The sequence below is a fragment of the Paramormyrops kingsleyae genome, chromosome 3, assembly GCF_048594095.1.
Source record: "Paramormyrops kingsleyae isolate MSU_618 chromosome 3, PKINGS_0.4, whole genome shotgun sequence".
NCBI classification, from domain to species: domain Eukaryota; kingdom Metazoa; phylum Chordata; class Actinopteri; order Osteoglossiformes; family Mormyridae; genus Paramormyrops; species Paramormyrops kingsleyae.
The window spans coordinates 5,868,665-5,990,560 of NC_132799.1; the positions used below are offsets into that span (position 1 = coordinate 5,868,665).

The following is a 121,896-nucleotide window of genomic DNA, read 5'->3' on the forward strand; positions in this document are numbered from 1 at the left end:
GTTTTGTTCTCCAAGGGTTACTTGGTAGGGCCGCTATCATTCATTTCAAAGCTTTCCGAGACTTTCATGAAGCAGGTTCATTCCCTTTTTGATAATCAAGTAGGGGAGCCAGGAGAGTTGAGAATTTGCCTGGGAGCGCAGAGGGCCAGGGTACGAGGTGCAGGGGGCACCATTCCATTTGCAGGAGGCTCACAAACGTGCACCATAAGGACCATTTAGAGTGACTGATCCTCTTGAATCACATGACTTGGGGTTGTGGGGATGGAGTGAAGCATCTTATGCAAGGAGTAGAACATCTAAGCTCAGGACTGAGGTGACAGGTTCCTTTGTTCCTGAATAAAGCAAATACGTTTAGATGAGAGAGGCACATGTGAGGTGGGGACTGTTGATGAAAAGCCTGGGTAGATGGTGCTGTTCTCCAAAGCTGGCTAGCTGCCCTCAGTCCCCCCATCCCCCTTCAGACGCCCCCCCCCAGACCCCACTTACACCACGTCAACTCGAGGTGATGGCTTAGACATTAAGCCTATGTACCCAGCCAATTCACACGGCCGTCTGAGGGAACTGATTCATCAGGCTCCCAAGGGAAACGCCGACCGCGCACCAGCGCTCATGCGTCCCGCCGGTCTCCTGAGCAGACTTGAGGAAAAGGTCTTTCCTGAGCATGTTGCCAATCAATGACTCATAGAAGCCCAAGCGATGTGCTCACTGGCTGGCGCCTCATCTGACCCGCCGGGAGGGACCCTCGGGGAGGTCAAAGGGCATCTCAGTGGACGTACACAACACACCGAACAGTACGAGCACACAATGCATGTCAGACTGATGCAATAAATTCTAGAACATTTTGTGATCCTAAATGGACTAAGAGAGAACAGGTAAATGGAACTTTAGAATGAAAGAGAGAATGAAGAAGGTAGAATAGGACGATCAAATACATCCATGTGGCAAAGGATAAGTGCCATGTGATAAGGGGAAGATGGCCTGTAAGCACCGTGACTTTATTGACATTCTTGGCACATCTTCTAGACCTTGTTAAACCACTAACAAATGTAAAATGTCTCGTTAGATTCGTTAAATGTTCATGCATCTCTTTGTGAACCTGGTCCTCCTCCCTGTTCACTCCCTCACCCAGGAGTGGCCTTGTTCACTCTCAGCCAGCACCCCTGAATAATGAATGTGTCCGAGTCGCCCTTTACCCGCAGTTTGGCCTTTCGAGCTGTTGTCTGCAGAATCGGGAGCCAGGCGGCTCACAAAGGTAATTCGAGGTCGAAGTTCAGGGGTCAAAGGTCACGCCACAATGGGACATGCTGACTCTGAGATGATGATGGGTTCTGTGTGATATACTGTCTCGCATAATCTTGGCATCCATGACGATGAATCCGTTCAGGAGGGGGATTTTGCTTGGAAATGCCGAAACGGGAGAAAACAATTCTTCGAGACGCACTTGATCTCAGGCTCCGATCGCAAAGAAACTCGTATAAAAGCCAAAGCGGATGCGGGAAAAAAAAGGCAGTGGGTTGGTTGGGTTTTGTGTGTGCTGTGGCCCACTTGGCTTGGCTTTCCAGTAAACTAAAGGACAGTGGGAGGGGCCCCGATCTCCAGCAGCTCGTAACGAGTCCGCAGAGTTCAGGCATGGACACCGGCTCGGGCCGAGTGCGGAACAACGCAAATGCCGCGGTCAACCACAGGGGATGCCGGCCAAGTCGGCTCAGGGGCCCCCAGAACGCCCCCGCTTCCTGTCTGCTGACTGTGCTGGCGAGCGCCTGACGAGTCCATGTGGAGGATGGAAGACCCTGGAGGCATGGGGGGGGGGGGAATGCCAGCATCGCTCCAGATGAGTGAACGCGAGACAGCGGACAAGACAAGGTGGCCATCTGATGCCTTCGGGGGGCGCTGTGAGCAACGGCCAATCCGCAGCGTGAGAGATCATGTGGGGACGGCGCTGTCACATACGTGTCTTATTTTGTTTCAATTCGTATCATTTTAACAGAAACTGGACATATTTCCACATTAGCTGTATTTGTGCCGGATAGTGGCTATTATGGGCACGTTTTTCTCTGTGCATCCCTGTTTTGTTTTTTGTTTTTGTATTACCCAGAGCGTAAGTACGCTTCCAGCTTTTCTGGTGCTCATCGATGTGGAAACGGCGTGGCGCGTGCAGATTACAGCACGCTTAATTAGCAATTCCAAAATGATTCTGCTCTCTTCCTTGAGTAATAACCGTTTGTGAGATTTGCGTGTGTTTTTGGAATATGATGACCTCTCTTGCCGTGCTCTTCCACCCACACTGGGGAGGGAGAAATGTGTGCCATGTGATGTTTGGCCTTCCAGGCTTCAGTGCAATCCATTATTATCTACCCCCCCACCCCCCCTCCAAAAAAGGCCAAACCTCTGCAGATCTGAGCAGCTCACAATCCCTCCACCCACTTCGTCTCAGACGCCACAAATCACATCTCTTACTGCTGGTCACTGCACCCTTATTACAGGCTAATCTGAAGCTTTCAGGGCTTTGCAGAATGGCACTGCTTTCACACGCTGAGTGCTGAGCTAAGATGCGTCAGAGGTGGACTGGACCTCACCAGGCCGGCCAGGCGGTGGGACGTGAGCCCTCCGTATCGGAACCACAGCTGCAGGTTGCAAGCCATGTGTGGCGATGGTATGGTTGTCCTGAAAATCATCGACAGGAAGACATGCAGAAATAATGTGTGAATGTGTGGCTTACCTCACCCTGAGCAATGATCCTGTCATTTCCTATGTATCCATCCATCCATCCATCCATCCATCCATCTAATTGCTTTTAATTCTAATTCTAATTCTATTCATTTATATAGCACCCTTCTGAACATGGTTTCTAGCGGGGTAAGTATTTAGCACCTTAAATGGACATAACAGCAATTATTGTATTATATTGTTAAAAGTTGTGTTGGGGTAAAAAAAAAAATTAAGAAAATATGGAAAAAAAAATCTGGTTATTATATGAAGAAAATAAACCTCAGGGATTCCAAACAACCCCCATCATTCTGCTGAGGTGGGGGGGGGGCTGCAGACTGCATCTGGGCCTGAGTGTCTGGCTGATTTGTACATTATTATAATTCGAATGGAAATAGGATACAGAGGAAGAATGACACAGCTCCCTGTACCAATACCGGTGGGAATCAGCGTGCAGCCGAGCCTGTGTGCTAAAAGGGAATAGTCTATAGCAATAAAGGCAGCACTGAGATCTAGGGGTGTGAGTTTAGTTGCATTTCCTATACTGGAGAACAACAGCAAATCGATTGCCGTTAAGCTCGTCAGCCTGGGAGCACTAGCTTCAGCTTCATGCTGGTGGTGAGCTTCAGCTTCATGCTGGTGGTGAGCTCTCGCATGGCTCAGCAGATGGAAATGCTTATGCTCTGCTTATAGCCGGAGTGACAGGGTCTGGGATTAGGCAGGAGTGCAAGCCTGGCGGGGGGGCGCCCTCAGGCCCAGAGCATGCTGACGAGGGTGGCCCAGTTCCCCCCCCCCAGGCGGGGGCGGAGAACAGAGCAATTAAATGGGAACTGACAACAGCGTGACTGTCACTGGTTTTGGGGCACCGAGCACGGAAAGGCAGCTGGGATCGTCATCATCTTGGTGGCCCTCGGAGACCACAAGGACCACGGACGGGGTGGGGTGGGGTGGGGTGGGGGGGACGTTCCTGCATTCCGAGCCAACGGAGAAACGAGACCCGGGTCACTGAGGCCGTTTGCCATAGGAGATGCTTCATTTTCTTTTAAACTGGGTTTTTAATTGCCTTCATATTCTTTTCATTGGTGTTTGTTTTCCAGCTTGGTTCTCCTAAATTGGAAAAACATCTGATTATCCTGGAATACTGCATTTCTCGGAATTGCTGTGATACATTCGCGAAACAAAACAAATGAGTGCAGGCGTGTTTCCGGGCTCGATGCCGGCCGCCGTACTGAGTCGTTTTCCCGCGGAGACGTGGCATCTGTTACTGGGAACAGTGTCCTTAATGGGAAGCGAGTCTCCCATCCTTCCCATCCTCAAGACGACCGGTGACTTTGCACAGCTGAGCCGTGTCACGTTTTTAATGAGGCCAGGGATAGAGTCACACGTCTCAGTCTGCACCGGGCACCGGGGCGACCAATCAGGCCGTCGTCACTCTCGACTGGGGTCCTCGAGGACAGTGTGCGATTCATCAGTGAGGAAGCTGGAAGCTTGTGCTGTGACTGGATTTTCTTTGAATCCAGTAATCATCTCTGCTTGTTATTGTTAGAGTGAGGCAGATCCAGTCACCGCATGAATACAATACATTGTCACTGTCCGATGAAAAACAGACTATTTCCGCAGAGTAAAAAAACACATTTTCTCAGAAACTACTTTACAAAACAAATGTAAAACACTGCAACAATGCAACGAGGCTCTCTTAGCACCACAAACCTATTGTTACGATGAACGGTTTAATGTTTTAAATGGAAATCAAAGTTGAGTTCTTAAAATTAGCAATACAAAGTAATCCATACAAATGAGCATCATGTTAGCCACTACACACATAAATTAGTCGATTGCATATAAAATGCTACCAGTAGGCAGAGGCGTATTCCATCTATAGTGAAAGGTCACAACCGTAAAAAAGTCGAAAGACGCGGTTTTCAGCAACAGTTTATGAGTTGATATATGTATACAGACATAATCCGGCTGAAGCTTATCTGTGCACAAGACTACATGTGTACAAGACTATATAGACACACATATATATATAAAAATCCAGTATATGATATATTTAAAAACATTTTTATATACATTACAACCTCTCTGTTAGTGGTGTTGATTTATATGCATAAATGTAATTGTAATACACAAATGAGCTCTACATAAATTTGCATATTGACATATTTGCTATTGTTATATGCATATTTGTATACATGTATAAATGAGTCCAGTGAGCGCCTCATGGGGGATGCACAGGGTTTAGGACAGAAGGCTCTTATAGTTCCACATAACAGCTCTAATCTCAGCGATGGCACTGGACCCAGCTGCTGCCCGCTTCTGTGAGCCAGGGACTCCACCTGGGCCTGGGGGCTGGGGGGGGGGGGTAACCACTGTGTCGCCATGGCGACTGCATCCAAGCGACAGCTGTTTCCAGCTAGTGTGTTGCTGGAATGGCCCCTGGTGGGGGGGCATGGAGGACAGCTCTGGTGCCGCAGCTGGGAGCGGCCAAGCCGTCTTTCTCTGCCACTGTGCTGCCCTGGGGAAGATCGATACGGGGGCGAAACGGGCTGATTGCCGGACATGTCGCTGAGTGATTAAAGCTGCAGTTGCACCCAAAAGAATTTTAAGATAAAGTAAGTATGTATTTTAACTTAAATGGCAACTATTTAAGCATTACAAATTGATTTGTAATATTAATATGCAGGCTAACAAGTAATGCTAAATTATATACAGCACTTTCTACACCACGCACTAATGAAGCTAAACCAGTTTACCTCTCTAATTCGATTGAACTCTTTCCTTATTAAGTCTGGCTTCCCAGTTGATGCCTGACGTGGTTGTGGATCTGTGGCCTTCCGCACTGCGCCATTACAGCAGTGTTTCCCAATCCGGTTCTCGGAGACCTATAGACAGTCCACGTTTTTGCTCTGTCCCAACTCCGGAGCTGGGAGGGAGAAAAACATGGACCGTCTGTGGGTCCCCGAGGACCGGATTGAGAAACACGGCATTACAATAATGGAGGGGACCTTCTGCTGCTCTGGCGCTTGGGGGCCAGCACATCCCACGAGGAGCAGCTGGGCCATTAGGAAGATCTTTGTCTTTCCACTCATTGCACTAAGCTAGAGTCGTGTCTAGTGGTGGATGTGTGGATAGTATGCACGCGTCTGATTGGACGAAAGCAGAGTGCCACCTCTGTGTCGGACAGCCGTGTCCTGAGAGACCCCAGTCACGGCCCGTCCCCAGCCAGGGCCCGTCCCCAGCGGCATTGACGGGCACCCGCCAGTAGCATGATGACATCATCCAGGAAGCCGGCCGAACGTTCCAGTGGGGATCTTGAGAGCATCGTCAAAGATCAGAGATGAGCGGCCATGGTGTTGGTCCGTCGCCGGTGTTTCTGGCTGAACAGCCAGGTAATCAGTGCCACTCTGGGCCAGACACAGGACAATGTACCCCCCCTCCCTCACCCACGGCCCTCATTTTTATCAAGCTCCTTGCACTACTGGAAGACCTCTGGAGTTCAACCCCATAGCTCAAACCCGGGACCCAGGCTCAACTGGGGTGTGACATCCCTGGCTCCAGCCCCCCTCCCGTTGGGATGGGGGTTTGCAATTTATACTTGTTTCGAGCCATCGAGCAGAAACGATGAACGGCAGGGCGTTGATATAACGTGACCTTTGAGCACGGTCAAACATCAGAAAATAATCTGCGCTGGGAATGGACATTGTGCAAACATTATTACATTGATTTTTCACCGTGGAGCCAGACAAAACAACACCCCCCCCCACACACACACCCCCCACACTACCTTTATCTCCCTCACTTATCAAAGGGGATCGATAAAGCTGTCTGGGCCAGCGAGCGCTGCATGGTGGAAAGAGCCCCTTCCCACTTCCTGCATCGTGGACTGACAGCTGAGTGAGCTGGTGGGTGGGTGGGTAGGAGCGACTGACTTCCTGTGTCGGTGCTTCGGGGGGAAGCTGGGTGCAGACAAGCGTGACCCTGGGAGAGAACAGGAGGCAGCACCTCCCAGACTAATGCTCCTCTCTACCCTGGAAGATCCCTCACATCCTCTTAGCTCCTAGCCAATCAGCAGCCCCAGCCATAACCACAACCGCAGGATCACGGAAATGCAGCCACCATCCCGCATCGTAACTCATCTGCTTTCATCTGGACACTCCGTAGCATTTTGGATGATGGAAGAACCCTAAGAGCCAGGAAACATGCATAAAGAATTGGAAAGACTCGAGCCATACATACGCAGGATGCCCTGAGCCATGTCATTTCTGATTGGATGAGAGTTTTCCCTTGGGCACGCAGTGACATGGGCTGGTCCTCCTATCACGACTGTGCCTTTGAATTAACCCAGTTTCGCATCCCAGTTGCACTGCGTGTGAGTGAGCGAGACAGACTGATGCAACCGCTGGACATCCACTGCTAGTGCGGGGCGGAATTTCGGATCCCCGTATCTCCACGGCAACCGGTCCCATGTGACGCATGCCATACCAGTGGTCGCACGTTAGCATGCAGCTCATCCGCCAAGTCGGAAGCAGTGACAAATCGGCCCACCTCAAATATCCCTCTTACCTGCTCGGAGGCCCGACTTGTGGCTCTGTGGGTGCACTTTCGGACAATGCGCCCCAACGAAGATCCCTTGATCCAGCTTTTGAGCAAATATAGCATAACAGGCAATGCAGCTGTGTGTCTGCGATGGTTACCCAGCTCTTTAACATTTGTATGCCAGCTTGCTCAGTCCCCTAAGAGAGGAAAGTTCAAGAAACTTCCAACAGGGGGCAGCCTTTTAGAAATACTTCTCACAAACTGCCTACTGTATGTAAGAGCAGCTGAATTAAAAGTGTACACTAGCACCAATCCTGAACATGATAAACGCAAAACAGAAGCTCTGTTACAGAGAAGGCCCTGAGCAAAAAAAGACTGAAATCACATTTTTTACAAAAGAGATTCTCACAAGATTTGTTCTGAAAAGCTTCTGGAGAGGCGAATACTTCAATATGCGGATGCGTCCTCGCGAGACAGTGTGTGGTATTCGGGATAATCCCCAGTCAGCTCCAGTGATATCTGAAATGTACATTAATATTCACCGCTTTTGTGCTCCTGCCTTGTCTGTCCAGAAGTAGGCGGGGCCTCAGATATTTGCTCTGAAATGGTTTTATTTGCCATTTGTAAGTACAGGTATATTGCAGTATGTTATTTTTTGTAAACTTCATTGTCCCCTCTTTTCTCAAAGATATACCCACACATGTAGAGGTGAGAGTGAAGCTTGAGTACTAAGTGAGGGGGGTCAGTCATCCATCCAGCACCCCCCGAGCATTTCTCAGTGGGTTAAGGACCTTGGTCAAGGGCCCAGCACAGATGGGGCTATTCTGCCGAGCATGGGATCCGAACTGATGACCTTCTGATCCCGGCCGCAGAGGCCAAACCTACCAAGCCACACATCTTCCTCTTTTAGGCCCCCTGAGCAAGCCCCCCCCCCCCCCCCCCAGGGGGTTACTGGATACTCCTCATTGAGGCGGAGATGACTGAGGAGCAGGAAAATACTCACGCAGAGCGTGAGGAAATGATGTGGTCTGGATGGAAATCTGGGGGGGGGGGGGGGAGGGGGGGGTAGGGCAACATGACACCACCTGATTCCCTTCCAAAGGCCTATTTACTGGGAGTGAGCCCAGATAGGCCCGATCGGCCAGAAAAATCCAGTACAACTGGACGCAGACTTCACACTGGTAACAGATGTTATGATCACCACGGGTATCCAGCGATGTTTGAAAGTGGTTCCTCCATTTTCCAGTATGTTCTGTGACACTTCTGCTAGGACGTGGAGGTGTCAGGACGTGGAGACGTGACGAGAAGTGGCCAAACCACGCAGTATGTGTGCAGCTGGGGCGCCCTCTTCTACAAAGGGCCAACACTGCTTTTGATCACAGTCGGTGTCCCCCAACACAAAGCCGTAGCCCCCAGTGCCTGACTGAACTCCCCAGCTCCACAAGGTAGCAGATTTCTTGCTGACTAATACTCAGATGATACCTGGAGTAGCAGTTCTTTGGTGAGATTTAAGATAGGGGTTTGTTTGTTGCAGGAGATTGTCAGGTGATTAGAGCAGTGGAATATAAGGGGGCTGTCAGGTGACTGGAAGATGTCAGGTGACTGGAAGCTGTCAGGTGATTGGAGGGTGTCAGGTGATTGGAAGCTGTCAGGTGATTGGAGGGTGTCAGGTGATTGGAAGCTGTCAGGTGATTGGCAGTATAATGGCAGTATAGCAAGACTACTAGTACATTAGCAGTTGCAGGCAGCAGAGAGACCTTAGACATGATTTCTGCAACTCACTGAAAATGACATAGAGCTACTGTCCCTAGTTCCCAATTCATCAGGCGAAAAATAAACTTAAAGTTTATTCGCTTACACAGTGAAGCCAGACATCTTATCACCCTACAGAAACATCCTTTACTGGATGGACAAGTAGAAGGATACCCAGGAATTTAAAATTAATACACAGCACAAACCCCAGACCTTGAAAATGAGAACAAATGAGGTGCACAAGTCTTTCGGACACTGCAGAAACATTCATTACTCTATGTGAAAGAGAGTTGGATGGCATGGAATATACAATTGCACAAATCAATTTGCTACTGAGTATGCATGTGTGCAGAATACAGTTCCAGGCACCGCAGCGAGAGCGAACCTGTTGACAGTCACCTGAGGGGAAAAAACCCACCATGATTTGGTCATGTAGGCAGTTTGGATGGGTACAAATGATGTTGCTGTTCATTCAATCTCATGGAGCAGGAAAGCTTATTTGCCCGCGAGGAAGAGGGAGTGAAGGAACAGGGTCCTCATTCATATTCCTGCAGATTTTTCACAGCCGTGTTTACAAGCCTGCCGGCCTCGGCCAGAATCGTTATCCGCTCTGGGCTCGTTGGCTCGGGTCTGCCGCTCTCCCCGGCTCTGCGCGAATGCTGTAGGTGGCACATGTCTGAGACGTTACCTCATGCGGAACGTCTCCCCTTAAGGCAAGGAAATAATTTAGCCCTTAGGCTGAAGCATGTGGGGGGGGGGGGATAGGGAGGGGGTGGCAGGGGGGTAGGGCAGCCAGCACAACGATGATCACATCTCTGGGCCTGCAGCCTGGAAAGGAAAAGGTTAGGTTCTTGTCGAACACCTCCCCCCCCCCCGCAGCATTGAGGTGAATTCACCAGACTCTGGGGCCTGGTTAAACCTGCCTGCCAAGGGAAGAACGTTGGTCACAGAGGCATCCATCATTGCCAAGTGGAACAGAAGCTTCTCACTCACAAGGTTACATCAGATTGGGTCCAAAACAAATGCCCCTGGGCCAAGGGGTTCCCAGTGAGGGGCTTTTATGTCCTATTTGACCAGTTAAGCCTTTATGACAAACATAACTCATAATAAGAAATGTTTAAAGATTCGTAAGGATGAACAGATGCTTTAAACACCGCTTGTGTCGTCCGCTACGCCCCTCCACCCCTCTGCACTGTGGTGATTTCCCCCTTATACATTACTGGTTGGACCCAGTTTTGTTAGGAAGGGCATGCACTACGCTGAGAGTTTTTAAAGTTAATTAAAGTGTATAAATATTAATGATGAATTAACTGGAGCAGGGGAGGACTCAATTAACGCAAGTTCCGAATGCGGCTCGATCGATTTCAGCTGCTCCTCAGGTGATGGGGTGGAAAAATTAGTCGTGTGCCGCCTTATTTTTTATCAAGGAAGGGGGTGAGTGTCTACCAAGCATGGAGTGCGGAGCGTGCGTGTCTGAGAAGAGGGATGAGAGCGCGGTGCAGTGTGCGTCCTTCGCGGACTGTGCCGAATTCGGCTGTGAATGATACTCCTTGGCAAATCTGCAGCCTGTCTAATTATATTGAGGGCAATGGCTGGAAGATGTAAGTCATGACCGTGTTTTGCCGTTTGCGAGCCAATCAGAGGAGCTGTGGGCCCCTGTGCCTTCTCTGTCACATTCCTTCATCACACACTCTGTCTCCTGCACGTTCTCCTCTCTCCGGGCCGGTAGGGTCTTCCAGGAAGAGAAGCCGTCTCAAACGGAGGGAACACAGACACAGGGATTTGGGACACACATCCCAGCTGGGACCTCATCCGGCCTGCTGCTCGTCCAGCAAAACAAAACAACTATAAAAACAACGCCGGCAACATATTGCTTTGAAAGTGTTCCCAATTTGAGCGCTTTGTCCCAGGGGCGGGGGGGCGGATTCGTGACAGCTGTAAAAAGCGAAGGAAAAGGCAGCCTGTTGAGTCCTGAAATGAAAACATAAAGCAAAACACCCCTTTAGAAACGTCTGCAGCCACTGAGATTTATACTGCAAGGCGGATCTGCGGTGAACCATTTCCTTTGGGGGGGGGGGGGATGTTTATATGCTGTCATTTCTCAGGGGCTCACCAGCTTTGCCCCACACATTGACTGCACTACATGCCCAGTTAACACAGACAAATGGGGAGGCGGGGACATTTACTTCTGATTGGGTAAGTGTGAATGTTTGATGGGGTATAATGGACAGGCTGTTGCAGGTGTGTGTGTGTGTGTGTGTGTGTGCACATAGAGAGGGTCATGTGAAGATCTCACTTTGACACGTCGTGTCAAATCGCACGTCCCCTGCAAGTGAGAGCAAACCCCAACACCAACCGGTGCCAACCCCCAACCCAGACCCTCCATCCACCTGCTGACTATCATGATGGGAGTGCAATTTCAATAAATCGCATTTCCTTCCTTCCTGCCAGGCCAGAAAGGACAGGAAAGGGTCTAATACAGCAGGTAAGGTCCAGGGTCATTAATGTCACAGGAGATACGTGCATCTCCATCTGCTGTCCCGGTGAATGGTCTAGTGTGAGCTCTCTGCCACCCCCTAGAGGTCTTGCAAAGGACGTGCTCCCTGTCTCAGAGAGTCTTTTTGAAGACCTCTTTCCATAGACTTCACCCTGAGCTGCCGATTTAAGGGACTGCATGCTGTTCCATCGCAAGAGTTCAAATCCCAAAGCAACCTTCCAGTATTGCTATTTTTTAGATCCTTGTAAATACATTCCATCCTTTGCAACAGTGAGTAAATGTCATGCAGTGTTACTGGTGAACAGGCCCCTCTCCGCAGTTGGGCAAACAGCTTTACTGTAGTCACTTCCTGAGACCTGAGAAGTAGCTCAACAGCTCCGACTGGCGACCATTGTTATGAGCAACAACCTAAAATCTCTTCATGAATCACAAAAGTCAAAACTTCTTTAAACTTTTTGATCATTTACTAGGTTGCGTTCAACTTAAAGTGGATTTTAATGATTAATAATATTTTACATGGGAATAAAAACAGCCTCACCGCCGAAATAAAATCTACAAATATCCTAAACTTGAGTGAATAGACTAAGGGAACAGAAATGGGATTAGAGAGCTGGGCTTCTATCGTTCTTGTTGGTCTGCAGCGACATCTGCTGTTGACTGGAGGAACACATGGCTGCGGCGTGAAACTTAGCAAATCCCCCGCTTGACAGCCGTGTTATCACAGACACGTGCACAAGTCGGGATCCCAGGTCATCTAAAGTTAGGGAATCATGAGAAGAACCCTTTTGTACTCACACTTGGCACACTCCTTTTAATCACTAACGCTACCCAACTCAAAAGCTCATTAGCATTGGCTTGTCCCCTTTCTGTATGCAATGAACTAGGTAGCCTAACTCGGCTCAGAACGCTCTCTTTTACTGATCGATTAGTTGTTCAAGCTAAATGGTCGTTTAGACCACTTGTTTCTAGGGTTTGCTGGTCGAGTACCCATCCTATATACAGTCAAATCAGCATGTGGTGCTAGCATGCGCGTGCTTTCATGGAAAAGGCAACAACACTTAAAAAGTTACAAATTTATTCCTCTGTATTTTTACATTTTTAAAATGTGATAGCTTACACCGTAAAATTCGTCGTTGTATAACATGCAAATACGCCATCTCTTGGACCTGCCAAACGTACAGGCATGCTTTAAAAGGAAGGCACCATTCATCGGCGGTAGTCCGGTCATCGTGTAACCGCCCCCCGTGGGCAAGGTGCCCCGGGACAGCCAAACATCTCCTGAGAAGCATACGTCATGTAGAGGAACCCATCCTCATCCTTGTGGTCCTTGTAGATCTCCACCATGGTGAGGGACATGCTAGACATCCCGCCATTGTTAATCAGCAGATAAAACGCTTGTCTTGGTACAAGATGCAGCCGGTTTCTGCAAAACGGAGCAAATCAGTCACGCGAGAGCATAAAACTTTGTTTTTTCGCCAACTCAGGTGTGGTCCTTAGGTCATTCGTGTCCGCAAGCCCCAAGATGCACTAATGATTTTACTGATGCGTGTTTTTTCTCTCTTTTTTTTTTTAAATCGTATAAATAAATTTGAGAAGAAAAAAAATCCAGTCAGGGCTAACAAACAGGTTTTTAAATTGGCGTCACCTGTGCTAAGGATGGAGCAGAGTTCCATGCACCAAGTCCCTACCTTATGACGGTAATGAACTGGCTTAATGTCAGTTCTTCTGGGACCAGAAATTTCGTCTTGTCTAGTGACGGTAGGTGCTTTTCTTTTTGATATCTTTCAAGGATTACCTGTAACATGGGACATGTTAGCGATTAAGAATAAACAGGCGGAGTCTGAGCGTCCGGGGAGGTTTCGCCTTACTGGGATCTTGGTGGGAAATTTCGCCCGGATTCCGGCCACCTCGTGCTTCCGTGCGGCTATTTGCAATTGAGCAGAAAAAAAAAATCACATAAAACGCATTTGCTTGAAACTGGTAATGTGTCAGTGTGGATATGAAAATTTCTATCGGACGGGAGTGTTTTACTCCGAAATCCTTACCGAAGCTTTTCCGCTGCTTGAAAGGCTTCGACCGCTCGGCGCTTCTCGCTGAAGGCATGCTGAATGGCGGCTCACCTATTGACCTTCCGCTCCTCACCTCCAGATGTCTTGGCAGAGGCGGCAAGTCCCCCAAAGCAGCGTGTCAGGCCTAAATACCCCCTTCACGGTGACGTATCGTTAAACCTTTGGCTGCAGGAGGCAATGTGGGTCGCGTCGATCGACCCACAAAGATGCGTATTCAGTTTACGTATATATTAATTATACAGACACATTTTAATAATAGTTTTGTATGATTGTAGGCCAGTCTTGGATGGATTAGACCTTGTGTTATCCTAGTTAATAAGGTGCAAATAAACTCGGTGTTCATAGTTTGACAGGGCTATTCAAATCACAGTCCTCTACAGTAGGTCTGAGTACTGAGTACCCTCCTTTACCTGTGATCCAAGGTGTGAAGCCTCAGTGGCCAATCAGAATCAGTGTTTATTAAACTAACAACCTGGGAGAACTGAAAACAAGACCTGGATTTGGAATCGAGGTCCAGATTTAAAGAGCCCTGGTTTAAGAGGTGCGTTTCAGAATATTTGAGTTCTTGGCTGTGAGTTTCAGCGTGATCGTGAAGCTGAGATGTCCCAAGAGATTTTGCAGCTTCGTGAAAGGGAGCTGATCTCTCTTTTACTGGTAACCCTATTAAGAGAAAATGTTTTGAAGAATAATGAAGCAATCATGAAGCAGCAATCTTTCAGTTATCCATTGAAGCAAATTCTGCTTCACCGATCTTAAGGCTATATACAGTACTGTTATAACCACTGAATTCAGTTTAAAAACACCCATCCACCCATTACTGGTACAGGGTCATAAGCCTGGAGCCAATCCAAGGAAGCAGATGGCACAAGGCGGGCACACACTGGCAGTCTATGGGCAGTTTAGATACACATATTAACCTAACTGCGGGAATATAATCTTAGGTATAATTCCACACTCCAGCTGTAATTACTCACTCACACATCCAGGGAATTTGAAATATGTCCATCTTTATAGAAAACATACCTAAAAATCCGAGATGCATTTTTTTTTCTTCGTAATTTTTAACACATGAAGATAATTTCTACAAGTAACAAAATGTTGCTGTCAGTACAGTTCTATACAGTACCGGTGATGTTTAAGCTGAATTAAATCACAGTACAAACAGTTGGTTGATAGAGCCACTTGTGTAAAATAACACATCAGTGCTAATTACAGGTATCTGAAGGCATGTTGAATGTCCAAAGCAACATCCACATGGGACAGTTTGTTACAAGGATACATTATAGGAGCCAAACAGACATAAGACCAAGTGTTACAGTCCAAATTTTGCTACCTCCCAGCACACCTGATCCAAACAATCACAGGCCCAGTACAAATGCTGCATTTAGGATTGGAACTAACAGCTGTCTTTACCCAAAGACAGGGCCCAACAACATGACATGTAAAGTCAAATTTCTAAAAAGGTCCCTTTGTACCTATACAGCTATGGAAAAAAATTAAGAGACCACTCTATATATTTTGTAATCTGCATTTTTAAACCCTGGTTCTGCTGGCAGAGGACTACACAGCAGGTCGCTTCTAAGCTTAAAGTTTCTAAGACAGCAGTACACAAGAACAAGGTGAAGCAGGAGACACTGGGAAGGACCAGAAACCAGCCAGGTAAAGCGCAGAAGTGACTTTCTAATGCCAGAGATGACTGTCAACTTATCCGACAGTTTCCCATGAATCGGGGAATGGCACCAAGCAACCTTCAAAAAATTAAGTGGTGTGAAGTGCACTGCTAGGACAAGTTTGTCTCAGGTTCCTAGAAGCAGGATTGAAGACCCATAAATTGAGGAAGAAGCCCTTTATCAACGAGAAGCAGGGAAGAGCCAGGCTGGAGTTTACAAAAAATGTATATTTTACACAGACACATACCCATAAATTATGAAATGAGTGAAACTAAAAATTTTGCTGTGGTCTCTTAATACTTTCCAGAGCTGCATATTCAAGTGTGAACAGTAGAGTTTCTCAGAATAACTTTCCAAAACCAAAAACATAAACATCATTTGGTCTTCAGTAGTAGTGGAAACTCCAGCGATGCCCAAATCAGGCTGTTCTGTTTTTGTCTTTCTGTAGGCGTTGGGTCTGTTGTGGGCTGTTAAGGAGCATCGTGATGGTGGAGGCGGGAGGTCTCTTCTCAGGGCTCTCAGACAGCATGAGTTTGATGACTGAACCCTGCAATAAACAAAAGTGTACAGCACCAGTCAAAGGTTTGGACACACCAAGCCGCCTACAGAGGAGAGTGATAGTGTCACATCACATGACCTGGCCACTTGACTGAAACACAGTAGAGATGGTTTTGGAGCAGTTTGACCAGACAGTGAAGGAAAAGCGGCCAATGACTGCTCAGCATATGTGGGACCTCCTTCAGGATAGGTGGAAAAGCATCCCAAGGGCCACCTCATGAAACTGGCTTAAAGGATCAGCCAGTCCCTGGAGCAGCAATTGGGGTCAAGGGCCCAATGGTGAGATCACTCTGCTGACCCAGGGATCTGAACCGGCAACCTTCTGAGTCACAACCCACAGAGCTGCCCCCCCCCCAACTATATACAGCATATGTTTTTTATTTAATGCTTTTTTGGTCAGTGCATGATTCCATATTTGTTATTTAATAGTTTTTACGTCTTTGGAATTATTCTAAGTACAAATAAACCTTTCTATGGGTAGATGTGTCCAAACTTTTTACCTGGTACTGTATATATCTGAACTCTGCAAGGCACAGTGAATCGGGGGAGGGGACTCAAATCATTTAGAATTTATGTGTGGTGTATTGAAAATTAAGACTACTCAAAGAGAACTGAAAAACTAAAATCACCATTAATTAAACCTTTAACTGGACACTGGTTTTGCATTTTCAGGAAAGTGAATCAGGAAGCTAGTTTATGAAAGTCGTCATCACACACCTCGGACATGAACTCCTCAGTGAACCCATCCGGGAATATTCCTTTCCGCAGGTTGTCCCAGATCTATGGTATTGACGGTGATGTGGCATTTAGAAAACAAATCTTATACTTTTATTTTACAGAAAACCAATAATTTTAATATACTTGCCAAAGAACTATACACTTGCCTCTGCTCTTTCTGCTACTGTCTTCATCTTCCAAACAAGCTCAAAGAAAATCAGTCCCAGGGGATAGATATCTGTTTTTTCATCATACTTAGATTGTTTTTCCTGTCAACATGGATTTAAAAATGAGACCTGCAGCACCTTTGGAAGTTCATCAGAATAACAGGACACTGCATGGGAACTACACGCTCTGATCATGACATTTTTAGGTCGCCATCACATGGGAGTACACTGGTGACCCCAACAGGGAGCTGAAGGAATAGGATGATGTTGCATTTATTACCTGTTCAGGGCTCATGTAAGTTTTGGTGCCTCTTCCCCTTGTTCTCTCAATAGGTTTTCCAGATTGATCACATGTCATTGTTGCAAGGCCAAAATCTCCTATCTTCACAATGTTATCTTGACCAAAGAGTATGTTGTCTGGCTGGAATTGGGAAAGCACAAAAAGATACAAACATCCAACAGTTTGCTCAAACTTTTAACATGAAGTACAATAAGGAAGTAGTCAGATCAGTTTGTCTGAAAGTAACATGGTTACAGGCCATGTTTTCCTTCGTAGGCCGACATGAAGACCTTGGATGTAAAATCCTGAGATGCCTAAAAGGCCTGGTAATGATACAATTTGATAACTGCGATTGGGAGACTGACTACATCCAGTGGAAGGAGATGATGTGGACGCGTATATCTTGGCATGTACCTTCAGATCCCTGTGAATAAGATTTTTGGAGTGAATGTACTCCACCGTCTGGACTATTTTCTGAAACACCTTCGTAGCTTCTTCTTTGGTCCGTTCAGCTCCTCCTTTTCTAAACCAGTCATTCAGCGAGCCCCCTGTGCAGAGCTCCATCTTTATGTAGAGGGACATATTGTCTTGTTGTCCAGATGTGTCATTGCTGCCAGAGGGAGGGTCACTGTAAGTGTGGAAGGTATCTGAGGTCATGCCTTTATGGGTGTCACCATCAAATCACTAATGGGGATATGAATGAAGATATAACTATATCTTACCTAGAGGTGATGCAGATGTCTGCCAGCCCCGATTCCACTTCCTCACGTTCCTTCTCTTTATCAGCTTTACTATCAATGGAGAATGAATCTATTTCCCTCTCAAATATCACGCTTTCAGAACCTTCCTGGCTTTCACTGCAGGATGGATATGGAACTAAACACAGTTCTGGGTCTCTGTGGATTGGAATGAAAATTAATAATCTAGAACGGAAAGTCTAGTTTGTAGGGCTACATCTTAAAGCGGAATTGAACACTGAAGTAAAATAGTTTTACCTTGAACCCTTGTTGTTTGATTTGTCGTGCCGGTAATGGGGGCCAATCCATGATGTGTAGTAACGCACAATGTTTGGATGATCCAGACTGGCCAGTGCCGCCACTTCACGTTTTTCATGGTCTCTGAGAGAAAAGGAATTCCTTCAGACATCTGGGTAACTAAAGCAGGCAGAACTGGCACAACTAATGACATAGTGACACGACTTAATTTGACCCAAAGAGAGTTAAAAGTCTTTGCCGACCGTGAATTAGTCACATTTTCAGATTATCATTGGTTGTTCAACAGAATTTTAAAATATTTTAAAAATAACTACTTACCCTTTGTACTTGGTTATCTTTACCGCGTACCATTTACCATCTACTCTGTGCTTAACTTTGTAGACCGAACCAAAACCTCCCCGACCAAGCTTCTCTATGTCTGAGAACTCCTCTAAAGACCTGAAAATAAAGATTTACATGATTTGTTTCCTAGCGATGCATTAAAACAAGACGTGCATTAACAGAGTCCTCAAATTGTACACACACCATATAATTATACATAATTAGAAAACAATGTGATGTAATTTGACCCAGATTCTCTGCATCTTCCTTTGGTTTTGATGACATAAATGCCTTTCACCAAGCAGTAGGCACCCCGTGTCCATCAAAAGCATTAAAGGTCTGATGTGCATTAGCCTAGGTATTTAAGATTGGATCTAAGTTCATCTCAGCGGGTCACAGGCATGTTTGCCAAACTCTTAACTTTATAAACTCTCATCATACCTCAAGTTGTGTCCAGGAGTATCACCTCCATCTTTACACCTCCACTGCTTCCCATTTTGTTCCAGTTCACCCCTGCCTTTCATTGCATACAGGAGACAGTTAATGTTTCCCTTTGGTTGCTTCAGCATCTTCATGATGTTCTGGATGTGCAGCCACCTGTCGCCCCCTTGTGACCTGAGTATCTCTTTAATCTTTAGCTCTAACTGTTTTGGCACAGAGTCATGGTCCTCAGAAATGGACATGGACGTAGACTTGGACATGGACATGGACATGGACATAGACGTAGACTTGGACATGGACATGGAGCTCTCTGATCCTTTCAGGCAGGTCTGCTGTCTCGGGGGGACAGGGGAGCCAGATTGAAGTAAGTTTGCCCCATCTGGATCTGCTGTCAGGGACCAGAGTGGTGGTTTCCCGTCTGTCTTGTGCAGCTGCCCTCTCTGCAGCAGGTCATAGAGAGTCGGGTTTATGTCTTTGGCTGTTTTCAGACCCAGACCTTTGGCGATTGCCAGTGCAGGCTCCTTGGCTCCTTCTCCTTTGCTATTTAAAAAGACACATACTTGCTTTCCCAATTTTTCTCCGCTGGCAGTATTTTCGCCCATCTATATATTTGTGTGTTTACTATACTATTTTCTTATTGTGCTTCTTGGAAAAGGGTGCATTAAACAATTCAGTGTTTCATGTACACCAAGTAGCTGCCTGTAAAACAAAATGTGGCAGAGAATAGAAGATTAAGAACCTTTGAAAAATTAAATGCAATCAGACCATAATACACAGCATCGCTTACATTTCACTGTGCTCATAGATTTTATAGGAAAGGGCGTTGGTGTAAATTACGGGGAGGATGAGGGGTTGTCCTCCCCCCCCCACCCCCCCAATAAATCAAAACCAGCTAATACAACCCCTCCAATAATCATGTTTCCCCCGTAATGGGTGGAGACCTCAACCCCCACAATGTTCCAGCCAAAGTTACGCTCTCGGGAAAGGGCACCTATACATCAAAGGGAAGTCGGCACATTTATTTGTTAGGTGCTCAGCCAAAGTTTTCTGATCAAAATCATAATTAACCGAGCTTCTCCCACCTCATGGGAAAGCTTCGCTTACTTCAGTTAAATCGAGTAATATGAACTGTAATCTTAACTGTAGATCCCCACGGTTCCCAATATAGATTCCGGGTCTCTGCGACCAAACCCGAATAAAGGCTTACATTAGAAAGTGCAGAGAAAGGCCTTATAGTTTAGCGTGAGCGACGCATCATTCACTGCGCCAAAGTAGATCTACAATAGTAGCAATTTGTATAATATTTACCCCTAAAGAGTCAATGTCTTAAACGGCATTTGACAGACATCTTTACTTTCGCGAAATACAATTTATTACTGATTCTAAAACCAACATTCCAAATCTTACACTCGCTAATATTTTTGAGGGCGAACTTCTGCAGTATAAGCAGATAATGTAGTGAATGATTCGACTGAAAGACTGTTGGCTAATATTCTAATAATGGGTACCAATATAAAGGTTGGATCACAATATTATGACATAATCTACCACTAAAGTAACATAGGCATGCATTCGATTCGTAATAATCAGAGGTCTTAAAACCTTTAATACGATCCGCGACAATAACACGAAGCATGTACTTACTGTTGTGGTTTTCCAGTATCTTTCTGCTTCCAGAATGATCTGTGATTCTATGACTAAACGTATCGAAAGCGCGACACTCCTTCCGACTTTGATGACACTTAGTTTCGTTTCTAAGAAAATGTGAGTCCTGTCTCCTCTTTCGTACAGTATACGTTTCCTTGTCTATTTTCCGCCTCCCAGACACTAATAGAAACGTCACTGTCATACCAGCGATGGGCGCAAGATTGTCGGATGTACAATGTATTCAATGTGGAGCTATTTTTCATTTTATAATATCCACAAAATAGCATACTGTATATACAGCATTGTCGAATCATTCACTGCCTTATCTGCTTATTCTGCAGAAGTTCGCCCTCAAAAATATTAGCGAGTGTAAGATTTGGAATGTTGGCAAAAAGCAGTAAAACTTCACAGACCTGCGAAAAAATGCTGCATAATAACTATTATATGCATTATATATATTATATAATAACTGTATTTTGGAAGAGCGCTTACTTGCAGCGATTGCAGGAGGCTGCCAGCAGGTGTTGTCTTGGGACATGATGTGAAGAAAGGAAGGTGGCTTGCAGACTTCTATGAAAAGATCCAGTTGATTCTGAATGTCAGTAATTATTTAGGATCAATTAAGCAACAATTCTAATGATTACGGTACTGTATCTGACCAGCTGGCCTCATACATAGATGTGTCAAATGATGTATGTTTTACTATACTTATATTTTGATATTCACAGCACACAAGCTGAGAGGCAAATCACGATTTTCATTTTTACCAATCGTACACAGTAAAAGAAAATATTATTAAGCTAAGAGAAGTAGAGTTTTTAAGTTTACCATTCATGTAGTACTGGAGACTCACTCAGACCATAGAATCATACAGATTAGCATTAAAATCACAATTTAGTAATTTAAGCATCCAAAATGAGTAAAAGGGGGCAGGACGACTGCTCATTTGTACCACTCCCTGTATTCTTTCTCTTAATGCTACACCATGGGGTTCCCACAACAGGCCGTGAAGAAACCTCTGTCCAGGACGGGTTACTTGTCACTCAGGTGGACCACAGTCATCAATGATGAGATATTTACCTATTTCATTAAACGATTTAAAAAATAATACTTGAATATTATAAGGGAACAGTATAGTAACTCTACGGGCAAGAAACATTCAGCATACAACACAATGTTCTAAGCAGCAGGCATTCTTTAACCACAGGACTTGTTCACCATGTCATATTAGCCAAACAGTCTTTAGTCCTGACAAACTGCAACTACATTTTTCCAAGAGACGTTTCCAAGAAATGGTCATATATAACATGCCTTCAGAAATTCATCACACAATCTGTAGGTGCTGCCATGATGGGGATGATGTTGAGAGGGTTGTAACAGTGTCCACTTTATATGCTGTTGGTGGAGGTTGAGATGTAAGATGGGGCGGGGAGGGGTCGGGGTGTAGCGTTCCTTATAATGTCAGTTTTTCCAACCCTTGCATCTCCTTACACGCCCGACTGTCCTTGAACAGCGTGTGGAAGTAACCGCTCTTTTCTTCAAACATCCGCATCCAAATCACGTACGGTATTCTCACTCCAGAACAGCAGCATTTCGGCCGCTGACATACACTCACCATTTTCTCCCACAGCTCCCCGGTCACGTCCCACTTCATAAAGGTGGTCCGTTCTTTACCATCGTTGGCATTTTTATACTGCATGTCCACACTAGAGATGTTCGACTGATAGTCGGGTTCGGTGCTCTGTTTCATCATCGGGGTGATGATAGACTTCAAGTTTTCCCATTCCACTACCGATACACTCTGCGCCGTCTCCAGTGACCTGAAAGATGTGCAGTTCCTCCTCATCATAGTCAAAGAGGAAGATCACTTTATCCCCGTTGGGCATCTCCCAGGTAGCCCTCAGGTCTTCCGACGGTGGCATCATAGGTACCCGTCTACGTGTCGTACGAATCTTCTTGGGAGCCCCCGTCGATCGTACACCATCCTCCTCCTCCTGAATCTTAGGCCGTGAGGCCGAATCTTTCCTTTCGGTCGTGCCAGACATGTCTGTATCTATAATCTCTGTATTACCTCTTACTGTTAGGCCTACTGCGTGAAGCTTGCTATATTCTCATCGGCCTGCTGGGGGCGTGGCACTCCCGACATGCATCTTTTTGGGGGGTAGGCAAAGACAAACTTTTAACTTTTCTTAGGATTCTTTAATGAGAAATACAGCGTGTCAAGTTTTAGGTTACCAAGGATTATCTTATTTCTTAATTATATCGAATGCCTATTGGATGTACGTCGCGGTGTTTTTCTTTTATCTCCTGTTTGTAGTTATGCGCAGACACTGACGTTACGCTCGACCCGGGATGGTCTACGGTGGGGTGTAAATAACAGCTATATGGGGAAAACTACTTGTTCCCAACTTTACACTCCCCAACTTCAAAAAACCTTTTCATGCATGGTCCAACTTCAAACAAAACCTTTTTATATACTGAAAGAAAAAATGTCAATTTGATGTGTGGCTGACGTTTATTTTCTATATGTAATTGCGCACGGACAGAGACCGTTACCGTTGACCAGGATGACCTGCGGGGATGTAAATAACAGCTGTATGTGAAAACTACCTTTAACAAAAAAAGCTTCTGCAGATAACATTAAAGAAAAAGGGGGGTCACCCTAACTCCCTGGACTGCTGCAGGGGTCAGACACTACGCTGTTCCCCCCTCCCCCCCCTCCCTGCCACTTTCACAGACACAGATACACGGCCAAACTGCTGCAGGGGGGTGCAAAGCGTTTATTGGAGAATAGCGTCAGACACTCCTCTCATTGTACGCTCCTACTCTCTCAGTTTCTTTCAGACTCGTACAACACCGGGATAAACTCTAACATTGTTCTCAGAATGTCCAAGTCCTTTGCAGACACAGCCAGCCTCAGAGGGCAGTAGTATTCCTTATCCACAACATTTCCAGGCTCTGGACCAACGGGGATATCATTCACCTTCCGACAGTACCGCACCAGCTGCAGCCGCAGCGTACGGTCACACTCGATCAGGTAACCAGCCCGCTCAGAACCGCCAGCCATCACCCTCATAGCACGGGCTCCAACACCATCGGACAAATCCCACTCGTATTCATAAGCACCCACACGTCAAGCCATTTTCTGCTTCATTTCAGTCTCCGCACTAGTCAAAATAAATAAATGATTAAAAACCACCCGCAACAAATTTCACACCCCTTGTAACATCAACAACACTGGTTATTACTCCTAGCCCCGCACCCTAGTGACCTCTGTGACCCCTAAACATTTGATCTTCGTGACCTTTGACCCGGCCTGTCATTTTAACGAAAACGGCATGTATCTATCTCTTGTATCAATTTCAATTTATTTTATTCAACTTATTTATCAGCTGTATCCTCGCCAAACAAGACCAATCCCATGACTCATTGCAGCCAAAGTTCTTTCTTGGGAGGAAAGATAACAAGACCGGTCTTGCCAAGGCCACAAGTACGATCTTTGTGATTTTGGTGTTGAGAAACACCCTTTAGATACCCATGGCTCTCTGCAAGACTGAAGCAGTTGAAAGTTGGATGTTTAGCTTACGGTAGATGTTCAAATATCTACAAGAGAAGACAATGTGAATGGTTTTTACCAAAAATTATTACATAAGACAACCATGAAATATAGTCTGACCCTTGAAAAAATAACGCAATGACAAACTTTTCATTGGTTCATTCATCTCTGAAGTGTCAATACCATATCCATCCCAGCATAGTTTGCCTTAAGTGCTAAACCATCATTTTAACAGCAAAAATAACACAGAAAAAAATAACGGTTTTACAGTATTAAAATTGGGGAAGCAGAAGAGAAGGAATGAAAGTATATTTAAAAACCCTATGATCTCTACTGGTTTACATTTAGCTGGCCAGCTGCCCTTAGCAATACACACTTTATACATTAATTTACATTTAGGTCAAAATGCTTGTACTAACAATTACATTTTAAAAACCATTTTAAAAAACTACATAATTCACTTATGTGCCTTGGTCAACATGCATCTCTAATATCAGGACATTAAATGTCTATGTATGAAATAAAGAACCATAATTCTGTAACCCACGTTGCAATTACTTTGACACTTAACATTACAATAAATGATACATAGATCTGGCAAACCTAAATCTGTATTTTCATTTTTTAGGTTCTTTTCTTATAAAGTGCTCTTAGCCAACTTATTAAAGAATTAAAACATTTAAGAGGTTTGCATTTGTATGCTAATACCACTAGGTGGTGCATCGTAAAACAGGGCAAGCTTGGTGTTGTAGACTAATAGCATGATTCTATCCTCATAATTTTGTTATTTATCTGTAATCCAGAACTTTTGTCAATTAGCTATTATTGTTTGATACTTGAATGTCCCTGTAACCCACCCATATTTATTCACTTGAATGTTATTCTGGAATGACTGCGATTTAGATAAAAACAGAATGGAAAACAGGTGCAATAAATCCCTTTCTCTTAGAAAGTTCTATTCTCTCGATCTTCTTTGTTTTTTCCCTGGAGGATGCTGCTGAGTTTTTTCAGCCCGCTTGCAATCTTCGAAGCCTCTGGTCTCTCCGATGGCTTTTGATCCAACATCTTTTTGATCAGTTTATTCTAAAACATAACCAAAGGATGCGTCTGTGTTAAAGAATACCCCCAGTGACACAAGCTGTATGTGTTTTTGCAAATTTTTTGCTACCTCAGGGTCCAAACTGTCCGAGATATCATTTACCTCTGCACTGTATTCACGGGAAAATTCCTTTGGGAAATCTTTTCCATTTCGAATCCCCGGCCACAACTGTGAATCACAAAAAGCATCAAAAAATAATTATGGATCAGCTGCAATCTCATGAAGCATTTTTTTTCTCGGTTTTTCTCTAGAAAATTATAGGTCAATGCCCTAAGCCTTCCATGGTGGCTGACTTGACTCGTTCACAAAAGATAACTAAAATTCCTGAATTGCAATTTATACATTTTGATTAAACATTTTCTTTGGTGGCTTCCTTTTTGATTGGAAATTAATCAGCATGTATCTAAGTTTACTTACATCATGCTTTTCCATTCGTGTTTTCATGGGCCAAACAAGTTCAAAGTAGATCAGTCCCAAGGCAAATATGTCAACTTTCCTGTCATAATCATTACTTTCCATCTGTCAAAACATTTTTCACGGTTAGAAATCTGCTCTGGAACACAAATGTTTACATTTTACTTAAAACTACATGAAAAACTACATGATACACCTACAGCTATATTAAGGTCCTAAATCCACTTGTTTCACAATAAACAGTATATTTTCACCTGCACAGAACAGCATGATTAATGGAATAATTGCAATATATTGCAAAACAGTCTAATGAATATAAACCAGGTTACCTGTTCAGGGCTCATGTAAGATCTTGTCCCTTTTTTTTCTGTCCTTTCCAGCTGAGCCCCATCACTGGCATTTCCACCAAATGTCACAAGACCGAAGTCTCCAATCTTTACCTTTCCATCAAGATCAAATATATTTGCAGGCTATAAAAAAAGGTCAGCAACCAGGTTGAGTAAACTGCTGTTACACACAGAAGGTAACAGAAGGTGCTTTATTGGTCTTTGTGAATGATGTTTAACAAAAGCTCACTTTTAATAAGATAATGTCCAAGAGTGAGATGGGGGGCATCTCTGTAGGTAGAGTCAGAGACTCAAGACTATTCTGCTGATTAATTCCAGACATTGACTCCTGTTACCCCTTTACTATTCCCAGATAGTAGTATTACTACTATCACTATTCCCAGATTGTAGTATTACTGCTATCACTATTCCCAAATTGTAGTATTACTGCTATTATTATTCCCTAATTGCAGTATTACTGCAGTATCACTAGAGATTTATGAAAAAGATTCAAAGCCTTTACTAGGGTAGTTTGATTATAATGGAAATGAATGAGAACACACTATTTTTATTTGGGGAGGGGGGACTGAGGAACAGCCCATGTGATGTTCCTGTTCAAAAATAACATACTCTAAAACCAGGTTTACAACAGCAACATATTCTGTTTATATTCTGAAGTGAAGGGGCTGAAGAGCCATGGGATGACAAACGGAACCACATGGTCGGGGATCAGAGATGGGAGAGAGGAATGGGGACTATTTGGGGAAGGGGGTGGTGATGGGTTTATTAAAATCAGCTGGGTGGGGAGGGAAGCCATGTTAGGGTCTTAAATAATCTCTGGAGAAAGTTCTCCAATCATTATCAGCTGCATCTCACAGACAACAGCTTCCTTTGACTTCCGAAATGACTTTGACTCGTGTACCTTCAGGTCTCTGTGGATGAATCCCTCTTTGTGAATGTACTCCACTCCATTAACCACCTGCTGGACTATGTCGAGGGCTTTCGCTCTCCTGGAAGGATTCTGATTTTCATTATTTTCATCAATCCATGTTCTTAGGTCACATTTACAGAGCTCCATCTGGATGTAGAGGTACTTTTCAGTGTTGCTGCCAGAACTATAAAAAGAAGAATCACGGAAATACTGGGTGAATCCTTTTAAAATGAAATTACACAAAAATAATTACAATATATCACTAGCGATTTCTCTAAGCATATCCATCCATCTATCCATTTTCTGTAACTGCCTGTCCCATTCAGGGACACCGTTTGGCCACAGCCTAACAATTTTTCCCTTGTCAAAGTCACTCAAATCCTTACGCTTGCCCATTTCTCCTGCATCCATCTCACTGCCTATGAAAACTGGCTGTTCACTTGCCATTGAATATATCCCAGATCTTAATTAGCGCTGTTGTTTTGAGATAATCCCCATTATTGATCTGGGGTGGTCATAATGTTTTGGTTCTTCAGTGTATATAATCGAAATTCATGCAAACTCCAGTTTCTTGAGTAATTGCAGCCAGAAACTTAATAGCTGGAGGGCTATTTATACTGTAAATCTGCATATTACTTCACATTAATTACTTAACATTTTCAAACACGTGACTGAATAAATTAAGCAAGCAGGTAAGAACAAGCCCAACAACAAGGACTGTAAATATCATTCAATTTGATCTAAAGACCTTCAAATATCGTGAAAATTGATGTAGCACCAAACTGGTTCACTGAGACGCACTGATGGTTTAAATACAGCTGGTAGTGTTAGTTTGAAGAAAACGATGTCATTACTTTGAGGTGCTCTCCGAAGATTCACATTGGTACCTGGTGTCCTCTTCCCAAGACGAGTAGTACTGAACTATGTTAGAATGGCGCAATCTTATCAAGGCAGTAACTTCACGGCGAGATTTTCTAAGAATTCAAAAACCAGAAGAGAACACAAAAATAAATTAATACACACGTCACCTAATAACCATGAACAGATGAATTTTTATTTTTGTCAAACTGAAACTGATGACTAAACCCTTAAATCTTCTTATTAAAATTAATCTATTATAATTGTCTTCTTTGCAGATGAGGGCATAAATAAAGAAAAACTTTCTTACTTCCCGCTCTCAACTATCTTCACAGCAAAATACTGGTCTTCAAGTTTCCGCTTGGCCTTAAAAACACGGCCAAAACCACCTTTTCCAATATGTGTGATCGTATCATAATCTTGCAAAAACCTTAAGCAAAAAAAAAAACCAGGGGATTAAAAGGAAATCGTATACAGGTGCTTTACAGCAACAGGTTTATTTTAATAATATGAACATAGTGCTGTCTTTTGTGTAGAACTCCTCAATTGGGAATTTGCCTTCAGATTGGACACTGAATGTTCCGGACCCCACAGACCTTGATGGCTGGGCGGGGGGCTTCTGTACTGGTGCTCCCAAACTGGTTTCCTTTAAGAATTAGGATATATACATAATGTATAATTAAAATGCACTCTACGTAAGATAACATTCCAAAGTCACTGGCTTCACAGGTGAGATATGATTTAAGAAATTGCCTTTACGTTCTAAATGAGGGGCAGTCTTGTTGTTGTAGCCCCTGATAGGACGATTCTGTCCTCATGACTTTGTCATTAACGATTACCATTATATTAAGTGACCAATTCTCCTCAATTGTGTGTAAGTCTCCAAAATAAATGTGAAAAGGCGCTGTATTGTAAATGAGGAATACCTGCTTATTGTCAGATGGTACTTGGGAAAAATTTACAGCCAATCTAAAAAAAAAAGGGAAAGTATCTATTAAGTCTCTGACTTTAATTTACATTCAGTAAAGGACAGAATTGTTTTATATGATTTTATATGAACAGCAAATCTTTTAGAAGTGTACATTCTGTTGCTTGGAAACGAAGGGATGAAATAAAATTATTTACCTTATTTTAGGCTTGTTAGATACAGGGGTTTCCTGCATGTAAAAAAGGGGAAAATGGTTTAACACACACACCCATCTCTGTTACTTCTGACTTTTGTCACATTTACTTAAATAAAGCTTCACAAATGCATATACAAATTCACAACCATCTCAATATTAGTCCAAAAATGTATACACACACCACGTTTTATTTTAAGCGGTGGCCTCAGTTTTGACTCCCTTAACCCTCTGGGACCGGCGGTCCTGCCGGCAGGACCTGACAGAAATTTCGCCAAACCGTTTAACTCACCATTTTTGGGCTTTGGACACCAGAGGAATCCTCAAACGCAATGCCACCTGAGCTTGTGGGATCTTGGGGAACACTGCAGGTGAATTTATAGTTAATAAACTGCTGTCACTTGAATTCCTTGAAGCAACATTCAGAAACACAGAATTCTGTGAATAGAAGTACTTTCAAAAAACATTTCTCTTAGCAAGAACTTAAAGTACTATGCATGGAAATTTTAAACTCATTTGTTCTGTTCGCCACAGAAATCAACAACAGAATCAGAATCTGCTTCAGATCACTCATCTCCAAAAGACGGGCATCAGTAACAGGTCGGATCATCGACATCCTCACCGTAGAACAGGGGAACCAAACATGCTGGAATCTGAGTCTTCAAGTCTCAACGGGTTTCTCCTTAACTGTGACGGAGTGAAACCATAGCTACATGTTAAAAATTAGTACAGTATATATAATTATACACTTCTCAGTTTGAAGTATGTGTGCCTGAACATAACCAGAATGTAACGGATATCCGTATCAACGGCACTGACCTCTTGGTCACCTGTTGACTTACGACTCCAGTGAGCCCTACTTTGAGGTGTGGTCACCACCAGATTTCTGTGGTGGCAGCTGGCATGGTAGATGGAAGTGAAGAAAGCGTCCTTTCTTTCTTTGTTTCTCTCTCTCTTTCAATAAGGGCTGCCTTCCACGCTTCTTAAGCACCTTGGGGCAACTAAAATTTCTATATTATACTGTATTTTGTATTGCATTGTCTCTTCTTTTACTACACTATTGTTTTCCCTTATTTACACTGCTCTTAGTTGTATTGTTCTCCCAAGCATCTGTGCCCTACACTGCAACTGTAGCAGCACTGTAACTGTAGGGTGTTTGATTGGCACTGGCAAATCGGCTCTCAATCGCTGTGTGAATTGTTCAAAGACACGACCTGACGCAGGCGCTGATGCATCGCAGACACCTGCCAGATATCTGGCATGCTGAACGTCTAGACTTTGTCAGTGACTCTAGTCAACGAGAGCGCAAGACTTGAGGTGAGGTGAAACCTGAGGCAGGAGTTTAAAAAGGTGTTAAGAAGGTTGTAAAGGTTCAGTTTGTTTAGAAACTGTTCTTAGTGTATGTGTGCTTTCGTATGTATATATACACAGACACACACATATTTTATATATATATATATATATATATATATATATATATATATATATATATAGAGAGAGAGAGAGAGAGAGAGTTATGCAGTGTGGAGACAGCTTTACCTGAAGGGAATCCCAAGCCTGCTTTGCTGCGTTCCGCTTTGCCTCCTTAACGCTGTTCCCCTTCCCTTCAGGGTATTCCATATTGTCGATGACAGCCTTATAAAAAAATCTGTAATATAAACAGTGTTATTTTCCTCAATAATATTGAACAGTCTCATAAATACAGTGTGAACTGCTCGGCCATTTTGCTGCAGTTTGTTTTCCCTCTACCGTACTCTTCACCGCTTGATACATACTGAGGACTGTGTGGTGGTCCTCTCTTGGCCACTTGTATGTAATCAGGGACGGTTTTTTTGTTTTTTTGGCAGTATTCGTTTAAGAATCCGATGTAGTTTGCCTCCATGGTTGGCTCGGTGGTGCTCAAACTCAACTCGTCCGTTTCGTTGCAGATTTGTCTCACGCTAGGCTCGTCTCCTTCCTTTAAATGAGAAGAATATGAGGAGGATTGACACTGACAGCCCGCAATCCGCTACAGTTTTTCACCAAACCCACACTCAATGTACTACTGAAAAAAGGAGGAAAAAAATATCACATATGCCCAAATGGCTGCATGATGTTGTATTTTACACCAGAAACTGGTATAGAGCAACAGGAAACCTATGGTATCAATGTGGATTTTGGCCATATTCTACCTGATCCGTGGTCGTTTCTCGGTTCAACGCTTCATATACCAGCCTGGCCGCCTCCTCTTTGGCTTCCCTCTTAGTTTTTCCGTAGGCTTCGGGGAACTCTTTGTTATCAACAACAAACCTGCAACACCTACAGAGGGAGTGAGCAGATGTGAAAAACACATGGAGTTTCCATGGCAGCAGATGACAATGATTATCAGGAAAAAAAAATGGATAATGACTGAATAGTTACTGTGTGGCGTTGACTGGAGCAATTCTAGTAGATTCTTTTGGGTCTACTTTGACCTTTTGCTTCTGACCATATTCATTCAGCCAACATGTGTAGTTTGCCCACTTGAAGGATCCATTGCTAACAGGTGGGGGGTTCTCAGTTCGGCTGCTCATCTGCAGGGCAGCACAGTACACTGTCAGCAGACACATTACCCATATACCCAATCACTGCACTTCTTCATAACTGGTCCACAGATGCAGTGTTGGTTTCCTGAAGCAGAATGGAACAGCAACAGTATCCTGCCCAGTCTGACAGGGAGCTAATCAGCAACTCACGTCTAAATCATGCTAAGCACAACAGAAGCACAGTATCTAATGATCATGCTTACAGAATCATTGGGCTGGATGCTTTCCCCAGATAGTTTCTCTAACGCATTTTTTGCAGCATTCTGCTTTGCCTCCTCCTCAGTGTGGCCCAGTCCCTCAGGATACCTTTCACTGTTCACCACAGCTGTTATAGCGAACCTGGATGATAATAATAATAATAAATAATAATAAAAACAACAGCAACACCGCTAACAAAACTCTCCGCTATTTACACTGACATCTTTGTATTTAACATTCTGAAAAGGGCAAAGTTTATGCTTATAATAATAATGTTTCGACTTACATTCCACTGGTTTGAGGCGCATTGATTTCCTCGTAGGACACCTCGAAATTATTTTTCTGAGCTAATAGGTAAAGTTGCCCGACGTATCCATCCATATTCTAAGCAACCTGTTAAAAAGGTATTTTTGTAAACTTCCTAATTGAAATAAATAGTTCAAAAAACAGCAAAACCAAAATGTTACATAATGGAAAACACGGTGCAAACATACGTTTTATTGCTCTCTTAAGTTTATTATGAACAGCATCGAAAACGATTTAATGCGTTCATTTTGAAGCTGAACTACTTAAGCTGTTAAGAGTAATAAGACTTTATGTAAGGAGTATTCCTGTTAGACAATCATGACTTCAAGCTTAAGTTAACCCAGCTAACTGAGAAATTCTGCTTCGTGGAACACCTCCCAGTTTAAGTGCAGTGCTCCGATTTCTGAATGTTTACCGATATGACATTTTATGCTTTTCGTGCAATTAAGCAACAACTTTATCAAGCATGTAAACCACGCGCACCAGAAGAATTATAAGTGCATATGATCACATATTTTTACGTACCAAGATACAGCCGCTGCGTTCCGTGCTCAGTTGCTCAGCAAGTTTCGGTTTCGTTATCTAGGAAAGTGCTTTTTACTGTGGCAAACGTCATAGCCCCTCTGACGTGTACAGGAAGTATATCGGAGAGAAATTGAAATAGTGTATACTGAACAATTCAGCGTTTTTGAATTTTTGAAAGGAGTAGGATAACTATTATGTTATTTAAAAATGAAGAGGTATAATGTTCCATGGGCTGACACAGGCTGGGTATATGCAGTCCTGATGAATTGCTTGTTCAGCCTTTCTGAACGTGACATTGGATGCGCTGACATATATTGTCCACCTGTCTGTCTACTTTTGAAAAACTCAAATATAACCTTTGTTATAAGCCGGCTGACCCCGAGATTCACTTTTTGTCTCCTGATACATGCTGATATTTGTCTGATCGAATCACTGCGTGGAAGATTCTAGCACGAGCCACCGGTGTTATGACGAGTTGAGCTACCTATCGAGACGTACTATTGAGCCTTTTTGCGCATGTGCAGTTCCACCGTTTGGGAGTTAGGTTTTAGGGGTTAGGATAAGGGTTTTATGGGGGTTAGGGTTAGGGCTATCGATTAGCACTACGATAGCCTAACTCAACAAAGTACTTCAATTCGACATAACACCGGCAGTATTACCTGCACGGTCTGTATCTTGGGCGTAAATCTTCCTGCTGTGGAAATTAAGACATTTGGCATGCCTATTACTGAATAACACATGTAGGACAATTACATATCAGTGGAGAATTTCAAGCAGTGAAATGCATACATTTACATACTGAAAATGACAATTCATTTTTTAAATTATTATTGTGAGTTGGGGGGGGGGGTCTTGTACATTGAGTGCATGGACATGTGTCCAGAAATGAGGAGGGGGGTCCCTCAAAAAAAAAATGTTTCACTGGGAACCATTATAAGAAGTGTATGCCACTGACATTGTCATACTCCTTAATCTCAATTCATTGTCGGTTGTGTCAATCGCAGACGGACTGATGGTCAAAATGACAGGACGTCAATAAGGGTAAAGAAGAACGTGAAACACTTTGGCGAATTCAGGGGGACACGGTGAGTGACGTGATTACTTTTGGTCGTAGGTTCCTAGTATAGTCCAAAATTTTCCTTTCTGAATCTCTGGGGTAAAACTATATTATTTTAATATCAGTAAAGGGACAGCATTCACAAGGCATGTCCTTTCATCTAGAAAATACAAAAATAAAAAGTAAATACATATTTCTAAACCACACATAATTCATTACAACAGTTGCCATAAGCACACTTGTTATATTTAACAGCAAAAAATAATAATAATGAAATTAGAAATTTGCTTTCATGGTTGCTTGGTACAGCAAACAATTCCAAGCATCATGTTAAACATGCTAGATATTTTTCCTTGTTTGAAATTGTTAATGTCCACAATCTTCACAAAGAGGATTGCATTTTGTAAGGTGAGTGAAATCTGTTCTCTCTCCTCCGCTCAGTCGTGGTCGGCAGCTGTGTCACCGGGACAGTTTGCGTTTAAATCATCTTCATCTGCAGGTTTAAAAGGAAAGTTTACCTGCACATCAGGTTACAAGGCATGCAGCAAGCTGATGACCAGGAACAGTTGGCTTTAAACACTTACCACTGTATGCAGTGCCGCACCATATGCAATACAAGTGCACACCCCTCAAATACGACGTAAGGATCTGCAGCTTGTCCAGCGGCTAGACAGAGAATGGTGATATGTTACCATCATAGGCGACTCTAGGCTTTTCTCCCAGGGGGTGGAAGGTGAGACAGGCCAACCAGTCATTCATTACAGGCTATGCCAAACTGAGCTACACATGTACATTTGTTTTTTTGTAAAAATGAATACATTTACAATAAATAATTACACAATGATATTGAACTGTTCAAATAACATTTTCATCTGATCACTAGGGGGTCAGATCAATTGCACCCCTTGCACCCCTGGTTAAATCACCTATGGTTACCATTTAACAAGAGGAATTCAAATGTGTAATTCATCATACATTTTTTGATGCCATAAATATTGTACGGTATTAATATGGCTTCACAAAAACATTAACAGGGAGTGATCCATCATGAAAATGTGTACTGCAGAACAAACCTGGTTCTGAGGGAGGGCTGGTCCACCCTACAGCTGGGCAAATGCCAACCAATCAGAGAGTATTATTATTATTATTATGATTATTATGAAGAATCAAGGGGGAAAAGTAAATGGAGTTTTTGAACTTTTACACCCAAGGCCCCAAGCCCCCCTGGAGAATCCTGTGGTCCATCTCAGCATCTGCAGAGATGTGTGAAAATCCCCAGTTCACTCAAACCCATATGGTGCCCTTTCAACAAATACTGGCAAAGAAGATTATGAACTAACAGTCAGTTGCTGGCCTTCATCTTCATCTTCCACTTCCTGTTCCTCTTCTTCATCTTCTTCATCTTCTTCTTCCTTGTTTGTAGTGTCAGGCCAGTACCAGCTCTCCCGGGGAACCGTAATGTCCTGACACACAAAAACAAAGTTACATAGCAATCATAGATTCCATTTATGGCTAGACAGGTTAAACTGTTGCTCAATTGTATTAGCATATTGAAGCATGATAATTAAATATACCGGCATGTGCTACTAAGTCAGTGGACTGAGATTTGACAATGGACCCCTGGGTTTGTGGGACATCTGTGCTGACCTTCTGGTTGTCCAGCTGCTCACAGACACGCTGGCTCTTCCGCAGGTCCCCCTCTGTCTGCCGCTGCTCCCTCTCTGACCTCATCCTGAATCTGAGGTGCATAGAGGGCACACAAACAGAGTAAGTCCCCGACATCTAAGCAGGAATGTTCTCAGTGCCACAACAAGTCGGAACTGACCCGACAAACTGATGGGCGAGACCAAGCCCTGCCCTGGCTCTGTTGAGACTATGTGGCCACTCACCTGAAGTCTTCCAGGGACTGTTTCTCTACCTGTTGCTTAATTCGCACTTTCTGCCGGTTTTGCTCCAGCTTCTCTTCTGCCTTCCTCTTCTGGACAGCCTCCATTCCAATCCCCCCCCTGTCTGATACATTTATAGTAATGCGTCACCTCAAGTACCTGCTTTGCATTTGGATGTCCAAGCTTAGCAGCTAGCCAGTCACAGTACAAAGTTACAGAGCTTTAACAATATACACTCTAAATGTGACACTGGCTGCAAACATTAAATTCATGTGCTAATGAGGAGGTAGAAAGCACACCTGTTTTGATGTTCAGTGGAATAGGTTCAACTCTTCCAGCCCCTGTAAAAAATGTCAAAGTTATTTTAATTAAAAAAAGGTTAATCACACTGATACCTATGTACATGTAATTACGTAACCACACACTTTTTCTATTTACTATTAAGTCCCACAATCCTGACCAAAATAAGAGGTTAAAAGAGTAATTGATTTTGCTTGAGAACACACTAGTAGTGTCCCTGATCTGGCTAACATGGCTAGTTTCCTTGAATACACTTAAAGAGATGGTGGCTAACCTTCCTTCCCCAGGCCTTGCCCTGCTTTGTATCCCATTTTCTGTAGAAGCGCAAAGCCTTTGTTCTCATTGCTAATGGAGCTCTGCAGCTTGGCTTCCCGACTCTCTTGCTCCTGCTCCTTGTACGTCTTCTGGCGGTTCTTCAGATTCTTCTCCTTGTGTAGCTCTTCTTTTTTCATAGCTTCCTTTACACGTTTCAATATGGGCATGCCCGGCTTCACGTCTTGACTAAAGGAAGGGATGAAGTAGATGGACGAACATAGTTATCTCTGTCAAAAACAGCAAAATACAGCCTAACCAAAAGAAGAAAATTTGGTCTTTTAATTAATTATATCACCCACTGTCCTTAAAACTCTAAGTAATATTTCAGAAACTCTCACCAATACATAACAACTGCGACCATCCGAATACCAATGTCATAACCAATGTTTATTTATTTAAGATGTCACTTATAATCAACGTCATCTACACATAATTCCGAATCCTTACATCGTATTAAGAAATGCATCCGACATGTAATCATCATCATCTGCCATATTTTGGAGGGAGTCAAAATACTATAAAATGCGTAAAAGTAATATCCTGCTTCTTTGCGCGACTGCACAATCAACTTGCCGTATTCCGTACGCCTTTTAATTCCGGGTTACTAATAGAGCAAAGAACAATACGTTCCGGAGAAATAAAACATTTTGGAATATTACGTGCAGAAAGACAATGTATTATTTTACTTACACTAAACATAAATTAGTATTTTTGTTACATGTGACATTATTAATATTACGACCTCCTTTAAAAATACTCTAAAGCTACATTTTGTAGTATCACAGTCGATGTTTCCAGTCGGAATAATTTTCTTGTCCCGAGCTAGCTACCGTGAACGTATCATTATTATTGGCGAAAAACAGGTAGGGGGAAATGTACCTTTGATATTTTATTAGTACGATTCTTATTGAACTGTCACGAAATGCTGTCATGGAGATGAAATGATTTTTTAAAATCCCTAAAGAACCCGAACGTCATTTAAATAGAAGCAGCGACATAGAAACATGTTAGACCGATTCGTGTCCTCTAGCTACAATGAATCATAGTTAGTAGTTTGCCTAGAAGCTTAACATTCACTTGTATGTCTGGAAGTTGAATTGTCTCGTTTCAGTTGGGTCATTTTCGGGCTGTTCCTCTTATTCGGGTTTGGTTTCAGGAGCTGGGGGTGGCTGGCTGGTCGTGACTAGCTTAGCCGGCCGGTCAGATTGGTCTGCCCCTGTTTCATCTAAGTATTTTCCGGCTGGTGTTACGATTTTATGCCACACTGAGGTGATTCAGACAATTTATTAGATACGTAAAATTAACGTACTGGGACGTGTTTCTGTCTGACAAACAGGTGTTATGCCGAAAAAGGCATCCCTGCCGTAGAATGCATGCCTGTCTCTAAATGACCGATTGGTCGCTGATCTGAAACGAGTTGAGCTACTTTGTCGAGTAAGGCTACCGTAGTGCTAATCAATAGCCCCCAAAAACCCGTAAAACTCTAACCCTAACTCCCCAAAAACCTCTAAAACCCTAACCCCCAAAACCCCCCTAAAACCCTAACCCTAACCCTCAAAACACCCCAAAAACCCTAACCCTTACCCCTAAAAAACCCCTGACCCCCCAAAAACCCTTAAAAGCTCAACTCGTCGGAACACCGGCATGCATTCTAAGGCAGGGATGCCTTTTTCGGCATAACACCAGTATTACTGGTGCCTTTGTGTGAAATCTGCCCGAGGCTCACATAGTGCACTACCTGGGTGAAATAAAAACATATAGAATTGTCCGAGAAAGATGGCAATATTGTGTAATTTTACGGTGAATTATTTTAATAACTTCGCGATAATATATCGTTTCAAATGTAATAAACTTCTAAGGCGCTCGCTTCTCACTTCGACCTGTCTGTTAACAATGATTACAGCCTGCCTGCGGTAATATGTATTATTGAGTATGAACAATTTCCGAATTAGTCTTGAATTTAAGTCTGATTTTATGATGTTGGTATTGAATTTCATACATTTATTCTGATTTCACCCACCCATTACCATAACTGTTGGTTTTTGTGTTCTTATTTATTGATTAGGATTTTCATATGTTATTGGGGGTAATTTATAGGTTTCTATAAAAAGTTGCTGTGAAATTGTATTTCATATTCGATTTAAAAACCATTTAGTTCTATTCAGACTATTCCTACAATTTAATGATTAATGAATTTGATTTGTAAAATAAACATAATTTTATATCATGAAATAGGTCTTTTGATTTTACAGTTTTACAGTTTTTACAGTAATTTGAAGTGTCACAGTAGCCAGTGGGACAAGAAGCACTATTGAAATTTGAGGAGAGGCACTACCATAGGTTAATTTGGTGCTGTTTGTGTATAGGAAGGAACTTTCATGATAGTGTCCAAAGTAGCTTCTGTTTGTACATTATAGCCCAAAGTGTTCTTATTGGGAGTTGTTTTTTATCCTTGACATCTCATTGGGTGTCCTGTCTGCTTGTTACAGTTGTGGCCATCTCATTGGGTTTCTAAGCAAGAAAGCCCATAATGGAGCTGGCTCACAGTCTGCTGCTCAATGAAGATGCCTTGGCACAGATCACCGAGGCCAAGAAGCCTGTGTTCATCTTCGAATGGCTCCGTTTCCTGGACAAAGTACTTGTGGCCGCAAACAAGGTACGCTTGCCATACACTAAGAGGCCTGGAGAGGTGATTTTCTGAAGCCCCGGGTTCCTGTCTCCCAGGGCTGTGCATGCACGTAACCTCTGTTTTTTGTGCGTGTGCGCACATGTGTCTGTGTATACGTACATGAATGTATACCCACATGCAGGTGGATGTGAAGGAGAAGCAGAAGAAGCTTGTGGAGCAGCTGACGGGTCTAATCAGTAGCGCCCCTGGTCCCCCAACCCGCAAACTGCTGGCCAAGAATCTGGCCACCCTGTATAGCATCGGCGATACTTTCACCGTCTTTCAGACCCTCGACAAATGCAATGACATCATCAAGAGCAAGGATGACACACCCGCCTACCTTCCCACCAAACTGTGAGTGGGCCGGGTCATGCAGGGGGGGTTGGGGTGGTAGGCGGTCTAGTGCAGTGTTGCTTGGTTATAGTAACAACCACATTCAGCCTAATCATTAGGGCTGGGTTTAAAAAATCGATTTTCTCGTTGAAATCTGTCTTCATTTCACCATATCGATTCATAAAATCCCAAGATCGATTTTTAATATATGCCTTGTACAGTCTATGGCCTTTTCCTGTGGATGGGTTAAGCTTTAATTTCATTATTGTTGCGTGGCCAGCCTTCTGCAATGAGATCTGGTGGAGAAAAACAGATAAACACAGAATGTACCGTCGGGCCTAAAGGCAGATGTCTGGATGTATGTAGGATTTCAGAAGCGTGATGACAGTGACAAGCTGGGCAAATGCAAAGTTGTACGTAAGATATGGTAAAATGGAGGTGAAATACTGCGGAAATACCACAAATATCTGGAACCGTTTAACGAGACATCATCTATAGGAGCAAACGTCCAGTCTGAAACTTATTAGTCATGTTAAATAAAGAGTTAATTAATGCAGCTGCTTTGGGGTCAAATCTTAATGCAGAGAGTAATATTTTTTAATAATGCACCAGACTAGAAGGTTCCTTGTACAATTTACAGCATTAGTACTCAGAGAATCTCTTAGCTGTCTGACCAAAATTGGTGTTGTAACTGAAGTATCCCTAATAGAATCAATATTGAATCAAATCTAATTGGAAATCAAATCGATTCGGGACTTTGTGAATCGTAGTTGAATTGAATTGGGAAATCGGTGGCGATACCCAGCACTACTAGTGATACCCTGGATGCACTAATACATGTCAGTTCAAGGTTCTTGCTAGCATGGCCTTTGATGCAGCTCTGTTGTTAGCCATACAAGCCACACTGCTCCATACTGGGCTGACAGGACCTTACAGGTTACTGTTTACCTGTCATCCTCATGGCAGTGAGTCCACATTGTTTCTTGGCACCGTTAGCTAGCAGCAATTGGCCCTCACCCATGTCTCCATCTCCGCAGTGCTGCCGTGGCTTGTGTGGGCGCCTTCTATGAGAAGATGGGCCGGATACTGGGCAGCTCCTTCCCCGACACCATCAACAACCTCCTGAAGGCTCTGAAGAGCGCTGAGGTACGAGCGCGGTTCGTGTTACGCTTGAGGCCGTCATGCGTGACAGGAGGAGGCGGTGGCTCCCGTCATGGATGCTGATTGACGGCTCTTTTGCTCCTCCCCCTTTCCTTTCGACTTTGCGGTGTCAGTCACAGGGGCGTGGGGAGATCCTGCTCAGCCTTCAGAAGGTGCTGAATGGATTGGGTGGGGCCGCTGCCTCTTGCCACCGGGACATCTATAAGAACGCCCGCTCCTTGCTGAATGACAGGTCCATGGCTGTCCGCTGTGCGGCTGCCAAGGTGAGTCTGTTAAAATCCATGCCTCTTTTTAGGTGCCACAAACGCTCATAGTCTCCTACTTTAAATTGGATTGTTCATCCACAGTAAACCAGTAACCCTGGCATAACTGGCTGATTAAGTCTTTCTCCTCCCCCATGTCAGTGCCTGCTGGAGCTGCAGAATGAGGCCGTGTTCATGTGGACCACAGAGCTGGAGAACGTGGCCACGCTGTGCTTCAAGGCCCTGGAGGGCTCCAACTATGGGGTTCGAGTGGCTGTGTCGAAGTTGCTCGGCACTGTGATGGCCACCGCCCTGATGCCCAAGCAGGCCGCAAGTGAGTTGGAGTCTCTGCTCTGCCAATCATTCACTCTTCAGAGTAGAGGCAGTCTGCCATTGGTTGGTTGCAGTGAGTGACTGGTTGCCACTCCAGTAGTATCAGTGTATGGTGTGACTTCCTGAGGCGGGGCGCAAGCTCGAGCCATTCAGAAACCAAGGGGCAGCAGAGGCGTGGCTGATATCTGTTTGCTCCGATGCAGTCATGCGGCAGAACGTGAAGAGGGCCACCCTGGAGGAGGTGCTGGAGCTCATGAGCACCGGGTTTCTCCGGGGAGGCTCCAGCTTCCTGAAGAGCGGCGGGGAGATGCTGAAGGGCGGCGGCTCTGTCAGCAGGGAGGTGCGGGTGGGGGTCACGCAGGTTCGTGGAGCCGCCGACGATCCTAATGATGTAACCGTATATAAATAGTGTTTCAGTTTGTGGAATTTAACATAGATACTGGGTTACTTCGCTTACAAGGTTATAATTAATCTTAAAACAAGCCTTGATTCTGTGGGTTCTGTATATGCCAAGGAGGTTTGCTATTAGCTTGGTGCTAGATTTAAGTCATTTTTTTCATGTGTTTTTGCCTCAGACAAAGTTATTGAATTCAGAGGATGCAATTGCAATGAAATGACCATTAATTAGTCATTAATTAGACCATTAATTAGACTGTGAGCAGCAGATGCTGATGTGGTCAGCATTTGCGATCAGAAGTGTTGACTTTGAGCAAGGGGAGGGAAGTCTGTTATATATTTCCCATGTTTCCTTTTATGAACTTAATAAATACACAGTGTGCTGAACAAATTGTTTTTGTGTGCATAAATCTTTTTTGTACCTGCCTATCCTTGACCCCCCCCAGGCCTACGTTGTGTTTGTGACCACGCTGGGCGGCCAGTGGCTGGAGCGTAACTTCGCAGCCTTCCTGTCGCACGTCTTGGAGCTGGCGTCCCACCCGCGCGCCACGCAGACGCATGTGGATGCGGTGTACTCGCGCCGCTGCGTCTCCTTCGTGCTGCGCGCCTCGCTGGGCGGCCTGCTGGGCGAAAAGGCACAGATCGCTGCGGGCCGTGAGATCTGCCAGGCCATCGCCAAGCAGACGAGGGCAGTGGGTAAGGAGGTGCTCGATGGGGGGGAGCTGTCCGTGTTCAGAGTGTTGCAGAGTAAGTACTAGCTTTTGCCATTGTTGTTTTGTTTTTTTGTTTGCTTTGTTTTGCTTGATTTGTTTCGTTTGCATACTTTTGTTTGCTTGCTTCTACTTTGTTTGATCACAAATTTGTCTTGCTTATTTAAATGTTTTAAAAAAATTTCCACATTGCTGTGCTACTGGCTGATTTTGGATTGTTCATCTTCAGTGGTGCTGATGGACTGGTTCATGTGGCTGATAATTCAGTCACATCTAAGCAAATTAAATGCAAAGTACATGGACAAGGCACCTATTTTGTGGTACTGAATCCAGACTGGTACCACTGAATAAGGGTGTGTGTGTGTGTGTGTGTTCTGATCAATTTCTCAAAATTAGCCTCATGATGGATGATGATCATGATGATAAGGCCGCATAACTTTGGACACAACATTCTGCTGCTGTTTTTGTACTGCAGACAAATGCTTTTGGCATGTTTATTACCCACAGATCCAATATAAAATATAAAGTTTTTTTGTTTTAAGTTTAATGCTACTGAATAGTAAATATTAATACTAAATATACTAACCTTAACATCAACATTAGGTCTAGTAAAGCAAGTATTCACTATTTTTCTTTTCATTAACTGTTTAGCACCAAATTCATTTATTTATCATTTTTGACTAAGGCATGTACCTGTTTTTCTGTTTTTATAATCAAGCATGCCTTATTAGTTTTTTTTTTTCCAAATCTGACTTTCTAAAAAATTTTTCCCCACATCCAGTTATCAGGCAAACTTTTTGTTCATCTTCAATGCTCTTACCCAGTGATTTGCTTTGAACTGCGGTGCAGTGAATTCTGGCAACTCATCGGGCTTCCGGGGGGGGGGGGGGGGGGGTGGCGGAAGAGTACAGTCACTTCCTGTTAGCTGCTCATTTATGTACATGGGCCTCGCTGCTCACCCGTGTGTAGAACGAGGTGTCAGTGGCAACTGCCATATCTTAATCCGGTCATAGTGAGCGTAGATGGGGGTACGTTTACCCGGTCATGGTATGGCCGTCATCAGGAAGTCATCCTCCTCCCCCTATGCCGCTGAGATAGTTTAAGAACCGTTTTCCAAGCCCTCTGCGCAAGCCAGTGTGCAGATTCAGCAAACTGGAATGCGTGTCAGGCCACTGCCTGCGCTGTACCCCTCTTCCTCACTGGTCTCAGTACCGTGGGGCTTTTTTTTTTTACTGGTTTAACTACATGTGAAAAACGATGTTTAAAAACTCCTGCAGTCATAATTGGGATTATAGAGTAGAGAAATGTGACGCTGTGTTGAAAGGCTCCAGAAAATCTGCAGCCTGCGATGTTCTCCTGTATCCAGGGTCGTATCTAGGGGTGGAGCCACAGGGGCACTGGCCCCAGCTGAAAGCTGATTGGGCCTTAGTGTCCCTTCCCCTCTCAGTCACTGACTAAAAACATCATTATCTAATGATAAGTTTGGCCCCTCTAATGTGCCTCACCTTAAAAACGAATCCTATAATTCGCCCTATTTTTATATAGCGCCTTTCACAACACAGCTGCCCCAAGGCACTTGACGAGAGTGTGTGGCAATCCATTGTTAGTTCATCTGTTACTGAATGGTTCATGATACAGGGAGAAAGGGAAGAGGGAAAGAATCCCAGAAGACAACGGAGGAGAAGAACCAAAAGCTCTCTAGTAAGGAGAAAAACCCCCTCTGGCTCTCCAAGGTGGGCTGGTTGCTCTCTGGAAATGCTAGCAGTATAGAAACCAAAGAGGATGATCATGCTTCCATAGAAGCAAGGTGCAAACTGTGGTCGGGATCAAAGTCCATCAGTGAGCCAGTTCTCCACTGAGTTTTAAGGTGTGGGTGAGCAAGACTAAAGTAATAGATCTTCGGCTGAGATGTAAAAACTGAGATTCAGTGTCCTGTACATGAACTGGCAGGCTGTCCCATAATCTACCTAAAGGCTTCAGCACCAAGTTATTTTTTTCATATGTGAGATAACAAGGAAACCTATGTTCTGTGATCTGAGCGTAAAATGCAGCTTTAAACATCTATCAGTTGTGTTACACTGGCAGGTGCTTTACCTTTGAGTGCCTTGTATGCAAGTAAAAGAACTTAATCCAGTAGCTTATAGGTAGGCAGTGATATCAGTGCATGTATCTGCAGTGTGTGGTGGGTGCTGCTTGAGTGGAGATAAACCAGTTTAAATCTGGCGTAAAATAATCACCGTCAGCTCGGGTGGAAGTCTGACATAGCTGAACCTAGACTGGTTAGTGACAGCAGGCTGGGTTAATGGATGACGGACACTCAAGGCTGCCCTGTTCCTTCTCTCCCGTGTCGCCCCCTACAGAGGCTGTAGTGAACGACAGCAGCGGGGAGAGCCGGACGGGCTCTGCAGACGTGTCGGCCAGCCAGCACGTGATGGTGTGCGCCCTGAAGGAGCTGGGCAGCCTGGTGCAGAGCCTGAGCGCCACCGCCTCCCCGCTCATCCAGGAGCCGTCCATCGGTAGGCTCACGGACACGCCCACCTGGGGGGGGGTGGGGCCAGTTTTAACCCCGCCCACTCTGAAAACGAAGGGGGGTGTATTCATTCTTTTGCTGTATTTATCGGTGAATCTATGCTCAAGATCCAACCATTTCTTTATTGTTGGCCAAAGACCCTTATTAACCTTTGACCTTCTAGAGAGGATGCATTTGTGATGGGCTGATATTCAGGGGTTCATTAGCTATTATTGAGGCACCCAGTGAGATTTTGCAGTTGCTCCCTCCCGTGACGTCGTCCCCTCGGGTCATTTCACCCGGGCAGGCCTCCTGGAGACAGTGACGTCAGTGCTGCTCCACCCCAGCATGGCGGCCCGCCTGGCCGCGGCCTGGTGCCTGCGCTGCGTTGCCGTGGCACTGCCGTACCAGCTGACGCCGCTGCTGGAGCGCTGTGCCGAGCGCATCAACAGCCTGAAGACGTCGCCGGAGGCCGTGAGCGGCTACAGCTTCGCCATGGCCGCCCTGCTGGGGGGCGTGCACCAGTGTCCCCTGGGCATCCCCCATGCCAAGGGCAAGGTGGGCAGCGCACTGCCGGGCTCTGACAGCTGGCCCTGTCAGCATTGCTGATAACAATCACTGGTGACCATCAGCATCACTGGCACCTGTTACTGACAACTGTAATTAACAAGTCTTCAATGACCATTACTTAACCCTGTCTCTGACTCAGCCAGTACTAATTACCAACTCAGCCAGTACTAATTACCAACTCAGCCAGTACTAATTCCTAATTTCCTCTTAAAAGTCTCTTCTTCCTTGAGCCGAGCTGTTGGCTGATTCAGATTCCCCCCCCAGATGGTGGTGAGCATCGCGGAGGACCTGCTGCGCACGGCGGCCCAGAACAGCCGACTCTCGCTGCAGCGCACGCAAGCCGGCTGGCTGCTCCTGGGGGCCCTCATGACGCTCGGTGAGCCTCCTGTTCAAGGGTACAAGAGCAATTCCCTTCCTGGGATTTGCAGCCCTGTACCTTCTTCCTCTACTTCCTGAAGTTACATGTAGTCCTACCCATTTAGATAGCTGGATATTCTGGATGTTTCAACATAATAGGTGATGAATCCACCTCCATGTTTGCCATTTCTGTCATCTAAAAGTACTTGCAGAGCAGCTACTCAGATTTTCTTGGAGCTCAGGAGTACAGCGTCTCTCACTGAGATCTGTGTCTCTCTATCTGTGTCTCCCTGCCTGTGTCTCCCTGCCTGTGTCTCTCTATCTGTGTCTCCCTGCCTGTGTCTCTCTATCTGTGTCTCCCTGCCTGTGTCTCTCTATCTGTGTCTCCCTGCCTGTATCTCCCTGCCTGTGTCTCTCTATCTGTGTCTCCCTGCCTGTGTCTCTCCATCTGTGTCTCCCTGCCTGTGTCTCTCCATCTGTGTCTCCCTGCCTGTGTCTCCCTGCCTGTGTCTCTCTATCTGTGTCTCCCTGCCTATGTCTCCCTGCCTGTGTCTCTCTATCTGTGTCTCCCTGCCTGTGTCTCCCTGCCTGTGTCTCTCTGCCTGTGTCTCTCTGCCTGTGTCTCCCTGCCTGTGTCTCTCTGCCTGTGTCTCTCTATCTGTGTCTCCCTGCCTGTGCCTCAGGCCCCTCCGTGGTCCGGTACCACCTGCCCAAGATGCTGCTCCTCTGGAGGAACGTCTTCCCACGCTCGCAGAAGGAGCTCGAGGCGGAGAAGGCCCGGGGCGACCCCTTCACTTGGCAGGTGACCCTGGAGGGTCGTGCGGGAGCACTCTGCGGTGAGCTGTCGGTCCGACTCCTGACCAGTCTGCAGTACGGTGTTCAGATCCGATTTCGGTCCCGTAGAGCCGCAGGGAATCTGTACTTTGGCTCTGAATTGTCAATTGATCTTTAAATTAGACATGAAATAAATGTAATTCAGTTATTTTCTGAAATATGAAACACCGTGGGCAGCTACAATTAATTTTTGATGCTGTCACAAAAATTTTGAACTAAATTGGCTGGGAGCACAACGATGACCTTTGACCTCTCCCTCCCTAACCAACCAGCTATGCGCAGTTTTGTGGCTCACTGCCCCGAGCTCCTGACAGAGGACGTGATTCGCAGGCTGATGATGCCCATCGAGTGTGCTATGACCATGATGTCACAGTGAGTATGTGCGCTCTGGGGGGGGGGGGGGGTCATGTGACTTGATGGAGCCAATAGGAAAAACCTTAAGCATTTAGTCCATGAAGCGGTTCTGTAATCCCTTTCCTGGTGGGGTGTCCTTACCCCTGGCTCTCTTCTGGTTTCCAGTGTCCCGTCGGTAATCAAGGTGCATGGAGCTCATTTGAAGGCCAGTGCCGCCATGGTGAGGCTGAGGCTCTATGACATCTTGGCCCTTCTGCCCCCCAAGACTTATGAAGGTAGGAGACATTTTACCCCCGGGGCATGCTGGGAAGGCCTCTTCCGGGTCACATGACAGTGGATGTTTATCCTCCCTCCCCCCAACATGTAGGCAACTTCAACGCCCTGCTGAGGGAGCTGGTGGCTGAGTTCACCCTGACGGACAACTCGGCCAACACCACCACCTCCCTGCTGCGCTCCCTCTGTCACTATGACGACAGTGTGCTGATGGGCTCCTGGCTGCAGGAGACTGACCATAAGTCCATCGAGGACCAGGTGACTTGGGGAGGGGTGTGGCCATGGCAAATGGGCGGGGTTAGACGGTAGAGGCGTGCATTTTGGGTCTGTTACTGAGGATTATAATGGCTGACTTGCTCTTTTATGCTTATGTCCCCTTCAGCTGCAGCCCAACAGCGCGTCGGGGAGTGGGGCCCTGGAGCATGACCCCTCCTCCATCTACCTGCGCGTCCCTGTGGGGGAGGCCATCCCAGGCCCGCTGCCGTTGGGCGTGTCTGTCATCGACGCCTCCGTAGCACTCTTCGGGGTGGTCTTCCCCCATGTCTCCTTCAAGCACAGGTGAGCACCATGGCTTTGACTCGGCAGGGTCACAGATATCTGCCAGGCCTGTGAGCGTGTGGCAGATCTGTGAGGGACCTGGAACCGGAAGTTTATAGGTCACTCTCCGATCATCGCGGTGCCCCTGATGGCCTTTCGGGCTCCTTGTGCCCCCTGTGTGCGTGAGACAGGCTCCAGATGCTGGACCACTTTGCCGAATGCATCAAGCAGGCTAAGGGAGTGCGGCAGCAGGCCGTCCAGCTGAACATCTTCACCGCGGTGCTGAGCGCGCTCAAGGTGAGTCCCCGCCCCCTGGCTTCGCTGCTCTCCCCTCATGTACCTGGGTGCCTATAGAAGCTGGGACCGCCCTTAACTGTCATTCCCTGCATGCCTCCATTCTCCCAGGGCCTGGCGGAGAACAAGAGCAGCCTGGGCCCAGAGGAGGTGCGGCGCTCGGCCCTGGCACTGGTGATGGGCGCACTGGACAACCCCAACCCCATCCTGCGCTGTGCGGCGGGGGAGGCGCTGGGCCGCATGGCCCAGGTGGTGGGCGAGGCCACCTTCATCGCCAGGATGGCTCAGCACAGCTTCGACAAGTAACGCCCCACGTCTGACTCCGCCCTCCCCAGCTCTCTATAAATAGCCCATTAATTAGCTAATCACCCCCATCCCCCCCCCCCCCATCCTCAAGGCTGAAATCGGCGCGGGACGTGGTGTCCAGAACCGGCCACTCCCTGGCCCTGGGCTGCCTGCATCGCTACGTGGGCGGCATCGGATCGGGTCAGCACCTGAAGACCAGCGTCAGCATCCTGCTGGCCCTGGCCCAGGACGGCACGTCGCACGAGGTCCAGGTGAGGGGGCCGGGTCCGGTTTCGGCAGCGTCTGACCAGCGATGGTCATTTAATAAAGTGAAAGTAAAACTGTAGCCCGGTAAGGTATATAGACGGAAGCCTGCAGTCCCCGTGAACCCCCCCCCCCCATCATGTGACCCGACCCGCGCGCCGCTGTCCCCGCAGACGTGGGCCCTGCACTCGCTGGCCCTCATCGTGGACTCCAGCGGGCCCATGTACCGCGGCTACGTGGAGCCCACCCTGTCGCTGGTGCTGACGCTGCTGCTCACCGTGCCCCCCTCGCACACGGAGGTGCACCAGTGCCTGGGCCGCTGCCTGGGGGCGCTCATCACCACCGTGGGGCCCGAGCTGCAGGGTGAGCCCCCTCCCACACGGCATCCAGCACCAGGGATCGCCGACCGATCCCGCGTCCGTGGCAGGATGCTGACTGAGACAGAAAAAGCTATCTAGGCTACATTTCTAAGTGCTGTGTCTGTGGTAAAAACTGCATTTTTCTCAAAGTATCCATCAGAATTCGGCATCGTGTTGAAACATGGTAATTTACCATTTACCATAGTAATGCTGTAATGACTCCACCACACGTCCCTGCACTCCGTCACCATGTCAGTATTAGTTGCTTTGACTTGTTTCCGATGGTGCCATCACCTGTGGTTAGTCGGTGGTTGTGGTCGGTAACCGTATGGAAAAACCTGTCCTCAGGTCTAAACACTACAGCTTTGTTAACCAAGAAGATCAGGCCGACCTGCCCTCCCCCTGCTCAACAGGAATGAACGTAAATCTGATATGACGATTTCTGTGGTTTATGTAAAAAAAGGGGAACGCATCCCTGACACATTAAGTCAAAATGTAACGATTACTGTAGGTGCTAATTATCAAGCCCACATGATTAAACATAGATATAAATGTGCGGTAATGGTTCTGCAATTGCTAAAATAAGTATAGAAAATATTATGAGGCCTCAGACAAGTTGCACCACTGATAGTTTGTGATGTTGCTTTTTTTGCAAATAGATTGCCATACCACAAGGGGGCAGTATAAGACTAATAGTCACAAAGGGTTACAATGATTCCCCATATGTCAGACTTAGTGCTTTTACCTAAGTGTGAAAGGGTTGCAGTAAAGAGAGAGTCAGCAGCACCTGTCGTTTTCGTGCAGGTCTATGTTAATGGGTCGACTTAAGGGCTGCTGTGTGTTACGTTGTTGCCCGTACTGAGAGACTAAGACCGCGCTGACAGAATGACGCGTCCCATATGTCCGTCGACAGGCAACAGCGCGACCATCTCTACCATCCGCTCTTCCTGCCTGGTGGGCTGCGCCATCATGCAGGACCACTCGGACTCGCTGGTGCAGGCCGCCGCCATCTCCTGCCTGCAGCAGCTGCACATGTTCGCCCCTCGCCACGTCAACCTGTCCAGCCTGGTGCCCTGCCTCTGCGTAAGACCTAGAGCCCCAGCCTAACCCTAACCCTAAACCTAACCCTAAACCTAACCCTAAGCCTAACCCTAAGCCTAACCCTGCGCTCTGTCCTGCCTGTGCCCGTTCCTTCTCCTTGTAATACTGTCCCACTGAAATATTACATGCTTACTTCTATCTATACCCCAACCCCTTTCCAGCCATACTAATCCCTATCTGGCTCCACCCCTAACAAAGCATAACCACACCCATTCTATTTGGCCACACCCCCCAATATTTTTGCTCCTCCCCTAATCAGTGCACATGGGCTCGTGACTGGAACCTGTAGTGAAACGTAGGTTCCGTTTGCCCCCCCCACCCCCCCAGGTGCACCTGTGCAGCTCCCACTTGCTCTTGCGGCGTGCGGCAGTGGCGTGCCTCCGGCAGCTCGCCCAGCGAGAGGCGGCCGAGGTGTGCGAGTACGCCACCAGCCTAGCCAGGAAGGCGGGTGACGCCAAGGACAGCGCCACCATCAGTACGTCGCCGTCGTACATTGAAAAGCAGTCGTTAAAAGGTGCGGATTCTCCTTCCACATTTACCTGTGCGTGGGGTTGATCTTTATAGCCGTCGCTGTAAGAGGGTGAATGGATTTGTCACGGACTTGAAGGACGTGCGGTATTTGGACACCCAGGCTTCATGCCTCACTCTCTCTCAGACCTGAACATCACCGAGACGGGCCTGGAGGGCGTGCTGTTCGGCATGCTGGACCGCGAGACGGACAGGAAGCTCTGCTCCGACATCCACGACACCCTCGGCCACATGCTATCCTCGCTGGCTGTGGAGAAGCTGTCCCACTGGCTCAAGCTGTGCAAGGACGTGTTGGCTGCCACTACAGGTAGCGGACTTGCTCTTAAGGGGCTCCAGTGTGTCTCCACTTGTGATTTACCAGGGAGAATAAAGTTTGATTCAGTCTCTCTTAAACTTCAGCTCTTTCTGTGGTGTATTGCAAAGACTGATAAGCTTCCTCCTTGTCCTGGTGACATCATGTGCCTGATATAATTCTGATATCTGTTTATGTATATATATTTTTTTTTTAATGGCAGAGGTGGGCGGGGCTGTGGCACCAGAGCTGGGCAAGGAAGAGGAAGACTCGGAGAAGAAAGACGAGATGGATGATGACACCATGTTCACCACCCTGGGCGAGGACGACAAGAACAAGCCCTCCGTCGCCCCCCGGTGGGTGACTCGGGTGTTTGCGGCCGACTGCCTGTGCCGCATCATACTGCTCTGTGAGAATGTGGACAGGGCGCACTTCGACCTCGCCACCGCTCGCTCCGCCAAGGCCAAGAACCCCAAAGGTACTTGTCCAGTGTGTACTCTGGCCCATCGGGTCTCTGGTGTGGTTCTGTTATGGTCTCTCACCTTTGTTTGGGCCTGTGTGGGCCTTCCTGTGCTAAACTTACAGGCTCCAAAATTCGCAATGTCGTGCCGAAGTCACTTTAAAATGATTCATAAATTACAGAAAAGCCCTTTTTTTTCCCTCCCCTCTTGAGACAGAGTTCCTCATTATCATCCCAGTCTATACAGGCTGACTCTGAGTCATTAGGCACAGGGTGGGGGGGGGGTGTGGTTTAGGCAACCACAGGCCTTAAGGAAGTAAGTGTGAATGAGCAGAGAAGTGACTTAGTTTGCCTGTTATCTGCAGAGAAGGAAGGACTGAGGTTCTCAAACCCGCAGCAGCTAGACAGCCAGTCACTGCTGATTAGCTTCAAAGTACTCGGGGGAAAGTTTGTTACACCATAAGTCACTTAATTTCTGCCACTAACACTCGCACTCTGTGTTTTCATATAATCAGCCACTAATGCACTTATTTTTGGGTTTATAGTAAGTCATTTCTTGGGTGACATTCTCCGTCCGTGCCAGGTGACCTGCTGGTCCTGCATCTATCGGACCTGATCCGCATGGCCTTCATGGCCGCCACGGACCACAGCCACCAGCTGCGCATGGCTGGGCTGCAGGCGCTGGAGGACATCATCAAGAAGTTCGCCTCCGTGCCCGAGCCCGAGTTCCCCGGCCACGTCATCCTAGAGCAGTACCAGGCCAACGTGAGTCTGTCCAGCCCCTCGCAGCCTCTGATTGGTCGAGGCTGATGGGAGCAGGGGGCGGGGCTCTATCTTGGGAATTAGTCTGTAATTGTCAGTAAATTGTAATTTTTCATATTATTATGGAAATGTCTCAGTCAGCAGTGAGTACATGAGACACTGGGAATATCACAGGGAAAATTAGAGTTGCTCCTGGGATTATGGGATGCCGCCGGCTGCCATCAAGGGTGACCAGGAGAAAATCCCATAAGAGTCCTGGCCCAATGTGATGTCACTCACAGCACCATTTACCCCCCCCCCTCCCCCCCCCCCCCTGCAGGTTGGGGCAGCCCTGCGTCCTGCCTTCTCACCCGACACCCCCTCTGACATCACAGCCAAGGCCTGCCAGGTAACTTGAGGCACAAGAGACGCTGACTATCGTACGCCTAAGTCTGAGGCTCCACCGCTGTTGCTAAGGAGACTGGCGTCCCGTGGTGTTGCTAGGTGTGCAGCACCTGGATCGGCAGCGGCGTGGTCAGCGACCTCAACGACCTGCGGCGGGTCCACAACCTCCTGGTGTCCTCCCTGGACAAAGTGCAGGCCGGGAAGAGCTCGTCCACCCAGCTGTACAGCGAGAGCGCCACCACCATGGAGAAACTGGCCGTCCTCAAGGCTTGGGCTGAGGTCCGGCCATCTACCTGCCTTCCTGTCACGTGATCCTCCCTCCGCTCAGCTGCGCGCTCGTTACTGATGCCCGCTTTCCGATCCGGCGCCCTCAGGTCTACGTGGTCGCCATGGAGATCAAGAAGAAAGCGGAGAACCAGCCGGCGGAGCCGGCGCGAGCGGGTGCGGACGAGGAGGAGGAGGAGGACCTTGGGGGGGCGTCGGACGTGCTGCCGCCGGACAGCCTGATCACGCTGGTGCAGCCGGAGCTGCCCGCGCTCAGCCGTCTCTGGCTGGCGGCACTGCGCGACTACGCCCTGCTCACGCTGCCCGCTGAGTTTGCCAGCCAGCTGCCCCCTGACGGTACGCATCCCTGCCAGGCTGTGATCCCGTTCCAAGCGGGTCCCAGGTTGGCCCCGCCCCCTCACCCCAGCCCTCCGTGTCTCCCCGCCCCTACACCCACAGGAGGGGCCTTCTACACCCCCGAGACGATCGACTCCGCCCGGCTCCACTACCGCAGCTCCTGGGCGCCCATCCTGCACGCCGCGGCACTCTGGCTCAGCCACGCGGGATTCGGGGCCGGAGACGTAGCTGACGAGCCCCCCCGGGCCCCCGGCACCGCCCCTAAGGACCCGGATGAGCTGGCGAGGGACAGGATGCACCTGCTTCTAGGTACAGCACCCTCCTCCTGCTGGGATTCCGACCCCAAGCCTGGAAGTGTGAGGCGACAGTGATGCTCACCATGAAATAAGCATAATATTCAAAAAATACATTTTCTCATTTAAAGGTGAATCGCCTCCTGAGGTCCAGCGATTCATTTGTAGAGGACATTATGCTTTTGCTCTTACAGTATGTGCCACTGTATTAAGACTCACTGTTCCTTAAAAAGGACAGTTAGGGCATTAAGATGACATCACATGTGTGGGGGTGTGACCTTGCTAACTTCCTCCCCTTGTCAAATCAAAATGTTAATCAATATTTAAAAAAAATTCTTCGTCGGATCTCAAGAGGATTGATTTAGTTTATGAAATGTGGGTAAATTTGAGGTTCTTGAGAGGAGGAGAGAATTTCTGCGTTATATTTCTGTCTGGGTGTCTTTTTCTGGGGAGTCATTGAACATTGGGATGGATGGGGCAGCGTAAAAACCCAGAGAGGGACTGAGTCCAGTGTAATGCCCCCCCCCCAGGCGTCAGCATCGAGTTTCTCTGCTTCCCCCGCCCGGAGGAGCCCCTGGAACACGTCATGTCCTGCCTGCAGGCACTGTGCACGCTGCTGGACTCACCCTGCGCACGAATGCACATCGGCCAGGACCAGGTACGCCTGCCAGAATGACGGCTGAATCACGCCGGAATCCCTCTGGCTCTGGGATGTGCTGGGGGGCGGGGGGGGGCTCCAGAACTGCAGGGCCCATCTGCTGGTTTTCCGTTCCACTTTGTCTGCTGTGTCATAAATGATTAATTGCTAGTCACAACTGCTGAGCTGAACTGTAAGCAGACATTTCTAAGGGAGACGGGTGATTGGGTGAGGTGTGAGTGGGGGCGGGGCCATGTTTGCAGAGAGCCAGCCTACTCCCTTTTCCTCTGGTTGCAGCTTTTGGCGGTGGAGCTTCTGAACGTGCTGCACCGGCTGCTGCTGACCCGCGACCCGCCCGCGCTGCAGCTGCAAGTGGCAGCCGTGGTGCAGGACACCGTCCGCGCTGCCCAGGACCACCTGCAGAGGGCGCTCAAAGGTGAGTGGCTGTTTGGCGCAGGATGCAGGATGCCCTCATTGGGATAGGTCAGACTCAGTGGAGGCTTTAATTATTTTAAACTTTCAGTATTAATCTGCCCTCCTCCCCCCGGCCCAACACTCTCCTCATTCCCTACCAGGTGAAGAGGAATCTGATGAGAAGGACCAGCCCTCTGCCCTAGGGGAGGGGGGAGACACGGGGGAACTCCTTCCTGGGAAGTCCCTGGTGTTTGCAGCCATGGAGCTCTTGGTGTTCATCCTGGTGCGGCATCTGCCGCAGCTCAACGCCCGTGTGGCCGACTCACCCAGCCACCCGGCCCACAGGACCCAGCGGCTGCCCGACGAGAGTGCCCGTCTTGTGGCTGCCACCATCGCCATACTGGCTGAGCTGCCCTCCCTCTGCTCGCCAGCAGGTGGGGCTGATGTGCAACACACACACACACACACGCACTTGCCATTCATTTCTATGGGCATTACCCCAATCCCAACTATGACAATCTTAACCCCTACCCAGCCCTAACCTTAACCGTAAGTACCCAAACAAAATACAAAACGTCTGCCATTTTTAGTTTTTGGTTACATTCACAGATTTTTATAAAACTGAAGTTATCCTTGTGTAGACCAAAAAATTGTCCCCACAAGGTAAAAAGTTTCCGGTTTTTTATCACATTGTGGGGAAATCTGGTCCCCACAATGTGATAATAACAAAAGCACACATTTCTCACACACAGATCCGTTTATCTTGTAGGGACTTTCCACGGACTCTGACTTGCCGTGTATGATTCCTACGTCCTTCCAAGCAGAACTATAAAAGGCTTGGACCCAAAACTGTTGGCGCTCGTGTTGTTTATTTAAATTGGTGATTTTTATAGAAGAATTTTCCACCAAAATGGAATGGATACACCCACAAATACACGATAGCGATCGTGAGCTCACAGGAGGCAGAAGGGACATCTCAGCCTGCTGTCTTTGCCTCGCCAGGGAGCATGACCGTCCTACCCACAATCCTCTTCTTGATCACGGGGGTCCTGAGGGAGACGGCGGTGAAGACGGCAGACAACGTGATGCCGCTGCCCGTGTCGGCCGCCCTGCAGGGCATCAAGACTATCATAACGTCTCCGCTTTCACGAGTGGAGAAGATTCACAAGCAGTGGAGCACCCTGGTGCGCAGTAGCCTGGCTTCCGTGCTGGAGTACTCACAACCAGGTACCGACGCGCACACACGCTGCACAGACACCAGCTCCACGTCTCAAACAAATACGTACTGATGAATTCTCTGAGTTATCAATTGAAAACACTTCTTTTTAAAGTGGGTGTGTTAATGACATTGTCGGACTTCCTCTCAGACGAGTCCAGACCCAACATGGACGAGGTCAGCATGCTGACGGCCGTCACGCTCTTCCTGCTGTCGGCTGGCACAGAGGTGGTGGGGGTCACGTCCTTGCAGAAGGGGTGTATGGACCGCTTCCGGAACGCCCTCAACTCCAGCGACCCCTGGGTAATGGACTGCAACATTGCTGAGCTGTATTCCTTCATACCTTCTGTCCTGCACCATGTCATTCCTGCACCGCCCTCCCGTGTGGGAGGGGATCAGAAGCCTTCATGACTTGTTCCTCAGCCCAGCCAGCAACATGTTTTGGTTGTGAGACTCTGCAATGTTTATATGAATATAGGGACAACTTAGGAATCATATTTGCCTGATTTATTGTTATTGCAGTTTTAAATGTTGTCATAATTGCTGTAAATCACCCTTAGGGACACTTTCCTGTGAGTATTTTCTAGCTGTATATTATAGAATACTTGTTTTTTTTTTCTTGCCAGAGTCTCTTGAGCATGCAAAAAGTATTTGACTTAACTTGCCATGTTTAGTGGGTGAGTGAGAGAGACGGCAAACCAAAGCGGACATTTCTGTTACCTGTTATAAGATAATTGGCTAAGACAAAGGCAGTTTGTGTAAAGGGCACTGGTCCAGTGTGGTGTATCTGGCACAGCGATCCGGCAGCCTCATACAGCGCACTGCATAGGAACTGAGACACCATCGATTTCTGATTATTTCCTGAAAGATGGGGAGGCATCTTCCACGTCATCTCTAGCTCATAGGATACAAAATCACAAAAAAACCAAGTACTCGGACAGATCGAGAAAAGGCCATTCATCCCAGAGAAGCTTTTCTTCATGTGGATGCATTGGCACTCAAGTGGGGAAAAATGGATGGGATGCTGACGGACGTCACCCTCTGAAAGGAAGTGTCCAGCAACGGAAGGAGCTGAATCCAGCATCTCCTGCGTGGCTCAGCCTGTGGGTGGTCCTGGGCCCAGTAGGATCAGTACTCAGTCCTCAGAATAGCTAGATGTGCAGTTCCTCCACACTGGCTCACTGCAGACGATGCAGATCATTAGGTTTGGGCTCCTTCAGCTTCAAATTGCAAAAATATTTATTCTTAAGTCTCAAAACAGGCATATAATGTAAAAATGTAGAAATGGTTGGATTGGTGGATATCAATGATGTCCCATGTCAATGCTAAAGATTGGAATCGGGACGATCCAGGCATTTTTAAATTGATAAGTATCGGTTACCAAAGCCCGATCTATTTCATTTCTCACTTGCAGCCAATTTACATCAATTGTGGCGATTGTAAGGTTCCGTCACACTGCAGTAATCCTGAGGCGCATGGCTTGGAACTACAAACTGTGTCAGCCGCGCGGAAATTCTTTAAATCGGAAACTCAAAGTAGCCCAACAGCTACCTGCAATGTTTGCAAAGCCATCCTTTCGAGAGAAGGTAGCAACGGAGTATCGTTTAATGCAAGAAATCTAAACATCACATGGAAGAATAACATTAAATTGCAGGGCTTTCTCAGACATGGGATGCAACCACGCCTACTGTATGTGTGTATATATATTTACATATTTATTAAAAAAAAAAGAGATCGGGACTCGGAATGGATGGAATCAGGGTACCAGAAAAGTGGACTGGGACATCCGTGACACACACACACACACAGGTCTTTAGTGTTCATTGCAGAGCTTCTACTGAATGTGATGTATTATCTGTTATTCTCCACGTGCTTAGTATATATTTTAATTTTTGGAAATTTGGGCACTTTCTGTGGTGATTTTAAGGTGTCTTCGTTCACCCTGACATCAGCACAGATCTCCCAATCGTCATTCTTTGCATCCCCCTTACCTTCTCTCCCCCCCCCGACCCCCCAGGTCCAGGCCAGGTGCTACCAGCTGCTGCTCTCCGTGTTCCAGCACTCCAGCAGAGCCCTGGCCACCCCCTACATCCACGCGCTGGCGCCGCCCGTAGTGGAGAAGCTGAAGGCGGTGGAGCGGAGCCGGCCCACCAGTGCCGGCGAGCTGCAGGCCGTGCAGGAGGGCATCAAGGTGCTGGAGAACCTGGTGGCCATGGGCGAAGAGCAGAACCGTAAGATGCCGGCCGAGAGACCCAAACATCCAATATGGTAGCTAAGTTAGACAGCAGAACGCTGACTCACAATCTGGGATATACTTTTGTGGTTCTGTTGTATATTCTTGGGCGTGACAGTGTTTACCAAGTTGAAATCGTGATGTGCAGCTTGGTTCTGTCTCCACAAAAAGCAGCAAACAGCTCAAGGAAGGTTCATAACTTAGTTAGTAGCAGAGCTGTGACTCTGTGGTCCTGCTCCACACAGAGATAGGATACCCCTTACCCAGTTCATTGATGTTCTTGATATCACACTTTCCAGATTGGGGAAGAATCACGGTGTGTTTGTGTCTCCATAAGGATGCTCCAGTCATGCTTCTTGTGCCCAGCTGACACGTTATTGTGGACGGTTGTGCTACTTGATCTTTGTCTGAGATTTCCCAGCATGCATTTGTCTTTCCCAGCATGCATTTGTCTTTCCCAGCATGCATTTTCCTAAAATCAAGGGTTTTCCAGTTGCAGTTTTTTTTCTGAAGCTGGCCTCAGAAAATAAATAGAAAAGCCTGAATTTGGAAACAGACCTGTTAGAACTTTCTTAACATGATTAGATAAGAAAATTACAGTAGATATACTTATTGGGATTATGTGCTTTGATTGATGCATATTATTTGACCTCTATTAAAATATTCATGTACTGTTGTACATTACTGTGTAATTATGGTACATTGTTAAGTATTAATGCAGTCTATCTGAAATCTGTAAGCTTCCCGAGTATTAAATTTTCTTCTGTTTCCTGACAATGGATCTACATGAAGGTTTGGTGATAAGGGGAAGGTCCTTAATAACATCAAGCTATAATTACTGAGTCTATAAATTTGCTTCAGTGAAATAAGTTTCTCCAGGCAGAGGAGTTGGGAGTAGGCATGCTACTGTCTGTCGTGCATAAGGAGTTTTTTCTGTGGAATGGGCTTATGCATCACCAGTGAATGGTCACATTAGGCACCAGCGTGAAGCTCTGTTTTTTGTTGTTCTTGTTCCACTGATTTACACTGATCTAGTGTTCTATGGTACCATGGTGTGTCAGAGTGTTGACTTTTAACGAGCTGTTGTGTGTGTTTGATGAGCTGGACCATCGATGTCTGACTTCACCTGTGTATCGCTCTCTCTCCCCCCGCCCCCCCATGAAAGGTGTCCAGCTTCTGGCTCTGCTCGTGCCCACGCTGATCTCCTACCTACTGGACGAGAATGCCTTCTCCTCGGCCAGTCCCGCCTCCAAGGGTCTGCACGAGTTCGCTTTGCGGGACCTGATGCGCATCGGCCCCCTGTACCCGACCGCCTTCAAGACGGTGATCGGAGCCGCCCCGGAGCTGAAGATCCGCCTGGAGACGGCCGTCCGGGCCAATCAGGCGAGCAGCAAGGCCAAGGCCACGGCCCGGCAGGCCCAACCCACCGTCCAGGCAGCGCCTACCATCAAACTGAAGACCAGCTTCTTCTAGGCTCTCTGTCTCTCTCTCTCTGTCTCTCTCCCCACCCCCTCTGTTTCTCCAGTCATTTTTTTAGAAGCACTGTATGCCATATATTGAAAATAACATCATGTTCCCACCGTTTGTTTTCAGTTTGCTTTTTTGTCTGTGAATCAACCTTTTTTTTTTTAAATAGCTATAGTTATTTATAGGTGCAAATGTAGTAGTCAATGAGCATGTAAATATGAAATCCAGGGGTCTCTGTGTTGAGATTCTTGGAGATTAGTCTGGAAATTGACTTACTAGACTGCATTTTAAGGTGTAACCTGTTTCAATTCCTGGTGTACAAGGCGGTGAATCTGTAAAGGAAATGATCAAAGTTGACGTTGCAGAAATGATTGTTGTTATTGCGACCTGGATGGTCTTTCTAATGTCTTTCCCCCATTCATTTTCTCATTCCTTTAGCCTCCACGACATGCACTTTACTTCAATACAGCCTTCGAGCAAAACTGAGACTTCCCTACCCCCCCCCCCATGACATAAATATGAATCCAGGTGCCCAATGGCCCATTTGCTTAATATGATCAGATAGTGCTGTGTTTGCAAATGAAAGCATTATGTTCTATTTCGTGCGTGTGCGTGTATATTTTGTAAGTCTGGATAAGTGTGAATAACGACACACGGGATGCCAATCATGAGCTGTTGTGCCCACTTTCAAAAAAGGAGAATCTTGGGTAATCTAGGCATTGTTATTGCCCCATCTACTCTTCCCCTTCCTTCTGTCATTTTGGTGTTTCTTTTGGTTGTTTCTTGTCAAAGTTTGGACCTTGCATCTTTTTTGTAAACCATATTCATTGTCTGTCAATACATTAATACATTTAAACCTTTTGTAGATCTGTGTAAATAAATGAACCTGACACAAGTTAAACCATCTTCACACAATTTACAATCTGAGCACTGCAAGGCATGAAGACATGTTTGTAAACTCACAGAAACATCGGTCACCAGGGAAGTGTATCACAAAACCAAATTGCTTACTAAGCTGGATTAACAGTAGTTCAGTATGAATGGACGGTATCTTAGTTCACTTGCATCTAGCAGAGTTCCTTAAATCCAACAAGTTATCTAGCTGACCAACATATCTCACTTTGTGATACAGGTCCCTGGTCTCTCGTCACTGTCAACCAAAGCTGGTGTTTTGTTTTATTTCCTGTGGTGATGTTTCTGTGGCCGTTATATTCAGTGGTACTGGACTGCTTGTGAGTTTGACGACAAAAAAACAAAATGTTGCATATAGCACTTACAAGTAAGCCACAGAAGGTCCTGGGTTTGGGTTTGTTCTAAGTCGATTTGCTTCGTCTACAAGTCTGTAAGAATTTTATCATGAGTCTGAATAAAAGCAGCAGGTTAATGGAAAAAAAAATCAAATGTGTTGTGTGTCACTATGACATGAGAGTAATAAGCTAGGAATAGTGAATTCAGGCCTTGTGGGCCCATTTTAATAGGGGTAATATGCAGAGATGGCAGCTACCAAATCCATAGGGCAACATCTGGAATAAAATGAGTTTCGCTGAGCTAACGGAGTCTCTATTTCTGAATTTCTTGTCTGGAGTAAAAACTGGTGCTTTTTCCAGTGAAAGAATGTTTGCTCGACTGTAGTACAAGTTCATAACAAACCTGATGAGAAATCATAACGAGGCTTCACTCTGCTGAACAACACCCTGAGACAGATCTCCCATTCCTTCGTTATGTTCCATTATATTTTCACGTTCCTACAAATGATACTAGTGGTCAATGAGACTTAATGCCAGTAAAATCTGTAGTGAATCTGCTGCTCTGTCATAAACAAAGCATGCTGGCATAACACTGGAATTTTACTAAATGAGATCATCACTTGCCTGGTGGTTGGAATAGCTGGCTGCATGACTGTGACTGAGACAGCAATAAAAGGCAGTGACTTTACAACATTATTCAGCAACAGGACAGCGCTTTTCCCGTACCCAGAAAGTCCTGCCGACGAGCACACAGGACTTTCAGTTCGTCCTGATGGAGATGCCAGGAACAGATATTTCCCACAGTCTGCACTATTTCAGAGCTCGATCCCTTCTCTGATCAGACAAAGTTCATAAACAGCCTTTTCCAGGGGAAAGAAACTGCTCTGTCACACCAAGATCATTCCTGTGCTATGAAAGCCCCCATCAATTGATTCATTCACAAATGAATAATAAAAATAAAAGTATAAAACGAAATGATATTAAAGGAAAAAATACATTACCACTTATCCATAAAAAGAAACGTCCAAAATACAGCCCCTTTAACAAGTGCGCATTTCCTATGCCTTCGGCTGTCAGTGAGGAATATAGGCCTATATACACTAATAATTTGTAACAGCCGCTCTAAGGTGTATCTAGTTTACATCAGGATCCCCTCTGCGCTCCCGCATGAACATAAAACAACCGCTGACTGGTAGAATCTGCGAAGCTAAGCTGTCCTTCAACACTGATTGAATAATTATACTCTGATGGCCGGCTTTAGACAACTGTCTTCTTTTTATAGGCACAGGATATAAATAAGATACTGATACTCAAGACTGCAGAAAAAAAGTCTTTCTTACCACTGGAGAATAATAATGAACAGTTTCTCTAACTGTACTCCCTGTTGCTTTTTTATGGTAAGCTAACTTGAGTCTTTAATATGGTACTTTAAGAACGTCGTATATTTCAAATATGATTAAATATCACATCTGGCACTACCAGCATGCAACATATTTCACGAAAACAACAAATCCCGTCATGCTTTTCTGCAGGCCGTGGGCGTTAACCGGAGGTCTGCGTCATTGATTGACAGCTAGCTGTCAGAAAGGAGATCGCTTGCGATGAGAGCGCTGGTATTTTTGTTTTTTTCATGGTGTAACGGCGGAGATCGCAGTCAGCTCACAGGCGGCGGAGAGGATCCCCCGACAGAGAAGTTCTGCCGGCTGTCCTAGATCCGACCCCCTTATACCTGGTCATGGATGAACAGGCGGGGCCGGGCGTCTTTTTCAACAATAATAATAACCCGGTTTTGCCGGGTGGTGGAAAGGGATCTCTGGCCGAAGGCGACGGTGGCGAGGCCGTCAGGGCTCAGTACAGTATCCCCGGGATCTTGCACTTCCTGCAACACGAATGGGCCCGTTTCGAGGTGGAGAGGGCGCAGTGGGAGGTGGAGCGGGCCGAGTTACAGGTACATAACTATCTATTTTTATGTCTTTGTGGGGGTTCCCTTTCCTTTTTCTCCTTTTTTATTGAGCGGGAAACATACTCTGTGCTGTCGGAGAGGGAGTGTGCGCTGCTCAGCGTCTGTACTGCGAGTCATGGCTCCGCAGCGTTAGCATGATGCTAACGTTACCCGGCCGGGCAGGCAGACCGGTCTCAGCCCGGATGGGGCTCCGGATGGCCGTAACTCGTGCTCTTACTCGTGTAAACAGGTATTCGTGTTTTGTCACACGCAGCCTCAGGCTTCCGTTCGATTATTTCCTGAAATGTTGATGTTACTGAAATTGTGAGAGTTCATTACAGCGCTTTCCCGACGGCGATGAACGGGACGGCGCGCTATCCGCGAACGCGGCGGCCGAAGCCCCACTGCCGTGTTTTTGCTACTTTAACTGGTTACTTCTGTTCCGGTTTCCCCACCGAATCGTAGACCGTGCAGTCAGAGAATGACCGGCCGAAGTTAAAATGTCTGTCAAAGTGTTTACAGGGTAGTTGCATTGCTGGTCCCAGATCAAAAACTAGACCAATTTAACGCGCTGAATTTTGTAGCAGATCTGCGTTTTATTTTCTCACGGAAGGAGTTTTGGTCTGATCAGACCGGCGCTTTTGTTGAATACTTCTCAGGTTTCTGCCAGCTCCTGCAGATGTGTTCTATTGTGTTGCTTTCAAAACCAGAAATTGATATTATTAAATGACGAGAGATTCGGCAGTGTAAAAAATGAACATTTTCAAAGTTTTGTTTTAGTATTAAAACGTAAAGAGAACAAACGCACGTTGTTTTTGCATTCTTGCTGGCATATGGCTTTATGTCTACATGTATGTATACACCTAAATGTCACTTAGTCCTTTTGAATTTTACGGTATGAAGATAGAGACATTTGGATTTATAGAAATAAACGGATTGCAACATTTAATGCCTCATCTGGCTCTGAGCTGCTGGTTTAAAGGTGTCATTTCGCTTCTCTTACCCTGTAGCTTGAATGATTGGCGAAGTGTTAATGGTGGTTGATGTGATCGGAATGGAACGTCAGTGAAAAGGAGAGATATTTTTAGTGTGGCGGTGTTTTACCCCGACGCACTTTGATTTGAAGGATTTTTATAAAATATTTCGTGTTTTTTTTTTTACAACTAGAGTTTTATCAACTTAAGTGATGTATGGCATAAAACCGGAACGGATTTGATACCAAGTTAACGTTTAATAAAATACGTGCTCCCCGTGCGTTTGTTGTGGTTGAACCGCACGCTGCCATTTGTCGGCCGTAATCCCAGACGCATTTTAACGCCTTATGGGCTAAATGTTGATTGTGAGCTTGTGTTTTGGCGATGGCGCCGCAAACGAAATCATTAAAATCATAATAGAAATCATCATCATCATCAGGAGCATGGTTTATAGATACGGTTGAGTGTGATATCAGCACCGTCGGCCAGACCCCGCATTTTAACGCCTCTGGGAACTGGATATGTGTAAATCACTTAACACATGTGGCAGTAATCTTGAGGCCTCTGTCGTTACACATTGCGAGGAACAAGTCTTTTTTTTTTGTTGTGTGTCTGCTTCCCATTTAGTTGCCTTTATTGCTTTGGACCGTTCATGCAAAATGCGGTGGTGCCTTTTGCTATGTAATCCTTTCCCCAGCTTCTTAAATCGGTGCCATTGATGCACTTGTGCGATGTAGGGGAACCCTTGCTTTGCTGTGCCTGTGGATCCCCCCCAGCGGCCCAATGGTGGGCTTTCAACCGTAGTTCTGCTGCATTCCTGATGGTTAACAGTTAACTATTTCTGGCACGGGCGAAAGAATGGACACATACTTTTCCTCTTCTCATCTTGTTTTAAAGGCCTACCTAGTCAGATTGTGGTTTTCGTGGTACTGTAAGTATTTACATACAAAGTGACATAAAGTCCCCCTCTGTTCTTATCTCTCTTGTTGGGAGGTAAGTTATCCAAGAGGGAGGAAATACCCCCCTCCCCCAAACCAAACTCACTAATGTCTAGGGACTGTCATGAAGCATGTGGGATTACCTGCAGTTAGCTCTTATTTATGTATTAGCTCTGGTTCTACTTACTAAGCTTGCCTGTGAATGGGTCACAGGGTTTGTGTACACATGTAACAAAGGGATTGTGTTCACGACGTTGTACATGTCCTAATGGTCCTTTAATAACACAGCTAGGGTAGGTGTAAACACCGTTTGTCATGTGTCCATCATCTCCCAGGCGTTACATGGTAGCAAGCAGTAACGTTTGATTTTACAGTTTAGAGGCACGCAGAGTCGAATGATTAACTGTTGAAGTGGAGATGTTGATTAAATGTGAAGAATTGAGGGATTTGAAAGCACGTTGGGGACAATCAAGAATGGCCACAGTAATTTAGTGGAGCGATAACTGCAGTTAAGTGATTTATGATTTAGCAGTGAACACACACTAGAAATATCATGACCCCAGGATGGTGTTTAGGTAATCATAGGACCCTTGCCCTTTAACAGTCCAGCTTCTAAGTTTTCTCCCAAGAATATTCCTCTTAAGAAGGCCACCTACACTGTGTCCTACAACCCAAAGCAGCCATTTGCCCCAAATGCCTCAGCTTTAGTGGTGTCCCTTGCACGAGCTGTTTTGCCTGGAGTGACAGCTGCTGCAGAGTAGACGTTGAGGCAGTAAGGGCTGGGCAACAGGGACAACGTTATCGCTGCAGCCTAGTTGCGTAACCTGGTCAGCAAATACCAATGTACACGTGATAAATGAGGAATTTTGTTAAAGTATCCCCTGGCCTGACCCATCGCCCCAAAGCTTGGTCTACTAGTGACTTGTTGACGTTGCTAGTTATCCTGAGTCAACATGGTAGGATAAAGATGAGCGGTGCGCAAAGGAATGTTCAACAGCCTCTCCAGCAGCCATTCCACCTGCAATTCGGGCTAGGTACTCCACCTGAAGCTAAGTAGGTTTGGGCCTGGCCAGTACTTGGATGGGAGACCAACTAGGAACTGCTGGAAAAGGTGTAGGGTGGCAGCAGTTTATCCAGGTGGTCCCTGGGTAACTGTTACTCCAAGCCAGAGAGCAGGTGGGGTGGCAGTCAGAGGTAGTGGCAAGGAGAGTGGGCAGTGCTCAGAAAAGTCATTACTGTCTGAGTGCCATCATGTCCTCTCAGACACAAACCAAAGAGACACTTAAATGGTCTCGCATGCGTGGAAACGCCCCTATGCTTGTATTTCAGGCTGTTAAGTTATTTCAGAGGAAATGACTGAGTTTGCTTCCTCCAGAGCTGGTTGCCTCTACTTTCCCCTGCTCAATGTAATTTCTTGAATTCCTGTTGTCAGTTAAGCATGAACGAATGAGTGAGTCTGTGTTCTGTGAGAGAGTGCTTGCGTGTTTAGGTCTGTGCTCTCCAGGTTCTCATTTGCCTGACTTCACGAGACTAGTCAAATATTGTTTGTGTTTTTGTCTTTTTGTTTTGTAATGCTATGCTTCAGTCTCCAGTATCAGCCCGAAACGGTCATGCATTCATACAGTTTATTTATAGTGTAAGGTTTTCTTCATTGGCTTATCTGGATGATGGATCTGCATCTTCCTGGTCATTAGGTCTCCTGTGCCATAAAGACAAATTCTGCTTATAGTGAATTCTTAGTTTTGGATTAGATATGTTTGCACGAAGCGAAACGGCCACCTGACATCATTGTACCATTTAAAGACTAGACCTTGTTGTACAATGTTTGGAGCTGGAGGCTTTGCACAAGGCTGGATATGGGCTTCCAGGCACTGTCCTCTCAGGCTGCCGGCAAACCTTATCAGCAGGACTAAGTGATCCAGGAGTAGCCCTCATCCAGCTTGTCACTGAACCGCACCCTGTGGAGGTGGCCTGTGACAGGAGGACATTGGTGCCTGTGGCAAGATGCTGACAGATCTATGATAGGTGGCTTGTTGCGGTTGCTTTTTCCTTCCTCCATTTCCCCCAGCTTATTTTGCCCAAGCACCATTGCTGGTCACACTGTCTTAGATCCCCTGCTGCGAGCAACTTGGCCATTTCTCCTCTGTAGTCCAGAGCATAGAAACACTGGTGTTCCAGCTGCACTTAACATCAAGCTGAGATGGGCAAACTCTTGGAAGAGCAGCTGTGTGAGGTATTCTAGTACTTTATTGTTGCATTGTCAGTATTCGCACCCCTTCAGTAGTGGGTGCTTGGCTTCTCAAGGGAGCTTTGTCCTGTGATTGGTTGTTTCCATCTGCTGTGAACCAATAGGAATTTGGCTACAGTCCCACAGTCATTCAGAGACCTTTGTCTATTACAGGTCTCTTAACTACAGTTTGTTCACCACCAGCCAAATAATAATGATAGGCTTATAAACGTTGTGGGTGACGCACTGATAGTTAGTTGCAGGCCGTATAGTTATTCTCTCATTGCTGACCCCTGGACCCACCTCTTCCCTCTCCTTGGTCCTGTAACTTCTTCCTGCAATTGTGCCTCTGGCATCAGCGAAGGAAATCTCGACATTCCCAAGCGGCCTCTCCTTACACGGGACAAAAAAGAAGTTGGCACTCGCGCCATTGGGATCTCCAGACTCTGCATTTGGTGGGAGGTGGGGCTGGAGAGGGTGTGCAAATCCAGCCTCACTTCTGGCTTCTCTCCATGCGCTAATGGAGAAACGTCAAAGTCATTGCCATAAGATGTCTCAGTTAATTGTATTTTCCCCTGTCATATTTAGTATTAATGTCTTTAACCGTTTTAGGAGTTTACCTGGTTTGCAATGTGAGTTCATCAGTTTGTGCTTAAATGGCCAAATGTTGGGTTGATGTGTTGTCATTGAAAATGCCTCCCCCTACACTGTCAGAAAAAAGGGTTAGAACCCTGGTACAGTTTTGTTCCCCAAGGTACAAACATTAATATACCCCCAGTGGTACAGACATGTTTATCAGAGTTTGTGGCTGTACCTTAAATTAGACTAAAAGGTCATTTACCTATAACTAGGGTACAATTGGCAGAGGCTTGAGAGTACAGCCCCAGTGACAAGTAATTGTACCCTCAAAAGTACAAATTGGCGCTTTTTTCTGACATTGTAGAGCTTGCCCTTGGGGTTTCTTCATGGATCCTCTCCTGAGCGGAGGGGTGATCAGCTGAAGTCAACAGCACCAAAACTAGCTAGTTTTGTTAACAGGGACTCCTGGGTGTCACCTGTGTTGTGATATCACTCTCAGCCGCCTGGGTTTGTTGTTGTTTCCTGAAACCACCAACTGTATTAGCAGTCCTGCAAAACGTAAGCTGGGCATTGTGGGATAGCGGAATCCCGAAGAGCAGACAAGCGGATGAGCTATTGTTGAGCTATGTTTAGTTTTGTTCTTCACTGGGGTGAGTCTGGGGAGCGATGTTCTTCCTTTGTTAACCGCTCATTGCCGTAACTCAGTCCCACAGACGGCCTCCCTCAGCATTCTACCGTCAGTGACATCATATAGCTTCCTGCCCTGGTACAACCCTCTTTGGACTTGAAGTTTGCAGTGAATTGCTCACATGACACTCGCGTTGAGTTTCGCCTGCAGAGCCACGAGCCCCTCAGCTGGCTTTGTTTCCACTTGATGCCAGATTAGCGATTACCAGTTCCAGTAGGGGTGGTAGACATGGGGATCGTTCATGTTGACCTGTGTGTGGCTTTGACTTGGGGTCTTTTGGTCTATCTCCTTACGCGTGAGTAAGATGCAACAACAAGGCGATAGATGGCACCCAGAGGGTGGGCAGTGAATGGCATGCCCGCTGCTTCCTCGCTGTATCTGGACTCTGTATTGGGGAGGGGGGGGGGGGGTGCAGGAAGTCATTTTATCCCCCTATCTCTCTCTCTCTCTCTTTCTCTCCCTTTCCTCTGCATAAAGACACGCCTGTGCCCTGTGTTAAGTTGTGAGGCTCTCCCTGCTGAGCCTCTGCTGTGCCAGTAGGACAGTCATGGCCAGACTCTTCCCCTCTGCGCCCTTTTCATTGGACGAGTCGCCCAGGTCCACTTCCAGCATTGCAGTTGCGTACAACTCCTGTGAACCATAAGCAGCTGAAGCTTCCTTTTCACGAGATGCTTTTACCTATTACTCCTGCTCCCGAATAGCACTGGCCGGTTAATTAATGATCTCGTTTTCTGGAAGGCAGTTCACCATCTGTAGGAAGTGGGCACTTTGTCCTGGGCAGTAGCATGAGATGAACGGTGTGGAGGAAAGGTTCCACCTGCCGAGGGTTTGCCGAGAGAGCAATGCTAGATTCCATGTTAATGTGCGAGAGAATTAGGGCTTTGGCTGCTTTATTCTGTGCCTGTGACTTTCTTTGCAGTATTACTGTTTGTAGTTGTTTATTATTCATGTTTACTGTCTATTAATGTCCATCTTTTTTTTTTGGTGTGTAGATGTGTTTAATTTTAACTTTATTGATTCCAGGGGGAAATTATTGTGCATACAGCTGTAAGTTATATAAAGTGCAAACGAACAAACACCGATCAGCCATAATATTAAAACCACTGAAAGTGAAGTGAATAACATTGTTTATCGCATAACAATGGTCAAGGGAGCTATTATATATTAGGCAAGTGAGCGGACACTTCAGTTGATGTGTTGGAAACAGGAAAAATAGGCTGGTGTAAGGATCTGAGCAACTTTGACAAGGACCAAATTGTGATGGCTACCATATTGTGATGGCTAGGGTCAGAGCATCTCCATGATGACAGGTCTGGTTGGGTGTTCCCGGTATCCTGTGATCAGTACCTTCCAAAAGTTGTCCAAAGAAGGCCAGTGTGATGTTGGTATTAATATCACACACTGTCCAGCCCTATAATATACTGCACCCATTTTTCAAATTGAGTACAATATATCCCACCTCATCATTCAGTGACTGTACTAGTTTGTAGGCCAGTGGAATATCAACACCCTGAAGTACCAAAAGTATGATACCTGGTGGGAAAGTCCCCCTACATTGAGGCAACCAAATGTCCCCACAATATGATAACAATCTACGATAACACCGCATTTGTAATAGACTTGTACATGCTGAAGATTATAACCATGGTTGTTATTGTTTGGCTTAGAGTTTTGCGTATGTATGGCAGGCTGTACTCTAACCAGAATGAGTCACCTTGACATGCCACCTGATGTCCCTTTGGCCATCGCTGTGCAAATTTGTGGAAGCTGGCCGTAGAGTTTATTCTTTTTGTTCTATTTCCCAACTCAGACATAAATACAATAATGGCTCTTACCCTAAGCGGATTATCCCCGACCATTGTTTGATTTTCAAAGCAGAGGCTGTTTACCCAGTGTTAATATGTTTAAGCACTGTGGAGTGCAGTCATGACTGCACCTCAATCTCCTCTCTGCTAATCTTTGGGCCCTAAGGTGTGGGGAATATACTTTCCTGAGGTTTAAGCTACCAGTTGCCCCCTGTACTCTTTGGTAACACCACCAGGTTGAAACTTCACCCCGTCGCAGATATTCTTGAATTGCATTCTCAGTTGGGGAAATATGCGGACACACCCGTGCACATGCATGCTAGCACGCAAATCCCCAGGTGCGCTCATTAACGCACGCCTAACTTGCCCTTCCCCTGGCTTTGTCCCATATCGTATCTGCAGCTAACGGCTAATATGTTTAGCCGATAGGCAATTTGAATTTTCGACATCTGCATTTCCCATAACAGTCATATACAAACTAATATACAACATATAACATATACATATACAAACTAACATAACATATACAAACATACTAACATAACATATACAAACTAAATTTCCCGGAGGAACCTTCCCAAGGGATTAATAAAGTATAATCTAATCTAATCTAATCTAATCTAATCTAATCTATACACGGCACATGCACATTATATGTCTGTTACGGCGCTTTATCAACCTACGTATCATTCTGCTTTATTCTGTCAATAGACTTTCATAATAGAGTGGGGCTGGACAACCACACATTCCAATGCCCCCTGTCTGTCCTACGTGGCCAATAAAGTGTTTGAATCTTGAGGATCCTCCTCCTGCTTGTGCGATCGCCGCTCTTTGTGGCCCATGTTTTTGGGTGCTGGTGTTATCGCTGTTGATGAGCTGCTGGGTCCAATGGAAGAGTAAGATCACTGAAGGGGCCAGTGGCCAGTGGCCAGCATCACTGTGACTGGCCAGAGCGACGTGGGCAGTAATTTGTTATATATATAATTTATATATAATATATATATATATATAATATAAAATTATATAATTTGACACTGATGATCATGTTCTCCGCTGTGTTGCTTGCGCCAAAGCCCAGGTAGTTACTTGCTGCGTTACTGTTTAATTAGTGAGGCAAACTGGCCCTTTTGTTGAATGCTGATTAGTGAAGGTCAGCTGGATTGAGGCCTGGAAATAATCCAGGGGAGGTTGCTAGCCTCAGCTGCCGCACAGTCCTCTCTGAAATAATTAAGCTAGATTTATCATAGCCCTTTTTTCACACCCCCCCATCCTGCTGTGCCTCTTCACATAGACTTAGTTTGATTTTATATTCAGGGTGTGAGCTACACAGCAGCATGCAGTGACTTGTAGCATGACCTTTAAGTGAAAATTCTTCTGAGATCTAAGTAAATACGTCCATCCAATTCCTAAAAGGATGCTTTTATCACGCCCTGTTGGGGTAGTTCTGTCTGGGAGAAGTTGGAGGGTGGCCTATATCAGCCCAGAGGTGTGGCAGAGATTTCTCGCAGCTTTGAGTACCGAGACGGGATGGTTTCGGGATGGCGGAACGGAGGAGGAGGGGGCTGAGGCTGGGACTTCCGGATGGGGGGGCTCCTCACAGATCAAGAGATTCCAGATTCCAGTGAGCTCTTTGTGCCAGCCGGCGTTTTCTTTGCATTTAATTCTGTCCCCTCACTCAGCTGCCCTGGGGAGGCGGGTCAGTCCCTGCCTTCATTACCAGCATGCCAAAAATGCGATGGTGGCAGCAGGAGCGGAGGCGATTCTCGACCAAGTGGGTTACCTAGTTTTACCCGCATGTAGGCCACTCTTGCCTGCACTGATCCAAGGGGTGGTGAATTGCAAACACTGGAACATTGTTTTGAGCTTAAATGGGCTTGGAAGCCGAGCTGTGTACTTAGTCTGATATTTGAAATGTTTTGAAATTCGTCTGCTAATACTAGCTTGCTGCCCATGTGATTTTTCTGTATTGTCATTGACTAGTAGTGGGTGAAATGCATTGCACCAGGTGACAGACCGTTGTCTAAATTCCACCACTATGATGGTGATAAATTCAGACGAATATATAGGATTTGGAATTCACATTGTCCCTATCCTGAGGAGTGGGATTCAGTTTTCTGGGATCTGAGACTTTTCTGTTTGGTTTGTTCCTTCTTTCTCTCTTAATAGTGCCTTTCTCTCTCTCCTGCTCAATTACTCCAGCTGTAAATCAGCATCCAGAATGGTGTTCTCAACAGGCCAGATTGTTTGCCCTGTTATTGTAATTCCTCCCTCATTCGCATCTCCACTGAGCCGCCCTGGTAACATGCGTGAAGGGCAGCTGGATTAATTGCACAGAAGTAATCAAGTTATGAATCTAGAATCTTCTTGGGAAAGTGGCACATTGGAAAATGAGCTTGGGGGCAGTGGGTTTGAGTTTTGAATTTTTAGTTCCCCTGTTTCTTTCTCCCTCAGTAGTTTATTTTTACCAGTTGGCTCAGATAACACTTCTGACATGATATCCCATAGTGCACTTGACTATATTTAGTGGCAGCTGTGTTTGGGGCCTATTAATAATCACCTTATCAATGCTTTTGCTCTTTAACTCCTCCCAAAAATGGGGTTAAGTGTCCCTTTATTCCATCCAGGCATGATTAGTGTAATTGGCTCGGTGATTTAATGTGTTTATTTGGAGGATGTGCACAGTGTTTATTTTTGTCTTCCTCGAGCGGTGATATATTCTTGAAGGCAGTGAGGAATGAGCTTGAATTGCTCAATGTGAATATATGGCCTCCCACTGGTCACTTACCAAGCACTTCAGAACCCCCATACCCAGAGCTTATATGTTGCTTTCCAAATATTGTACTGAGCAAGATCTAGGGCAAATGAGGCCCTGCCAAGCAGCTTTTCCTCCTAGAAATAATGAACCTGCGCATAGACAGTAAGGTATTGACATTCTAAAGCTACAGTAAGTCAAATGAGGGGGGAAAAAATCCTTGTACTGCGGCAACTTCTGTTCAAAATTAGTTTGATTTAAAAAAATGAATGGCAGCTAGAATTATCAGCATTGGTTCAATTAAAAGTAGCCTAATTAGGCAGTTTTTAGGGCTTTCCCAAGCTGAATAGCATTGGGATTTTTATCCATAGATGATGTGGCACAAGCCAGCTGCAGAGATGTTGAATGATTAGGGGCTGTAAAGTCTAATTTTGACAGAAGGTCTGACTGCGCAAATCGGCTATTCAACATGCCTTGCAGCAGCATTTATCTTTGGCGATGGTGACAAACTGCCTTGCTATTTTACCCGTTTATAAGTGTAGAAATTAAGCAGACTTTGGTTGTTCTAAGGTATATAAACACAATGACACCCCCCAATATTGGCAACAGAGAATGCTTAATGGAAATCAGTTTGTCTGAAAAGCATGTATTGTTAACCAATTTTGCCTTGTGCCAAATAATCCCCCAGCCAGTCTCCTGGAGGGTGTCCAGGTACACAATCTGCGTTTGTGGCCCTCTAGCTAATACCAATGCAGCTATATACCAGGTCTCTCTGTCGGTTTCAAAAACATTCGGAGTGGTGAGCCTGCCCGCACAGGCCTGTTTGGCCGGGCCTGGTTGTGTGACAAGGCCAGAGGTGCAGGAACACTGAAAGAAGGAAAGTTGAGATGGTTGACATCAAAGTTAGAGCAGCCAGATAGTGAGCAGGCCTCCACGGTCTGTTAGCCCTGGAGAACATTAGCAGGCTGTGGAATGCGGTTCATTCAGGACCCAAGAACAAAACCTCTTGGCTACTGTACGTCTGCTGCTGCCAGCTGGTCAAGTTTTTCATCTTTTCCTCCCCTCCCCCCTTTCTCTCAACTTGTCCTTCAGTTGCCTGCACATATCAGCTCCTTGTCAGCCCATATATAGCTTTTCAGCTGACAAGTTGGTTTTGTTCTACTGAAAACATACCCAAAGCTTTATTATACCCTCTTAAATAAAATCACTGCAGTAATTCATGCTGGTTGTAATGTCCTTGTTACTGGTCTTAACTGGAGAAGCGTTCCCCTAGTAGGCTTAACCTGTTCCAGCATGCTGACAGACTGAGGGATCTTGCCAGTAGAGCTGTGAATGCAGTTTACAAACTGATGGAAATGCAATACAATTTGATATTAGCAGTTAGCTGAAAGTAAGCATCTCATCACTTATTGAGGAGCATGCTGGAGCTGGATAGGGCTGCAACATCACTGACTTTCTTAAATGTGTGAAATATGTTCTTCATTGATTACTTCCAGGTTATGGGTTTACGTCGGAATCCAGCGGGCACAAAAGCAGGCTCTGGTTTCTTCTGCTGGTTAGATGCCGATCCAGAGGAAAATGAGTTTCATTGAGCAGTTTCACCCCTCCCTGAGCCTCATGCGCGATCAGAGCTGTGTTGTCCGTGTAGCGTTTGCATGGTGTTGTTCATTGTCTGTTCCCCTTGGGGACGGGTTGGGGGCTTGACCAAGGCTGCCAATGTGTCAGCACCGTTCCTAAGATGAGAACAAACTAGTCTTCAAGTGCGTCTGGGGATAATGACCAGCCCTCCTTAAGGAACGCCTGCGCCAACACTGCTGTGGATTTGGACTTTCCTTTGTGGGAAAAGCAAATGTGTGCACTTCGAGTGATGACATACGCTATGGCTGCCATAGCAAGAGTCAACAATCATGCTGGCTTGTGGTCTTTATTCCTAGAGTTCCTGGCTACACGAATAACCCAGTAAGCGAGATGATTCTCCAGGATCATGCTGCAACTGTGTGATATATTTCAGCAATGTGTTTATGAATTTGGCATTACAACGGATCTCATAATCAGGAATGAGACAGCATAGGGATTTTCTGTGAAATTTTGGTGCGGGGTTTTCCTCTAAGGCCTGTATGTGTGCTCAGTGATTAGTAAGTGATGTATTGTGCTGTTGGGCAGTCATTCAGTTCTTCAGGTTAGGAGCACTCAGGGTAGTAAATCAGGGGCCATGCAATTCAATCACCGGTGGAGAAATGTTGTTCAGTTTAATTGGCAATTAGGCTGGATCTTGGAGATTATCTTTCTGGTATTGCTCTGTTAGTCAGCTCTCACTGGGCCACTGGTGAGTAGGGACTACGGTAGTCTAATCTTTCTCAAACACTCCACTTGAATGGCTGCTGCGTTTATTGTGATTCTCGGCGTATGTGTGATGTGTGTAGGTTGCCTTTGATTGACCGTCTGTGAACAGTCTTAGTGGGACATTCTGTTCACAAGGCCTGAAGCAGGCTGGTGGGAAATTGCCGTCAACAGTATGATATGAGAGATCTTTGTATATTGAGGGGCTGACAATAATGCTTACATCAGGGATGAAATATCGTCTGTCTGAGTCCCTACATGTACTTATTTACTCAATAACATTTTACAAACATTTTGCAAATTGGGTGTAAATTAAATCTAAAGTGCAGACAGTGCAGTGTAGGTACAGTTGTGATTCAGAACAGTTTTTTTAATTAAAAGTGTCCAGCAAGTTTCAATGAGGTGATCGGTGAATACACAGCTATCTGGGAACTTCTGCGGAAGTAACAGTATTGACTGGCAGATCATACAAGCCCACACCTTATCTAGGGAGTCCGATATGTTCTGATGGACTCCCTGATCAGCGAGAAGCCAAGGCATTCAACTCGTAGGCAGTCTTAGTCTCGCACATTATCTTTTGAGTTGAATGTTCTTGGGTCCTTTTAATGTTTGAAAGGTGTTATACAGCTATTGTTCTGATACCACTTACATTTGTACCTGGGAATTCATAGCATAAGTGAACTTTAGTCTAGTTGGCCCCTGACTGCTATATGGTTGTAATGTATTCGATGCCTCATTTGTATGTTTTTTTCCAAAAGCTACTGCTAAATAAATGTAAATATTCTACATCCTGCTTGCTATTAATAATGAATCAGACCCTGTGTGGATGTGGCACAGACTGCAAAGTGTGGTCTGTGTTGGGGAAAGGGAGAGGGGGGTAGTAGGCAGGAATTTTCGAAGGTAGTTTGTTTAAAGGCTGTTTGAGGGTTTGGCACAGTTACTATGCCCTGTAGGAATGCATGGAATGCGCGCTGCTGGTTATCAGGCAATGTGTGTGTTCTTGTTCGTAGGTGGGGAGGGATACAGCAGCAGGTCACACGTATCCCAGGGACACTTCTGAGTCTTCATCAGAGGTCCAATGAGTGCGACACACTTCTATAGTATTTTGGGTTCCCCAGTCGTCTGCTGTGTGTGTATTTTTAGAGTCGTCGTCAATGACTGCAGAGCACTGAAGTGGTTGTTACAGTCAGAGTATTGCGTTCAGCATTTCCTATGCCGTCTGAGGCTCTCGTTGTGTAATGCCAGTGTTGCTTTTAGCTGTACTGGGGGGCAAAGGGTGAAAATGCCAATTTAAGGAGAAGTACTGAAGTGTGTAATGGGACAAGTTCTCCAATGTGTATAATTTTTTACTTCTTCAAGGCATGTAGTGAAAACTGGATGGTTCTTGATATATTTATCTGATCTTCGTGTTTGCACAGCTATTTGTGGATTTTTTTTCTCCCCCTCTTCATCATCTTCATCTCTACTATTACAATTAGATTTTTATTTTGAAGATGTTATGGTCTGTTAGTATGTCACTGTCGTTTTCCAAGAAAACGCTGAATGTGAAAATCAAGGGTTGTTTACGAAGTGTCTGGCTGTGACGTAGAAGAAAGGCGGGTTGGGGAAGAAGGCAGGAGATGTTCTCAGGGGGAGATCTGTGCATCTAAACAGGTGCCCTGTGGCTGTTTTTGTTCCATCTCTGAGGGAAGGTCATGCTCTGGCACTCTCTCAGGGAGTTTGTCAGCTACATCTCACCCTGTCATTAACTGGGTTGGGCATTAATCCTCTGGGCATGCAGTCGGGTGGCAGTGACTGCGGACGTGGTAACCATTGGCTTTGGTAGCTTGCTGCCATGTTTACAAGGAGAATGAGGAAAGGCTGTTAGGATTTTGTTCTGTTTTCCTGTAACCAGGTACGGGAAGGCCCGCTCCTGCACATGACCTCACACAGCTGTGAGCAGCTAAATGAGCTCTTTAGGATTCAGATTGGCACTGAAGCTGGATGCAATGGATGCTTTATGATGCTGAGTCACTGTACGTGGGAGTCAGAGCACGACTCTGCCCGTCTCGCTGAAGCAAGCTGTTTGTTCTTGCTACATAGTCATATTACTTGCCAATCCAGTTTGTCATTCATCCTGCCTCCCCTGCTCTGAATAAGCCTATAGAAGCATGTCCCAGATAATTTGTTTTTCAAAGGATTCCTGGTTTATGTAATGCAGTGCTAACCCCTGGCCAAACACCATGTATTGCCTCTGTAGGAGAGGTCTGACACCTGAGCCAGGTGAGGTTCAAGGGCTCACATTTGGGACAGGAATTATTTGGGCTTGATGTGTAATGTCTTTGTAGATTGCTGTGATATCCTTGGGTATACAAAAGCTGTTCTAACGCTGAGGCGATATTTGTGTCCACAGGCACAGATTGCCTTCCTGCAAGGGGAACGGAAGGGCCAGGAGAACCTGAAGAAGGACCTGGTGAGGAGGATCAAGATGCTGGAGTACGCCTTGAAGCAGGAGAGGTCTGCATCCCAGCTTTTTTTTTGTCTTTCCCACAGAAGCACATGATGCAAGAACATGTCTGGCCACTGCGCTTCTGGGAAATGTAATTCTGAAATTCACAATACATACATTTACTTCCACTGCTCTTCCCCGCCCAGTTTTCTCAGTCACTGTATGTGCAGTGTTTCATTTTCTTCTTGTATGTTTTTAATAGCCCAGCTTAATGAGTCACAGTGTCAGCTTTAATATTCAGTAGTGCACTTTGATCAGATCGTGACCTTGAATATATAGTGATCTTTTTTTGTAAAATGTAATTTTATTTCCATTGCACAACCACACCACTGCAATCACTGAGGTGCTCTTGAGGTAAAATGCTAATGTCATAGTTTTATTATTATTATTTTATCATTATTATTGCTTGACGTTCAATAGATTTTGTCAGGTACCCTTAGGATAGTGCTCCATTGATTGGAATGGTCGCTTTAGCTTCCTGAACTGCTAAAACCACTTGCTGACCCATCATTTAAGCTGAAAGCCTTGAATCTCCTCTGATGTTCTCTCAGCAGTCTAACTATCAAGGATGATTCAGAGGCCCTTCCCTCTACCAGCAGTAGCTTGCCGTTAGCAGTTAGAGCTTCAACCGGCCGTTAAAAGCAGATTTCTGTCCACTGCCTCTGGCACGGGGGCCCAGGGATTATGATATTCCTGCTCCACCCCCCCCCCCCCCCCAAAAAAAGAGAAATGACATTGTCACAAGGGAACTGGCCTGCCTCGTTTGCCCACTTCTCGTTGTGCCATGCTGAGGGGACGTAAGATGATACTGGCCTCTGCATGGAATCCAAGGTTCTAGCTGCAGAATTATTTACACCCATCCAGGTCCTGAATGGTGCTGTAGGCGTTTTTGTTTTGTTTTATTGTCTTTGCAACTTTTCCCCTCAAAGATGATGTGGGGTAATAGTCTATCCTCATAGCCAACTGTATTGGAATTCTTAGATAGGGATAATACTGACAGTATCAAGACTCACTCTAATTGTCTTTACTGGAATGCTGTCTCTGACCATTGAGTGGCACATTTTGCAATCCTGTGTCGCCTAGGCTTTAGTTAAAGATGTGATTTAAAGCTCTGTATTTTAGGAGGTCTGACAGCTCAGAATCTGCAGTTTTCTCTCTTTTTATGGGAATCAGTTCCTGTAATTACCGACATCTCATCCAGGGTGTACACCAGCCTTGTGCCCGTGCTGTCTAAAACAGGCTCCAGGCTACCACGACCACCCCCTGACACATTATTGAAGGATTCGCTATGATTTTCCTGTGAACATGGAATTCTGGGAGGTGTAGTTCATGCTGTATGCAACTACTGCATTGTTAGCACACATCTTGTTGATGTGCTTCCAGCCAGGAGTTTGTTAGTGGGGAAAAGGTAGTGCAGCAAACATGAGAAGAGAGAGTTTAGAAAAAAAAAAACTTTTTTGGTATGTGGCAGGATGCTTGGTGTTGTGATGGAGGGGAAAAAAATATAAAATGCTGTAAACTAGGGGGGTGGCATCATAATTAGATATACTTGCATACGTGTGTGTGTGTGTGTGTGTGTGTTTGTGAAATAAATGCCTTGCCCCAGTTTCCTTCACACTGCATTCTTACCAGATTGCCTTTGAGTTCTAAATTGGCAGGAGGAAGAAAAGCACCTTTCATGGTACTTTTGCGTTGGCATGACAGGCAATCTGCATTAATACAGAGAGAGGAGCGTCATCACAGCCTCTAGCACATCCGTTGGTATCTGTGGCTGCCTAGCAACCTGTCCCATATTTTTGATGTTTTTTTAATCCTTAAGGGAGTACAGTGCATCACTGGAAAGTGGAGCACGCATAAGTATAGCCGACTAGTGCCTGAGGTGTGTGTGTGTGTGTGTGTGTGTGTGTGTGTGTGTGTGGTCGTGCTGGGCTGCCAGTGTCTTCGTAACATGCCACTTGATATCATCAGTCTAAGCTTTAATTCCTCTTAAGCGTACTTCAGCGTTACTGGAAACTCAACTGCTTATACTGCTACTGATAATTAGTGTTCAACAGCATAGATTATTCTTATCGGTATGTGCATTGATATGGGTTTGCTCTTGGTGTGTCTTGCATCAAACACTAGACATGTCTGTTTGAAATGTCTGGCTGGAAGATCTGTTTTTAACAATCAGACTTTTTCTAGTCTTTGGGGGACAATTGGAACATGCAGCTCTGATCCTGAGGTTTGATTTGCAGTCACGTGGCTTTGGTGGTTCTTGTTCCCGCTAATTTTTTTTTCCTCATTTCCTGTCATTTCCAGGGCAAAGTACCACAAGCTGAAATATGGAACAGAGTTGAATCAAGGAGACTTGAAGCCCCCAAGTTACAACTCTGGTAGGTGCTTATAGTGCTTCTTTAATTTGGCTCTTTTGGAGCATCCTAACAGGCCAACATGTGTTGGCAGAGTGACCATGCTGATGTGCCCAGAGCGTGCTAAAGAATGAGCGTGCTACAAAGGTGAATATGCTAATGAGCTGTAGCGTGCTAGCTAGCAAGGTTCATATGCTAATGAGCTGTAGCGTGCTAGCTAGCAAGGTGAATATGCTAATGAGCTGTAGCGTGCTAGCTAGCGAGGAGAATATGCTAATGAGCTGTTGCATGCTAGCTAGCGAGGTGAATATGCTAATGAGCTGGAGCGTGCTAGCTAGCGAGGTGAATATGCTAATGAGCTGGAGCGTGCTAGCTAGCGAGGTGATATGCTAATGAGCTGGAGCATGCTAGCTAGCGAGGTGAATATGCTAATGAGCTGGAGTGTGCTAGCTAGCGAGCTGAACATGCTAATGGGCTGGAGTGTGCTAGCTAGCAACGGTGAATATGCTAATGAGCTGGAGTGTGCTAGCTAGCGAGCTGAACATGCTAATGAGCTGGAGCGTGCTAGCTAGCGAGCTGAACATGCTAATGAGCTGGAGCGTGCTAGCTAGCGAGGTGAATATGCTAATGAGCTGGAGCGTGCTAGCTAGCGAGGTGAATATGCTAATGAGCTGGAGTGTGCTAGCTAGCGAGGTGAACATGCTAGCAAAGTGAGTCAGTGTGCAATCGAGCCAGCACGTGCTAGTAGTTTGGATTGAGCCAACGCTGCTCCTCAGTATTCCTGGTATAATGGATCCTTATTGTATTGTTGTCCTGAGCTCATCCTAGCAACTTCAACTAGCCGCCTTCTAGACTGCCTACATGGCACTGTCTGTCCTTTTCATCCCTCTGAGGATTCCGCTAAGCCCCAATAAAAAAAAGATATTGCTTTGTTTTAGGTTCAGTCTCTGACTCATTCAGGGGCAGAGTCAGACAGTGGTGAACGTGCCACCACCAGCCCCTCCCCCCTTTTCTTGTCCCAGAGGATGTTGGGATGTGTTTGTTTAACATTCTTGAATGCAACTGTTATGGAGCAGCAGCACCAGCAGGGGGCGCCAGGAAAACGAACAATCCAGACCGGATGACAATGAATCCGCCTTTGTGTCTCAGTGTGTGACATCTGTCCCTTTTGGCCCCCCAGTGTCCAGTACATCCCCTACTGACCAGAGAATGCTAACCCACTCAAAGCCTTCGCCTCTTCTTCTGAAGAGCTTGTTCCAATTGCAAGTGCTGTGTGGGATCGCTAGCGATGATGCACTCTGCTGCTTCGTGCAGGGAAACACACACATGCCATAAAACTACTGGCAGTCCCATGGTCTCTTATTTAATTGTCATTGTTCTTAAAATACAGGCAGACCTGATATTGGGTCTCCCTCCCTTTCATTGGTGATATTTGTCCAAGTAGAATTTTCATTTAATTCAGTATGTTTGACTTGTTTGGATTGTGACATTTTTGTGAGTCTAAAATACAACCCTTGTTATTATGGGCAACTTTAATAATTGGCAATTGGGTGTTTTTTGAGATCTGTTCTTGCAGTAATATTAGTCCAACGATCAGTTAATGGATTATAAATCTGAATTAATACTCCACTTTCTGTTAGAGGTGCACAGACAAGCTCAGTCTAGTGTTAAGAATCATTGTTCTTCAAAATGAATTGGACAGAGTATTGTTGGGGTAAAACTAGCATATATATCTGTTGCCCTGGAATATGTTGTAGCCTGAATTGTATGATTTTTTGTTTTCATTCAACATAAAAGGTCACTGTTCTGTATTAAATGTGACTGAAAGTATTGATTGAATGTTATGAGCCCGGGTTGGCATTGTAATTTTCTGTTTGGATGCCACCTTTCGACGTGCTGGCTCATAGTGTCTCTCTGACTTAGCAGATGACGGGAGTGAGAATGAGAACGAGGTCCAGGGCACACGCAACAACCAGTTCTCCTGGAAACAGGGCCGCCAGCTCCTCCGACAGTGAGTCCCGCCTCTCTCTCTCTCTCTCTCTCTCTGTGTCTCTCTATCACTAAGGATGTTGGACCAGTCTTCTATATTTTTTTTATTGCGTAGTTGTTTGTGTTTTGTTTTGTAGTACTTTTTTTCTGCCAGCACAAATACAAATTCAAATACAATTTCAATTCTATGTGCCTCTGATGCCTGAATGTTTTTATGTGGCACTTCTGGTCCTTAAATAGTCTTATTAGGTTCTTGCTTTGTTACTTATTGTGTCGCTCCTGCTCCAATCCTGCTTACACCCGTACTTGGGCTTTCAAGGGAAGCTCAGCCTAGCTGCACTTATGCCTCATTGACTCCTTGACAACATGTATGTTTGTAATTTGCTAATTGCCCCTCGTGTATGTTGCTTTGGATGCAAACATCTGCTAAATATGTAAATATATATGTGCAAAGCTGTATACAAGTACCATGTTCAGGTGTAAAATGTGGAGTTTATCCCTGAACTAGAAGTTCCTTGTGCTGTCTGAGCAGGTTGTCCAGATACCCAAGCCATTCAGCTCTGGTTCTGAGGGATGTTGGGTGAAATTATACAGAAAAACAGACTCATGCCTATAAAAATTACTGCTGTTTATATGTGGCGGAAAACCCACAAGCCACGTGTGGGTCAGCACATTGTCAAGGGTACAGGTCAGTAGCCAGTTGTACCTGGCATACAGGGATGTGGGGAAAGTGCGCCCCCTGCAGGGCAGTGGTTGAAGTATAACTGGAAAAAACAGGCTACGAAGATTTGTGTATATATTTTCTCTATTTGAGAACTGAAATGCATTTCAATACATAGGGAAGAGGGAAAGTATGTAGTAGGTGTTTTTCCTGCTCCGGTCGGTTGGCCGATTGGTGTGTAAGTCAAGCCAGAAAAAGGGCTGGTATCATGATGACTGCCGGGCTTTAATTTGATTTGTGCCTCTGGGAGGAATGATGTTGACCCAGGGATTGTCTAAACTATGTGCCGATTATGCAGAGTGTGACGAGACCGGCTGGAAATGCATCATGGCTGCTGTGCTTCTTATAATGAGTGGGGAACTTGTCCCGAGTCGCAGATCAACAATAGTGGACTATTTGGACTGGGTTACCCTTCATTAAGGTGACCACTGCCAGCTGTGGTCTAGGAACTGCGGTTGAGATTTGCTCAGCTGGGTGAGGTCTTGGGTGCAAGACACTTTGCCATGGTCTGGGGAGCTCTTGGATCTGGTCTTTGCGCATGGTTAACAATGACTGTAAACGTAACTTTCTCTTGTCTTTTTTTGAGGAACCAATCGACAAACTCTGAGACCCATAAATTAGTCTGTGTGAAATAATACAGCCCCAGGAAAGGTTAGGATAGTTGCCCTGACACTGTGCTGATGCGCTTCAGTGAGGCATGTTGGAAATTGTCCCCGTCTCCAGCTGGCCCCGGAATGGATCTCCAGTCATGGACACCTTCACGGTGCCTCTTGTCCTGCAGATGTGGGACCAGCGTGTGCCTGGGAGGATTAACCATTTATGATCACGGGGAACATCCCCAAAACTGCTCCGTAACACCTCCTGGTTCCGGACAAGTGGCTCCATCAGTCAGGCTTGGTGGAGCAAACACTGAAGGTCCTGACAGTACCAACACCTCCCTACCCAGCCACACACAAACACGCTTAATAAACACACAACCTACATGTACGTGCCACATCACCTCTGCCAATTTTAGCACATCACTGTTTAAAAGTCCCTGTCACACCGGTTTGGTTTATTCGCTCAGTACTAAAAGTACTTAAAGGACCTTTTTCCCTCCTAGTCTTGATCCTTTTCCGTGCTAATTTGGTGAGGTCCGCGTTGGGCTTCTTGGGTTGTTCCCACGGTTTATCTTTTTAGTTGCTTTCATGTCTCCATCCAGCAATACGCTACATCATTGCTGACGTTCTGAGCAAAGGCTTCCCACGGCTACCTTGGCTGGTTCTCTCTCGGCACTCAAAGATGCTTCTAGTTCTCCCACTAGCTGCTTCAGGAGTTTTATCATGAGAAACTGTGCTAGCATGAGTGAACGGAGCTCCGTTGTGGGACCAGACTAGCTAGACACTGAAGGGTTCCACTGCGATCGTGTCTCCCACGCCTCATCTGAGACTTGGCTTGTTAACAGCAACGGGGCTGTTATTATAACCTTTCCCAGACCTGATTTACTTCTTGGCGTAATTTTGAGAATGTCAGAGTTCATATGTTTTGCATATTAAACTCGGAATCCAAAATCTGTAGAGACATGTTGTGTTTTTTTTTTGCATCTGGCTAGAAAGCTGATGCAGAGCATTTATGTTAACAGCTGGTGTTTAATTGTCCCCTTTTGCCTATGAGCGATATTATTTCTGTTCTGGGTAGCATGAAATAATTTTGCACTGCATTATAACCGAACTGCCCATCTTTGAGATGCATCATACATGCAGATGGGCTGCCTCCCAATAGCTGACCTTGTTGTCCTATTCAGATATCTGCAGGAGGTGGGATTCACAGATGCTATCCTTGACGTCAAGTCTCAGCGAGTCAAAGCCCTCCTGGGTCTGACCAGTGACAATGCAGAGAAACCCAGTTGCAAGAACCTTGAGCGGATGGTCAACGGCACCAAAACGTCCCACAAGGGTGGTGGCATCTTGGGGTAAGGAATGCTCTTTAATAGAAGTTCTGGAGGAAGACGAAGCAAGACTGTAGATCAACTGAATGCAGAGGAATCTTAGGTCCCATCCTTAAATTGGTCTTTGGCTCATGATTTGCTGTATACCTCCACACTTATTCAGTTTTCTCACTACAATTTTTTTGTATGCTGCCAGGAAATCTGATCTGGCAGACTCCACGTCCTCCGTGCTGGATGCTTTCAAGTTCATTGAGAATGCAGCGGCCGAATACAGCGACGACGACGACGAGGACAGCGAGGGGAAGGACAAAACAATCATTGACTCTGCAACGGTGAGCCACTGTTTGTGAAGTCATTTTGTGCAGACGACCTTTTCTGCTTTGAACAGTCTGTCAACTCCTCAAAAGTGACTCCTTACACAGGCTCTCTTGGGTAAGGAACTTTGTAGGGTGTGGAGAAGCCAATGGGATCCTCTTCAAGAATCCAGCTGAGCATTACTTAGTGTAACTGTGATGTTTCTCATGCAGATTGTAAGGAAGAAGCCATCTTCCTCCTTGGCACCACCACCTTGTCCCACTGATGATCCAGATGCAGAGGAAGCCTTGAAGGGCTTTGACTTTCTGGGCAGTCCCGAGGAGATGGACACGTCACCAGACTCCCGGAGTGCTGGGGATGGCACTGACTGGGGTGAGACTGGGGACGGCGTAGGGCTCTCTCAGTGTCTAGGACTCAATGCCAACAGATTTCTATGAACGCCTTGTCTTTCTTAGAGCTTAGTTCAGTGATTAAGGCCAAAGACAGCCAGATACACCAGTTATTTCTGTTCCTTTCTGTTTTCTTTTTGTCATCTGTTTACAGTACATATCATGGCTTTTTTTTGTATCTGTAACCCAGATCAATTATAAAGGAGAGGAAAAACACGCCTGTGTCACATCCGCCCTTGCATGTCAGTGTTTGCTCTGCTAAAACACACCCGTGCCTCTGGCTAGTCCTGGGCAGCTTTTGTCTGTTAGGTAATTCTCTCCTGTTGTGACTCAGGTTATGCAATGTTATTGACTGAAAAGTCACATAATCTGGAGTAAAACAGCCTTGGTTACTAGTGTAGGGCCAACCCCCTCCTAGCAACTAAATGTTTACTGTAAGGCTTTAATTTTAAGGCCACTCAACTGTGCCAATAGCATATTGCTTTGCCTGATTGTAAACAATGCCATATAAATAGTGAATCAGCTGTATCGACACGGTTTCAGTTACTGTGTTTCTTTGACCAAGCCCCCCCCCCCACCACCCCCCCACCACCCAACACAGTTTAAGAATGAAGTGATGACACTTGAGATTTCCCAAAGCTTTTTACCTTTAAACAGCAAACAGGTGTGGTGAAGCTGAAGCGTTCACCTGAAATGGCTGTTACCCAAACCATATTCCGTAACCAGCAGTTCCTGAACTCGTACCACAGTCAGATGCTGACAAAGGTCACTCGTAAACGGATTAATTTATGGAGTATTACTGTTTTTTTTTTTTGTACTTTTTTGATGTCATTTTGACAGAGCTTGATGCTTCAAACTTTGCATTAAAACCGATAAACAAGCACAAAGTGCAGAAGAGCTGCTGATTTCTTCTGCATGAGGAGAAGTTATGACCAGGCAGAATGTATCACGTTCGCTTTTGGGGATTCCAGGTGTCAGTTCGTGTCCCTCCATTTGCTCAGATCAGCTCTGCTTAGCAGTGACCTGTGTGGTCGACCTTGGCAGCAAGGACCTGGCCATCTGCATTATCTTAAAGGCCTGCATGTCTTAAACGTGGCTTATCACTGTGAGATGCTAAGCACCTGTTCACTCTGTCCTTCAAACCTGCACAAAACACCCAATTTAAAAAGGAAAATGTAACTGGTTAATCTTTCACTCACTTCATCATGATACACACACTGCAGAAGGTATAATGACTTCTTTGACATACTAAGCCTATGAATGGATGCTTTCAGCTGTCATTCCCCGAATATGTGGTAGTGTCTTAATTGTCTCCCCCCCCCCCCAGCAGTGGTTTTCATTGGTGTCCTTCCCCAGGTTTGTAAAGCTGTGGGTTATCTGTTCTTCATTTGTTCTATGTTGACCAGCAAATCCACGTAAGACTCAGCCATTGTAGCCTTGCGTCCAAAGCCAGTTTGGCTCCTTGTGTTCTGGTGTCGTCCCTTCCTCGCACAGTGAAGGTGCAGCATGCCATCTGGCCCACTGATGAAATCCATTGGTCCTTTTTTTTTCGGTCCTAGCGAAAGAGGTTACCTCTATGTGAGCCAAGCTGGGATTAGTCTCTTCTATCAATTCGCAATCTCTTTGGGGAGGGATGTTCTGTACGCTCATCTCGGCAGTGCTGAACGGGACTGAACAGCCTGTCGATCTGTGTCCCCCCCCCCTGTTTAGAGAAGGAAGATCTGTGTCCCATGACAGAAGCCTGGGATGTGGACCAGGGCTTGATAACCAAACTCAAGGAACAGTACAGGAAGGAGCGCAAGGGGAAAAAGGGGGTGAAGAGTAAGTCCAGTAGGGGCCGTGAGAAGCATTTCCTGAGGAAAAAGGCAATCAGAGAGACGCACTGTCTCCCTCCCCCCCGTCCCTCGCCTTCTCTGTTCCTCTCCGACTCCTATACTCCCCTTTCTGTATCTGTCTCCACATCCCTCACTGCATACTGGTGACTTTAATTTCCTTCAGCCCTGCCATCTGATCACATGGTTTCCAGCTGATTCCTGGTCCTCCATCCTATATGATCCTGCATTTTCCCTTCTGTTTCTTCAGCTGACTGGGCTTCTCTATACCTTCCTTGTTCAGTTTCATACTTGCTTGGGCAAGTTTGCTTTGTTTTCTTTGGTTTGCCTCTGTCATTCCAGGCATCCTTTTGCTCGCACACATGCTCGGACACGCACGCTTCCTGTTATCTTCTGCTTTACACTTTCCCCCTTCCTTTTTCCCACCCTTTACTTTTATTTAGGTTTTTCCAACAGTTTGCATCAATTGCTACCCAGTTGACACTGTTTTCTGATTGATTGTGTGTGTGTGTGTGTGTGTGTGTGTGTGTGTGTGTGTGTGTGTGTGTGTGTGTATGTGCGCGTCCACAGTCCTATGCCACATAGAGCAGCGTTTCCTAATCTGGTCCTCAGGGGCCCACAGACAGGACACCTTTTTGCTACCGGGAGCTGGAAGGGAGCAAAAACATGGACCGACTGAGTCCCTGAGGACCGGATTGGGAAACACTGTTATAGAGCACTGTCACCTCTCTCTTCCCACCCTCAGCCTCAGACTGCTCCTGTCACCTTGTCACTGCCTCCTGAGTCTTACGGTGCCTGTTCTGTACCTTCACCCTCTGCTTTTCTGCGATTTTCTTCTTTTTGCCATATTTGATCATTTTGCCATAGTCACATGCTGAATTAGGAGCAAGACTTGGTCCATGTCCTAAGAGTTTCTGTACCCCCCTCCCCCAAATGCTCCCAGGGCCAAACCGGTCCAAGTTACAGGACATGCTGGCGAACCTGAGGGACGCAGAAGACCTACCACCCATGCAGCCTTCGGTGGCGCCGCCGGCGCGGACCCCCGCAGCCAGGCTCGGAGAGCATGAGCCCAGCCATGGCGATGAAGGTTGTGTGCACCACTTTCGGCTTCCCGACCAAGAGAGCGTGGCTGTCGTGAGGAACTGACTGTCTTCCCTTTGCCTTACAGTGGAGGGCATGACGTTCCCCCCAACAGCAGGGAAGTCCTTCATTATGACCGCTGAGGAGGCGATGGAGACTGAGTTGGGGCTGGGGGAGCTGGCGGGCCTGACTGTGGCCAATGAGGCCGACGCCCTAGCCTATGATGTGAGTGTGAAATGGGACTAGGTGGGGGTGACCCCGAAATCACTGTAATGCTGCCTGTCCGGCTTGAATCAGGATCCAAATGCACTCGGACCAAGTGTGTTAAACATGTAGGACCCTAAGAGGCAGGGTTCCCCAAGTCCAGTCCTGGAGGGCGAGTCTGTGACACAGTTTGTGGATTTCCCTGCTCAAACACATCTTATTCAGCTCATCAGCCAATTGCCAGGTTTAGTAGGTGTGTTTGAGCAGGGAAATCTACAAACTGTGTCATAGACTGGCCCTCCAGGACTGGAATTGGGGAACCCTGTCACAAGGCTTAATACTCTGGTAGGTATTCTGTTCACTAAGCACTTGGCTATCCAGATGTGTCAGTATGGGAAAATAACAGCCTTAAGAAGATTAACACATCATGCAGAACCAATAAAGGCAAGCTGACTTGAATCTGGGTCGGCTCATCCGCACTCGCTCCTTCGTCATGTGGGCGAGCTGTAAATTGATTCGCACACTTCATTTGGCAGGATTGAGCGTCAACACAGGGACACTGAGTGCTGACGGTAGCGGCATATACTGCCGCTGACGTTTCCGCCTACAGTTTTCTCTGGACACACGTGTCCAAAATTTCGTAGCCCCCTCAAAGAAATCTTTGACATACTGAGGCGTCCTTAAGTTTCTGTCTGACCCCTTGTCTCTGCACAATCTGCGTCCACTCCCAGGTTTCCAACAACCAGGACGCGTTGAGGAAGACCTGGAACCCCAAATTCACGCTTCGGAGCCACTTCGACGCCATTCGTGCCCTGGCCTTCCACCCCCTGGAGCCCGTGCTGGTGACCGCGTCTGAGGACCACACTCTCAAGATGTGGAACCTCCAGAAGACTGCCCCGGCCAAGAAGTACGAGGCCTCATGCACGTTTTCTCAAATTTCCTCCGTTGCCTGTTATCTCTGACCAACTTGACTGCAATGAGTCTGTGAAGACAGCGTTTTAGTGTGACCTCTAGGTGGCGGCCTGCCTTCTTCGGAGTAGCATCCCTGTCAGACTCACTGCTTATTTTGCCCCCCTCCCCTCTGCAGGAGTGCCTCCCTGGACGTGGAACCGATCTACACTTTCAGGGGACACCGGTGAGTATGGCGTCCTGCAGACTGCTAACCTATAATGTTGATGATCCAGTAGTGGATAACGTTAGCCTTCAGTACAGGCTGGGTTTGGCTGTTTGGCATTTCTAAGTGTAGGATGTTTGGTAGTGCGGGGAGAGGCGTCTTTCTGGGCGTAACGCTGGCCTGGACCCATCTTTCAGGGGTGCTGTGCTGAGTGTCGTCATGAGCGCCTCAGGAGAGCAGTGCTTCAGTGGGGGGGTGGATGGAACCATCCAGAGCTGGAACACGCCCAGCCCCAACATTGACCCCTACGACTCTTACGGTATGTGCAGCCCCCTGTGCATTCACTGAATGTCAGCAGATACCCTTGTTTGTAGTGCTTCAGAAGGCTTGTATACGATAGACTATACATCAGATCGCCTGGAAACGGATTAGAACCATTTAAATGATTCCTCCTTGATAATGGCGTGTTGGGCTTTCTGCTCCTGTCTTACAGAGCCCTCTGCACTGCGGGGGGTGCTGTGTGGTCACACGGACGCAGTCTGGGGCCTCGTGTACAGCTCGGCTCACCACTGCCTCCTGTCTTGCTCCGCTGACGGCACAGTCCGACTGTGGAACGCCGCAGACACCTCCCCAGCCCTTGCGGTCTTTAACGAGAGCGGAGGTAAGATCCAGCAGACACACTTGGTGTTGAACGGACGGGCTTCTGGCATACGCTGGCATCCTCTGAGGTGCTCCACATGGGTCTTGGCATGTTGAAAGTGTGTTTTTTTTTTTCTCTCTACTTGTCTATGCCAAGAGTTTCAGGAATGTCAGGTTAAGCTCAACCCGGTAAGGAATCCATTCTCAGGTTCTGTAGGTAGTATGGCTTTTAATAGGAAAAACCTGGTTGATGGTCAAGACAAATATATTACGGAACATCCCAGGGTAGGATTATTTTGGTGATGGATGTCCCTCCATTCTGTGCTCCAGAACTAGGCATCCCCTCCTCGGTGGATCTTGTGTGCAGCGAGCCAGCCCACATGGTCACCTCCTTCAGCAATGGCCGGATGGGCCTCTTCAACATGGAGACCCGTCAGCTGGTCCTCAGCCTAGAGTCCACTATGGAGCCAGGTACAGCGCCACCTGTTGGTGGGAGGGTAGTTGGAAAAGCCTTTGACTAACATAGAGCAAGTACACTGGAGAAGCAGTGCGTTGATAGCAGAGCTCCTGTGCTGCAGTCACTGCTTATTGCCACGATGAGTCATGGTGCTGTCGTCAATTCCCCCCCCCCGCCCCATTATGTTCCAGCCAACTTTGATCGCTGCTGCAAGATGAGCCAGCTAAAACGTCTTTGCTTGGGTTGTGTTTGCGACAGTATCTGCAATGAATGCCTTTGTTTCCCTCTTATCTGCCCCCCCCCCCTTTGGCTTTGTATCTCTGTCCCTCAGGCTCTCCCTGCCGCATTAACAAAGTGCTGAGTCACCCCACCCTCCCTGTCACCGTCGCGGCTCAGGAGGACCGCCACATCAAATTCTTCGACAACAACACAGGTACCATTCTCCCTCCTCCAGCTGATGTTTCCTTCTGAATGTCGAAGAACCGCATCGTGCGGAACTCAGAGTCTCAGGACGCTTGCTTAGTTCTGTAAAAATGTTGCAAATTTATTGGTTTCATAACAAAAGTCCGTTAACAAGCAATGTTTATCATACCTGCACATATCATCCGCAGACATTTTCTTTTTATTAAGTGTCATAATGTTTTTAACTGACTCACTCAGTTCTGTTCTTGCCATTTTGCTATTAATTGCAAATGTAGTTACTGGTTCCCAAAGAGATAGTAAACACAAGTGTTTGGTGTTTTGTGTTATTGCAGAGGTGTTACTAATTAAAAAGCACCCAATAAGACTGCTTGTTAGTGATTTAAAAAAAAATGTATATATATTTTTTTTAACTCAGAACAGCTCCTTTAGATCTATAATTTGGGTTTGTTTATTGCAAGTAGAAATGAATGTTTTACTTAAAACTACTGGTTGTGTCTTAACGTGATATATATTGTAAGCATGAATAAAGTAATGATTTTTGTTATAAAACCAATAAATTTGCAATATTTTTCTGAATCAAGCAAGCATCCCATGACATTCTGTGAGCACTGTATATGGTAATTTTTTATTTATTTATTTTTTTTAAATGTCTGTTTCATAGCTTCCATGGCATTCAGTGGCCTTAATTCATCAGTGTACTTACATTTTCAGGGAAGCTCATCCATTCTATGGTGGCTCACTTGGATGCGGTCACAAGCTTAGCCGTGGACCCTAATGGACTGTACCTTATGTCTGGTAGTAAGTATTGTACCCGTGTCTGTGCGTAAGTGTTAACTTACCTGGATTACTAGATAGGAAGCAAGCATAGGTAGTGAAACTTTTGCACTTCTCCCTCTGTACAGCAGAGGGCAACACAGGCCAAAGTCTGCAACACCTCAACTGGAAATGAGAAAACATGTTTTATGTAAATTAAAGTGACATTTTAGCTTTAATCTCCCATAACCCATTCTATCTTCCTCATCCAAGGTCATGATTGTTCCATCCGCCTATGGAACCTTGAAAGCAAGACCTGCATCCAGGAGTTCACTGCCCACCGGAAGAAATTCGACGAGTCCATCCACGACGTGGCGTTTCACCCGACCAAGTGTTACATCGCCAGCGCTGGTTCCGACGCCCTGGCCAAGGTGTTTGTATGACACGGAGGTGCGCACTCTCTCCCTGGGGCCCGAACACCATCACGGCCAGGGGCCAATGGCAAGGGAGGTGAGGTGGGGCTTAGGTATCGGAGCCACGCCCACCCCTCACGCCCACCAATCAGCTCTGTTCCCTCTCAGCTTCTCTGTCTGGCCAAACCTGAAGCAGTCCTGGCCCTGCGTCTGGATTGAAGTGGCAGGCCGTGGTGAATTAGAAAATGGGTGTGAGGGGATGATTTTGCATCGAGTGGCACAGACTTTTATTTTTTATTTTTTTTGCCTCCCCTCACTAGCCCACTGCCCCCCCCCCCCCCATCCCCCATCCCCCATCCATCCAGGCAGGCCTGGGTACTACCTGGCAGGGATGGTTCCGCGCATTTGGGTGGATCCCTACTGAGCTCTGTCAGTAACATGCAGGATAAGGCACTGCTCAGTCTCTTCAAAAGCTGGGGGGGGGTTTCACTGCCATGCCGGGAAACATCCTTCGGTACTCAGTTACTGTGTGTGCGGACGCCGCACTCACCCGCCCCCCCACTGGTCACCAGTGCGCCGCTCCAAGGGCAAGCCCCTCCCCCGTCAATAAAATTTTGGGTTATGTTGTAACGTGGTCAAAAGTGTAAAGGCGTGCCATGACTGCCATTAAATCCTGTATATGCCCCCCCCCTTGCCTGCCCCAGCATTTGTTTTTAAACATGTTATGAAAATGTGCCTTTGCTTCAAAAGGGTCTTAAAGACTATGTTATTTTTACCAAATGTTTTTTCTTTGGAAGGTTGGGGATGTCCGTTTTAACAAAAAAAAAAAGTTGGATGTAAAGTTACATGCTCATAATAAACAGAATATATATCCAGTCTTAATCCTCATGCTGAAATTTGACTTCATTTGAGCAGTTGTTTTGATTAAATGTGTAACTGCCAGGGGCGAATTTGCCTGGAATAGTCATTGGCTGTCACACCTTTGTCAGCGTGCCCATTGGCTGTCACACCTTTGTCAGTGTGCTCATTGGCTGCTTCGCTTTCATCCAATTGCCTCATTGTCATCTGGACAGGCTGGTTGTTTTCCAGCACAACAGTCAGGAACTTCTTTGCTGAGTTACGCCTCGTCGGTTCCGAGCAGCTTAATATAGCTTTCCTCAATTACTGTGATTCAGCTTGTGTGTACGAAGGTCCTTCTGGAGCGGTTCATTTGGAATATTGGTATACTTATGCCTCTGCAAAAGGTCTTATGGGGTTTGCTTTTATGACTTCCTAAGGTATGAATATTGACCTTGACGTCATATAGGTAATCCGCTTCCTCTTACATCAGATGGAATTCATTGTAGAAAGTAAATCTCTCCACTTTCATCACCTCAGACTTCATAGTGCCCCACCAAATCAATATGACTCAGCAGGGACCGGGCGCCGCATTGAAACACAGGTTCCCTTCTTTAGGATGGCCATGACCACCACAGCTCATCACTCTCCTAACCTTCTCGCGCTCTTCTGGGGGCAGCTACTGTTTGCTGGGATTTATTAGTCGGCCGTTACCAGCATTTTGCCCATCCACTCCACAGGGGTCTGGCTCAGTCGACGTTTTAAAAACGTCGCTTTATGGTTAAGGATGGTGTACTTATCGTCTTGTTGGCTCTGTAGAGTATGATTTATTTTTGTTAAATTCTGCCTGAGGTGTGGCCCCGCTGACCTGCACAGATTTATACCCAAAATATTTCCAGAGATATTGAAGTATTTGAGCTAAATGCAGTTGTACATTATGTATATTATGTATATGAACGGGGTGTGAGTGTGTCCTTCCTGTGGTGGTGATGGGGTGTGTTATGGTGTCATGCAATGGGCCCTAGGAGATGGTGACAGTCTATAGGAGATGGTGACACGAGTCCCCATTGCAGCAGCCCATGTATGTGGGAGGTCAATCACGACCTTATAGCAGGAACTATCTATCGTCTCGACTTCCCGAGTGGTGATGGGTGATATCTGTTTGCAAAGTTGGCACCTTGGTAATAATAATGCAAACAAAGTGTTTTAATATGTTTTATTAAAAATTCCAGTACAATACTGTTAATGTTTTGGATATTTAAAAATCACAAGCAAGATTTAATATGCATATGTACAAATAGGGGAAGAAAAGTTGTATAAATATTTTTGCTATGAAATAACCTGCGTCGTGACCAGATAACAGGCAGCAGTTTAAAAAAAACAAAACAAATCCGGTCATTTATCAACCTGTTAACTGTAAAGCACAATTGGAGTTACTGGACCATGTGAGAAAATAATACAATGGTATTGTAATGTGTTTTTCCCCTTTTCTGAAACTGACCACCATTGCAAATTGGGCCTAAATGATTTAAGATTCATGATGGTTCGAGTTGGAGGCAGAAGTGCTATTAAGTTGTACACAGTAGGTCTCTCTGAGAAGCAGAACTTTAACAGAATGACAAAAGGCACAAAGCATTGAGTGCACAACTCCACTCCATTTCAAACTAGGATCCTACTTCCTCGCTTTTTAAGAAATAAGCCTCATCTCACTATTGAAGATCAACAATATTTGATCACAAGGCAATTTAATCATTGCTATGTTTCAGAGTGAATCTGTTAAAGGCATCATACCCACTGACAAAATGTTAAAGATATCCATAATGTTGTAAGCCCACCTGGAATATTCCTGTAAGACGCTAGATGTTGAGACAGGAGGCCCCACATGTAAAGAGAAGGAAATCCAGGGCTATAGAAGACCGTCAATCCAAGGCACCACTTACCCAGTCCAGTGAACCTCCTTCCACCCCCCACTGCCTGCTCAGTTCCGTGGCTGGGAGTTGAACTCCTGACAGATGTTGTGAATGATCTTGGGCACAAACTTGTAGAGGTTGTCGAACTCGTCCACAAAGAAGGAGTGCTCCTTGTCCGGGTCGGTGGCGATGTCCTCTAGCTCATCCTGAGCGGCCCAGGCGATGCCGATGGAGTACGCGATCACACCTGAGTGTAGCGGAGAGGGACCCAGGCGGCTGGTTAATGTCCGTTACCTCCTACACATCCCTCAGCTGGTTGGCTGGCAGAACCAGGCACAGGTATGTACAGTGTAAACGTGGTGCTCAATAAAATCTTTAATTACTTAATGTTATCTAAAGAATTTGCACAGCTGTATGGTTACTGAGGCAAAATAGTCATGTCTGGATATCCTTCCTGCCTTATGTCCCCCCCCCCGCCACCCCACCCTTCCCTTCCCATAACTGCTATGCTCTGTTGCCCTAAAAGGATACAGTGTACAACACAGGAATGATGACCTATTAAACTTGTGTGAATAGGAAGTGTTTTCCAGTCCAGTCCTCGGGGACCGGCACTGTCCAAAAAATGAGGACTGACTTAGGGGTCCCTGAGGGCCAGACTGGGAATTAGAAAATCAGCCCCCCACCCCCAGGGGAATCTTCCACGCACCAGCACGCCGGACGGCCAGAGAGGGCGCTCTGACGTCGTCGTACGAGCGCCCGTCGGTGATGACGATCATGATCTTGCGCTTGTTGGGCTTGGACTTGCTGAAGAGCTGCTCGGAGGCGTAGGTGATGGCGGCTCCCGTGCTGGTGCCGCCGCTCCAGTAGTTGATGCGCTTGATGGCGGCCAGCAGCTCGGCCTTGGTGTTGTGCTGGCCGAAGGCGAACTCCAGCCGCTGCTCGTAGGTGTACTGCACGGCGCCCACGCGCGTGTCCGTGTCCGAGATCTCGAACTCGCGCGTCACGTTGGCCACGAACTGCAGCACGGTGCGGAAGTTGCCCGTGCCGACGCTGCTGGAGCCGTCGATGACGAAGGCGATGTCGTTGGCGTTCAGGCACGTCTTGCTGCACACCAGTCGGTCCGTGTCGCACACGCGCTTCACCAGGGGCTGCACGGCCTTGCGGAGCCCGAACCAGCTTGGCACGGGCAGCGAGAAGAAGCCGTTGGTCCTGCAAACCGCCTATAGGTGAAGGAATGGAGATGCGGACCAACCAGAGTTTTATTTTCCCTTAAGAACCTGCACACGCATCAGAACCAGCCCAGCTTAAAATGGTAAACGGTGTAACTACAGCAACCTGTATGGATTTAGGCAGGAGGATCAAAGATCACTTTTGGTTTATGCTGAGCTGTGTTTTGCTCTAAGGGCTCCGTATGTGGCCCCTCCCTTCTAAGTCCATGATTCTGTAGCCAATCAGGTGCCCCGTCCTGGTTTCCTAAATGACGTCGGTGCCTTTGGCGTTCGTGGGTCTGTGGTATGTTTGAGCTGCATTGCGCATTCGCATATGCATGGCTGAGCTATGAGGCCGTCTCTGCTTGCATCACCTTATCCACGAAGTTGGCTTCCACCACGCTCTGCTTCTCGCTCTCGTCAGCCCCCTCGACCGTGACAAAGAAGATATTGATGCCGGACTCCCGGGCCAGGCGGGACGCCTCCTCCACCCTGTCTGTAGGCCAGCCGTCCACTAGGACCACGGCCACGTTTGGCGCGCTGCCTCGGTTGCCGTTGGCGTCAGAGAAGAAGTGCTTGTTGACATAGGCGAGGGCCTTTCCTGTGGGGGTCAAACGGGGGGAGCGTTGAGCTGCATCAGGCAGCAACGCCAACATACAGGTAGGGCATGCAGCTATGAAGGGATGATGATGATGGTGGTGGTGAATGTTAAGATTATTAGTTCTGATAAAGACAGGGTAGTGTCTTTTAAGGTGCATGTGTGTTGTACCCGGTTCAGCATGTCCCCAGCATATTCTGAGCTCTTGCCTCACTACTGCCCTCTGCTGTATACAGGTGTATGGTCATTAATGCATAAGTTTCACTTGTGCAACAATAGTACTAATTACTGAATATATATATATATATATATATGTTTTTCCCACAGTGCCAATATGTCGGTCTTCAAAGGGTGCTAGAAGTATAATTTGCACAAAAATGTATGGGTGTCTGGTGGGGGGGGGATTTCAGAGGCTTGTTGACAGTGCCATGAAACAAACAAGCTTGTTTGTATGCGGTCGGCAAGGAAACATCTGGCATGGGAGGGAATGTCAACATGGGTACTCCTTCGGGGGGGGGGGGGCGGCTGCAGCTCCACGTGAAGGCGGACCCCCCCCCCCCCAGGGGAGGTCTGTAATTTATCAACTCAATCCCAGATACATAGCTGCCATAACTCACTAAAAACCAAATTATTTATTTATTTATTTTTGTGAAGTGGTTTGTGTCAAACTCTCCTAAATGAAGCTGGGAAACTCTCTCGCTAACTCACTACTGAACATGTGGGAAATTTACCTCAGACCTGAACTTTTCACAGAAAGTAAATTTACAGTTGACAAAATTCTTAAATTACCAATTTCAGCTGTAAACACCGAAGACAGATATTTCTGTAAAAATCAAATCACTCCCTTACCCGCCACAATGAACTGAATTTATTCTTCATAATAAAACCACTATACTGTATAACAATTTGAACTGTGATTATTTGCTGGCAAACACGGTAAAAACATGGACACAGACATGACTGCTCACCAATGGAGGATTATTCAGGACAGCAAATTCAATGCATCCAAATTCAGGCAGCAGAACTCACTCACCCACATTGGACAGCCCCCCCTTCTGGACGATCCTGTCTATTGCCGGTTTCAGGTCCTTTGAGCTAGTGTGCACCTTCAAACTGAACTCTGTCACGGGCTCATCTCTGTCCCACCGAAATAAAAGCAACACAAAACAAAACATCTATGATCTCTCTCCAAAGCCACCATATGCAAGTGAGAGCCCCCCCCCCCCCCCACCCCAAAAGCATTAACAAATCCATAGTAATTTAACTCCCCTTGGGGGTGGGAGAAGCACTCTGGTGAACAGGATTTGTTGGCCTTCTCTGTATGCTACTGGCCCCACTCTCTCCTCTATTCCATCACTCTGTATCAGAATGGATTTAATGCACCATTTATTCTTAGACAAACATTTCATGGCATATAATCCATAGAGCACTTGACCGGACTGCGATTTCGCTCATTTTCACTGCTGATCTGAAAGTGCATCAAACTATATATTGTATTGTGTCGCTCTGACACACTTCTGAACACGCGTCAGAGGGCGGGGTGACGTCCATGACTGCCACAGGGGTGGGCGTCTCCCACAGGTCTTACCCATACTGGACCATGCCCATCATGGGCCCAGAGGTGCCCACGTTGATGGCTTGCGATACCATGGACAGGAAGTCCTTCTGGATCCTGAAGCGGCGCTTGCCGATGCTCCAGCTGCCATCCACCAAGAAGGCGATGTCCACCTTGCAGTCTGAGGGGGGGCACGTTTGTGTCAGAAAGCTTTGGAAAAAGGTGACAGACTGATAAAATCATATTAAAATAGAAACTGACATACAAATGTCTAAACTGGTTTTGGTGTCCGTATAGTCAAGCAGTCGTTTCCTTTATAAGCAGGACAATTATAATAACTGAAAAATACAGGATTGTTGAATGAGAGTAAGTGAGCAAAAGGTCATGAAAGAGCGTCAGAGCTGAACTATGAAGAATCTTTTGGAAAACGCAGCACTGAGACCTACTTGGGTCTCCTTGTGAGACAGGATCTGGAGCCTTGGGCAGGGAGTCCTGTTCACGGACGCTGAAGTCTGCGAGAAACACATTAAACCCACTGAGTGTCTCACCAGACAGCCATTCCCAGTGCCAGCATGTCAGCTTCCGTCAGTCGACGCCAATTCTTATTAAGAAGAAAGGTGCCTCGTTTATGACCTGAACTTGTCAAGTAAACTTAATTCAGCAGAAGCTGATCTGGACTCGGAAGTGATTATTCTGACTGCTGCTAGCAGAGATGCACAGGAAAATGTGCAGCCTGTAGCAAGGTGGGCTGGGGACTCCTGGTCCTCAGTGTGGCACAAGACCTTGTCTTCTCCACCGACCATGTTCTCCCACTTGACAAATAAGTAAATTGTACCAGCTATTAACATGAATCAGCTTCTCCAGATCAAAAAGGTGAGTAGCTGCTGTCTTCGCTGTGTTCCGCAGACACGCCGACCACCTGCGGCTTAGCGTATTCTTACCTGTGCAGCCGGAGCAAGCCGCACTCACCTGCATCGAAGGGGGTAACGTCTGGCTTCCAGGCATCGATGGGCTCGACTGTGTTGGAGATTCTTAATCAGTGATGTGTTAACAAAAGCTCAGGGTCGTTAACAAAAGCGAACCGGGAGCCGGGTCTCAGAGTGTTTTATGGCACAAGACGAAAGTTATTATTTAGATATACCAAAGTTTGCCAGATTGCTATGTCGGCTAGCGTGAGGATGCTGCAAAGGCAGCTTGGAACTAAAGGCCGACACATAAACTGATGTCTTTAGCATTAGCCTGCCACAGCTAACATCTACGGCGGGAAGGTGATGGCTGAGCCACATGATAGTCTGCAAACAGGAGGAAAAAACTGGAAATAAACAGACTAATGAATGGAGTGTTGAAGGGTGGGTTGGTTTTTCGGGGGGGGGGGGGGCCTACCTCCGGTGACCGTATCCTCTGGGTGAAGCTTTCGGGTACGGTCTGGCTCCCCTGACCTAGAGGCTGGAAGGGGGGTGGGGGGTGAGCATGCGGCTTTCTGACTGAACGCTCCCCCCTGTGACCAGACGGCACTCGATTCTGCAGCGCTCATTTGGCTGCTCCGGAACGATCCAAAACAAGCTCACTTTAATTTGAGCGCTTCTGGAACCTTACAAACAAAAAATATATATGCACCATGCACCCTGTAATCCCCAGGAAAATATATAAATATAAATAAAAAGCAGGCCGCACAGATGCCACACTACTGTCTTGTCACTGCTTCATTTGTGGTGCCTCCCGGCCCCGCCCCTCCCATGATTTACAGTCTGTAGTTCATTGGTATCTAAAATGACCTTGATGCTAAAAATGACACTCCACAAATCGACCCACAGAATACTTTTGGTTTTTTTTTTTTTTTTTTTTAGAGTAAACCTCGATCAAACTAAAGGTTCCACTGCCATCCTTATTTAGGCAAGCAAACGCTTCACTAGCGGTTTAAGAACTGAAAAGTTTTTAAAAGAGACAGAACTGCCAACCTTCTGAGCAGATACATAATGGGGGAAGGAATGACACCCTGTATTCAACTCACCTATGCCTTATTATCTTAATACATTGACATTAATAACTTACTTACTCCCCAAACAAAGTCTGTATTCCTTCCTCTCAGCAGCTTCTCAGTACTGAGGTCATTAGCTCAACAACAGCTGTGATCTATGGGGTCTAACTATAGTAATGCTTAAAAAAAAATGTAGAAATATCTGGCTTCTGCTGATTTTTTTTTTGTTAAAAATGTAAACTGACCCAGCCTGACCACATTGTTCTCTGCAGCCAGTACGCAGAGATGTTCCTGAGCAGCAGTTATCCTGTGCTGGAAAGCTTGCAGTTACTCAAAGCCGTTTTTGGTTCCACAAAGTGCTTCAGACATTCCTGTTATGGTTGTCTTGGGCCGTAAATTCTTATTTCATTTTAGAACTGGGGAACTGTTCAGCCGCAAATGTCAGAACTGGTAAATTCTCCTCCTGTAAACCCGAGCAGACCTTACACTGGTAAGTAAAAGACTTTTTTAAAGAAGAGAAACCTTTAAAGGTCCCCTAAAACATGTCAAACTGAAGGCCCGCGGGCCACATCTGCAGCACAGTTCCTTATGGCTTACAAAATAATTTTGAAATCCTGTTAAAAATGGCCCAGAATTGGGGTGCAACAGTACACAGTTCAGTGTTATTTCAGTACAACAGGGAAAACAAAACTGAATTCTTTAAATAAATAGTATTTTTTTTTAATAATTATTAGTAAAACTGCAACGCCATGTATGTCACCCCCTTGTCTGCCTAGGTCGCCCCCCCGCCCACCTACCCCATCTGTCTGCCCGCCGATTCCACCTGCTTGTTTGCCTGTCACCCCCCAGCCCACATGTCAGAACCCTCCCCACCGAGCCCATCTGCCTGCCCACCTATGTCACCCCCCTGCCCACCTAGTCCTACCTGCCTGCCTATTTCATCCCCGTTCGCCTAGGTTGCCCCCCAGCCCCCTTACTCCATGTTCCTGCCCAGCTATGTCACCCCCACCAGCCCTACTACATCTAGCTACTGTGAACACTGCGATCTACCCTGAATAGGACAAGTGGTTCGAGAACATGGATGGATGGATGGATCTTTGGAGAGGTTTCTGTATATCATTGTTCAATTTAATATAAAAAGACATTTAAACATAAAAAGATTTTGAGGAATAAAGTTCCCTTCAAAGTTTCATCCATCCATTTTCTGTAATTACTTGTTCTATACAGTGTTGTGGGGGGTCTGGAGCCTATGGGCGGAAGGCAGGGAACAACCCAGGATGGGGCTCCAACCCATCACAGGGCACATGCACACGCCAGTCACGCACACGCCAGTCACGCACACGCCAGTCACGCACACGCCAGTCACGCACACGCCAGTCACGCACACGCCAGTCACGCACACACCTACAGGCAATTTGATAACTCCAATTCACCTTAGGATGTTTTTAGACTGGGGGGGGAAACCAAAGTGACTATGAAGTTCAAATTTATAAATGTTATTTACATATACTAAAGAACTCAACAGTATGACCCAAACTTTGCACTTATTTGGTTAACTACATAAATCCCTGTGTCGGCCCACAAATACATTGGTGGTTTTGAATATGGCTCTTTCAGTGCCTCAGTTTGACACTACTGGCCCGTAATGAAAGAAATGCTTACTTACGATACTGTCCATAGCCAAAGCGCCAGTCAAGATCAGAGGCGTCTGGTCTGTGGTTCCGTACTGATGGGGAAACAGCAGGTGGCTTGGTGAGCATCAGCAGAGATTCCTGGTGCATTCTGGGAGGAAGCCCATCTACTTGACCGTGATTCGCTAAGCCCAAGCCAGTCAAAGCACTTCATGCATGACACATTCCATCTCACCTTTATGTCCTTGCAGCTTGTTTCATGACCAACATGCTGACAGAATCAAGAAGGCAACGCAAATAACGCGAAAATCAGCAGGTCACAGGGGGCGCCTTGCGACTGCCCCCCCGCTCCTCCCCTCACCTGCAGTCATGCGCGTGTCCGGCTGGTTCCAGGTGTTCCCCCTGTCCAGAGTCGAGTGACTAACATCTGAACATGGAGGCAAACGATTGGGCGGGAGAGTTAATGACCCCTTTTTACTACAGCCAGCCGTGACTCCGCATAAGAGCTTATTACTCAGCAGTTCTTTGCAGTTTATTTGCATTTAATATAGTAATATTCTCTCTTTGCTTGTTACTTTGTGTTCTTGAACAAAAAGCTTGGCAATTAAAGCCACATGGGGGGGGGGGGGGTTAATTCGGGCTGTTATTGTTAACAGTGAAGTACAATTTATAATCTATACTAGTGGCCAAAATAGTGAGCATTTCTGGCTTTAAAAATTACTACACAAATATTGGCGGTAATGTTTATAAATAATCAAAGAATGTTACAAATATCATACACTGGACGATTAAATAAGTAACTGGAGCAGCAGTTTAATAAAGTTCTGTAATCTAAGAATTGGAAGTCTTTCCACAAGTTTGGCTACTAGTGTATTAAATTATTTTATTATTAGAAGTAATTATGCATATGTTATTAAAGTAAGTGCATATTTATTTGTGCATCGAATCACTCCTGCATTAGAGCAGACTTTGAAGTGGCTCCCGAACTCTCTCTGTCTCATTGTCACATGGACTTTTCTCCTCTGGGCTTTTCCATTGCATGTGATACCTGTTGGTCGTCTTGGGGCAGCAAATCGATCTGGGTGCTGGTGCGAGGAGGGTGGCCATTCCCTCCTGGAAAAAGCTGCGTGGAAGAAGTATAGAACAGCTTTTTGCAGAAAGATACAGAGACAAGCAAGCGACCATCAATGACCCCTCAGCGGCTGGATGCTAAACCTTCAGAAAGCAATGCTGCTCTTTCAGAACTACAGTCCAGGTGGGGCCTCCTCCATTAACCAATCAGGGCTCAGATGGGGCTTCCTCTGTTAACCAATCAGGGCTCAGATGGGGTGATTCCAACACATGGCTTTGGAGAATCTAGTGTTTCATTGGTTAATGGAGTGAAAACCTACAGCCAGATGATGACCAGCCGTCTGGGAGTTGATGTCTAGGCTGTTTGTAAGGTCAAAAGTAGCCAGGCAGGGCTTTCGAGGTTCAGTCATAGAAGACATAGAAGCTGCATCCATGTTTTCTGAATGATGACATCATCATTTTGTTTTTAAATTTGATATAAAGCAAAACTGAAGCTGGGCCAGCATTCAAGAGAAGGTTCTGTGTCAATGGGAAATGGATTTTTGGTCTTTGTCTTATGAGCATAGCAGACACCCACTGAACCCTGTATAACTCTCACAGCTATTAAGGTCCTTTGAATAGGCCAATCAAAACACCATCAAGCTGTGTTTGTACAGGGTGTTCCCAAACCAGGACGTTAGATTCTCTCAGTGCCAGCTTGTGTTCGCCGTGTTGGCCATCAAAGGTGGGAACCATACTGAATTTCCCCCCAGCTAATCTGTTGATGACACACGGAGGCTGGGGGAGGAGATCAACCACCCAGATGATCACAGCAGGGGGGGGGGCTAGTTAAGAATTCACACTCATGACAGAAACAGCCAGAGCTGGTTTTAATGTCCAGACATGAGCTCTGTGTGCTACAGTAATGGCGTCCATCTGTACGAGACTGTGAATATTCTCAGCTATCTCGCATGACAGGCTCTGGTAGGCAAATAAAATGTTAAAATTATAGCACAGATGAAAGCGCGACTGTCCATAGGGGTTTCTGGCTCCAGCACAAAGGACGACCGTCACCTGGCTGTTCTTGTACTTGTGGGTGTGTCCTCACATTGAGGGCAGCATGTCTATTTATGCGGAAGATGGAAAACACATTTCCCATTTGACCCCCAGTTTGTCTGGGCCTTGATCTCCTCAGGGGCTCCAACCATGCAGGCAGCCGCCATTGTTACATGCAGAAAGGGAGGGGGGGGGGGGGTCACCTGTCACTCATTTTTGGCAGTGAGCTGGAGACAGTCAGGATATCCGTTAATGTTCGGGCTCAGTCCTTTCACAAAACGGGATTAGCACGTCCGCTTATGAAAACAGCGCTGCTTTCCGACACACTGAGAGCTCTGCTCTGTAGGGCGTCAGAGGGACTATTTAATGGCCAGATTGAATGGATCATGAGCCCGCGGGCACATGTGATCTGCAGGCACTCACTGGGGTTGGACTGTACCACTTGCTGGGTCCTCTCGGGGGGGGGCAGCAGCACTCGGCCTGCGGGGCAGAGGGGTAGACTTAGCTCTTCAGGAACATGTCAAACACCCACGGGATACTCCAGACACCTACTTCTTAGTTATGAAATTATTTAAAAATATGTAATTAAAATGGAGACCGACCTTAAGTGAAATAAACCTGTACACCATAATCAACATAACTCTCGGCAATCTATACACCCATCAATCAAACAGTTACCATTAAATTGCAGCAGTATCATGTGCCTTCTTATCCCCACTCCTCCCCACTGATTTGGGATCAGCACAATCAATTGAACGTGGACGGGATGGGAGTGTCACGTGAAACGGAGGCTGACCTGGGCGCGGGACAGGGCCTGCTGGCCGCCTGACAGCAGCTCCCGACTCCTGTGTGTGTGGACCTGTGTGGTGTAAAGAAAAAGCTCAGGTCTGGTGAGTGTGAGACCCATGTGACCTCAACTAACCCCCCCCCCCAGACAGATCATGATTCATACAGAGAGGCCTACCTTTTCATTAGCCAAAAATATGTTTTGAATTGGTGAGTGACACGGGAGGGGGCCAATCAGCTTTCAGTTGGGTCCACCAATGCCCCTGTGACCCCACCCCTATATACACCCCTGCATCTCCCATCAAAATAAGGTCGGGAGACTTCACCTGCTCATTTACTGCTCTTGTTACACCCGCATGTCCTAATGCAGCCCGGAGAAAGACTCACCACAGTGAGGGAGCACGTGGGCCGCGTCGATCAGGTGTGTAAACACTGTGCAAGCAGCTGTGCACATACAAAGCAAAGAGCACCATGCGGGGAACGGGGGAGGAACAGCAGTAAAAGGATTGGCGCAAAAAACACCCCAATCCCTCTACAGCCGCCCACTTCCTGTGCGTGGCGCCGCCAAGTGGCCAAAGACAGACAACACGCATCAGGATCGAGTTACCTTGTACGATACGAGGTGCAAATCTGCTCGTATGGGTGGAGCTTCCCCTGAAGGCTTTGGGGAACAATTTTACCACCGTTAGTTGATGTTTCCTAGGCAGCAGGATGCACGTCTACTTCTGCCCATCCCACTGCTGTAGGAAATTCCTTACCTTGAGATGACCCATCTCTGAGACCACTCTGTGCCTGTCCTATAGCCAACGTTGAGAACAAGAAGAAAGTTTGTATGGTTTAGGGATTACGGTAAAACAGGGTTTCCCAACCCGGTCCTCAGGGACCCACAATTTTGCTCCCTCCCAGACGGTCCACATTTTTGCTCCCTCCCATCTCCAAAGCGCCTGCGTGTTCCTAAGGACCGGTTTGGGAAACACTGCTGTAAACCATGGTCAGTTCTCCATGCTCCTCCTCACACCTGAAGGGGTTAGTGTGGTTAGGCTTCCCACCAAGCATGACAAGGAGAGGCAGTTTAACTAAGTCAACCTTCACCTAATACTGAGACTGACAAAGAACTCTACTTAATACCCAAGTGGCAGATAAAGATACAGTTTCATGCATATTTTCTTTTGAGTAGCAATTTCCATTACTGTTAGCAAACAGGTTAAATGAAAGGAAAACCTACATCTTTGAAAACAGAAACTCAATGCTGTGCTTTTGTTAATTTACCTTTCGTGGGACTCGTTCACAAAGAGTCCATTTTTGAAGGCATCTATCAGGCATTCAGAAGGGACTTCACACACAGAGATGCTATATTATGTGTAGTCAGGTATTTGAAAGGACAGACGAACACCCCACTGTTGCACCCCAAACTCTGCATGCTCCTGAACCCCCTTACCCAGGACACAGCTACACTTACTGGCACTGGCTGCAGCTGCCACAGAGGCAAAATACGGGTGACTGCTGCCTGGATCGGACGACACAGAATTATAATTCAGGTGGGTGGGTTCTGGTGACTTGTGTGGGTGTGGCTTGTTTGTAGGCCCCTCCCACCAAAACCCTTTGACTGACACCTTGCCTCAGGCTTGCGTTCACTGACATACTGTATCCAGTCCCCAAATAAATCCAAACAAAGGCTTTGAATTAGAGAGTAGGAAGAGCTGAAATTCCTCCCTGTGACACTGTGTCTGCGTGGCACTTCCACCACTGAAATGACTCATATCACTGTGAATTCCCGAGAAGCAGCAGCACAGCAATCCAAAGCAGATGGATCCACTGGTTTAGCTGGACATAGCCCTCTGACTATGACAACCGTATGTCGTGGTTAGGCAATGATCGTTACCCTAGCAGCAACAGATCCGCTTCTCATCCAAGTGCTAATGCGTCCAGGATCTACAGTATGTAGGACTCACCAGCATCCCGGACCTTGTGGGGCACAGCACGGGGCTTGGCTGTGGTGGTGGTGGTGGTGGTGGTGGTGGTGGTGGTGGTGGGTGGAGGTGTGCTTGAGGTGGTGGTCACCTCGGGTGGAGTCGTGGTGGGCTCCGCTATCGTTGTCACTGGCAACACGGTGGTCGTTAGAGAGGTCTTGGCTTCCTTCTGATGTGCGGGAGGAGCTGAAAAACAGTTCTTAGAATGGCTCGACCCTTCTTTAGCCGCTGCTGAGCCAGAACTGGCCCACTTCACGGTTCTTAGCAAAGCAACGGTTCCTGCTACACTAACCAGGGTAGCACCTCACCACAGACATGAGCGAGAGGTACCAACTCTGGCCATCTCTGCCCTCGGACGTGAGCGACACACCGCTCTGAAGGAATTTATGCATTTAGAATTTGGATCGCTAAAAGTTAACATATCAAATTAAATCCAGCAGCCATGCTATAACAGGAAAGATGTAATTCACGACTGGCGCGGAGATGACCATAACATAAATACAGTCTAATCTGAAAAGCAGCAGCTGGTTGACAAATTAAGGTCATACATTAATCATGGGCTTTAAAGAAACGTGGTTCCTTTCCCGTGAAAACATGATGTAGCGTGCATCTTGCCTTCCAGATGTTACAAACGCATTCAACGGTACGCGCCGTATGATTAATGAACCGAGTGGGGCAAGGAGGGGGGTTGGCCAAGCTGTTAAGTTTCCAGCTCACCTATTTTCACCGACGGGGAATGTAAGGGGGTGTAGTCCAGGGTGGATGGGTAGACAACTCCTTTCTTTGGTTTACCCACTGTTCAGAAAGAAAATAGACGTGTGATCTCTAGCAAGTTTTTGAAAACTGGTAGCTGTACGACTATAAGCCCAAGAAGTTCTTCAGAATAAGCGGATGAAAGATGGATGGGTGATCACAGCAATGCAATGTGCTTGGGGTACAACTGTCTGCTACAGCATAGATGATAAAGTTGCAGGGGACTGACCTGACACTATGAAGGACTCCCTCCGCCTGGGCAAAGTCAGGGACGACACCCCGTTAGCGAAGCTGCCCTTGTAGACTGTCTGACCTGCCATCTTTTTCACAATCACTCTCCCTCCTGAGTTGGTGATGATGCCCCTGCAAAACCAACAACAGCATGTCAACGCAAAGTCTACTATCGCTGCTGCGACTTCCTTGATATTGACGTTTTGGTGAACAAAAGTCTACTTATCAGTCCTTCTTGAATCCAACAATACAAACATCTCCTTAATCTGCTCATAATCTGCAATCTACTGAGATCCAGCTCGCTGCTGCCAGGAAGCTCCGACTCCCTGACACTCAAAGCTCACTCCTCCAGGCCCCGGCTCACCCGTGAATGGCCGCATTGCAGATGCTGGAGATGGAGGCGTAGATCCCTGTTCCATACACCGGCTGCTTTGTCTCCCTGCAGCTGGCTGGGCACTTCGCAATGAATTCTGCGATATTCACTTCTGCAGCTCTCAAGTCACACTCTATGGCAGGAACCACTGCAGCAGGGGAGAAGTGGCACAGAGAGGTGAGCATCGCGCCTCAAGAAAACCTGGACCTGGGACACGGCGTTTACTCGCCTTGTTTCGGCTTCTTGGTTTTGTGGACGTCCGGGTCGGCCTCTACGCCACAGGCGAGCAGTAATGCTGGAGAGATGGTGGGAAATGGGACAGGCTTGCGTTACATCCCCTCCCCATGATGCTTTGAGGCTGACTGCTTTTGGGGTTTATAGAATTTGATGTTGGGGAGGGGAGGGGCACTCTCTGTCAATCCATCCCATGAGTTCGAGTCACATGACCAAACAGGTTCTCTTCCACCTGACCATTACTTTCCAGTTTTTTCCCCCCATTTGTAATCCTCAATAAGCATGGACCTCAGCTATAGTTCCAACACTCCAAAACATTACATGCCCCCCCCCCCCACCTAAAATCCCATTGGTTCTTTCTCTGAGCATAGGCAGCCTTCCCACAATTACTCAGCCTGTTTACATGGACACTTTTTTTCAATCCGATTGAATTTAATCAGATTAAAGGAACCCAACCGAACTGTTTACATGAGCGTCAAACAGAGATCCGCGTTTGTTCCACGTTTACATGTTCCAGCCATTTAATCTGACCGTACATTATTTTGACAAGCGCTGTGGTAGGCCTACTGTACGCTACTTTTCTTGTACAGAAAAGGAGAAAATGCTCCGTCTGAACCTCTGAGGCTTCCATTCTCCTTGTTTATCCCGACTCCGTCGCGCGATTAAAAAGTCTCTCGTTTGTTCACCTCAGCATCGGCTACCTGAACAGTCCCGCCTCCGTTGCGGCTCATTTTAAACATGGATTTGACATTAATGTCTATTCTGTGTCTCTTGGTAAATGTGCTGTCGATAAGTCGTTATTAGCGGTTTATGGTACTCTGGCACTATTTAAGGGAGCGAGTTGATAGCCCCCCTTCCTCCGCCTAAGAGCAGGAGCCAGTGGATGAGAATCCGTAGCAAACACTCGTGGGAAACGGTAGTTCTCACTGAGTTTACTGACCAGGAGTGGATGGCAAACCTACGTACGAGTCGGAGGTCTTTCATGAAATTACATATGTACGGTAATGTCACCTTACCTGGCCCCAGTTTCGGATTTTATGCCCATCGAAATTTAAACGGATTCAGTCGACTCTGATTACTTGAACCGTTTACATGAGATGTTTTTAAATCGGTTTCCGTAATTAATCGGGTTAAAAGTGAAAAAATTGTGTCCATGTGAATGGGGCTACTGTAAATACTGTGCAGCATGTGCCCAGATGAACATATTGGGCCCATGACATCACACCTCACCACTTCACGGTTCTCGGCACATGACAGACCCCCCCTCCGCTGTCTGACTGATGCATAATGAGTGTTTATTCCCCCTGATCCCCATCACTTTCTCCATACCCCACTTTCCTTTCTGGAAGTTCAACAGTAGTTTTGTTATTCATGATAACAGAGCAACCAGCACCCTACATTTTGGCTGAACGATCTCTGACTTTCCCCTTCACTGTTCCCCAGTAATAAATCCAGATCTCCACATGGAAATGCTTTGATCTTTAAATCCAAGGAACAAAAATGGCAAGATGGCAGCCCAGTATACAGTGCTGCAGCTCTGACCATACGGAACATGAGTCCTGTGTTTCTGTGACTCTCATTAGAGACCCTACCGATGGAGATGGTAACTAGCGACGTTGTGTACATGATGGTGGTCTGCATGATGGTGGTCTGCATGATGGTGGTCTGGCTGGTTCCGCTGCACTGCTGGAGGAGGTCCGGCTCTCGTCTTGTCAGTCACACCTGCAGAAAAAGAGGTGACGCATGTCAACGCACGCCCAGCCAACCTGCAGGACGCCAGAAGCAGGGGGGGGAAATCCCAGTCATCAAGGATCATGTGGGCTCCTGCCACTCGGGGATTACAGTGTTTAACATCTAAATGATGGCCATTATTATTAAAGGTCAAATTACCTAATGTCATCTGTAAATGGGCCACAAGTGACTAGTGACACCTGCTGTATTATTAGGCATTTGAGATCTGGGACGGTCCCTGTCCACGCCGAAATGTGATCACCGCATTATTACATCTGCGCAACAATTATATTGGTCAACAGAGAAGCCCATTTTGCCTCATGACAAAGTTACTCAGAAAAATGGATTTAAGTAGGTGCAAAATATACTAAACAAAACAAAAAGTTTCATAACTTGGGTCTTTGGCATGCTCTTCAGTCTAACTTTTGTGACTACTGTGTATGCACGTGGGCACACATATACACACACACTTTTGTATTCATTCATGTACATTCTTTGTGGGGACCCGTTAATTCATTTCTATGGACATAACCCTAATCCCAACAATGGCAACCCTAACCCCTACGCAGCCCTAACCTTAACCATAAGTAACCAAACTAAATACAAGAATTTTGGCATTTTTACAAAATCGAAGTTTCCCCTTGTGGGGACCGAAAAGCTGGTCCCCACAAAGTCAAAACAACAGGTTTTTAATCACTTAATGTCCTCACAATGTGATAAAAACCTGTTATTTTAATGTGCCCCCCCCCCCCCCCACACAAACATACACAGTGCACATCTTATACAGGTGTTGCTACCTCATAGCCACACTGGTAACGCAAGAATTCGATTAGAAAATATACAATTACCAAGACATGCCACAGACAACTACTGTCCAGTAAAAACCCCGATAAACCACATAGACTAAAAGGTTCTTCTGCTGCTGTGTGACCTTTAGGCTAGAGCACTTAGCCACCTTGGTAATTCTATAATCCTGCTGTTCACAAGTCTCAATATTCACCCCACTTCCTATTCAATTTTTACTGTTCAAGTAACAAGAGGATCAACAAAGCCTGAGGAACAACCCGGGATTCTGTAACAAGATACCCAGCTTTCTGTTATTCATTTCAAGGCGCCATAATGTGATGACACCCAGATTGGCCGCATCTCAGCTGACTATGCATGAGCTCCAGACGGCCAGGTGTAAACGCCTAAATGTCAATGATATTCAGTTTCCCAGGTGTTGTGTTTTGACAGCCAATACCCTCCACATATCCTCTGGAGGCTCCTGCAGCCATAGAAAAGACTCTGCGCAAGCTAGGACACATACAGCTTTAGATTAGACCTGCATCTTGATTGTCTAACGGGGCTCAATTCCAAATAAAGGCGCTACCTGCCAAACGTCTGTCAGAGCTTCATCAGAATGCCGGATAATCCTCCTTTAAGCATTCATATCTGCCCTTTCCTTGCTTCCTTTTGAATGGGGATGAGTTGTTTGGAGACATTTAGGAATTTGCTCCTTATTGTAGGGAGGAAAATAGCACCAGGGCAAACTGAATTAAGGTTATTTGTCAATAAATCATAGGTGCCTTTTAAGGTCCACAATGGACAGACAGGCCAACAAGAAGATTTCCTGCCACAGTCTCGGGAAAGATTGACCACAACGCACAAAGAGTAAAGAACCCTTAATAAAAACAGAAAAGGAGCTTCTGTGCAGAAAAATGTAATGAAAATGTCCACATAAACGTCATTATTTAATGATGCTGAGGAACTGCTCTATCAAAGTTGGTGCAACCTGCACATTCATGTTCATATTCATTCAACTTCAACTTGGTTATAACTGAATGTGACAGGCACTGGTTAGCTGAGACAGGACGTCAGACCGATGACTATCGCTCATTTATCTGTATATTTTTCAGAGGTTTATTTTTAATCCCCAACTGCTCAATAAAACCCAACAAAACATGCAAGCTGGGTTCACTGATATTTCTGAAAAATGTTACATGATTAACTAGTCAGGGTCTTAAACCTTGGGTCAGATGTTTTTTTTCCTCTAAAATATACATCAAACTCACAATGACATAAAACATTTTAAAAATAAAACACAATGACTATATTCATTTTAGATGAATTTGGTGCCCATCCAGGCAAAGTTGCAGCAAAGCCCTTAAATAATACATAAAAAATCACAGATGCTCTCCATGCATCATGCATCTCATAAGTTCAACCCCCCCTCGAGTCAGGAACCACCACATGCATTATCTGTTATGGTCATGTTAGGTTCTATAGTATTTATCACACAGTGCTTCTCAACCAACCGCAGCTGTAAGCCTGCAGTGTCAGCGTAAACTCTTTCCACGGGGCAGACCATCAAGTTCACATTTGTTTGGTTTTGTCTACAGATAATCCTTCCAAAAACAATTAAATTAAGAAAACAGCACAATTTCCCCCTGCAGGGTTTGTACGAACATGGCATTGAGGTTTGGAATAAGTGCTTGCTTTCCAGATCACCCATTTCAAGCAGCAAAGCAAAACAAACCGTGCATTTAGTAACGCAGAGTTTCAGACGGTACAAGAGTTTTGATAAAATGACTGAGAAGCGATGGATACGTAGGTGCCGGCTGATTGCTGGAGCCATGGCAGAAAGGCCACTGTATTCACAGAGGGTAATACGTACCATAGTTTGGGGAGACGAGGGCGCAGACCTATTGGGTAAAGTAAACATTCTCTCCTGGATACCTCCCGCTGTATCAAACACCTGTATACCAAGTCTGTAACTGAGCGCTAAAATTAAAGGGCTTAAACATCCAACTTTCAACTACAACCGTGTCATAGAAACGAAACGTAAACAAAGGTGACCACAGAAAGATCAGCGGCATTTTAAAAACAATGCATCTGTCAGGTCACTATGAGCAGAAAGTTGGGTTGGTATCCGCACATTTTTAAAGCACAACCAGATGCGTAAAGGCGCTGAATGCGGTGACGCGTAGTTTGCATCCATCTTTCGGAAACTCACGGCATATAACAAATTCCTGTTGTAATTGCCACGTCCTTTGGTCGCCTTGCAGGTCTGATATGAACACATTCATTACGCAGGCGGGTCTGATTTTTAGAAACCCCATAACCATCAGTGGTTCTCCCAATCAAAGGTATTGACAATTTAAAATAATTTAATCAGTAAGTGTAATAATAAAAAAGGAATGAATAACTAAAGAACTGTAGTATTTTCGGTAATTGGAGAAGGCGCTTCCGTAAGTACTTTCCAGACTGATTTAGAAAAACATGGAATAACTTATCTGACATTAAAATGTATGTAGCTTGGGGCGACTGGTTCAAGTCCGTACTGGTTTTCTGAGTTGCAGAATTCTGTCGGTATCCTAAAGCTAATGTAAAAAAGTAAGCTGTTCACCTACTGTTTCTAATGGAATTACAGAATGTTTTAGGTGTTTTTACCGATTGGGATGAAACACATAATTCGGCATTTGAAATATACTGTTTTATATACTACACATATTATATCATACCACGTGCGCGGTGCTGAATTATCACAAACAAGGATAAGACTCAAACATCTAAACAGACAGTGAAAGTGGGTTAGTTTAATGAAAAACACTGATGTGCACTTACGTGCGACTGTGCCAGCCGTCTCCTCGAATTTCCCCGAAGCTGAAACTCCTCATGCACTTATAAGGATTAAAAATCCGAGAAAGTCCTCCGGCGTCCCTTCAGTGCGCTCCTGGTTCCTGGGAGCGCGCACTCTGAAGTTCACAGCGAAGTGGTGTACAGTACGGGACGGGGCCAAGCCGCCCCCCTGTGCCCGCCCCGCTCCGCTCCTACAGACTGTCAAGTGCAGTGCCAGAAATCCCGCAAAGAGCGATTGACGACCAGTTTGCTTAGTTGTAGTGTTTTGGTGTTTTATTGCCGTCTGGTTTGCCTAATAGCAAAAGACAAAATGTGTAAAAAGTAATACGTATTTGTATCTGCTAAGACTACACAGGAGTTTGTTCTCATGAGTTATCAACATTTTATTTAATGGGCTGGACAAACCAAGTTGCAATGAATCACTATGCATTTAAATGTTTGTCTGCAGAAAGTTCCAGAACTTAGGATGGTGATTGGTTTTAGGTCCTAACACTGAACTCTATATTCCCAAAGAGGAAGCTTCCACAGAGCTTTGGAGGATTTTCAGGTAATCTGGGCCTTTGGGGGGGGGGCAGGGAATGGGGTTTCACACTGAGTGTTTGCTCTGACCTTTCAAGTCCCACGTTACTTCACAAAAGGACTGTGTTGGCAGTGACACTTTGCCAAAGTTCAAAGAGCGCCGCCTACACAAAACCCCACAAAATCAAACATGAACTGTGCAGTGTGATCTCCCTTACACTGCCAGTGAACCTTGGGTGCACAATACAAACCTGCTACCCTGTGGTCTGACCCAGCAACCAGAAGGCCACTGCAATTCACAGAAAGGCAAGGGGTGTAGTTGATTGAATTAGCCTTTTATTTAATTAACAGACGCTTTTATCCAAATCCATGTGCAGCTGACTAAGCAGGGTTAGCCAGTGCTTGAGAGAATTAGTGGTTAGGGGCCTTTCTTGAAGAGCACAAAGGTGACATCACTTTGCTGACCCAGGGATTTGAACTGGCAACCTTCTGATCAGAGGCACAGTATCCAAACCCACAGAGCCACACACCCCCTGCAAGGCAGGTAAGCAGGTAAGTGATACCAGTCAGGCCCATACCAATAGACAGCAGGCACATCTCCAGCTGCCAGTGACCACAGGTGAGCACTGCACGCACTGCACAAAGTGTTGCCTCCTCTCAAGAGAGGTGGGCAGCTAAATTTCTCAGTCTTATATTTCTTGTATGTGCTGACAATGACAGGAAAGAATTCCCCCCCAACACACACAGAAGCTTTGTAGGGCATGGAACTGTGGAAGTCACAAAAGAAGAGCATAAAATGCTTTTATTCTTTATCTGCTATTTGGAAAATATGTAGGAGAGCCCTGAGTTCCATTGGAGGGTTCAACTTTGAGAACATCATAAATATGCAAAGGCTGAGGCGATATTTCTGCAAAATGACAAATGTCAGATTGTGGCATTTTGTAAACAAAGAGCTCTTTCGTACACGTCGAAAGGTGGGCGATAAAAAAAATGTCTGTTAACCTAATCTAATAATGATCATTTTTTTTAGTAGGAAAAAAAAATCCGATGGTGTGTGGGAGTTACGAGAGGTTCTGTCATTGGTCACTATTACGAGAAGTTTGGTTCCCGTGTGTCTGAGAAGAAGCGAATGGAACAGGAACCAACTCAAGTGCAAACATCTTCCTGTACGTATGAATCCCTAATAGGACTTTTTTTGCAGACTGTAACTGTACTTCTGCCCGGTAGAAGGAGACCGGTAGCCATCTGGATTATTACTTATTTTTGTGGTGCTTCTTTGCAAATTAGTGACCAGATATACACTCACCTAAAGGATTATTAGGAACACCATACTAATACGGTGTTTGACCCCCTTTCGCCTTCAGAACTGCCTTAATTCTACGTGGCATTGATTCAACAAGGTGCTGAAAGCATTCTTTAGAAACGTTGGCCCATATTGATAGGATAGCATCTTGCAGTTGATGGAAATTTGTGGGATGCACATCCAGGGCACGAAGCTCCCGTTCCACCACATCCCAAAGATGCTCTATTGGGTTGAGATCTGGTGACTGTGGGGGCCATTGTAGTACAGTGAACTCATTGTCATGTTCAAACCAATTTGAAATGATTCGAGCTTTGTGACATGGTGCATTATCCTGCTGGAAGTAGCCATCAGAGGATGGGTACATGGTGGTCATAAAGGGATGGACATGGTCAGAAACAATGCTCAGGTAGGCCATTGCATTTAAACGATGCCCAATTGGCCCTAAGGGGCCTAAGGTGTGCCAAGAAAACATCCCCCACACCATTACACCACCACCACCAGCCTGCACAGTGGTAACAAGGCATGATGGATCCATGTTCTCATTCTGTTTACGCCAAATTCTGACTCTACCATTTGAATGTCTCCACAGAAATCGAGACTCATCAGACCAGGCAACATTTTTCCAGTCTTCAACTGTCCAATTTTGGTGAGCTCGTGCAAATTGTAGCCTCTTTTTCCTATTTGTAGTGGAGATGAGTGGTACCCGGTGGGGTCTTCTGCTGTTGTAGCCCATCCGCCTCAAGGTTGTGCGTGTTGTGGCTTTACAAATGCTTTGCTGCATACCTCGGTTGTAACGAGTGGTTATTTCAGTCAAAGTTGCTCTTCTATCAGCTTGAATCAGTCGGCCCATTCTCCTCTGACCTCTAGCATCAACAAGGCATTTTCACCCACAGGACTGCCGCATACTGGATGTTTTTCCCTTTGCACACCATTCTTTGTAAACCCTAGAAATGGTTGTGCGTGAAAATCCCAGTAACTGAGCAGATTGTGAAATACTCAGACCGGCCCGTCTGGCACCAACAACCATGCCACGCTCAAAATTGCTTAAATCACCTTTCTTTCCCATTCTGACATTCAGTTTGGAGTTCAGGAGATTGTCTTGACCAGGACCACACCCCTAAATGCATTGAAGCAACTGCCATGTGATTGGTTGATTAGATAATTGCATTAATGAGAAATTGAACAGGTGTTCCTAATAATCCTTTAGGTGAGTGTACACTGACTATTACAGAGAGATGCTTCGATCGCATGAACTAAATTCATTTCAATCGATGAATTTCCTCAGAGCATAAATAACACAGACTAGTAGCCTAAAAGTGTCTGGTTTGTTGGGGTCATTTCTGATTTCTGCAACTCAGATCCAGGTAGCAATTCTTCCAAGGAACTGCAGCCAGTTGTTGGTAAGACATCACCTGTATGTATTTATCTGTAGCATATTATTAATGCAATGTAATGAATGTAAGGTACAGAGAGATTCCCTTATGTTAATCCTCACATAAAAATACAGTAAGTTGAAACGTCATATGATCAATACCGCCCATGTGGTGCCCTTGGGAAGCCTCACCAAAGCCCCCCCCCCCCAAAACAAAATGATTTGCTGAGCTGGCTCCACCCTGAGAGGATGCCATAGGCAGGTGGGTTGACCAGCACTCTGTATGATAGATTAGCCCTCACGTGGGGGTCAGACCTGGCCTTACCTCGGCTAGGGGGGGGGGCACCCTATCATATACGTGGTGACACTGATTATGGTGAAGGTGGCCAAGCTGAAGAGCACCGTAATGAACCCAACCAGCTTGGGGCCAAAGCGGAAGCAGCTAGAGGTCAGAGTGACAGACGACAGCTAAACATCCTGGGGGGGAGGTGGGGGGGGGGACCACACTGGCTTCTCTTACCGCCTTTGAAACCTTGAGGATGAGGCAGCCGTGTGGTCAGAGGCATGCTGGGAACTGGCGTGGTTCCTAGCAGCCCTGAGCGCCTCGGTGATACCCAGCCGGTCATGTCCTGTCATGTTGCTGTTGTGATCTCTTACTGCGCTTCACATGCCTGTCCGGGTTCACGGAATGTGTCCAGTTAAGCCTCTGCTACTCGCTACGGCACTGTAATCAGTGTGTGTGTGTGTGTGGGGATTATGTTTATATACCATTGTGGGGACCACATGCCCCCCACAATGTGATAAAAACCTGTTATTTTGACATTGTAGGGACCATTTTTCAGGTCCCCACAAAGATCTGTGAATGCAATCAAATGCCAGAAGTCTTGATTTTTGTTTGGTCGCTTAAGGTTAAGGTTAAGGTTAAGGTTAGGGCTGGGTAGGGGTTGAGGTTGTTGGGATTAGGGTTTTTCCCATAGAAATTAATGGACTGTCCCCACAAAGATATGAGTATGGGTCTGTGTGTGTGTGCGCGTGTGGGACTGTGGAGGTTTTTTGGTTTGCTGAGGTGCATTTCCCACAATTCCACATTCACCTGGAGGGCACAAAGGGCCTGACATTGTTAAGCACTGCGCTAATATCTGTCGCCAGGAGCAACGGAGGGTGATCTTCTCTGACTTTCCATCTGTGGGATTGCTGCTGGTAAGGTAACCATTTCCTCAAGGTTAATATGACGCCGGTGTCTCCAGAATCCAAAGCAATAAAAGATCATTTTGTCGGGACAAAGTACCATAAATGCTTCAATAATAATAGTAAAAGAGAGAAGAGGTCTTAAGAGGTCATGGTTTGAAGATATTTTATGAAGGGTGGGGTTTTACAGGGAAGACAGGAGGAGGTATGGAATTCTTATGGAATGCAGTGACATGATGGAAAATATGAGTAATAAATAAAGGCTCTGGAATACCTTACCTTACTACGGTGTTTTCCCTGAGACTCATGGAAAGTTCTAAGTTGTAGCTCCGTTGTGAAACTATGTCATTATGAGTAAAACTGGTAGCATATCAGTCAGACAGGCATTCTTGAATTCTGAAATAAATTTAGAATGGATTTTGCTGCTGATAATTCCTCAGTGTGTGATCTTATTTTTCATTCCGAGGTATTTCTTCCACCTTCCACTATTTCTTCCAACTTCCAGATCAAACCTCACCTAGCGTGTCCATGCAACGGTGATCAATTACACCATTTGTCATGAAAGCTGGTGCAGACCCTCAGGATTCTTCTGGAGTATCTGAACATGAATATACTGGTGTGAGAAATTGCCGGGTTGAAGGTGAGTGAGTCCATAGGCTACAGTGATGATCTTTGCTTGTATAGGCTTGAAGGTGATGTGTCTGTCTCCATAGTGTCTTCAAACCATGACAGACTGCCTGTAGTGGAGATACACAGAAGATCAGGAAGCACATACCCTAACTTTACCTCCATTCAGGGGCGCCGCTAAGGGGGGGAAAGTTGGGACAATTCTAAGGGCCCACGCCCTTTAGGGCCCCCCAGAGATCTGCTTTATTAATAATAAGTTACCGTAGGGGGGCCCAACCTCATATTTTGTCATAGGGCCCAAAATTGCTAGCGGCGCCCCTGCCTCCATTCATGCATTTCCTGAGTTTCCTGAATTTACTGTTGAATGTAGCATCTGAACTGGTAACCAGGTTAAAAATATAAATATGTGTAGCAGAGACAGAAGACTGAAAGGTCCCAAAGGTTAAGAGAAATTAGGAGTCTGGAAAGTGGGATGACTAACTGAACTTCTAGCTGGCTGTTACGTACACCTGAGTATTTTAGCTCACATGTTGATCTCCTGTGTCATGTTCACCCATGCAGTTACTACAGTGATGGGGTGCTTTAATTCTAATGGAATGCAGTCCATCCAAATCTGAAAGCTGGATGACATTAATGTACCTAATGCATCACAGAGGAGGCCCTGTAATTCTGTATTTCCAGCCCCATTTCAAACATGCTCTTGTTCCAAGCCAAATTGTGATCCTATCCTGTGTGTGATGCATAGAGCTGCTGTTGGTGTATGACCTGCCTTCCCGTTATAACAACTGATTATGATTTTGAGGTCTGTATCACGCACTACTAACATACGTACTTTCGTAGGACAGGATGTTCTCTCTGTTACTCTTGTGTAGTTTTCTCCTGGTATGCATTGTGGCACATCATAGCCTGTAACTGCTCCCTAACAATTCAGAAGGTAAAACAAGCACCTCAACAAGCAAGGAGTAGATGGATTGTGGATCTAAACTTCACTTGTGCACGTTCACATGATATGAACAGGTATATAAAGATTCGTCTGCTAAAAAGGCACAGATGAAGTACGTTTTTAATATGATAACATTAAGCATTATTTGAATGACTTTGATTCTTTAAGTGAATATTAAATGGCATCTTGGGCTGGCCTGGTGGGGCAGTGGATAGCCCAGCAGCCTTGTCATCGTGGGGATTCCTCCAGGTACTCTGGTTTCCCCCCAAGGTCCAAAAACATGCTGAGGTTAATTGGAGTTACCAAATTGCCCGTAGGTGTGAGTGTGCCCTGTGATGGCTTGGAGTCCCATGCTGGGTTGTTCCCTGCCTTGCGCCTGTAACCTCCAGGATAGACTCTGGACCCCCTGTGACCCTGATTAGGACAAGTGGTTACAGAAAATTGATAGATACATGGTACCTAAATTAAATTGAAGGCACTTTCTGCACTGTTATTAGTAATTACTTAGACTGGCTGAGGATTTTTCATCTTTACAAAACATTACAGCATTAAACTCACTTTCACATGCAGACATGCTCCGACAAGAGATTTTTCTTCTTCTGAAAATGTGTGTGGGGTGGGGTGGGGGGGGGGAGAGATCGGTCATTGTTTGAGAAAATAAAGTCATTATTCTGCCGTAGTAGGATGACCGGTTTGCATGGAGTCCCTGTGGACCTCTGCTCATCAGTCTGGGAGAACCCTGATTCCCATTAGACAACAAAGGTGTTCTGTGGTATTCTGGGAGCCTGTGTGATGTTTGTGGTTGCACCCAGGCTAAAAATAGACGTGGGCTACTTCTCCGACGATGGGCTGGATTTCCATAATCAAAGAAATGAACCAGATGGAGAGTTTGGGACTCCAACTGCTAAAGATTATTAATTTGCATTCTCAGGATTTTTGCAGCCCCTGTTATTCCAGGCTAACCTACGATTTTAGTAGTATTGTGTGTGACCCCATTAAAACTGTATGGATGAAAATAACATATAACTAAACCATATAATATAGGCACAGCATATTTACACGTTTTTGATTAACTTACATTATTCGTTTCCTTCGCAGTCCATTCATATATCCATCTTCTACCTGCATATCCCAGTCAGGGACATGGACGGTTTGGAGCCTGTCTCAGGTAGCATAGGGTACAAGGCTGGTGAAGGATTGACTCTGGGTGGGATGCCAGTTTCATAAATCACGCAGGTTTGAGATGTATACATTAAATCATTGGAACATGACCTTGACTCTGTACAGAATAAGTTGTATGCCAGATTGATGGATGTTTGGAACAGTTGTGGAATTTGGTCATTGCACATAATTATTTATTTGCCTGAATTTCCGCATATTGTCCATTCTGTTTTTAATGTTTTTAAATTGAACCTATTCTATGTTGCTGTTATGGCAGTTTTTTTGTCCAAACTAGAGCTATATGATTCTGTCAAAACTTTTTGTGTTGATAATAATTCAAAGATTGGAGGACTGTCCGAGGTGCTGAAACACACGGCCGGGCGTCGCCATATGATGCAGCTATGAAGACGGTCATTTACCTTTGGCCTAGAGCACTCTGCCACCGGATACATTTAAGAACATAATTGGGTTGAAACATGGTGTTTGTTATGGACGATCTATTGCTTGCACAGAAGTCAAATAACAATTCACCATTTGGGCTCTTGCCAACCATGTCCCTCCAGGTCCCGCCATTGTTGAAGCAGGACCACAGAATCCATAGACCCTTGGGCACTTCACCCATCTTCTCTAAGAAGGATGGATTCTTCAAACTGCTTGTACATCTGCACAAACAACAACAGGTAAAACTCCCAACTCCATGCCGAATTGAATCCTGTTCTATTCTCTTAGACGTCAGCTATCGAGTTAATCTTGTATTAGTTGTTATTCTGTAGAAGCAGGACAGATCCAGATCAGTTCTGAATGCTGCCTCTGAGACTACAGATGCAGAACTTGGGGGGCCAGCAGAGGTGTTGGGTAAGGGACTTGACTGGAATGGAGAGTTTCGTGAGGCACCATGGGACCCCCATGCCGACCACCACCGTTGTGGGATTGTCAGTCAGGAGCCTGTCAGCCTAATTTATCTCTCAGTGTAAGCCACTTTAGAAACCAAATGATTTGGACAATTCAGAGCTCTCCCGTATCCTTATTGGAGGGTGGCTGTCAAATTCAATAACAGCAGCTGTCCAAAAAGACACTGATGCCCGGCATGAACTCGGTTGCTGTTTCTGCACCACGTTAACAGGTCATGTTCAGGGAGGGGGGTACTCTGTGCTGTAGGTTTGCTTGGAAGAGGGAGCAGAAAGAGGCCTGTGTGTGTTTTGGCTGACAAGGAGCTACCTCTGTACTCAGTATAATTGCTGCGAGACCATTAACAGGGAACGGTTCAACAACAGCAATGAGTGGCCCCCTTTCCCCATTTAGAAACGACCGGCCCAAGGTGCTGTAAAAACTCTTTATCCATTTTGTTTTCTTTCACTGGGTTGGTTGGGTTCGTAGCCCGTTTCCGGGGGGTGGGGGGGGGTGCGGGATCCCAGCCGCTGCCAGGCCGAGACGGAGGAGGGATCCTGCGGCGTCCTTTGTTTGGCCACATCGATTCCTTTGATGGCTTTCAGCTGCGGGAATAAACGTTTTATAAAACGTTTTATAAAACGTTTTTATAAAAACCAGCACTTTGAAAGAGGAGGCCAATAAAATAAGTTCTAAGGTGCTGTAAACGCCGGCCTGATTCGGTCCGTGGTATTTCTGACGCTTCCAATTATAAAGACGAGCAAAACAATTCAATTAAATTTAAAGGAAAACAAAGTGCAATGTAGCTGAACTTTGCCACAGAAGTAATAAAATCTAGTGATAGGGGGCAGCAGAAAGGCTCATTTGCTCCCTAAATGATAGGTCTGTGTTTAGGCATTGCTAATCTGAGCCCCCACCCTTGTATCTCCACCCCCCCGGGCCTGTAAACCCAGACTGAGGTGCTCTGTAGGCCATTCCTCTTGGCCTCAGCCAAGGCTCCCTCACCCTCACAGACCCTGTCTTGTTTGGAGTCCGTAGGAAATCGCTGGGGCTACTGCCAGTCACCCCCCCCCCCAGTTTCCTG

At 46.1% G+C, this 121,896-nt stretch overlaps 6 protein-coding genes across 18 annotated transcripts; 2 read left to right on the forward strand and 4 right to left on the reverse strand.

Moving 5' to 3' along the window:
- Positions 1-12,552: 12,552 nt before the first annotated feature.
- Positions 12,553-13,686, reverse strand: LOC111835730 (microtubule-associated protein 1 light chain 3 gamma-like). The gene is made up of 4 exons (XM_023796332.1): positions 13,540-13,686; positions 13,363-13,418; positions 13,183-13,289; positions 12,553-12,917 (listed from the first exon to the last, which is right to left on the reverse strand). Exons 1-4 carry the CDS (start codon positions 13,595-13,597, stop codon positions 12,719-12,721), a joined length of 420 nt encoding a protein of 139 aa, XP_023652100.1. The 5' UTR covers positions 13,598-13,686; the 3' UTR covers positions 12,553-12,718.
- An 864-nt stretch (positions 13,687-14,550) lies between these two features.
- On the reverse strand, positions 14,551-33,090 carry LOC111835715 (uncharacterized). Its single transcript, XM_072710413.1, has 30 exons — positions 32,258-33,090; positions 31,713-31,819; positions 31,432-31,567; positions 31,065-31,216; positions 30,836-30,962; positions 30,440-30,621; positions 30,204-30,312; positions 29,287-29,351; positions 28,957-29,029; positions 28,669-28,700; positions 28,470-28,512; positions 28,140-28,189; positions 27,854-27,973; positions 27,540-27,659; positions 26,677-26,869; positions 25,758-25,898; positions 25,432-25,533; positions 25,117-25,182; positions 24,870-24,998; positions 22,180-22,359; positions 21,975-22,100; positions 18,713-19,314; positions 18,269-18,388; positions 17,951-18,073; positions 17,678-17,851; positions 17,370-17,583; positions 16,956-17,096; positions 16,676-16,777; positions 16,509-16,571; positions 14,551-15,780 (listed from the first exon to the last, which is right to left on the reverse strand). Exons 2-30 carry the CDS (start codon positions 31,805-31,807, stop codon positions 15,652-15,654), a joined length of 3,909 nt encoding a protein of 1,302 aa, XP_072566514.1. The 5' UTR covers positions 31,808-31,819; positions 32,258-33,090; the 3' UTR covers positions 14,551-15,651.
- Positions 33,091-33,409: 319 nt separating this feature from the next.
- On the reverse strand, positions 33,410-36,407 carry gpatch11 (G patch domain containing 11). Its single transcript, XM_023796331.2, has 8 exons — positions 36,263-36,407; positions 35,775-36,001; positions 35,500-35,541; positions 35,204-35,324; positions 34,962-35,052; positions 34,655-34,777; positions 33,899-33,980; positions 33,410-33,807 (listed from the first exon to the last, which is right to left on the reverse strand). The coding sequence occupies exons 1-8, from the start codon at positions 36,307-36,309 to the stop codon at positions 33,752-33,754; spliced, it is 789 nt and encodes a 262-aa protein (XP_023652099.2). The 5' UTR covers positions 36,310-36,407; the 3' UTR covers positions 33,410-33,751.
- A 45-nt stretch (positions 36,408-36,452) lies between these two features.
- Positions 36,453-60,097, forward strand: heatr5b (HEAT repeat containing 5B). Of its 6 annotated transcripts, none has more exons than XM_072709486.1 (36): positions 36,453-36,678; positions 38,305-38,471; positions 38,626-38,837; positions 39,854-39,962; positions 40,091-40,240; positions 40,382-40,553; positions 40,756-40,913; positions 41,395-41,695; positions 44,019-44,174; positions 44,475-44,725; positions 45,002-45,113; positions 45,778-45,930; positions 46,201-46,300; positions 46,448-46,557; positions 46,650-46,813; positions 46,938-47,113; positions 47,284-47,389; positions 47,498-47,688; positions 47,784-47,943; positions 48,109-48,298; positions 49,208-49,377; positions 49,723-49,909; positions 50,051-50,230; positions 50,439-50,693; positions 51,259-51,440; positions 51,757-51,825; positions 51,921-52,100; positions 52,196-52,442; positions 52,545-52,751; positions 53,266-53,393; positions 53,670-53,808; positions 53,948-54,220; positions 54,789-55,013; positions 55,154-55,305; positions 57,020-57,233; positions 58,401-60,097. In XM_072709486.1, the coding sequence occupies exons 2-36, from the start codon at positions 38,346-38,348 to the stop codon at positions 58,706-58,708; spliced, it is 6,213 nt and encodes a 2,070-aa protein (XP_072565587.1). In that variant the 5' UTR covers positions 36,453-36,678; positions 38,305-38,345; the 3' UTR covers positions 58,709-60,097. The 6 variants fall into 6 exon arrangements, with proteins under 6 accessions (XP_072565587.1, XP_072565589.1, XP_023652076.1 ...); XM_072709488.1 differs by having other exon boundaries at positions 49,723-49,870; XM_023796308.2 differs by having other exon boundaries at positions 41,395-41,644.
- A 1,442-nt stretch (positions 60,098-61,539) lies between these two features.
- LOC111835723 (striatin) lies at positions 61,540-92,171 on the forward strand. Of its 4 annotated transcripts, none has more exons than XM_023796317.2 (18): positions 61,540-61,897; positions 76,587-76,690; positions 78,984-79,057; positions 80,957-81,044; positions 83,527-83,694; positions 83,867-84,002; positions 84,198-84,357; positions 86,085-86,195; positions 87,150-87,293; positions 87,375-87,511; positions 88,222-88,397; positions 88,578-88,625; positions 88,802-88,923; positions 89,098-89,265; positions 89,574-89,714; positions 90,032-90,133; positions 90,835-90,921; positions 91,150-92,171. In XM_023796317.2, exons 1-18 carry the CDS (start codon positions 61,685-61,687, stop codon positions 91,317-91,319), a joined length of 2,349 nt encoding a protein of 782 aa, XP_023652085.1. In that variant the 5' UTR covers positions 61,540-61,684; the 3' UTR covers positions 91,320-92,171. The 4 variants fall into 4 exon arrangements, with proteins under 4 accessions (XP_023652085.1, XP_023652086.1, XP_023652087.1 ...); XM_023796318.2 differs by having other exon boundaries at positions 80,960-81,044; XM_023796319.2 differs by lacking the exon at positions 86,085-86,195.
- A 1,157-nt stretch (positions 92,172-93,328) lies between these two features.
- vit (vitrin) lies at positions 93,329-112,949 on the reverse strand. Of its 5 annotated transcripts, XM_023796312.2 has the most exons (23): positions 112,797-112,949; positions 109,052-109,181; positions 107,455-107,520; positions 107,217-107,373; positions 106,851-106,984; positions 106,586-106,663; positions 105,851-106,054; positions 105,358-105,405; positions 104,657-104,695; positions 104,506-104,559; positions 103,909-103,971; positions 103,536-103,592; positions 102,055-102,129; positions 101,368-101,433; positions 101,042-101,101; positions 98,781-98,843; positions 98,367-98,414; positions 97,844-97,909; positions 97,431-97,578; positions 96,876-96,979; positions 95,619-95,845; positions 94,743-95,256; positions 93,329-94,283 (listed from the first exon to the last, which is right to left on the reverse strand). In XM_023796312.2, the coding sequence occupies exons 2-23, from the start codon at positions 109,113-109,115 to the stop codon at positions 94,105-94,107; spliced, it is 2,514 nt and encodes an 837-aa protein (XP_023652080.2). In that variant the 5' UTR covers positions 109,116-109,181; positions 112,797-112,949; the 3' UTR covers positions 93,329-94,104. The 5 variants fall into 5 exon arrangements, with proteins under 5 accessions (XP_023652080.2, XP_023652081.2, XP_023652082.2 ...); XM_023796313.2 differs by lacking the exon at positions 105,358-105,405; XM_023796314.2 differs by lacking the exons at positions 104,506-104,559; positions 104,657-104,695; positions 105,358-105,405.
- Between the last annotated feature and the right edge of the window lie 8,947 nt (positions 112,950-121,896).

What these genes read in the sequence shown, in the direction of transcription:
- LOC111835715 (XM_072710413.1), bottom strand. Translation starts at nt 31,807, where the DNA reads ATGGATGGATACGTCGGGCAACTTTACCTATTAGCTCAGAAAAATAAT. An exon ending in GTGTCCAAAGCCCAAAAATG is followed by an intron (nt 28,701 to 28,956) that starts GTGAGTTAAACG and finishes TTTTACATGCAG; the next exon opens with GAAACCCCTGTATCTAACAA. An exon ending in AAGAAGATCGAGAGAATAGA is followed by an intron (nt 22,360 to 24,869) that starts ACTTTCTAAGAG and finishes TCACGGCCTAAG; the next exon opens with ATTCAGGAGGAGGAGGATGG.
- vit (XM_023796312.2), bottom strand. Translation starts at nt 109,115, where the DNA reads ATGCAGACCACCATCATGCAGACCACCATCATGTACACAACGTCGCTA. An exon ending in TGCAATGCGGCCATTCACGG is followed by an intron (nt 106,985 to 107,216) that starts GTGAGCCGGGGC and finishes TTGGTTTTGCAG; the next exon opens with GGGCATCATCACCAACTCAG. An exon ending in TCTGGCCGTCCGGCGTGCTG is followed by an intron (nt 94,284 to 94,742) that starts GTGCGTGGAAGA and finishes CGCTACACTCAG; the next exon opens with GTGTGATCGCGTACTCCATC.
- LOC111835730 (XM_023796332.1), bottom strand. Translation starts at nt 13,597, where the DNA reads ATGCCTTCAGCGAGAAGCGCCGAGCGGTCGAAGCCTTTCAAGCAGCGG. An exon ending in AATTTCCCACCAAGATCCCA is followed by an intron (nt 13,290 to 13,362) that starts GTAAGGCGAAAC and finishes CCCATGTTACAG; the next exon opens with GTAATCCTTGAAAGATATCA. An exon ending in CAGTTCATTACCGTCATAAG is followed by an intron (nt 12,918 to 13,182) that starts GTAGGGACTTGG and finishes TCCGTTTTGCAG; the next exon opens with AAACCGGCTGCATCTTGTAC.
- gpatch11 (XM_023796331.2), bottom strand. Translation starts at nt 36,309, where the DNA reads ATGGCAGATGATGATGATTACATGTCGGATGCATTTCTTAATACGAT. An exon ending in GCAAGGCCTGGGGAAGGAAG is followed by an intron (nt 35,542 to 35,774) that starts GTTAGCCACCAT and finishes CATTTTTTACAG; the next exon opens with GGGCTGGAAGAGTTGAACCT. An exon ending in AGCAGCTGGACAACCAGAAG is followed by an intron (nt 34,778 to 34,961) that starts GTCAGCACAGAT and finishes TTTGTGTGTCAG; the next exon opens with GACATTACGGTTCCCCGGGA.
- LOC111835723 (XM_023796317.2), top strand. Translation starts at nt 61,685, where the DNA reads ATGGATGAACAGGCGGGGCCGGGCGTCTTTTTCAACAATAATAATAAC. An exon ending in GCCCCCAAGTTACAACTCTG is followed by an intron (nt 79,058 to 80,956) that starts GTAGGTGCTTAT and finishes TCTCTGACTTAG; the next exon opens with CAGATGACGGGAGTGAGAAT. An exon ending in GCCCAGCCATGGCGATGAAG is followed by an intron (nt 87,294 to 87,374) that starts GTTGTGTGCACC and finishes TTTGCCTTACAG; the next exon opens with TGGAGGGCATGACGTTCCCC.
- heatr5b (XM_072709486.1), top strand. Translation starts at nt 38,346, where the DNA reads ATGGAGCTGGCTCACAGTCTGCTGCTCAATGAAGATGCCTTGGCACAG. An exon ending in GCTCAGCACAGCTTCGACAA is followed by an intron (nt 47,689 to 47,783) that starts GTAACGCCCCAC and finishes CCCATCCTCAAG; the next exon opens with GCTGAAATCGGCGCGGGACG. An exon ending in TAGAGCAGTACCAGGCCAAC is followed by an intron (nt 51,441 to 51,756) that starts GTGAGTCTGTCC and finishes CCCCCCCTGCAG; the next exon opens with GTTGGGGCAGCCCTGCGTCC.